Genomic DNA, 144,179 nt, shown 5'->3' with positions numbered 1-144,179 from the left:
TTTGGTTTGAGAGAGAGCCTTGTGAAAAGTCCAATCGCGATATCCACAAAGATTCAAGGCCTTCTGAAGGTGTTCGCGTTCCTTTTCCTTTGCGTTCTCGCTTGACGGAATCGTGTCCGCTCTATGAAATAGTGTCCGTATTACTCCGAGCTTATGAATCAGTGGATGGTGGGAATCAAATAGCAAGTACTGATCTGTGTGTGTGTCCTTTCTGTACACAGAAGTTTCTAAGCGACCATCACTTTCCACTGTAACTAAACAGTCCAAAAGGCAAGTTTGCCTTCCTTGAGTTCTTCCTGGGTGAACTTAATATGTTCGTTGACACTATTAATGTGATCAAAGAAGGGGGTTAATTGATCCTTACGAATCTTCACCCACGTGTCGTCGACATATCGAAACCAGTGCGTAGGGGGGTGCCGGTATACGATGCAAGAGCCAACCGTTCAAACTGTTCCATAAACAGGTTTACAACAATCGGTGAAACCGGCGATCCCATCGCGCATCCATGGCGTTGTCTGTAATATTTTCCATCGTAGACGAAATAGGTGGTATTAAGACAAAGTTCCAGAAGTTCACAAACTTGGTCTGGACTAAGTTTCGTGCGCCTCAGAGGTTGGGCTCATCTTCGACCTGTGACGTAACATCCTCTTCACAGGTCAACGAACTTTTGCCACTTTAACATCAGTTGGCCTGATGATGCATCCGAGATAGGATGTGAAATATTGCCACTCACAAAAAAAAACGTAAGTCCAGTAGATCAGATTATAATAATTTCATAGTTATTTTTACCTGGATGAATGATAATCTTCATAATCTTACTTCTTGTATATAATTATCATGAGGGATATTGTTTTTGTACATGAATTTAAATAAGTTTTGAATATCATTAATGGTACTTATCCCAATTATTTTACTAATCTATGGTATCTTAGTATAGCCTTAAGGAAGAATGTGCATGGACTTTGACATACTACCCAGAAAATACAAATGTTATTATCTACGCCAAGCTTCCGAGTGGTACAATAAAACTGATTTGCATATATACTGCGCCAATAAAGTATCCTTACAGTTGGAAAAATAATCACAATTCCCAAACTGAACAATATTGGGGTAAATTTGTTTTTTTAATAGATGCACTAGCTAATCCTGCACATTAAACCAATATTGTCCAGTTTTGAAATTGTGATTATTTTTCCAAGTGTAAGGATACTTTATTGGCGCAGTATAGTTTGTGCGAAGTATACTTCAGAGTTTAAGGGGTATAGTCCATACAAGATCCCGTCCAACAATTTTTCTTAAACTTCGTACCAATTAACTTTCATCGATATATTTTGAATATCTAAAATAAAAAAGAGGGGTCACCGAGCTCGTTTTTGAGAAATAACCATTTTAAAAAGGCTGTTTTTGGGAAAAATTAGTACAGGCGTCTATGGAAAAATGGAAAATTTAGACATATTTTCGATTATAACAAAAAAACTACCCCAACAATTTTGCTGATATTTTGATATAATATGCGCACTGATAGGATGTTTCATTTAAGCTAATAAAAAATGGGGGTCACCGAGTTACTTTTTTCACAATTTGAGCAGAAATGGCATATTTTTTGGTTCAAAATACCAGTGCGATATCATAGCGCGTCACTCGCAAAAACTTGTCGCAGCTCATACGCGCTAAATTGTCCGCGTATGCAGGTGATATCGCAAACACCTGCAACATGACAGTGGGGTGATTTTCTTCGGTTTTATTTTAAACCCTCTTTATTCCAAAGTATCCATTAAGTTATATAGTTTCACTCAATGAAGTTCTTCAAAAATCGAAAACCAAAAAAGGTAAAAAACACATGTGCCTGCTAACGGTCAAAAAAAATTTATTGCATGAGGTGAAAGGGCTTTGGTAGTAGGTTACAAAAAGTCACATCAAAAATTCCTCCGGAGCTTGTTGCCATAGCAACGGTAGATTTTATGATTTTGGCAATTTTTGCTTTTTACCTTAATAATATATACTAGTTAATAAGACAAATAAAAAAGGCCGTTTGATATCACCCCTTGTATATATTTTTTCGTTGGCCTACTTTGCCTGTTTAAATGGACAGTATGCCTAAGAAACAAAATATAGACCTAGTTTTATTTATATAATATATAAACCTATAGCCTATATTATTTTTACGTATTATTGATTTCCTCTTGCCCAACCTTTACCAACATTGAGTTAAATTGTGTTACATTACATTACGAAGTTACACTTTATAGGTAACCAAATGAGAGATGTGTAACGCTAATACCATTTAATTACATCATAATTTTCTTTTCCATGAAATAATACATTTTTTGGATTTCTGAAATGGGCTTGCCCTAGACTAATTAGGCCTAGGTCTATATATTTTGTTATCTTGGATATTATTGTATCTTTCTTTTCCCTCATTATTTAATTCTGTCTTCCTTCTCATCTTTCTTACCTTTCCTTATTCTGTCTTTGTTTTGTTTTCGTTTCCTTTCTTTTTATTCTTTCTCACTTCTTTCTGTGATCTGTCGTTGTTATTTATTTGATTGATTACATTAATTTGTTCAGTTTCCTTTATTCTTAAATTTCTGTTATTTCACTCTGTCTTTCTTTGTTTATCTTCCTTTTATTCCTTCTCTTTTCTTTCTTTCTTTCTTCCTTTTATTAATTTTCTTTCTTTCCTTCGATCTTTCTTTCTTTCTTTCTTTCTTTCTTTCACTCCTGAACTTTTTTTTAAATTTATTTATTTCTTTAGTTATTTCTTTCCTTCTTTGTTTATCTTTCTTTTACAAAAATCATTGGTAAATGGCGATGAAAACACGTTACTCTCGCGTAGCTGAACTTCTTACCAGCGCCTGGTGCACACTCCACGCAGTTTTTAGTTTGACGCGCATGCGGCGGCAAGAACTGCGCGGACACAGACATTTCAGTTAGAAACGAGTGCGTACTAGACGCGTGGATTATACCCCTTAAGATAGACATGTTGTGATCACGTATCACGAACACAACCGGTTTTGGTATCTTCGACCCAAATATGAACATAAAACGAACACTTAATAGACACTGGTGATGTCGAAAACGTTTTGTGTTTGCTGGGGGGTACTTTGTCGAACCCCAACGGTTTTAGAATAACATAATTTTGCTTGGACACCACATAACAAATTTAGAATTGTTTGTGAAGATTTCATGATTATGTGTTAATCCAATATCGCATCCACCATCATCTGGTAATTTGTGGAAGAAGATACATTTTGAGCTCACATGTTTGCGCACAGGTGTCATCACTGAACGATACACGAGCAAGCAGCATGTTTCCTGCTTATGCAACATAGGCATTTAAAACAAAACTCTTCCGAATTCGGCAGATTGTTAATGGTACATGATCGGGAAAAATTATACTTTAGCACACTTGAGTTTTAGCTAAAAAATCATCCGGAGGAAAATATAAAACAATGAGCACAGTGTGCACAGCGATATGTTTCCATAGAGGTGATCAAAGAAATGTCAATTTTTGAAATATTTACGCCCCTATTATCTTTAAATGTACTTTCTTTTATTGTCAGTAATTGCCAACACAGCGAGAATGAGCAAGTCTAGTCTCCACGCAGTGTAGTGTAACACATGTGTTACACTACACGGTTGAGTGCATAGCACCATAGAGAGCTGTGAGAGATCTAGCTGGAACTGGAAAATATGGTTCTGTGATTGTTTTTTCTCAAAACCTCAAGTGTTCCCTTCACCCAATCAGAATTTCTTTTTATATCGAACGAAAGCTAACATTTCACCCTAAAAACAATATTCGTCACTAGGTTAACAGATGACGCAATTCAATGCTTATAGCAAGGCGAATGTAGTAAATCTGTTGAAAACGACCTATCCAAGCACGATTTTTGACCAATATGTAGGTTTTAAATATCAAAACCTCAAGAGTTCCTAACAATATATTTCAAATACCGTAGAAACCCGTCTACAAGGAATAGTAGCGACTGTGATGATAGCATATTTCACGCTAGCGCCCTCCACAATATTATATCATTATGGAATTTGAGCAAATCATTTGCCGACACAAGCAGGTATACAATGTATTATTTTATCTTTATTTCGCATCTCACGAGCATAGCTCACTTGGCAAGGCATAAGACTTTGGTTCTTTAGATCGGAAGATGGTGAGTTCGAGCCTCATCACGGTCACACAAACTTTTATAAACAAAATATTGTTCAAACTGTTCATTTATATTTTCTTGCATTTTCTAAAGACTCCTTTCGTGATCATTTTTTTTTCATATTTAGTTTAATTTATTCTATTGTTTTTCTTTATTGTTTCTTTTCTTTGTCTTTTTTTCTTGTTTAATTTAATTTTTCTTTATTTTTCTTTGATTCATATAATATTGGCAGGATAAGGAGAGGAGGAACTAAAGACCCATTCAGTGATTTGCTCATCCGGACGATCGTAAAAATCATCAAAATTCACCTTTGTCATTGTCATAGATGTGGTAACATAGCCTGCTAGTGGTTCAGCAGAAAACCGTGTGACACATAATATACATTTGGCTACATTTTATTATACGATAAATACGAATTTATTAAACATGGGTAACAAATATTCTCTAGCAGATCGGTTATACGATGGAACTGGTAGGCATAGGCCTATTATAAATTCGGGATATTAAATATCTTCCTGACGAGACAGATCTGCGCATGTGGTCAAAGACGATTCCTTTAACCACAGACCGTCCGCTGGAATTAGTTGAACATGAACCATTCGCTATGGCTGTTGGTCGGACCTCTCATCTCTCCACATCGATTGTGACCTATAATCCCCGACATTGCCCTTATGAACTCACATCCTCCTGTTTTATTCAATACGCTGGCGAAGTTACGTAATAATCGGATTAACTACCATAGCAATAGGTGAAAACAATTTTGAATATACCGCGTTATACACTGATACGTTCAGGCGGTACCTCTTCATTGAACCATATCATGCTGCACCTGTAAGATTAGTATCTTTGAAAAGACCAGTATTGTATTCAATCTATGATTGCAGACATACACAGTAGGCCTACAGGTGATGAGTGTAACCTGCTTGTAGCGCAGCGCGATATGTTCAAAATTGTTTTCACCTATTGCTATGGTAATTAATCCGATTAATTACGTAACTTCACCAGTGTATAATGGCCGAATAAATTCTGACCATCACTTGGCTTGTTGGATTCGTCTTTACTACAATTCGCTGTCGAAGTGACGTAATAATCGCAGTAACTACCATCAAGCAGATTGCACTAATCACCCGCGTATGTCACCAAATATAGATTGAATACCACTCTTTTCATAAATACTAATCTTACATGGCGAGTGATTAGCATTTCTTTGACAACTATGGTTCAATGCATAGGTGCCACGTGAACGATGAAGTGTAGGGCTATATATTCGAAATTGTATTCATCAATTGCTATGGTAGTTAATCCGATTAATTACGTCACATCGACAGCGAATAGCCTATGAGTATGGGTTCAAGTGGAACAAAAAATAGTGTATGTCCATTGCTAGCTATGGTAATTAATCATGTTAGTGTTTACATCACTACTTCGGTGAAGACAAGAGAAGTGTGCCTTCTCTACCAACGCCTGTGATATAACAGGTGCAAGCGAAACAAAATTGAATGACCAGAATAGTTTCCTTTGTCAGATGAATTGATTGAAGTTTTTGAAGACACTCTATTCTTGATGGGACAATAGATTCAAATATGGAATAATTATTATTCCTCATCTATTTTTTATTGAAAAACTGCAATTGTGGCAACAGAACAATATTTATTTTGATTTCATTTCAAGTAGAAACAAAATCGTGCTTAAGCCAAAAACGCACCCTACCTACCATTCCTCAAGAATTGGGATGGCACAAAGGTGCAACATAGGTTTTTATTGCAAAGACGAGGACAGACAAGTAGTTACAACACATCTGTCTAACCGTGGGTTTCGCTATTATTTAGAATAAATGCTTTTACTAGTTTCTATAAAACCACAAAATTACTAAAAAAAACAATAAAAAAAACCCTAAAAAACAAAACAAAAAAAAGTTCAGTTCAAAGTCTGACGCTCTATCAATTGAGCTATACGATCCTGATATACGAAACAGTCGTTATTATGTCAATACAATTGATTGGTGTTACAACATACTTAGATGGAATGCATAGCCACCCAGTGCCAGTATATATTTGCTCAAACTCCAAATACAAAAAGCAACCAATTTTATTGAGGGCGTTTCTTAGGTATATCCTTGTAGACGGGGTTTTACGGTATTTTATGTCATTAAATGGAAGAGCACACTTATATTGTCCATAATTTATTCTAGTGTCATTAGAATGAGCAATGGCCGATTCTCTTTAAATTGCAAATCTTTTGCAAAAAGTTACTATTTTCATCTGTTTTGTCATACGGTTGTAAATTCAATGAACTATGACTTTGCTAAAGAGCGCTTACCAATTGATATGGAAGCTTAAAATGTCACATTTGGATCTTCTTTTTATATATTACTAATAAATTGTCAGTTTTTAGAGCGAAAATGTATAAAAAGAAATCCAAGATTTAATTAAACTGCATGGCTGGCATTTTATCACGGCGCTAAACGTACGGTGTCCGTGTAACCTACTACGTATCGTCTTTTGTCAAATAAAAGAGAAAAAGTAATGAAAATATAAATATTTTCACCACCGGGTGTGAAACTCTTCATAAGACGTGGTCAATTTTGGGTCCTTTTCATATATATGGAAATGCTAAGAAGGTATGAACAGTACAGAATATAATGAAAATGTATTCCCCACTGGGTGACGGGGGTAACACTCTTCATGTCCGAAACATGTAACAGTGGTATGCTACAATTTACTGCTAAAGCCCCGTGGTTCAGCTATGGTGCAGTAACCGCTCTATAGTTACAACACAATCTGACAATCGGAGAAAAAATCAAACCACTAAATTCGGGTCTAGAAGCTGCTCAGACGCCGAGGTCGGCTTCCCGCCAAAACACACAAAGAAGTTTCTGAGAATAATATTCAAACTTGGCTGCTTATTCCGGAGGGGCGGGAAATATTTAAGAATCTAGAAAGCTCGTGTAGTGACAGCTGCAGAATAAAATGCATAAAAACCTGCATGTTTACGTCAATGCACTTTGCTAAAAGTTATTTCAATTATTAATTTGCACTATTTCCTGGAATCATATTATATCCATACCACCAGAGAAATAAACAAAAACAAATTAAGCAAACTCTCCCCGTCAATGGCATTTTTTACGTTTTCGAGGGTAATTCAAAAAGTTCTGCCTCCACCATCACATCTCAGCTTCTGTACACATCGGATTTCTATTTTGTATGATTGTAATAACCCAGCGTCCTGCTAATGAGAAAAGTTGGTCTAAATACCAATTTCCATTTGCTGTAGACTGAATTGAAGTGACCGTAAAATACAACTTGATCACTTGAGAGGGCTTAAATTGAAGCTGACATGACGATTAACATGGAAATTATGCAAAAAGACATCAAAATCTGGTTCACTCCAATAAAACATCTTGTTTTCAGGAAAGAAATCAAATGAAATTTAATGTTTGTCTTAAAAATACCCAAAAGACATTAGTAACTGGAAACATTAAACCTGCTATGGAAAGGACACTTGATAAATGAAAACCAAGGAAACTATTTGAAAATAGAAAATGACAAAAACCTTGAGACAGAAACTATGATACAATTTTATCAGTTTCGCAATTGAGCAATTATTAAAGGAGGAAATAGGAAAAGTGACCCCGCCCGGGAATTGAACCCTGGGCCTCTGGTTTACGAGACCAGCACCTTAACCACTTGATCACGGGGGCTTCATGATTAGGCAGACTGAGAATTCAACTTATAGACGAATCCAATTTCACGCATTCCTACACCTCTATGGTAGCCATATCTGGGTCCCCGCTGAGTCTATTCCACCAAATATGTGAAATGATGCGTCCTTGGTGGGAATTTTAAGCTGCATTCCACCACCCGTGTTACACGTAGACTAAAGAATGATGAAAGTTTACAACACAATACAATATAACATCGATATTCACCCAATATTATTGGGCAGTCACCACACCAGTTTGGTGCGCCGGAGACCCAGTAATGGCCGAATAAATTCTGACCATCACTTGGCTCGTTGGATTCGTCTATAAGCGGTCACTTAACCTTATACCTCCTACGTGATCGCTTATAGGTTGAATTCCCAGTCATTCCCGATCATGAAGCTCCCGTGGCCAAGTGGTAAAGGCGCTGGGTCTCGTAAACTAGCGATCCCGAGTTCAATACCAGGCGAGGTCATTTTCCTATTTCCTACTTTAATCATTGCTCGACGGCGAAACTGAAAAAATTGCATCATAGTTTGCTTATTCACGAAAAAAAAAGCCATACCACTGTTTTTCATGTTTGAGACAGAACTTGATTGTCATTTATACAAATAGTCCCAAGCAGAGTGTCATCTGGTCATGTTGTGAATGACCATCATATTTTTTAAAAGTTAGAATGCATTTTTTATTACTGGTCATTTTGTTGTTTGGTTACACATTTTTATGTTGTTTTAGTTATAATATTTTAAGCATAATCATAATACCTGCATATTGAGACAATAATAATATCTAAGAAGGAGGGATACACACTTTTTCAAACATTTTGTTTACCGTTTCCGGTGTATCCAATCTTGCTTTGGTCCAGAGGTGACCTAAAACTATGACCTAAAGACCTAATTCGTGGATTTGCGAACTTTTTTTTGCGCTCGTTCCCGGTTTGCGATCTGTCTGCGCTCGTTGGCGTGGCGGTGGATGCCATTTGTCTGATTTGCGATCTTTTCCCCCCTCGTTTGGGACAGATGTCTATTGCATACTTCTTCTTGAAAAATAAGACACTATAATTATAGTTGGGGAAGGAGCGTGGCACACTGATGGTGATGATGATAATGGTGATAATGATGATGATGGTGATGATGATAATCACAATTAATGACTACCATATTGAATTTCCTCTTATCCTGATATTTCGAGCCTTTAATGACCTGGGCGTGATATAGGACCCCTCAACCACCTTAACCATCATGATCATCGATGATGATTAAGGGAACAAACCAAAAGATCGATGACATCCTATACACGTAATTAGTTTCGTTTCTCGGCCCACTCCCTCCCCCGCTCCCTGCCAGAAACGTGATAATGAAATGTTGAAAATTTTGGTTCGTTTTTTAAAGGCATATAGGCCTACGGATAATAAATGGGACGTATGATAGGGTTACTCCTATAGTATAACAAAGTGGATGGATAAATAAAACTTGTGACACAGGTATACCTACTGATTTTTAAACACTTTCTCCAACTTGATAACCTACAGGGTGTCCCAAAAAAAAGGCCCTCATTGCGCTCTCTTTTTCTTCTATTTCAGAAAAGTTGATCAAGTATATGTTGGTATATAAAGAAGCTCTACCCGTTAGCTTTAATAAACCGAAACAATTATTTCAATCGGCTCATAACCTTTGAAGATATGCCCTTTTAAAGAAATGTACCCGTTTTTCATTTTGTCCATGGATGAGGTTTGGCTACATCAAAGATTAAATGAAAAAAAAAGGTTAATGACATGGAAAGATAAGGCCTCGGAACACATTCACTAAACGTAATTTAATTGGTATATTTAACAGAATAATGTAATTGCAAGTATAGCAAAAGAAGTCACATCCCACATCAGTTTCGCCCAAATTAATGACACTTAACAAAATCCATAACTCATAAGTCCAACGGGTAAAGCCCATTCCTAAAACAAAGTTGTTATTTTATAAAGTTATCATCGAGGAATGTTTTATATTCATGCATGGTATATGCACTTTTCAATCTTTGAAGTAGACAAACCTCCTCCGTGAACAGAGTGAAAACGGATACTTTTCTTTAAAGGGCATTTCTTCAAAAGTTATGAGCCGCTTGAAATAATTGTTTCGGTTTATTAAAGCTAACGCGTAAAGGCTTCTTTACATACCAACATTATACTTGATCAACTTTTCTGAAATAGGAGAAACAAGATATTCCTTAAAAAAATTGGTGTCAGTTCAATCGGACACGGTTATTATTATTATTCAATTGCGTGAGATAACAAACAGACTTTTAATGGAAATACATGTATTGCAGAATTTGTATTGAAGCTTGAAGAGCTGGTTTGCATTCATTTCTTTTTATTTAATTTCTTATTTAACCTTAGGGATTTTCAACTGAAATGTGTATACTTTATCTTGTACTTTATCTGGAAATACTAGTAATTTATACAACATTAAATGAGTAACCAAAAAAAAGTAATAATTTTTTTTTATAAAAAAAAAAAAATAATAATAATAATAAAAAATAAATACAATTTCTTAAAAAAAGTTTAAAAAAAGGGGAAAAAATCTCTCTTATTCACAGTGAAGCTATGCAATTTGTTAGATTGAAATTCACAATATGCAATTTGATTAGGGGAAATCTATTCCAGAGGGAGTACATGTATGTTAATTAAACGGAACAGCCATTTCAGAGAGAGTATGTAAATCAAATGGAACAGCCAATGGTCAATGGGTATGTAATTGATATCGATATCAATATTGGCGTAACAGATTGATTTGTCACATGATCGTCAAACCTGAATTTGATAGATTGAAGTTCACAATATGCAATTTGATCATATTTGTGTGTGAAGCGTGTGGAAATTTGCACTTTTGGGGCTAAAATGGGCAAATATGTGGTCAGAAACCTACATTCAGGCGTTGGGGGGATGATTGTATGGAGCATCCCCCTGGCAAAATATTGGGGGGGGGATCTACGCCTATGGTGATGTACTTTGGTTCGGCTCAAACTTGGACACAGAAGGTCCAATTAGATCCATGTAAAATGTGAAATGATTATCTAAAAATGTCAAAATAGATCTCAAATTTGATTCAAAATTTGTTGTCATAAATATCTAACAAATCCACAAAATTATTTAGATTTATCTGTCACTTCCCGGAATCATTACTGTTATCGTTAATGAAATAATTGATAACTATACATATTTTAATTAATATTTTGACTATATAAAAATATCTAAAATTTCTTTCATGGAACTTTCTAATTCATTAAACTCTTGAAAGAGAGAAAACATGCACACAGACATGTACACCCCATGCATAGGGCTAGGGTGGCTGTGGTTTGTGTGTGTTCACTACTCAGTGGCAGTCACTGCACATTTGTCTGGAACATTTGTCCATCACACAACCATAATATAATTTCTGAAAGGGTGAATTTCTATTATGATGATGATGATGATGATGATGATGATGATGATGATGATGATGATGATGACGATGACGATGACGATGACGATGATGATGTTATTTTTCTATAATGTATTTGAATACATTGCCCAAGTTTATTGTCATGGTGGTTTGGGGCGAGTCTTTGTAGTTTAACTAGGGTATGGAATATGACACCTGTGTGGGGTGGGGTTTGATAGTGGATCATGTGGATGTGTATTGGGGAAGCAGTTTGGGGTGGTGTAGTTGTCTCTTTTCATTGTAAAAGAACAAAGAAGAGTCTGACCACAGCATTACTGTGCAGCAGCTTGATTATTCTTAGTTCTCTATTACAAAATGGCAGTGTACATGTATATTTATGAAATATGGTTCAAAATTCTCTTATTTCAGCAAATTTGTATTGTACATTTGGCAAATTAGAAGCAAAATCTAGAATTTTTCTCCATTTTTTGGAATGTTTTACCCAATGACCCATTTAGTGCAAATTTCTGTCAATTCACACCGTGTCGGCCGACATGCAAATAAGCGCAAATCTAATGGTCAGGGGTCCAGGGCAATGTTCCAGATGGGGGTTCAGGGGGCGAAGCCCCCGGAAGCTCCATGATTTTTGAGATGCAAAACCATCTGACCCCCCCCTTTCAATAACTAAAAAACCATCTGACCCCCCCTTTTTGCCTGACAAAAACCATCTGACCCCCCATGTATTCTCCCGGCCCCCCCTCCGATGGAAATAATGAACGGTCCTTATTATCTTTAAATGTACTTTCTTTTATTGTCAGTAATTGCCAACACAGCGAGAATGAGCAAGTCTAGTCTCCACGCAGTGTAGTGTAACACATGTGTTACACTACACGGTTGAGTGCATAGCACCATAGAGAGCTGTGAGAGATCTAGCTGGAACTGGAAAATATGGTTCTGTGATTGTTTTTTCTCAAAACCTCAAGTGTTCCCTTCACCCAATCAGAATTTCTTTTTATATCGAACGAAAGCTAACATTTCACCCTAAAAACAATATTCGTCACTAGGTTAACAGATGACGCAATTCAATGCTTATAGCAAGGCGAATGTAGTAAATCTGTTGAAAACGACCTATCCAAGCACGATTTTTGACCAATATGTAGGTTTTAAATATCAAAACCTCAAGAGTTCCTAACAATATATTTCAAATACCGTAGAAACCCGTCTACAAGGAATAGTAGCGACTGTGATGATAGCATATTTCACGCTAGCGCCCTCCACAATATTATATCATTATGGAATTTGAGCAAATCATTTGCCGACACAAGCAGGTATACAATGTATTATTTTATCTTTATTTCGCATCTCACGAGCATAGCTCACTTGGCAAGGCATAAGACTTTGGTTCTTTAGATCGGAAGATGGTGAGTTCGAGCCTCATCACGGTCACACAAACTTTTATAAACAAAATATTGTTCAAACTGTTCATTTATATTTTCTTGCATTTTCTAAAGACTCCTTTCGTGATCATTTTTTTTCATATTTAGTTTAATTTATTCTATTGTTTTTCTTTTATTGTTTCTTTTCTTTGTCTTTTTTTCTTGTTTAATTTAATTTTTCTTTCTTTTTCTTTGCTTCATATAATATTGGCAGGATAAGGAGAGGAGGAACTAAAGACCCATTCAGTGATTTGCTCATCCGGACGATCGTAAAAATCATCAAAATTCACCTTTGTCATTGTCATAGATGTGGTAACATAGCCTGCTAGTGGTTCAGCAGAAAACCGTGTGACACATAATATACATTTGGCTACATTTTATTATACGATAAATACGAATTTATTAAACATGGTAACAAATATTCTCTAGCAGATCGGTTATACGATGGAACTGGTAGGCATAGGCCTATTATAAATTCGGGATATTAAATATCTTCCTGACGAGACAGATCTGCGCATGTGGTCAAAGACGATTCCTTTAACCACAGACCGTCCGCTGGAATTAGTTGAACATGAACCATTCGCTATGGCTGTTGGTCGGACCTCTCATCTCTCCACATCGATTGTGACCTATAATCCCCCGACATTGCCCTTATGAACTCACATCCTCCTGTTTTATTCAATACGCTGGCGAAGTTACGTAATAATCGGATTAACTACCATAGCAATAGGTGAAAACAATTTTTGAATATACCGCGTTATACACTGATACGTTCAGGCGGTACCTCTTCATTGAACCATATCATGCTGCACCTGTAAGATTAGTATCTTTGAAAAGACCAGTATTGTATTCAATCTATGATTGCAGACATACACAGTAGGCCTACAGGTGATGAGTGTAACCTGCTTGTAGCGCAGCGCGATATGTTCAAAATTGTTTTCACCTATTGCTATGGTAATTAATCCGATTAATTACGTAACTTCACCAGTGTATAATGGCCGAATAAATTCTGACCATCACTTGGCTTGTTGGATTCGTCTTTACTACAATTCGCTGTCGAAGTGACGTAATAATCGCAGTAACTACCATCAAGCAGATTGCACTAATCACCCGCGTATGTCACCAAATATAGATTGAATACCACTCTTTTCATAAATACTAATCTTACATGGCGAGTGATTAGCATTTCTTTGACAACTATGGTTCAATGCATAGGTGCCACGTGAACGATGAAGTGTAGGGCTATATATTCGAAATTGTATTCATCAATTGCTATGGTAGTTAATCCGATTAATTACGTCACATCGACAGCGAATAGCCTATGAGTATGGGTTCAAGTGGAACAAAAATAGTGTATGTCCATTGCTAGCTATGGTAATTAATCATGTTAGTGTTTACATCACTACTTCGGTGAAGACAAGAGAAGTGTGCCTTCTCTACCAACGCCTGTGATATAACAGGTGCAAGCGAAACAAAATTGAATGACCAGAATAGTTTCCTTTGTCAGATGAATTGATTGAAGTTTTTGAAGACACTCTATTCTTGATGGGACAATAGATTCAAATATGGAATAATTATTATTCCTCATCTATTTTTTTTTATTTAAAAAACTGCAATTGTGGCAACAGAACAATATTTATTTTGATTTCATTTCAAGTAGAAACAAAATCGTGCTTAAGCCAAAAACGCACCCTACCTACCATTCCTCAAGAATTGGGATGGCACAAAGGTGCAACATAGGTTTTTATTGCAAAGACGAGGACAGACAAGTAGTTACAACACATCTGTCTAACCGTGGGTTTCGCTATTATTTAGAATAAATGCTTTTACTAGTTTCTATAAAACCACAAAATTACTAAAAAAACAATAAAAAAAAACCTAAAAAACAAAACAAAAAAAAGTTCAGTTCCAAAGTCTGACGCTCTATCAATTGAGCTATACGATCCTGATATACGAAACAGTCGTTATTATGTCAATACAATTGATTGGTGTTACAACATACTTAGATGGAATGCATAGCCACCCAGTGCCAGTATATATTTGCTCAAACTCCAAATACAAAAAGCAACCAATTTTATTGAGGGCGTTTCTTAGGTATATCCTTGTAGACGGGGTTTTACGGTATTTTATGTCATTAAATGGAAGAGCACACTTATATTGTCCATAATTTATTCTAGTGTCATTAGAATGAGCAATGGCCGATTCTCTTTAAATTGCAAATCTTTTGCAAAAAGTTACTATTTTCATCTGTTTTGTCATACGGTTGTAAATTCAATGAACTATGACTTTGCTAAAGAGCGCTTACCAATTGATATGGAAGCTTAAAATGTCACATTTGGATCTTCTTTTTATATATTACTAATAAATTGTCAGTTTTTAGAGCGAAAATGTATAAAAAAGAAATCCAAGATTTAATTAAACTGCATGGCTGGCATTTTATCACGGCGCTAAACGTACGGTGTCCGTGTAACCTACTACGTATCGTCTTTTGTCAAATAAAAGAGAAAAAGTAATGAAAATATAAATATTTTCCCCACCGGGTGTGAAACTCTTCATAAGACGTGGTCAATTTTGGGTCCTTTTCATATATATGGAAATGCTAAGAAGGTATGAACAGTACAGAATATAATGAAAATGTATTCCCCACTGGGTGACGGGGGTAACACTCTTCATGTCCGAAACATGTAACAGTGGTATGCTACAATTTACTGCTAAAGCCCCGTGGTTCAGCTATGGTGCAGTAACCGCTCTATAGTTACAACACAATCTGACAATCGGAGAAAAAATCAAACCACTAAATTCGGGTCTAGAAGCTGCTCAGACGCCGAGGTCGGCTTCCCGCCAAAACACACAAAGAAGTTTCTGAGAATAATATTCAAACTTGGCTGCTTATTCCGGAGGGGCGGGAAATATTTAAGAATCTAGAAAGCTCGTGTAGTGACAGCTGCAGAATAAAATGCATAAAACCTGCATGTTTACGTCAATGCACTTTGCTAAAAGTTATTTCAATTATTAATTTGCACTATTTCCTGGAATCATATTATATCCATACCACCAGAGAAATAAACAAAAACAAATTAAGCAAACTCTCCCCGTCAATGGCATTTTTTACGTTTTCGAGGGTAATTCAAAAAGTTCTGCCTCCACCATCACATCTCAGCTTCTGTACACATCGGATTTCTATTTTGTATGATTGTAATAACCCAGCGTCCTGCTAATGAGAAAAGTTGGTCTAAATACCAATTTCCATTTGCTGTAGACTGAATTGAAGTGACCGTAAAATACAACTTGATCACTTGAGAGGGCTTAAATTGAAGCTGACATGACGATTAACATGGAAATTATGCAAAAAGACATCAAAATCTGGTTCACTCCAATAAAACATCTTGTTTTCAGGAAAGAAATCAAATGAAATTTAATGTTTGTCTTAAAAATACCCAAAAGACATTAGTAACTGGAAACATTAAACCTGCTATGGAAAGGACACTTGATAAATGAAAACCAAGGAAACTATTTGAAAATAGAAAATGACAAAAACCTTGAGACAGAAACTATGATACAATTTTATCAGTTTCGCAATTGAGCAATTATTAAAGGAGGAAATAGGAAAAGTGACCCCGCCCGGGAATTGAACCCTGGGCCTCTGGTTTACGAGACCAGCACCTTAACCACTTGATCACGGGGGCTTCATGATTAGGCAGACTGAGAATTCAACTTATAGACGAATCCAATTTCACGCATTCCTACACCTCTATGGTAGCCATATCTGGGTCCCCGCTGAGTCTATTCCACCAAATATGTGAAATGATGCGTCCTTGGTGGGAATTTTAAGCTGCATTCCACCACCCGTGTTACACGTAGACTAAAGAATGATGAAAGTTTACAACACAATACAATATAACATCGATATTCACCCAATATTATTGGGCAGTCACCACACCAGTTTGGTGCGCCGGAGACCCAGTAATGGCCGAATAAATTCTGACCATCACTTGGCTCGTTGGATTCGTCTATAAGCGGTCACTTAACCTTATACCTCCTACGTGATCGCTTATAGGTTGAATTCCCAGTCATTCCCGATCATGAAGCTCCCGTGGCCAAGTGGTAAAGGCGCTGGGTCTCGTAAACCAGCGATCCCGAGTTCAATACCAGGCGAGGTCATTTTCCTATTTCCTACTTTAATCATTGCTCGACGGCGAAACTGATAAAATTGCATCATAGTTTGCTTATTCCCGTCGAAAAAAGCCATACCACTGTTTTTCATGTTTGAGACAGAACTTGATTGTCATTTATACAAATAGTCCCAAGCAGAGTGTCATCTGGTCATGTTGTGAATGACCATCATATTTTTTTAAAAGTTAGAATGCATTTTTTATTACTGGTCATTTTGTTGTTTGGTTACACATTTTTATGTTGTTTTAGTTATAATATTTTAAGCATAATCATAATACCTGCATATTGAGACAATAATAATATCTAAGAAGGAGGGATACACACTTTTTTAAACATTTTGTTTACCGTTTCCGGTGTATCCAATCTTGCTTTGGTCCAGAGGTGACCTAAAACTATGACCTAAAGACCTAATTCGTGGATTTGCGAACTTTTTTTTGCGCTCGTTCCCGGTTTGCGATCTGTCTGCGCTCGTTGGCGTGGCGATGGTGGATGCCATTTGTCTGATTTGCGATCTTTTTCCCCCTCGTTTGGGACAGATGTCTATTGCATACTTCTTCTTGAAAAATAAGACACTATAATTATAGTTGGGGAAGGAGCGTGGCACACTGATGGTGATGATGATAATGGTGATAATGATGATGATGGTGATGATGATAATCACAATTAATGACTACCATATTTAATGTCCTCTTATCCTGATATTTCGAGCCTTTAATGACCTGGGCGTGATATAGGACCCCTCAACCACCTTAACCATCATGATTATCGATGATGATTAAGGGAACAAACCAAAAGATCGATGACATCCTATACACGTAACTAGTTTCGTTTCTCGGCCGAATCCCTCCCCCGCTCCCTGCCAGAAACGTGATAATGAAATGTTGAAAATTTTGGTTCGTTTTTTAAAGGCATATACGGATAATAAATGGGACGTATGATAGGGTTACTCCTATAGTATGACAAAGTGGATGGATAAATAAAACTTGTGACACAGGTATATCTACTGATTTTTAAACACTTTCTCCAACTTGATAACCTACAGGGTGTCCCAAAAAAAAAGCCCTCATTGCGCTCTCTTTTTCTTCTATTTCAGAAAAGTTGATCAAGTATATGTTGGTATATAAAGAAGCTCTACCCGTTAGCTTTAATAAACCGAAACAATTATTTCAATCGGCTCATAACCTTTGAAGATATGCCCTTTTAAAGAAATGTACCCGTTTTTCATTTTGTCCATGGATGAGGTTTGGCTACATCAAAGATTAAATAAAAAAAAAAGGTTAATGACATGGAAAGATAAGGCCTCGGAACACATTCACTAAACGTAATTTAATTGGTATATTTAACAGAATAATGTAATTGCAAGTATAGCAAAAGAAGTCACATCCCACATCAGTTTCGCCCAAATTAATGACACTTAACAAAATCCATAACTCATAAGTCCACCGGTAAAGCCCATCCCTAAAACAAAGTTGTTATTTTATAAAGTTATCATCGAGGAATGTTTTATATTCATGCATGGTATATGCACTTTTCAATCTTTGAAGTAGACAAACCTCCTCCGTGAACAGAGTGAAAAACGGATACTTTTCTTTAAAAGGGCATTTCTTCAAAAGTTATGAGCCGATTGAAATAATTGTTTCGGTTTATTAAAGCTAACGCGTAAAGGCTTCTTTACATACCAACATTATACTTGATCAACTTTTCTGAAATAGGAGAAACAAGATATTCCTTAAAAAATTGGTGTCAGTTCAATCGGACACGGTTATTATTATTATTCAATTGCGTGAGATAACAAACAGACTTTTAATGGAAATACATGTATTGCAGAATTTGTATTGAAGCTTGAAGAGCTGGATTGCATTCATTTCTTTTTATTTAATTTCTTATTTAACCTTAGGGATTTTCAACTGAAATGTGTACACTTTATCTGGAAATACTAGTAATTTATACAACATTAAATGAGTAACCAAAAAAAGTAATAATTTTTTTGTATAAAAAAATAAAAATAATAATAATAATAAAAAATAAATACAATTTCTTTTAAGTTTAAAAAAAGGGGAAAAAATCTCTCTTATTCACAGTGAAGCTATGCAATTTGTTAGATTGAAATTCACAATATGCAATTTGATTAGGGGAAATCTATTCCAGAGGGAGTACATGTATGTAAATTAAATGGAACAGCCATTTCAGAGGGAGTATGTTAATTAAATGGAACAGCCATTTCAGAGAGAGTATGTAAATCAAATGGAACAGCCAATGGTCAATGGGTATGTAATTGATATCGATATCAATATTGGCGTAACAGATTGATTTGTCACATGATCGTCAAACCTGAATTTGATAGATTGAAGTTCACAATATGCAATTTGATCAGGGGAAATCTATTCCAGAGTATGTAAATTAAATGGAACAGCCATTTCAGAGGGAGTATGTAAATTAAATGGAACAGCTATTTTGGGCCATTATTTCAGAGGAGTATGTAAATTAAATGGAACAGCCAAATGTCAATGGGTATATGTAATTTAACTGGAACAGCCTTAAATTGATATCGATATCAATATTGACGTCACAGATTCGATTTGTCACGTGATCGTCAAACCTGTATTAGAAAAAAGGGCGCAATGAGTGGCCTCTTTTATTTCGGACACCCTGTATATAAAACATCACATAACAGAAATATTATATTAACATATAAAATACCATACCGTAATATGCTAATGATGATGTCTCGCCTATTTACCCTCACATGACACAAAGAGGTACGAGGCAATCTACTTTGTTTCAAACTCTCTGCAGTTGTGAACTGTTCTTTTCAGAGCCATTAGTAGGCAAGGGGCGGCCTATATAATTTATCTCATTCTTAGGTACTTTGTCCTGAAGAGGTCAGAGCAACTCCTGACGAAAGCTTGACAGTTCCAAACTTGTCCGACAGCGAACCCGCTTTCAAACTTACTAATTGAGATGATAAATGTTTCTTACGCAAGAAAGTCGTATCAGATATTTTACGTCATCGATTTGGTTTGTTCCCTAATCTTACTATGATTACTATCATAATAGATACCTATACCGCCAAGTCAATAATTTGTTCTTTTTAGGATTAAGGGATTAAATTCCTTATCGCTACCTCTCCAATTGATTTGAAACAATCGAACTATGTTCGTTTCAAAAGGGAACCTATATAAGAGCTCTAAACCGGGTCTAAGACTCGCCACACCCTTGCATCTACTCGCTGTATGGTGAAAACTGAGTATAGCCCCCGGACTGATACGCCGGGTACTTATCATCAGTTTTAAAACATCCTTAGCATGATTGTTCAGTGCCGGGTTCAGTGTACGCGTTACCTTTTCAGTCTGTAGCAGCGACTGCTCGGCCACCTAAAACAGGTCATTTTATGTAATAATCATCAACATCATATTCATTTATTTATTGTGATTACCGAAGGTGGGTTGTTGTACTCCAGTTTAAATCATATATAATATATATGTGATGATTCGAGCAATCGCTAGTTTAGCCCGCAATTCACTTGTGTTTACATTGAAAACCAATACTCTCCCGCCCAAACATTACTACTACTAACCATTGAAGAACAAACAACATCGCCGTATCTTTATGAAGCAAGTGGCTCTATCTCCTCTGTGGATCGTCATTTATGAAGCAAGGACAACCGTCACCGATATCATCATTTGTTTGATAAACAAATATCATATTTTTGCCGACGATTGTTGCAGATATTTTTTATATAAATAGGAAGAAACTATCTGCTTCAGGTTTACAAGACTGTCAGCTTTCAGTGCATATTTGAACTTGCATTGGTAATTTTATCTTTTGTTATTATTCATCCTGTTTGGATTTGAGGAGTAACTTCATTGAGAAATTGTTTCTTTAAGAAACATAAGTGAACAGAACTGCTTGAAATCAAAATGTCTTCGATTCGACTTACGGTTCTCTCTTGTCTGCTGAGTTTACTTCTTGTATTACTGTTAACACCGACGGCAGACGGTAAGTACACCATTCAATTTGGTTTTGCGCGGGAAAAGTTGTGTTACGTTAGCGTATCATAAACGCTTGTTGACGTTTTAACGCCACCAAACTGTGAAATGAGCAATTGAGCATTTGATTTAGTTCTGCGGTTCGGATGTTATTAAGAATTCCGACAAGTCAATGTTATTTGGGGAATATTAAAAGACAAATGGATTCAGAAAAAGAACTAGACATGGAACTAGATACGTAGCAATGGTAGCATAGCATGAAACTTGGTGTTTAATACTTGTTGCATCTTTAGTTCCCTCAAATTATACAACTGTAATCAGTCGTGTATTTTTCAATTAAGGAAGCATGTACAGTTCATGGTACTTTCAATCCCTAGCTAATCAAGACTGCTCATAATGTTTATACAACTTCTTTGTTTTTTATTGATTACTTAATTGGATTAACCACAATCCATAACACAGTTTCGATAAACTGATTGCGTCGATTTTCAGTAATTCCTCTTGCCTTGAAATGGTTCCAAATCAATATGTAATTGATAACATCAAACTGCATCATTTTTGCATCTAATACGACGACAGAATTCTGGACGTTTTCCGAATTCCAAGAAAGCAGGTTAACTCATTGTTTTTCTTTTAAAGGTCCCGTTGACATACATGTATGCTATAGTTTGTTGACCCATAGATTTGAACTTGGACCTATATAGTGGTAGTAAATAGTAAATAGTTGTGATTCAAAGTATTAATTTCAAGTTTTGTTTAGAATCATAGAAAGAATGTATGTCCGTAGGTGAAAAAGGTTGGCTAACTTGGGCATATCTGAAGCTTACCATTCTATTGATTCTCTGGAATAATAACAGGATCAAGTCTGCAACCCCAAATCTCCCTACAGATCGACAACATCCTTCATCTCCTTGGCAACACGTTTCGATGGGACTTGGTTCCTCAATAAAACGATGCATGCATCGGAGGATTTAAGCATTTTATATCGAAAATCACTCCTCCTGGATTTTCCATGCCCGTTTTTCTTGGAAAGGAGTCCGGTTCGGTTCGACCTTAATACTATAAATAGTGTCGTGTCATCATTTATTTTAAACACCTATTACAACATTAAACACATTTGAAAGGAACCGTTTAAAACTGGTTAGGGTCTTTGCCTTTGGTGGGAGAGGTCTCGGGTTCAATTCCCCGCAGGACCCCCCCCAAAAAAAAAAATCCAATTCCGCTCACCCCGTGGCTCATCTGGTAAAATTGTTTAGAATAACCATTGTTTTGGCATACACTCCAAATATGCAAAACATTTACACATTTTATTTCACGGTGTTGGTAATTACGCATGCGTACATCATCGAGCAAAGATTTGAATATAGTTGTTACATTTTAATCGTTTTTTAAGCAGCTGTTGTTTATACGTAATTATAATGTGAATGATTTAAAAATAATTATTATAGCTAATTTATTATTGTATAGGGCATATTAGAATAATTATTATAAATACAATAATAAATCGTTTAAATAAATGAGTCTACATAATTATAATAATTTTACTAATAAGTGTATTTAGTTTTAGAGGTAGTTCAAATAATGTTTTTGATACCACTTAAAATTGTTTATAAATTGCCTAACGATAATATCAATTTTTAATAATTTGCCATAAAAAATGTCCTGATGATATCAAATAGTTTTTGAAATTCCAGAAATAATACAAAAAGTTTTTTTATGGCAAATTATTAAAAATTAAGTCCTCGAAGTAAATTTTATATATCTAATGTGTGTCTGTAGTTGGGGGGGGGGAGCCGACGATCATCAATTTTTTTTAATCCTTTCACGTATATTTTGTATGCTGTTGGGATGAAAAGCCGGCCATCATTTTGGTTTTTTTTCGTATTGAAGATGTAGATTTTACGTCTTCGAGAAAAAAATGTATGAAAGGCCAAAATGTTCAATTGATCGTCGGCTTTTCCTCCCAGTTACGGGAGATTATCCAACGCTACAATATGATGCTTACTAAACGTTTGTTCTTGTTTTTGACCGTTTCCGACGTACCAAATCTGTATTCGCTTATAAGCTATAGCTTTAAATAACAATTCTAAACAACCAAAATCACATTTTCATCAAATAAATTTAATGTTGTAGCCTACATGTATAAGAGTAATGGGTAATCATGGCACGTATAACAGAGATGTGATGGTGCATGGAGGTAGAAATTTAGAATGACCCTCGTACAAGCTTTCTACTTAAAGCCATATTATAACATTTTCAAACAAAATAGATTAGCATTTCTTTGCCATAAAATGTTAGCTTTTACTGTCAGATACGGTATATCCCCTTTTATTTTTGAGCCGAACAACCACGGCAAAGCAAAGAAAATTGGAATTTACTACCAGCGCACATGTCGCCAAATACGTACCACTCCTTCGGTCATGTCGTGGTACGACCCTTTGTTGTGTATATCACCGTCCCGCACGCTTAATTTCTTTCTGTGTACGTACGGTCATGACGGTGTGTTATGAACATCGTGTATGCGTTCGACTAATAATTCCATCGTAATAATAAAGCGCCGGTTCCGGCGTTTTATTCAAAATCTCGGATTTTGACAAAACTACAGCACCTAGAGTCTTTATTTTTGCAGGGTATATTGCTTTAATAAAGTACAATTTAATCGTGTAAAAAAAGCAATTTTTAAAATTCAGTGAGGGCGTCTTCCTCAGCAAATGTTATAATATGGCTTTAACCACAAGCAGGCTAGGCCAATGTGCAGATCTGAAACAGTAAAAAAGGTGCACAAACCTTAATTTTGCCGATTTTTATGATCCTCTCGATGAGCAAATCACTGAATGTGCTTTTAATCATATGCAATATTTGGAAATAAATCATATTAAACAGAAACATGAGTTGCAAAACATTCTACCCATACTATATCAATCATCATAATAAGTGTTGGCACAATATTTTGCAGAAATGTTTCCAAAAATATTTTGAAAACATTTTTAACATGTATGATGATGTTTACACCTGTAAAGTGTGCTGAGGCTTGTTGATCAACGTCTTTTATTTTATATACAAACCGTTTTAAAAAGGTTTTCATGACCTTTTAGAACCTGAAATTTAAATAAAATAATTAAACGTTTAGACCAAAACTAAAGCACGTTTGTACCATGAAAATGAGGGGATAATACAAACGTTTTTCAACGTTATACGAAATTGATTTGATCAAGTGATTGATTGTTGTGGGATAACGACCGGTATGTTCATTCAATTGTACATTTTGAAAGAATACAATTAAACCTGCATTTTGGTCATCTAGAATTTCTAGATGAAGAAGTACAAGATTTAAATTGGTAATTAGACGGAAGGAAGTGACAAGACAACGTGTAATTTGCTGCAAGTTGTAGACATCCGATTTAGTGTACTTAGAAGCCAATTGACATCTTAACTACCGTCGCGCAGCCACCAACTGTCAAGTTATAAACATGGTATTATCTAATTCAGTGGATCCCATATTCATATCTGCAAGTAGGACAAAAATCAAAGAAAAATAAACGTATGACTGAAAAAATGGATAAAATAAATAAATAAATAAATCGATAAATACAAAATAAATAAATAAATAAATAAATAAATAAATAAATAAATAAATAAATAAATAAATAAATAAATAAAAAATAAATAAATAAATAAATAAAATAAACAAATCATTCGCTTGTACGAAAAGCCATTGTGTCACTAAAAAAGTTCTAAAGAAGGTTGAAGACCCCAAATTCATCGATATTAATCGGTTGCAGCTGCCGTATAGACCCTTCCTGATTATTTCCGATAATCCAGACAAACCTTATCTTGTTTATATTTACTAACAATTTGCTTGCTGTTAATAGAAGTCACGCGATACATTTATAGGCCTTTTTATTATTAATTATTGTAATTGATTTTTTTTTCTTTTTTGTGCAAAGAAAATGTCGTTTCTCCAAAACTGTTTAACCAATGATTAGTAATGATGATTTCTTATAATAACAATCATGTCATTGGTAATATAATTTTTTCACTCTGTATTTCTCTTCTTTACATTCATCCCTCCAGAAGGGATTAATCGAACTTATATTCCACCTTTGAACAAGTTCTTGGCTCCTCTCCACCAAATAGTAGTAGTGACGTAAGAGTATAGACAAACTCTTTATTATTGGTCGAAGCAGCCACAATATCTATATTCATTAACAAAATCAATAAATTATTGAAAAATAACACGTTGATGTTTTGCAAAAGTTCATTCTACAATTGAATATATGAATACAAAACCCACCCAAGTCCATACTTTAGCCAAATTGAGTTAAGCATGGGAAATTGTTGCTATACATAGGCCTGTTATATGTATGAAAGAACAACTCAAATTCATCCTCTGTGTCTGTTGAGCATGTGAAAAATAGCATGTATAAAATAACCACCCAAGTCAAGGATTTGAGTCTTGTAACACATTGATTGAAATCCAGTAGGTATAAAAGTCCACTTGTAACACATTCATTGCTGGAGAGTGACTTTTGAAAAAAATATGGGCTTAATCAAGGAAAGTGTGTAGTTTATATTATGATATTACACGGCAGTATGTTTATCAACATTATACATACCTGTGTGCTTTATTTTGTATTATCTTACTAGTGATAATCTCATTCAACATTGTTGTCTTTGTATACGATTCAAAAAACCACACAAGTCCAGCATTTAAAATGAACCCCCACGAAGTCCCTGAAATAAGAGTTTTATTTCACATGTTTCAGGGCATAAGGACTCTTATAACGTTCTGAAAAATGTTTAACACCTTAGTGTTCATGAGAAACCAGATGAACACTATTAATTGGGCTATTGCACACACATATAGAGGAGTTCGGATATCCAGACTTTTTGTCAAGTCGTGATTGTTGGGAATCCAGACTTTTAAAGTGTCCGAAGGTGAAAAAAATACAGTAAAAATAGTTCAAAATCAGAAATCCTCAATTGTAAAGCTCATTTTGGACATTTCCGTGATTTTTCATTATTTTAATTTTTCAAGTAACATTGGCAAATGGAATTCCAGTCTTTTATCATGTTTATCTTATTGAAAAGTTTCTCCTGGGGTGTGCACATATTTTCTGGAATAACCCATTGCTACACTGTAATCCAAGTGTTTAGGGTTTCTGTAACACTTTTTAAACACTGCAAGGTGTTTAATGTTTCATTTATACAGTAAAGGTATAGGGCACCTAAAGACCTAAACATCAAACGAAACACATAACACAAAGAATAAACACATGAGAGTATTTAGATTCTAAACATTCAACATGTTCACATTCATATTGCTCAAAAAGTAAATGCTTTTTTTTGTTTTGTGTTTAGTGGACCCTGGGTTGTGGGCTTCTTGACTTGTTTGGGGTTTCTCTTTTGCACCAAATGACAGTTTTCGATGTATTTTGTGCAATAAAATAAATAAACTAAACGCATGAAATATCAAATCATCTTGTCATCAATTCATCTGACCTATTAGCGCAAGTAAGCAAATAGAATTACGAGGGAGCTCACTGGTGCCGTTACTGTCAAAGTAAACGCGGTCTTAATTGCATTGGTTCTTGACAGAATACTAAAAATACCAAATGTCATATTATTGGTTTGATTGTGGATATTGCTCCTTTTATCAAAATAAAACGGCGCTGTTTTTTCTTCCAAACAAACTCGCATTTTCCAACCTATTCGCCCCAAAAGCGCGCTTAGGTCGATAGTGTCTTAAAGTAAATGTAACATTGGACCTAAAATATTTTAAATTCATGTAATGACATTTCCAATATAAATATATGCCTACTTCGCATGCACTTGATTAGTGCTGTTTTGCTTGATCTGGATTAAGGTCTCATCGCAATAAAGCCACCGAATCTCACAAACGTCTGAAAATGCTTTGCTCTTTTTAGCTTATTTCCACAAAATAATCAAGTCAAAATTATCAAGAAAGTGAAAAGTTTTGAAATGACCAAGTTATGGACTATGAGATGGATATCATTGATTTTGTCACTTTTCTTGTCTCTGAACGCCCAAGTTTGAAGCCATTAGGCTTACTCGTTTGACATCTATCTATATGCCCACGGGGGTTTACATTCACCGTTGAACGAAATGAAATATTTTAAAATGTTATAAAAAGACGAAACAAACAGAAGGTTTACACCCTTTACACTTTCGTGATTGAAGATTTGCCAGAAACCGAGCTCAAGTCGATACTGGTTTCACGCGATGTCGTACCGTTTTAACCATTAGCAATTCGAACTTTATACGTGTTTTGCACTATCCACGTAAAACAAGCGCCAAATACTTCATTTCACATGTTTAAAGTCAAAGGAATAGCTTTGTTTCTACTTAAAGCCATATTATAACATTTGCTGAGGAGGACATCCTCAATATTTTTCAAAATTCTTTATTTTTTACACGATTATATTGTAATTATCTATTAAAACAACGTACCCAGCAAACACAAAACGTTTTCGACATCATTCGCAAAAGGTTATAAAAGGTTGTCAGAAAACGTTTAAATGTCGGGTTATATAAAGGGTATATTAAGAGTATAAAAAGTTTTCATAACTTTAAAAAACATTTTTTGATAATCTACTGCTCAGAAACAAAAATGTTTTACAGAAAACGTCTAAATGTCGGGTTATATAAAGGGTATAAAAACGTTTTAATAACATTCCAAACACATTCTTGAAAACTTGATACAAAACATTCTAAAGAATGTTATTTTGGGGTTGAAAAAATATTTTGCGAAAAATGTTTGCCCAAAATATTTTCAATAACGTTTTAAAAACGTTTTCATGACCTTTGTATAACCCGACATTTAAATGTTATTAAAAGGTTTTGAAAAAAAAACATTTAAGAACATTTCTGTGTTTGCTGGGTTCAAACATTTAAACATAATGTTATTTAAGTATTGACACAATATTTGGCAAAAATGTTTGTAAAAATAGTTTACAATAACTTTTTTTAAAAACATTTAAAGATATAATTGTTGTAGTGTGTTTTCATACAAAACGTTTTAAAACGTTATCATGACCTTTATATAACCCGACATTTTAATGTTATTAAAACGTTTTACCAAAACCAAAAGCCAAAATATAACTTATTTAAAATGTTTTTAAAACGGTTTTGTGTTTGCTGGGTAGTTTTGTCAAAATCCGAGATTTGAATAAAACGCAGGAACCGTCGTTTTATTATTAAGATGGAATTATTAGTTGAACGCAAACACGATGTTCATAACACAGTAATAAAGGATCGTACCATAACACGACCGAAGGAGTGATACCGTATTGGTGACATCGGCGCTGATAGTAAATTCCAATTTTCTTTGCTTTCCCTTAGTTGTTCGGCTCAAAATTAAAAGGGGATATATCTGACAGTAAAAGCTAACATCTTATGGCAAAGAAATACTAATCTATTTGATATGAAAATGTTATAATATGGCTTTAAGGCGGGTCGGAATGAAGCATGACCTCACGATGTTTGCACTCAAATAATGCAGACAAATAAAGCGGACACACAAGAGGGACGGTATAGATTCTATAAAAGAGATCCAAAGACTTGATATCCGTCCCATGTGCATGTTTATTTTTCGGGAGGAGAAAAACTTTCGTTTTGATGTAGAGCCTATTATTGGCTTTAACTCAAGAATCGCAAGACTCATTTCAAGATCAATGTATTAATATTAAGAAGTTCACTGCCGTTTTTTTGGGGCGCCCGCTACGGCGGCGCCCCTATATTGGCTTGACTTGCAAATTGCTTCAAATGTCGGGTTTTTCTAGATTTACTTTGCATCTGTTTGGTTTAAAAGTATGTGCTTAGAGTAAATAATACGAAATCAATTAAAATGCCTTCAAGAGATGGCATTGCATCCCATGCATCTTACATCCCATGCATTACGATTTTACAACTCTCTCACTGCAATAAATAGGCTTTACATTTCCTAATCTTTCTTTGCTTACTATGCTGGTGTTACATTATTGCTTTAAAGAAGAAAATTGTATCCAAACGGTTACATTTCAGCACATCACACCAAAGCTCCCATTGTGCGCCCATTCCCTTTTAAATGAATTTTTATTAGTTACATGGCACACGATTGACAAATATGGCTCATGCCATCCTCGTTTAAATAGTTTTTGATAACTGAGATATTCAGCAAGCATGTAATTCAATCACATGAGCAAATGAAACGTCAAATGAACAATGTCAACTTGGTACTACATACACAAATCACGGAAACGAATACGATACCTTTAACCAAATAATCATTGACTACTTATTCAGCATTATCTGTGTCAAGTTCATTATCAAGTTCAGCGGGAAGCACACGCGGGAGCGCACTGTGCCATTCATGTTATATGTTTCGGAATTTCTCTGCGAATACATGTATTTTTAATGAAAATAAAAACGTGTTTTTCATATTAATTTTCACAGCTTCATCATGTGAACAGAATTGTACACCACAATGCACAGGTAAGCTGAACATAAGTATAGTGTTTTAAAGCTGCCATGCCATGCACTTCTAGTGCACTATTATCTATTATCTATGATCATTATTCATTGTTGTACTGTGCATCATATTCACGAACTACCCTTCAGTGATGTCACAATCATTATGGACCCTGCACATCTAAATAATCGGATCATGATAACAATGCACTCTAAACAATCGCATATAAATGACAATTCACGCTAAACAATCGGATCTAGATAACCATACACATTAAGGCAGCTGTGTACTCTCAGATACGCATGTAGTAAAAGTGCCATAACTTTGTAATTATTCACGCAAGACATGTAAAAGTATACATTTTTATAAAGGCAAGACATCAATGAATCTCAATATAAGTACAGTTTTGGTGTAAAAACAACAATTATGAAGAAAATCACAAAGACGTGAATTTTTGGCAATTTTTGTTCGGTACATCATAACAAAAATACACTCTTTCCAAATATATTTGTTTTGCTTTTTTCTTAATCTTGAGGCACCATTCCAAAAACGTTTTTTATAGTTTTTGATATTGGCCTTATTTTTGGAGATATTGACCATATAAGGCATCAAAATGAACTTTTAAAATTCACAACCGCCTATTTGCACAAAATGATGCCTAAAATTGGAAATAGACCAAAATATAAAAAATTGAGAAAACCGTTTCTTAAGTCAATCATGCTTTTTATGATAAGCATAATTGCTAACCTATAGATACTGTATTTATGGAGTTATCGTGTACCTAAATCGTCATTTTACCGAGAAAATGAACATTGAAATAAAGGCCGTTGAAGTTTAAAGTGGTCACATTGTGCACTTTGATCGAAGCTTACAGGAGAATACGACAGTTCTCGTTTTTCTACCTTACATTACGTGAACATCGGGTAAATCCACAGCCCCTTGAGAAGTTTGAGCGAAATCTATTCATATCTTGATGTTTAAATCGGGGGAAAGAACTTGAAAAAAATCACATTTTATCAGCTAAAATGGAGCCATTTGACCGCTAGGTTTTTGTGAAATCAGTGCTTCCGTGGTGTTTCCATAAGATGCGCCACGCATGCAGATAAGCGTCGCGTATGCGTAGCGTATCTGTGCGTTACCAAATTGCGCGATACGCAACGCGATGCGTTATTGCGCGCGTGTACCATGCTGGTACAACAAAGATTTTCTTTCCTTTTAAATTTCAAACACGAGTGGAATAGTGAAATAAAATCCTTAAAATATTGCAGTTGGAGTTTATAAATCTGGATTTTCATTCCTTGTATTTATAAAAAACATAACAAAGTACAAACATATAAAAAACTCAATTTCGCGAAAGAAACAATGTCTAGAGTACACAGCCGCGTTAAGCAATCGAATTTAGATAACAATACACGCTAATAGCACTGCACGTTAAACAATTGGATCTAGATAATCTAAATAATCGGATCTTGATAAAAATTCACTCTAAACAATCGGATATAAATAACAATTCATGCTAAACAATCGGATCTAGATAACAATACACGTTAAGCAATCGACTCTAGATAACACTGCACGTTAAACAATCGGATCTAGATAATCTAAATAATCGGATCTATTTGATAACAATGCACTGTAATGCAATCGAATATATATAACAACGTACACTAAACAATCGGATCTGGATAACTTTGCATGTTAAGCAATCGGATCTAGAAAACACTGCATGCGAAACAATCGGATCTAGATAACACTGCACGTTAAACAATAGGATCTAGATAACACTGTACACTAAAAATGGGAACTGATAACAATGCATGCTAAAAATATGCTTGGTACATGAACGATAAATGTACAATACAATATAATCACTCTTTTTAATTACTACTACTTAACCGGCAGTCTTCTTCTTGGTGATCATAGAGTTCTGTTGCATTGTTGTGGACGGCTGATGTATATATCCTCGTTCACTTGTCCTGTGAAAATCACTGTTCAGCGAAGTCCTCTGTACACTTGCATTTATATATATATCCTTTCCGTATAAAATCCTCGCACAAAAATGGTGCTGCTTTGACCAAACACTTTTGAAGCACAACGACGACCAACACACAACACAGCCTACAATCTCTCTTCATATTCTGCCAAGAGCAAACTCAATTGCTTTCACTTTTTATAAAACCCACCATCTATTGCAATTGATAGACCATTCTGTCACATTCAGCTTTTAGAAATGGTAATTTCCAATTAGCATTAGGCAATGCACTTAGATGAGCAATCTGGGAATTCCCAAGATTCATTTATAAACATTAACCTTTCTCATTACATCACTTCCTGGGGATTTCCCAACATCGTGGATTCCCCTAATGGTGCAATACACTGAACACCTATATAGAAAGCAGGGGATTTCCCAACAATCCAAAATTAGATATGATTCAATTTGTTTTGATCATCTTGATGCATGAGAGGGGTTCCCTAAAATGATCTCTTGTAAACAAAGATAAAATAATAATCAAATTAAATTACTCAGGGCAGATCTCACTATAGATTTTAGATAAAACATGCACGCCCAATTTCTAGAAATATTCTTTTCACGTGATAGTAAGACTCACGTCATTGACTTACGATGAATATTAGTTCTATGGTGTTAACTACTTAGACCTGGATCAAAAACTTACTTCAAGGCACATGACCTGAATTGTAAATGATCAGAAATATTTAATTTCGAGTTATTATATGTTTTATGGTAGAGCTAATCTGATTAACTACGGTATTGATCTCTTTTGTCCTACAAAAAGGTTTAGATACATGGAAAAGCTGTATCAAATCTCTTTTCCAATTAGATAAACAATTTGTGTGTCTAGCCTTAACATTAAAATGTATTGTTTTGTATTGTTTGACTTAGGTCGATCAGCAGACATCGCGTGTACAAGATGCCTCATGAGATGCGCAAGACGTAAGTTATATTATTATATTAGGAAAGGAATCGAATTTGACATTGGCAACTTTTACTTGCCCGTGTGTCTAATTAGCTTTTTTGTGATGCGAATGACTTACGGTACATTTACACCTGCTCATCATTTTAGTCCTTCGACGGCTATTGGGGAGGGGGACCCAGCGAAGCTGAGCAGCGAGGCCTCGCTACATAGATTTAAACTTCAGCCTGGAGTCGTCTTGAAGGACTAATTATACCATCTGAATGTGTAAGTGTCATGAGCATACACTTATGGATGAGCACTCTGGCTCGCTCACATATTTTCTCTGGCCGCATGGTCTGACCCAAGAATCTCCCATTTTGGCCTCCATCTGGGTGCGGTCCTTGTATTTTGAAGGCTGCGGTCAGAGTATTCACTTGATTAAATAACGTAGTTCGCATATAATGTACTTGATAAATCCAAACCGTTATTCCTTTTATCATACTGCCTCTGAAATACGTCAAATACACTGATATGATGTTCTATATACACAATAAAGTGGTTTTTTTTTGGCTTAGATCCAATACATATGGGTCCCGGCTACATTACCTAAAGGTGAGTCCACCCCGTGTGTGACACTGTACCTCACACAGATTACAGTGCGGCCAGAGTGAGGTCGGCCCTTGGGGTGTGCCCCGCGTGTGCCCGATTTGTGCTCTCACTCTTTACTGGAAAAGAGGTGACAACAATTGGGACACAAGTGTTAGAATGACTAATTTGTACCGTACTACAGCAAAGCATTTACAAAATTGTAATTTGAGACATTTACGATTGTCTATAAACTATTAAATTTTACAGAGAAACGGTCTGAATTGTACTACATTCTAAAAAGAAGAGTGTTCGATGATGATGTAAGTATTCCACTCCAATGAACAGCGCGGTGTACATGTATACTGTAACCCTCGGAATAGGACACTGACTGTGTTTTATTGATGTACGGCCGCTATTACAAATAGTAATTAGAATATCACCAACGATGACGAGTGTGATGATGATGACGATGATGATGATGATGATGACGACGATGATGACGACGATGATAATGATGACGATGATGATGACGATGATGATGATGATGACGATGATGAAGATGGTGATGATGACGATGATAATGATGATGATGATGATGATGATGATGATGACGACGATGATGACGACGATGATGAAGATGGTGATGATGACGATGATAATGATGGTGATGATGACGATGATAATGATGATGTTGATGATGACGACGATGATGACGACGATGATAATGATGACGATGATGATGACGATGATGATGATGATGACGATGATGAAGATGGTGATGATGACGATGATAATGATGATGATGATGATGATGATGATGACGACGATGATGACGACGATGATGAAGATGGTAATGATGACGATGATAATGATGGTGATGATGACGATGATGATGATGATGATGATGATGATGACGGCGATGACGATGACGATGATGAAGATGGTGATGATGACGATGATGATGATGATGACGACGATGATGATGACGGCGATGACGATGATGTCTATGATGATGATGATGATGTCGATAATGATGATAATGACGATGACGAGTGTGATAATGATGATGATGATGAGGACGATGATGATGACGATGATGAAGATGGTGATGATGACGATGATAATGATGATGATGATGATGATGATGATGATGATGATGATGATGATGATGATGACGGCGATGACGATGATGATGTCTATGATGATAATGATGATGTCGATAATGATGATGACGACGACGACGACGGTGATGATGATGATGATGCATGATTGACAATTATGTTTAAGATAAATCTTTTTTCTTTATCTTTCAGTTTGCCGATTTAGACGATTTCTAATGACAAACACATTAACTTATTCGCTATCTACCAAAGGGAATTTCGACCTTATGTACCTGTCAGACAAAACGATTTAAGGACACGGATAAACGCGATATCTGTACTACATTATGTAGTCTAGCGTATCAACAAAGACTTCTTAGCTTTTGGTTTTAAAAAACACCTATATTTATGAATTTTCTCGAAAAGCCATTAGCTGCCTTACAGTTATTTTTGTAAAGGTATTGTGTAAAAAGAATATATATATATTTTGGAATTTAGATTTTACATAATATATATTTGTTGTGCCAGATGTATTCCGTTTATTATCTACTGTCAATGATAATGAGTATTTCCATATCATGAGATAAAACAAACACTGTTGGTTCAAACATTGCGTTTTTGTACAGTTTGCGTATTTTTTAAACAGAATTGCCATTGCAAAATTTGAAATTCACGGATGGTTGACAGGAATTTCTCTTCTTATATGCCTCCCGTGTATCAAAATGATTTACCGAAAATGTCAATTAATTTGAAAATTTTACTAAAAAGGTCAACAAAAATGTATGTAAAATAGCCAAATCTGTAATAAAACGACACTAAAAAATCTGTAAAAACAGAAAACGTCTGTAAAAAAAGAAACCTTCCGTAAACACAGAAAATTTCTGTAATAGAAAACTTGCTGGTAACTTTGCTTTCAGCAGTCCCATTTTTAACTTGATTTATTTTTCGAAATTTTAACAGTAAAGTTTCATGTACACGTGTATTTGATTGACATTAGATTTCTCTGGGATATTCGTCAAAAGTTGAATTTGTGAAAGCATAATAGCCTAATTCAATTTATCTTTTATAGAAAAATGTCTGTACCAAGCATACACAAAACGACACGCGATAATGACAAAATTCTTTGAATACTATAAATATGTCGTTGCTTCAAATAATATGTGACCGTCCACGGCGAATGAGCCGTAAATTCCTCCCCCGGTCAATTTTGTTTTATTTCGTGTTTAAAAAATAAACATCATAAACTTAAAATGGTATATCATTTGACTTCAAACGATATCCAGAAGCGGGGTTATGGTTTGATAAACTTTGCTCCTTCAACAAAATTATAGCTTTTTACGTTTTTACATGTGTCTCTTTTTCCACATTGCTGGCAATAAATATCAAACAGTCATAATTGGCGGTCATTTCAAATCATCCCCCAGTAAACGAGGTTTAAGAAAGTTCTCTCATTGTTAATTGTTGGTTATGCATACCTGTACAAATGATACAATGCCTGGTAACCCACCACTTGAACAGGATTTAGCAAAAGCAAACAAAGACCAGAGCTATTAAAAGTTCTATAGCCATCTAAGGTAGAAGCTTATTATCCACTGCAACAATAGGATTATTGATTAGTTTTGGACTATCAAAATGAGACGGATGTCGGGCCAGCTTAAGTTACCGATGAATATTTATTTTAGGGAATTTACGGCTCATTTGTGCTGCCGGGTCACATATTATATATCGTATTCAAAGAATTTTAGAAATCGACACATTTCTTCCATCATGGAAGAAGCGCCTTCCGTATAAATATACTTTCAAGCAATGACAATAATAAAAGAGCCAAATGAAGGAGTTATAACCAATATTGATTGAAATCAATGAAATGTGATTTTTATTTAATCTATGAGGTTCAGCAACAAAGCCCTGAGGTGCTGAACACGGTTCATACAACTTATGACGTATACTGGTTATTACCATACAAGGTTTTAGCAAACCATAATTTCTTTAATTTCAAAATGACGTTGATGTCGCCTTGTTATCTCGACACACGTCGCTCCTTTATCATATCATGCACTTGCATAATAAAGTACAACGTTAAAACGCTGTTTAGAAAGCTTACACAACCATATTCAACTGGTGAAATGAACGGCAGTTGTTTTAAGAATAATTAAACAGGTTGTTTATGATTTTTAAACACCCTGTTTAAATATTTTAAGCAACTGGTTGTTGAGTAGTTGACCGGTTAAACAATGTTAAGTTAAGAAATGTTTTGACAGTGTAGTGTTTTACATTACAGACGCAATACCCGAGTGGTTCTTCTTCACTGGACGCAACAATGCATGTCGGAAAGGTTGAAAGAAATAGATGGAAATATATTATTTTAAATATGATTTTACAATTTTCAGACATACCTTTCACTACAAACCAGATTATGTGTATGATAGCGCCAAATATGACTTAATTTATACCTTATCCCCGGGTCATGGTGAAATATTTGCAGGCTATCAATGATGTAAGCTTTGGCGGGAATAATTTTCATGAAAAAAATCGACTGAATCAGTTTGACGCAATTTATTTCAGTAAATCGTTAAACGAAGTAGATAATGAAATAGATCTTATACTCCTAATTTGGAATTCTATTACCCCCGACCCATTATTCAAAATCGCGCACTGTGATTTGTTGAAACGCGTCACGTGACAGACCATTAATTAGCGATAAAGTGTCAAGGGCAACGAACTTTATGTTCTTCTATCATCACAGCGCACAGCAGAGCGCACAGCACACCTGCTTATGTAGGGGAGAATGGAATGTCAGGGGTGTGTTATTGTATGTACATACCTGCTTATAGGGGAGAATGGAATGTTAGGTTGTGTTACTGGAATGTACATACGCTTTGGCTACGCTTATGCGCTCCACCTTGAGGTAAACAACTTGAAATATTTGGGCAAAAAAATTTGATATTTTCTCTTTAAATCACACTATTTTGTGGTAATAGAATAGAAATAAAGGGTGCAGCATTATCCTTTACACGCAAATAATGTGTCCTCGGCAGTAAAAACGTTTAAATAATGGGTTCGGCTGCGCCTCACCCATTATTTAAGAAATAAAGGGTAATGCATGATCCTTTACACGAAAATAATGTGTCGAGGCAGTAAAACGTAAATAATGGGTGAGGCGCAGCCGAACCCATTATTTAAACGTTTTACTGCCGAGGACACATTATTTGCGTGTAAAGGATAATGCTGCACCCTTTATTTCTATTCTATTACCACAAAATAGTGTGATTTAAAGAGAAAATATCAAATTTTTGCCCAAATATTTCAAGTTGTTTACCTCAAGGTGGAGCGCATAAGCGTAGCCAAAGCGTATGTACATTCCAATAACACAACCTAACATTCCATTCTCCCCTATAAGCAGGTATGTACATACAATAACACACCCCTGACATTCCATTCTCCCCTCCATAAGCCGGTGTGCTGTGCGCTCTGCTCTGCGCTGTGATGATAGAAGAACATAAAGTTCGTTGCCCTTGACACTTTATCGCTAATTAATGGTCTGTCACGTGACGCGTTTCAACAAATCACAGTGCGCGATTTTGAATAATGGGTCGTGGGGGTAATAGAATTACGTTTTTACTGCCTCGGACACATTATTTTTGTGTAAAGGATCATGCATTACCCTTTATTTCTTAAATCACGATCCTCTTTGAGCTAACATAATACATTAAAATATCTAAAAAAGATGTCAGATTGGTTTATATGTTATGTATATTGGTTTGGTACATGGGGACACCTTTTAATGCCATTCATGTAATATTGGCAATCGAAATTGATTATCTTTTTATTTCTTTACATTGAAATTTATCATATGAAAATAAATGAGGGGTTCATTCTGTTCATTTATTTTTGAAGATTTTTAGATAATGAGTAATATACGGTATATTACATTGGTAAGTTGGGAGTCAAGATTGAAATAACTTTGGAAGACCAAAAATGTTATATAGATGATACCTATTTAATTTTTAGAAGGTTTTCGGCCGTACGGTCGGTATAATACAGACATCAAAAGAAATAGCATACCATAATTTCATCTCTGAATAACTAGCTAAATGTTTTCATTTCGGTTCTATTGTCAAAATGTCTTAGAAATAACGTGACGCATACCCATGGAATCATTAGAAATAACGTGACGCATACCCATGGAATCATTAGAAGAATTAAAATCCTCAACATACGGTATTGTTGTATATTTGACACTGTACATACATGCATGTATTTATGTATTTTACCATGTTTACCATGAGTTGCAGTTTAGTTTTATGTATCAAATCAAATTGTATACTCTCTTAATGTAAAGAAGTGAAAAATTCACTCTCTAAAGAGTGAAAATAGTGAAAATCCCGCCAGAAAGTGACAATCACTCCTAAAAGAGTGGTTTCATTCCTAAAGGACTGGAAACTACTCTTTCAAGATATTATATAAGGGACACTTTCGAGTAATTACATCATACCTTGAAAGAGTGGTTTCCACTCTACTCATTTGGAGTGATTTACATTATTCTTACTCTTTTGGAGAGTGAGTTTTTCATTTTTTTAAAATTTAATCCACTTTTGCACAATATTTCATCAGTTTAGCTTCAGAATGGCAAAATATTTCGCGCGCATTTGTACCATAAACTTATTCTGTCGCCAAAAGGTGCCGGATTCACTATATTTCAAGAATTTTTTTTCCAACCCCATCCCCATGTCAAAACGAAATGTACGCCACTGGCTCAAGTGTTGTACACCATTCAGACACGGGGTATTAACACAATAAGTACACACCACCTACATTATTGTCATGATAATAGAAGGTTAATTGGCCAAGAAAAGATATTTGAAATTTCAAAAATTCAAAATTCAAAGCTTACTTTCCACAAACACCTGGATTTACAATGTATACATGGAGAAAGCTTAGAAATCAATGTTTGGCAAATCTTGCATTTCTCAAAAAAATAAAAGCACGTTAAGAAATGCAGGGTTTCTGAGAATGACCCATTACGCTGGATATTTCTGTGGCTTTTAATACCAGGATTTCCAGTGGTCATGGCCGGGGACCGGTGATTGGAAAAATGTATGAAATTTTGAGCCAATCTATACGGGATGTGCATCTATTTTCTGTCGGTGAATGATTGGTTGTGTCGAATAATTAATTAAGCCTGGTTACATTAATTATACAACATGTTGATGGAATTCATAATGCTACAAAAAAAAATAGTACCACGCAGCTTTGTTATGAATAATTCACAATTACCTCAATTGAAGAAGTGATAAAAATAAAAGTATTAAAAAATATACAAAAAATTAAATAGAATAACTATTTTATTGTAATTATATGAAATGTATTATATTGATTTTAATTTAATTTAAAGACAATTTTAATAATTTATGTAATGTAACGATATAAAATCTGAAAGAGTGTCACATGTGATTATAATTATCAAATATAAATTATTTAATTAGTTATTGCAAATTAAACATCTGTGAAGTGATTTCTGAGGGCTCTGTCTGTTTATTTTCAGTGTGTTTGCGTCATTATGTTGCTCCCATTAAAAATGGTTTTAGCAAAACAATAACTTTGTATTGAAATATTTTTGTATCTTACACATGATAAAGCAACGTCACAAAGCTCAAAACGGAGGGTAATCGGGTCTTAGATTCCAAATAAAGGGATCATTGAATAGCTACAATTTAAAAAGGCGGTCATCTGGTAGTTTTTGGGTCTTAAGTCGTGTTCACACGGTCGGACTTAAGTCATTTAATACCGGTAATAAGTTACTATTACCGGTCGCTTATTACCGGTATTAACTCACTTATGTCCGACCGTGTGAACACGACTTAAATCTCTGTTTATAATACAGTATTAATATAAAGTATTAATGTAAACCCAGAGAACCAATATGCACACCGACATGTTGTTTTCTTATTCATCATGTTCATTTGGAGTGGAAGTTTATCTCGGTACTATAATGGTTGCGCCCCTGTTCCCCAAGTATTTATAAATACCATTGCTGGTAAACAAAAAGCAAATTAAGGACAAAATCAATTGTTGTCCCGAATTTGCGTTCGTTCGATATAAAAACTTTTCTGATTGGACGAAGGAAACTATCGGGGTTTTGACAAAACCAATCACAGATGCCGTATTTTCCACTATAGTCATCATGTAGAAGCTCTCACAGCTCTTATGATGCTATGCACTCAATAGTGTAAACACAGACTGTGTAGAGACAATGCATTGCTAGCACTGAGTTGGGGGCACACCACTAAATCAATGCGCCATTTGTGTAACCCTAATGAGTTCCGGTAAAATACAGAAATTTTTTGAGGTATTTTGGGCTGATCTTATAGACTAATAATCAGAAAGAGTGGCGAATTATAGCTCAAATAAAAGCGTAAAGCCTATGCATAAATTTGAGTCGCCAAAAAAAAGTCGCATTTTTATAATCATGGAGAAAATAGGTCCGCAATTCTGATATATCTCTTAGCATTGTAGCACATCTACTGATCACTTGGTGGTCTTGGTATGGCGGCGCCCATGGGTCACGTGGGCATTAAATTTAGTGCCTTTTATTTAATACCCTATGGTAACTGTCTAAACACTGACGTAATTTTAATGAGACAGTCGATTCAAAGCTTGCTGTAACACTTTATCGGATCAAAAAACGGCGATACGTCAAAACTGAAACTGAAACTGAAACTCGAAATGATGAGGAATCTAGTCAAGCTAATGAGTTTCGGCGTCAAAAATAAATGAAAAGGTTTTCTAGTAAAAAAATAAATAGGCTTCACGAGAGTGCAGGTGATGCTATGATTTGCTACCATAACAGCGACAGATATACCCCGGGCGAACATTTCAATATTGGTGTTGACGCATATGTTGAGCTGTTAAGGCGCGCAGTCAGGACGCAAGACCCATTTTCTTGATAAACTCAGGCTCTGTCACACAAAGACCCATTTTTTCTCCTTGGATCCGTGTCACCTATGGCTCAAAGTTTTTCAAGTTGAATTTCAACTAACAGAATAATTGGTATAAATTAGCGGGCGTGTGAATCCAACAAAACATAGCAACACATTTTTACTGCATGCATATCTGGTCATTCCGGAATGACGCAAAACACAAATCTATTTTTGAATCGGAATACTTTCCTTTATTACCTTGGCAACAGCATGAGTATCGACATAACGATATTCCCAAATGTATCTGAATTCTGTAGTTACACAAACATAAACTTAAAAAAACCTGAATGTTAAAAGTATTACATGTATAGATGACTAAGAAAGCCTAGTATCACGAGTATAGCCTATAATGTTGCTTTTTGTTATGAAAACGCAACTACTAAATATAAGGCCTACTTATTTAGCTTTATTCCCTTTAACCATGTATTTAGTTTTTCATCACATGCTTAGATATGTACGCATAAACGTAAACTATTTAAAAGGTTTATATTTTCTTGGATTTCTTCATGAAAAGTGAAACTTATCAATCCTAAGATCGACTGTGTATTAAGAGAAGTGTGCGCACGCGCTGTTACAAATACCGATCCTTGTGCGTTTCCTATGGTTTTTCCGGTATCTGTATCACGAGTGAGCATGCAGGGTTGGTATATGCTACTCAATGTCACACTTAGTATAATTCAACGATATCTTACAAAAATGGATTACTAATATGACGGATAAAATGAATTTAGGACACTTTGATGAAGAAAATCATGATTTTATGGAACATATACATCCTTTAATGGTGCAGGTTCTGTGAATACAATTCGTTGTATGTGCAGCACAGATTTTTCTCTATACCCAACGATGTATTTTATGTGTTTAGCACAAAACATCGTAAAGCAAAACTTTTTGTGGCAGATTTTAATTTTAGGACAGTTATTGCTCTTCTACCAGTGTCAGGAGCTTCAGCCTTCATCAATTTCGCCATACTGTCAACAACACCACATTGATAGTGTAAGTGAGACAGAGCAACGTTTAAGGGACATCGTACGACGTCCAGATTTCTGCCCATGGTAAGTGCTTTTACATGTACATGTATGTCATGATCATCTGTGGAATACTTGATATCAAAATAGAAATGAAGTCAAATATGGAAATCTGACCTTTGAGCAGGTCACTTAAAATGACCGATGTGGAGTTAATGTGGCCAAGATTTGAGGGAACAAATGGGGGTTCATCATGGAGGTATATTTCAAGTAACATATAACAACCCATGCATGCGGCAACGGATGTTATGCCGAGATATAATGTTGCCAAGTATGCCCAAGTCAGATAGGACTGCTAGCTGCTTTTGTTAGTACAATCAAAGAACCCTGCAATTATGCCTAACTTTTATTCATTCGGGTTGTGTACTATATTGAAATGTCCCAGTGTCATGCAGACACACAACTGCAAGAACTGATACAATCCAACATTTTCAGAAACTGAATGAAGCTATAACCAAAGACCTATAATATCTGTGGATTGCTTATAGACATCCATGTTAATAGCGTTTTAAGGCGAAATGCTCTCGTCAACAGTGGCACAGTTCTATAACCTACATTCAATAGTTAAGTTGACCTCAAGCTGTGGAGTATGAACTATTGTACCTACCGCATACAAAGGTCATTCTATGAATAATATCCATGGTGTTTTAGAACTGAGCCGTTAGGAGTGTGTTGTTTGGAGAGCCGAGGTTAGAATTTTTATTTTATGGTTGAACACGATTACGGAAATGAGCGAAAACAAAACACCATCAGTATTTAGTCTGAATTAATTCCGTTCTGCACAATTAACAAGAAAACCCATATAAATGTACACAGGCTTTGAATAGCTTATATCAGAACCTTATGCGGGAGAACATGCATTTGGATTTGTTTTAATACTATGAAACAAATGCTTAAGATCCTTACACTGTAAAAACAGTGTTTAGGATTAAACACTTTTCTAAACACATTCTTCACTTCATTTTGTAAACGTGTTTAAAATAAGAGTGTTGATGGATAATGTTATAGCCATTGAACATCGATGTTTAGGAATTTGATTCGCAGTGTTTAGTTTCTAAACATGTTTACAAAGTTTAGGCAAGAATGTGTTCAATGGCTAAACCGTACAGTTTTGTCAATGTACAGAGATTTGAGTGGATGTAGAATATTTAATATTTTTGATAATCTATGATGTTTTCGTTATCTATATTCCCATTCTAATGTTTAGCTTCTAACGAATATTTAATGACGCAAAATAGACAATATATTTCCACCAGACATGCTACATTATTATCGATTTTACCTCAAGAAACATTCGTTAGAACTTATGCATTACTGGAAATATAATGGGAATCGATTAAATACAGTATATATAAATATATAAGAATGCTCAGTTACTGATGGGCTCTACTGACCAAATGGGCTCTACCGACCAACATTTAAAGAATCATAACTTTATTTAGAAATAAAAATCTGAATGTCTTTAAGAATTGCATTGCCTTACTGAAATAGGTGCAAACACGAGCACCGTGCTTTAGGAAGTCTCCATTGCATATCAATTTCAAGTGCAGTATCTCAGTAGGGGACGGTGTACTTGGCTTCCAACACCACAGGAGTCTATTAGACTTGGTGCCCCAAGTTTGACCCAGCTAAATTCAATTCGCTTCTTAAAATATTTTATTTCTCAGAATTCAGTTCATTTTTGGTATGTATCAGTTTTAACTTCTGAAGTTAGCACGATACAAATAGCATGGTCAATAGTAATAGTAGCGCCATTGCATCGTGATGACGTTTAAACGTTTAAATCAAAATAAAAACACGTTTAAAACGTTTTAAAAACATTCATGTGTTTGATAGAATGTTTTTTAAATGGTTTGGTTTCAGATCTTGAAAACAATAAAATACAATCCAATATCATGGATTGAATACTTGTAATCCGAATTTCCACCAGTAAGAAAGAAATGTTTTAGATTTCACCATGCACTTAACCCGAGGGGGGGGGGGTACTCAAATTTTTTTGGGTAGGGTGTGCCTCCGAAGATTTTGAAGTTACAACATGTACTTTTGACCATAAACATGATAAATCAGACAGTGTTCATATATGCTATTGTGTGCTTATGCTAATGTATTACGTAATCAAGTATTTTTAACATCGCTAATGCACATTTATTCTGAAAGTCGAAGGTAAAAATTTGTATTTATCATAAATAAATGTCTTCAAAGTCATGCTTGAGATAAATCATGATTGTAGGAACTTATACCATCACTCGTGTCCGAACCTCTTTTTGTATTTAGCGAACGTCATGTTTATTTGTGTACAGGAAGTCCTGTTTGTGTCCATGTTTGTTGTTTTGAATACGTCTATTGTCTTATTGCTTCCGTGTTTGTGGTTGTGGGATTGTTACAAATGGCTAACTTGATATAAATAGAATTGATTTCTTGCTACTTGATACAGTACATAATATTTACCAATCATAATTTCCTCTTTTGTCTTTATTCATCTTAGTTTCCATCTTCGATAATTGGTATAGATCCTAGGCGCAATCTGATTTACGATTAACGTGCAAATTAGGATTTTACATATTTAAAATTCGTATGTTAATTTAAATTGACATAAAATATTGAATCATGTTAACTATAATACCGTAATAGTCCTAAGAGATTTTTCTAAATCATATAAAAAAGGAGTGAGACAGCTGTATTTGCTAGGTTAGTGTGATTTGTTTGTTTGTTTATTTGCTTTATACGTACAAGTGTACGACCTGTTCATCTACGACTTCAAGCGGTCTCCTGATATACACATCCACACTTATTCTCTTCATCCACGTAAGGCCATAACCAAGTTCCTACATCCAGCTGTCTTTTGTCCTCTTCTCTACCTCTGCTCATGATAACTTTTGTTTCTTTGCGTTCTGCTATCACTGTTCTCCTCAATGTTGTTTTTGGTCTTCCCCTGTTTCGCTTCACTTGTGGAGTCCATTACAGTGCTGTTATAAAGGGTGTATCAAAATAAAGTATACAGTTTGAAGAATGCCACTAGATCAAAAAGTATTAGGTATTTACCGGTAGTCAAAATGTTTTTCTTTATAGCTGAATCAACATCTTGTCCTCCCACAACTGAAAATCACTGGCGTCAGTGGCGTGTGATCATTAATAAGGACTCAGTATTTCTTGTGAGCCGAGTAAAATTGCAGTTGCGTGAAGTTGATAGATAAATTAACAGATTAGTCTTCTACATGGCCACCAGGGCATAACTACCATTCTTTTGTATGCAGATATTAGGTCTCCTCAACATGGCATTCAGACCATGTCTTATGAGCTGAGATGAGAGGTCTGTCCTGCTTGGATGTCAACTTGTGCAATTATGTGTCTCTGGAGTTCATTAAGGTCTGCAGGAGGACTTGTGAAAACCTTTGATTTCAGATAGCCCCACAAGAAGAAATCCAGAGGTGCAAGATCGGGAGATCTTGGGGGCTATTCCACTTGGTGCTTCAAAGCAATCACACGATTGCCAAGCAACTGCATTTTTACACGACTCACCCTGTATAACAGCACTGTAATGGACACCACAAGTGAAGCGAAACAGGGGAAGACCAAAAACCACCTTAAGGACAACAATAGTAGCAGAACTCAAGAATTATAAGTTATCATGAGCAGAGACAGAGAAGAGGACAAAAGACAGCTGGATGGAGGAACTTGGTTGTGGCCTTTACTAGATTACGAGGGGGATTTTTCCAACTGTATACTTTATTATGCTACACCTTGTATAGGGATATTGCCCGTACTCTAAAATAAACGGACGCCTAAAGTTGTGTTTAGGTTGTTAACACCAAAAGTGTTCTATAATTTTTAAAGCTATAATACTGAATTTTTACCCATGCTGTCCATGTTTCCTTGTTTAAGAGTGTTATGTCACACTAAAAACTGTTGAGGCGAACAGGTTTTAACGCTTTCCAGGCCATAATTAAAAAATTTTATATTTCAATGTGTTCAATTTTGAACACCAGTGTTAAAGAAATGAACACTTGAAAGAACACATTTTCACACCTTTTTGTAACAGTTTTGGAACACTATGTCATGTATGTGTTCTAGAACGTTCTAGACAGGTGAGGTTGTGTCCCTCAAAGGGGGGGGGGGCAAAAAGTTTAGTGGTCCATAAGGGGTGGGTGGTCAAGTTGCTACCAAAATATGAGAAAGATCAGCCCCCACCAAATTAAAGTATTAATATCACACTCCCTACGACAAATATACTTAGTAGGTCGTACTAACATGATTGAAAATACGAGGTTTAATTCTTTTAGCCTGTTATTTTTTTGTTGCATTTAACCAGGAGTGAAGAATGCAATGGTACATGTGATGGGAAGTGCACCGGACGGCTGAGATCTATCAAAGGTTATTGCACTACCGATAGTGTCAGTGGTACGTAGATTTTAAGGGAGATAAGGGAGATAAAAGTGAAAATAAACACTTTTTATTGGCAAACGCAAAGAGTTGAACCGAGTTTCACTAAAGCTCACTATTAACACCACTAGACGTGCATATTTTACACGTGATGTGATGACGCAATTCCAATTCAGCCCAAGTCATATAATACCCAGGGAACCAGCCAGCGTAATCCCCGTGGCTACAGGTCGGTGATCTTGTGCCTGCCATTCGAGGGATCTGAGGTTCGAATCCCAGGGGTACCAAGTGACTTCTTTGTTCATTTTCTCTCCTCTTCTTTCCCTTTCAATAGCAGAAAACCCACGGGGTCGGTTAGGACTAAGGTTTGATATAATGATGGCGCCTTTTGAACTACAGCCTCTTCAGGTACTAATTCACAGCCCACTTTGTTCTACGTGAACATCGCATCTCTCTTTTAGTAATGTTGCATCAATCACAGATCCTGCATTACCTTTAAAAAAGCTACGGATATTTTATATTATGAAAAATACATAGAGTATAAAATGAAATCATTTCAAGCTAGAGATAGAAGTATACACATCGCTATCCCTAGCTGGAACTGACTTCGTATGCAATAATAATATTTTACAATATCCCTTTCCAGTGTATAGCCACTGGTGGCTTAAAACCCACCATATTGGAAAGGTTTTTTTTTATTTATCTAACAAAAGTAAATGACAGAATTTGAAGAATTTGTTTCTAAAATTGGTGAGACAATGACTGCTCTATGTAAACATCTGATTAATGAATCCTTGTGAGTTGAAGATCTTACAATAGTAGATCATTGGAATATTATAACAATGATTTGAGTGTTCTTTCATCTCTATGCGTCTAAAGCGTATAATGAGGCCGGCTCAACACAAAGCTACTGTATTGATATAGATTCTTAACCAGTTTTGGGAACAAACTCTTCATGTTAACTAGCATACATATATTAACTGCTTTTATTCTTTTATTCTGTTCTAATCCTAGCACGAGACGCATGTATACAGGGCCAGTGTCTCTGCACAGACCCAAAATTAACATGTTTTCAGCAGAAACATTGTCCTTGTTATACCGACGATATAGATGACGTCATCAGTAAAGAAGAGTGCTGTATTCACGCCATAGATTGCATCATGGGAAGCGGCAAAAACACGGAGTCAAAATCTTGTTTCATCAAGCCTGATGATCCAAGACAAGTTGTACAATGTCATGACCTGGCCGGCATTTGTAAGGTTTTGGAGGAGTACGTATGTGACAATTCTTGTTTAACAAGGTAAACAAACGCTGTTTGATACATTTTACCCATCTATCTATTCTATTGAATGTTCACCCCTGATAATATCCTAAGCAAATACAAATATGTGATGTGATCAAGCAAAATCAATCTGAAGTCGGAAATACTGATTTTGAGATATAGCTAAACAAAGGAAGTATTTCGTTTTGTTTCCTACTGTTTTGGACACTCTTGAACTGTTTATATCTTTTGAACTGGTTGTCCAAATTCAATGGGCTTATCTGCAAAATGCTGTTTACAGCTATGTCATATTAGAACTATCAGCCAATAAATGCACCTTTTAGCTCAGATTTAAGATCTCATTCGTTAAAATCGGTCAAGAAATAAAGAACACCATGAACACGGTGATCATGGTGATCCAAAATCCCAAGGCTATGCAAATTCAAAAGTTGCAAGTTACTCCATATATTGATTTGTACAAAAAGCGTTCTCGAATAAGAGAACTAAAACAATTCGAACACCGGGTCTCTCTAATTCTCGATCGATTTCAACAAGTGAGGTCTAAAATCAGAGCTACATGGTAAAGGTATTGACTGCTGGTTTTGACATAATGTGGTGTGATCAAGCAAAATCAGTCTGAAGTTGTACATAAAATACTCTCTTTGAAAATATTCTCAAAATTATCTGAGAAATTATTGTCCAGAAAAATAAAACATGTTTAAAAGTGATACCTCTTGAAGAATAATTCCTGCATAACTATTCAATTTCTAGACCTTTAGCTTCTATCGGCACGCCGCGTGACTTTGCATGCAATATTTCTGGTGATTGACCAGTGTCTATTATCGTTTAACGAACGTGGTAATTAACTCCATGTCTTCTATCAAAAGCTTTCCGATTTTCATATTTATTATAGGTGTATAATTTCCTTTTCTCTGACATGATCTTCAAAATGTTTATTATATACCTTCTCTCGCTAACTCCTAATCAAATACAGTACCCAGATACCTACAACATCGCCAACCATAAGAAGCAACTTGACCCATTATACCAATATTGGTAAGTAGCCTATTGATATACAACCAGGTTGTAAACACCACAGGTTATTGTAAACCGGCACCAAATAAAAACAACAAGTTTATAGTTAAGTTGACAATCAAATGCAATAATAAAGATTTAAGCGAGGTGATATTTGGAACATTTTCCTTCTAATTCAAATGCAGTATACCATGTATACGATGTCTTTCGAAATAACGGAATGCATACCAACTAGACACGGCATGGTGGTCACCACCTTAAACATAACACTAATTTCTTAATCATAACCCTAATCCCAACCTAACCATAATCCTAACCCATACCCTAAACCTTACCCTGCAAATTTACCCAATCCTAAAATCTCTTGAGGTAGGGTGACGGCTATAAAACTAAAGGCTTGTAAGAATCTGCAGATTTGAATTTCCTTTTTACTAATTTAATGATGAAGTTCGAGATTTGTCTAAAACATTTACTTTTGTAAATAAGAGATGCATTAAAGTCCATGGACTATCTCGCCAATGAAGCTGTAATAGATAGGACTAAATAGTATGGATGAGTTGACTTCTGTACTGACGTCAATTCCTGGCAGTATGCGCACACATCATCACAATTTCCATTGTTTTTGTCTGGCAGTATGCGCGCGCATCATATGTTGTTCAGGGCTCGTGTTTTAAACCTCCCGCCACATCACAATAAGGCTATTGAACAGTGTAGTGAATGCATGGGGTTTACTCAAGCATATCGATATACCAGTCTCTTGTCTTTGTTGATAAACATTTTTCAGATGATGGCACGGTAACTCCACAATCCAGACAAAGCAATTTAGTGTATTACATCGTTGGACCAATTCTCATCCTTGTCGTTGTGTGTGTTGTCATCGTTACCGTTCATTGCGTAAGGAAGAAGAGAACCCACATCGAACCAGAGGAAAAAGTGTACGTAAATTAAGTTATCAATATAGATTAGGTAGAAAAAACAAACAATAAAAACTTCAAGGGAACGGTCCTTTTTACAAAATTTGGACAGAAATTGTAGGGGTCTGCCATGTTTTGAGTTTTTGCAATAGGCACAAAATCTAAGGTACAGAAAAGAGGAAAGTCTACAAATTAATATTTTAGCACGATCATTATTTTGTTAATGTATGTTACATTCTTAAAATCGGATAGTATATTTAACGTTGCATTTTGGTACAGACACTTTTGTTTGTCAGAACAAGTGATTGCATCCCGGGTTGCATGCAGTTCGTGTGCCACCCCGGAAAAACAGTAAAAAGTTATCGTACAAGTTGTTTACATGTGGCCTTTTTAGCCACCCATCGGTGAACAAAGGAACAAACAAAATGTCCCGTGTACGGTTAAATTAAAAAAAAAAAAAAAAAAAAAAAACCAAAAAAAAAAAAACAATTAAAAAGCTATTTGTTGGATTCTGAATTTGGAAATCCATAATCTAAAACACTGAAGGTGTTGGTACACTACACAACGTGGCAAAAACAAAATGACTTCACTGATTACCATCATAATAGCATTCTCCCAAATTGGAAACCTTTCCCAGGGACAGATCAGACAGCATGGCCAGACGGTAACGTGAGTTACGACCCATCTATACACACATCCCCACACACACTGAGCGCCCCCTCCCCCAACTGACGGGAAAGTGGGACACTGCCTCTCTTTGTTCACCCCACTGAAGAAATAGCTAACGTAGGACTATGATCGTGTGTATAAAGCCATTGTTATTTCCTCACAACTGACATGTTTTTTTCCTGTTTTTACAGGGATGACATTGACCGATACACAACAGTTGACCATCCGCAAAGGACCGAATGTCCTCCAGGTAATTTCATTCACGTTTTCTGTAACTAACATGCTAGTTAATCGTCAACTTAAGGGTGGTAAAGAGGGCGGATCGTGGTTTCGATTCCAGAGGGAGGTTACCTGTAAGCGACACAGCCATCAGAAAAGGACTAGCTCAGATCGCGCACCAAATAAACTTAGTATTTTTCCAGTCTTGAAAAAATAATAGGAGATGTGAATCATATAACTACTAAAACTATATCAGCTGTGGGAAGTGCAATATTAACATATGGAAAGGTTTCTATACAAAACGATTCTCTTATAAACCATCTACGCACAGTTTCCACCTCGATACACCTGAGCACACATTTTCGTCCTAGAGCTTCCAAGCAGAGATCAGCAAGCAGTGAATTGTCTCCACCACAGTCTTTGATTACACTACACGGTTGAGTGCATAGCATCGTATGAGCTGTAGAGCATCTAGCTGGAAAATGGGTCTATGTAATTGTTTTTTTGTCGAAACTTCAAGTGTTTCCTTCATCCAATCAGAATTTTCTTTACATCAAACGAAAGCTAACACTTCCCCCTAAAAACACTTTTCGTCACTAGGTCAACAGATAACGCAATTCAATGTTATAGCAAGACGAATGTGGTAAATCTGTTGAAAACTACCTATCCAAGCACATGGTATGACCAAAATGTAGGTTTTAAAAGTCAAAACCTACAAGCGTATCTTGCAATATTTGTCAAATTTTATGTCATTAAATGAATAAGCACACTTATATTGTCCATCCACTAGCGTCACTAGAATGAGCAATGGCCAATTCTCTTTAAATTGCAAATCTTTTGCAAAAAGTTACTATTTTCGCCTGTTTTGTCATACGATTGGTAAATTCAATGAACTATGACTTTGCTAAAGAGCGCTTACAAATTGACTTGATATTGCCTAATGCCATAAATCAATGGTCGGGTTTTCCTCCCAGCTTCACTGCATACTCTTATCACTAGATTTATAAAGTTTACCTCAGGACTGTTAAATGTCAAAAATTTCACTTTTAATAATTTTCCATAAATTTTGTATACCTCGAGAATTGGAGACAATATTTTCCACGTATATTCCGACAAGGATAGTGTTCGCTAGTCCTAAGGTCTGCTATTCCTAATGTCCGCTAATGTCAATTTTTTTATAGTTTTATATTTACCAGTATTAGGCAGCTTAAATCTGCAGTCCATAATGACGAAAGGATATACTGATCTTTATGTTATTAATTTTTTTATTGTAAAACTCAAATCGCAAGGTGTTATAGCCTTTTGCCATGTATTTGACCATTTATTCGTATAACATGACATGCTATTCTCGGGGGAGCTATCAGTAACAGGGCGAAGTTCACAGAGATCCCCGGAAACATATTACAAGAACTTAACTATTAATCATTGGATCGAGGCGATTATTTTCAAGCTAATGAATAATTCAGTTGTAATCAGTCGATAGGTGGACATTTCTTCACTTGGAAACCAGCGGAATTCATCATAGCTTTCCGTTGATAATTTAAAATCGTGAATTCAGTGCCCTCTCAAGAATAATAATGTACTCTATTATGTCTATGTAATATTTTCATTCATTTCAGATGTACGAGATTCCAACCTTGACAACCCACTGTACGATATGCAAGTCGTTGGCGAATCGACGCTCAGCAACAGCCCGACTAGCCTTACCAGACCGACCGATTTCAATGACAACACGAGATCTTACGAGAATATGTCACAGTCAGCCAGTGTTCCATCATCACCGACTTCGGAAAGTGAAAAACTTCTTCCTGATTCAAAAACGAGTACTGCAAACTCAAGCTCAAATAAACTAAATGTACCGGTGTTTAATGCCCTTCAGAATCGACAAAGGGTACAAGATCAAGAATTACATTTTGCCACGTACCCCAAGTCCTCAACCGGAACGTAAAATGTTACCGGGCATGACGGAGGAATATGAACCAATAACAGTACCCTCCGAGTCCCCAAAGGATGGCGAAAGCGCACGTTCATCAACATGTGATGAAGCGATACCAATGTTTGAAATAAAGGCGCAAAGTATTGATTCTGGGTACGAGAATGCAAGTTTGACACCAGATGGTAAACTTAAAACTCACCAGAATAATTCAATACATGAAAATGATAATGTCAGTGGAATATATGACTATGCTAATCCAATGACAAAGAAATTTATTGCTGACGATGTGGAATATGCTACACCGGAAGTCAACAACGTCGGTTATAACCGGCTTAGATCGGGTAACCGGCAACACGATATACCGACTGGTCCTAATCAGTACAATAAGCTGGCCTGTTCTGCTGGGACAGTTCCAAGAGAGGAGATGGGAGGAGAATATTCATCTCTGCAACGGGAAGGCGGTGATCTTGTTAAACCAAAAGAAGCTTTACCAGATGTTGTTAAGGTTGGACAAAAACACCATTAAAGAGAGTTTACTATCCAGTACTAAGGGGCTGTGCATTAATTATGAGTCGGGGGGGGGGGGGGGGTGGTGGGGCACGATTTGTTTGCCCACATTCATGAGGAACCTTTTAAATAACAATGCTCTTAAAAGACTTATAACACAATAATTAACATTTAATTAACATTGAATTTAATATTTAATTTTACATTTAATTAATATTTAACATTTTTTTAATAATTAACATTTTTATAACGCAATGATTATGCAACATAATCATGCAACAGTTTCTGATGGCTAAGCTCGCATTATATATCTAGACTATTGTAGGGTTTGCAAATTGGGTTCCCTAAAAATTGGCATGTTCAAAGAGAGCGGGGAAGCGATTTTGCAAGCTGAGAGGCGGGCAAACAATTTTTTGGCACATTATTTTTCATATTTTACCCCGGTTCATAATTATATATGTTGTATATACAACATCAAAAAACGTTTTTGTCAAGGTTACAATAAAATAAGCAGCACTTAATGATTCTAACAACATAAAAAGGTATATATTTTGTCCTGCATTTTGCTCAGCATCTATATGATGTCTCATCACTTTGAAAGACACGTAACTAGATGACACGGACTACATCCGCTAATCCTACGGGCCACTAGTCTTACGGGCCACTAGTAATACGGTTCGCTACTATAAGGGTCGCTAGTCTGAAAGTTCACCAGTAGGCCTACTATGACCCTAACCCTAACCCTACCCCAAACTATAACTTACGACTTAGCGAACCTTTATTATTTTTCGGCTTATAACGAACCTTATTTTAAATTCTTTTGATGGTGCCGATTTCAAATAACATTGGTATGAAGGGTAGTTCCGATAGTTCGTAAAATATGGAGAGCAAAGAATAATGGTGAATGGTAAACGCACACGTACACGTAGGATTTGGTCAACACGCGTTCAGCGCAACTGCAAAATACATTGACGTCCAAAGAATGGGAGTAGCCTATAATTTGCATTTATCTCTAAGAGAATGCCTGCATGTGAACATAATCCGAGTTTTGTTGGAAACCCGTGGTCATCGTCACTTCACATGTCCCAATACAAAATAGAATATAATCTGAAGATGAATTTCTATGAATTACATGACAATCCTGGAATAATGTTATATCAATATAAGTACTAATAATAGTTTTGCTGGGGTCAAAACATAATATCTTACGGTACGTTACTATAGGCTTAGGAACTGGGGGATGGAAAGCGGGGGTTCTAGCCCTCAAATCTGTGTTTGAGGGTTGGAATGTCCTTCACTCCCATAAGGAGCTGTGCAATAATTTTGAGCCCCCGGGGGAGGGGGTAAAATTTCCGGACGGTCAAAATTGATTGCCCCCCACCTTTCGGCTCGCCAAAGATTTCTTGCCCCCCCATTTTACCCTCCCAGGGCTCATAATTATTGCACAGCCCCTAATATTAAGTAAAAAGGCTTCTGCTTCCTGAGCCTATGGTTATATTGACTTACTTGTAATAATTTAGTGGGAATATTTGTTAACGATATATCGAAATTACTTGTAACATTGGTGAAATGGTTTCGAATCCAGTTCATTAAATATTAAAGCCTGTGATAATTTCACCAGATGGTGTTTCTTCCCTTTAGGTCATAGTCGGGTTTCTTCAGAGCTGTGTCATTTTATGGTTATCATTGTTAATTAAGTTATTACCCCCATTTTGCAGCTATAACCTTGACAAAATAGGATATAACTCCACGGACCTACACGGGAATAGACCCTATTGAATAAAATCCAATAACCTACACGGGAATAAACCCTATCGAATTTAACTCAACCGGAATGGTATAACCAATTATTAATCTATGGGTATAGACGAATCCAATTTCACGCGTTCCAGCTCCTCAATGACAGCCATTAGCCGCGACGGGTACCCAACTATCCCACCTAAAATGTGGGATGATGCGGCCTTGAAGGGTATTATAAACTGCATTCTATCACACGTAGACAAAAGAATGATGACAGTTTACAACACAAAAGAATCTAACATCGAATTTTAAGCGGGTTTAATCCACCCAATTGGGTACTCACAACACCTGTTTGGTGCATGCGGGTAACCAAATATGGCCGATCAAATCCTGACCATGACCTGGCTCGTTGGATTCGGCTATAACAATTTTGTAACATGTTGTAGCTCTAGACTATTTCTTCATCTATGGACGAAAGAGATAACAGACCGCGTACAATCGGTCAAAGTCTCAGCATCACCCGATAATGAGGGCCGATTGTTCCATGAAATGCTACAGGCGATGGCACGCAACGCTGGCGTGATTGTTAGACACTGCATGAACGAACAATCGGCCCTCATGAATATGCGAGAACTCACAGCATACAATGTACGGGGATTTTGATTGGTTGTACGCGGTCTGTTACTCTTTCGTCCATGGTTCTAAGTAAACAGAGGAACATGTCCATAGTTTTCACAACCATTCATAGCTATCACCTGTTTTATTGTGCGAATTGCCCTTACGGAGCGCAGAATTTTGAGGACGAGTAACGTAGTTTTCGATAGAGTGTGTAGCAAGCTTGTGATTCATGAACTGGTTTTAAAAGTACAATTTTACCAACTGATTTTGACATGTATATAGAGTCTACTGTTTTGCCCCTGAAACCGTTTACAATTTGTTTCTATTTCTCTTGGGAAGGAAATTAATCAAATAAAGTACAGTGTTTGTTGCAAGTAAATTCAGTATAAAATGTAGTAATTGATTAAAGATGTTGTAAATATTTCTTTTTAGTCTAGATCATGTAGATAATCAGTGGTGTAGATTTCTTTTTGACATGGGGGGGATGGAGTTGAAATTTTTGCTATTCATTTTCATGCTAAACTGATGAAGTATGGTGTAAAAGTGGAATAAATGCGCGCGAAAATTTGTACTTTTGGGCTCAAATTGGCAAATACAAGGTTAATTTGGTCAGAAACCCATTACCAGGCGTCAACATTGGGGGAGGGGGATGATTGTATGGACCACCCCGGCAAAATATTGGGGGGAATAAATCATTGTGTTGTAGTGAATGTGTTTGATTTTGTTATTTTCAAATAATTTTAGATCATATCCGCTGCTGGTCAAGTGGATTAGATATTAACTCGGTGAGTTATAACTTTTGTGTTTAAAAAGTGTTAAAAATTGAGCATAATGATTAATGCTTGTAATCTGTCAGCTATTATCGTCACTGCCAAGATTAAAAAACGCAAGATTCTTTATTTTGATTAAAATTATTCGTCAACTTATCAAGCATTGTTACGATTTGACTTCTTACATAGGTTGTTGCAAACCCACTTCCCCCAATTTTCTATTATAAACGGCATATTCTAAAAAATCTCTGAACATATGCGATTGTCACCGGATTTCCCCTAAATAAGGCAGGATATTACTATACCATCTTAATCACCAAGTAAAAAGTCGATATCTCTTGCAATAATTTCGTACAAAATGAAAATATTGGAGGGGCCTCAGCACCCAATGATTTTTGATGGTCAGTCCATATACACCAGGGTATGGTGCTGTGGTAAAACTAAAATAAGCGCAAAAGATGGGTCTACTATTACCTTAGTGCTTTTGGCGTACGCGCGTTTTGGTTTTAAAATACCTGGTGAAAAACCTTAGAGGATGGTATAGCCCCCCAGCAAAAGTATTAAAGCAATTGGATCATAAATGATTATCGCTTGTTTGGTAAGACGCAGACAAAAGAAGCCCCCAACGACTTACAAAATACGGTTATGTGCAACATCGGTAGAGGGGGTGATTTAATACCGTTAGAGAAAGATATCCAAAGGTTTTAAATTTGATATAAACTAATTCTTTCGAATTCAACCATTTTGTTGAAACAAAACTCAGGTCTTTTGATAGATGCGGCACACGGACTCTACATACGGGCTTGGAAAATGTTTGAAAATATGTCGTACACTTAAAAGATGAAAAATGTAAGACATGATTTGGACACCGGCACACCTTATTCTTATTATCCCGGTTGAGGTAATGAGGTTTGAAATGAACCGTATTTCCTTTACACTGTCAACGGAAGCAGACTCTGGTATTCGGAAGCATTGAATTATGGGATTGATTCCGGAATTAGCAAGATATTATCTATAACTTCCTTACCAAATTTTGGTCTCTTGTTGAATGGGAAAAATATGAAACGGAATGAATCAAGACAAATTGGTTTCCACCATAGTTGTGGGTCACGTTTTCTGTGTGTATTGTGTGATTTCATGAACAATTGCTTGAACATTTTTATGCGTGTAAATTATTTGTTCCATTGATGACTATGACATGAAATTTGGTTAATGCTTGGAGCCTGTTCAAAGTTAGTAATTATGAACATCGGTATAAAGTGCCAGATATTGTTTATGGTTCATGATCGTGTGTCTGCCTGCAGCTCTAGTAATTTCATTTGGGTATGTTGCAATAGAGGCCTTGCATGTGACGTATCATCCCGTAAATATGGCGGACTACTCAAATGCATTCAACAAAAGCATGATTGCAATCTACCGTGACAGTTCGTCTCATAACTCTGCACTACGATCAAATAGGTTGATGATAACATTTGATTGAATGGACTGTACGCCGCCATAACTACGGTGAAGGACACCGGTTCAAATGCTTTGTTTGGAGCCAATCAATAATTTCATGCAGGGCCTCTATTCAGCATCAAAGTGGTTACGTAATTCTCTTGGTTACCGGATCACGCTATTTTGGTATGCCTTCGAGTGCCATATACTTTGTGTGGTGATCGTTTCGATCGTGGTTCATTACTCAAGAGCGTGATCCCGTTGACATAGCAACATTACGTAACTTCGAGGTTAAACCAGGAAAGTTGAAAAAGAAGGAGGGAGAACGGAATTATATCCTTGAGATAATCCCGTAGGTAATCCTGTCGCGCACCTATTCATAGTCCTTTATTCTCAAGTAGTTACACATCTACTTGAAAGTAGCCTTTGATGTGATGTGTGTTGCCGACTACGGTTGATTAATTTTCACTCCAGAATTGAAACCATATCCAATGTTTCTATAGAGAATCCCTTGAAAGTATGACACGTGTGTGTTGAGTACCTGATGTTGCTCTGAAGGGATGCCACACGTGGATACTATAAGAAAGAAATGTAGTTTTGTAAAGATTCCAAAAAAATCCGCCCATTTTGGAACATATATTAATTATTTAGGAGAGTGTTTTAGGATTTTGTTAGAAAAGGGATGATTTTTGATCATCCATATTTTATTGTTTTATGTATTTTCCTGTCATTTCCTGCAAACCTAATAAAGATATTTTGATAATTGAAAATAGGCTGTATCATAAATCGTAGAGGTTGAAAGCGTAACCAAGCGTGCAAAATTATTATTTGCCATGGAACTTCGGTCATATTTTATTTGAAATAAACTGGATGTTAGGATCTGCATGCATGGTATGCATAGTATTGATGGTATACAGACACTGACCTTTCCCTAAAACTAGTAAGCAGCAACTTGTGTATCACACCCGTCATGGGTTCGAACCCTTTTGTTGTATTTGATTGTTAAACCTAAATAGCGTGATTTCTTTTGAATGAGCGGCAACACACATATTTTGTTTGAGGATAGCTGGATCTATCTCCTTTCTTTACATCTTCTCTGGTTAAACTATGTTGCAGAGTAATTCCTTTTTGTATGATAATCGACTGGCAAGCCCTTGTAATATCCTCACTAGGTTAATTAACTCAACGGGTTAATGATTGGCAGGTTTCGGCTTTTATGCAAATATTGTTTTCACCTATTGCTATGGTAGTTAATCCGGTTATTACATAACTTCGCAAGTGTATTCGCTATCGAAGTGACGTAATAATCGGATTAACTACCATAGCAATATGTACAAACAATTTTTGATTATATCGCGCTGCATTCACGCGATACCTCTGGATTGAACCATATCATGCTGATCACTCGCACCTGTAATATTAGTATCTTTGAAAAGATTTGCATTGTATTCAATCTATGATTGCAGACATACACAGGTGATGATTGCAACCTGCTTGTAGTGCAGAGCGATATGGTCAAAATTGTATTCATCCATTGCTATGGTAGTTTCCCCGATTTATTACGTCAATTCGACAGCGAATATGAACGTACTAAAAGTTGACATAAATCCCCCCATGCGAGCTAAGTTGGAAGCTGTGAGAAAGGTCATCAAATTTAATACAGCGGTCAAATTAAAAAATTGCTCAAATCTTGAATCATACCGTCTTGGATTATTAGGAAAAAGTCTACTTTGACCGATCTGTGATTCACCGTCTTCAAAAACTGATTACTGAATACTCTGAAAACAAGGTTTGTCGTATTTGATCCATACGTTTTAGCAAACACTGTTACCTTTATCAACACTTGATGTCACGTCACAAAAAATTATGTTTGTAGCAACAATATTTTGGTGTATATTGAACTAAAGAAAATCATTCTGCAGCGTTTACTTGTTTTCTCAAAACAACAACAGATTCAAATATCTCGTATCCGCACATAATCTGAGGGAAACCAATGGAGATGGCCTATATAGTTTCTCAGCAAATTAATTACCTATTATTAACAGAAATTGTATCCGGAATTAATTATAGCCTCGTATAATTTAATTGAGATATACATTTGTATGGTAACAGCTTACATTAATGTAATTTCCCGCTGAAAATCTTTCGAACTATAAACGGGAACTTTAAAGGTGAACCTCATTGAAAATAAAGTTATATATCAATGGAAAGCTTATGATGTCAGGAAGCAGAAAAGAATATTTTTTATTTGCATAGCGTACCAGGCTAGACATAATCTCCATGCAAAGATTGGATATTGGCACCCCCTAAATTACAAAACGAAATCGTTCAAATTGGGCGCTTTCGTTGATGACGTCAGCCCAGGGACACACAGTTACTTCCGGGTTTGATTGTAAACACAATGTCCGTGTATTACTGTGGCATGCATCGGGCCAATTCAGTCATTGTCAACTTTACATGAAAAATATCTTCAATAAAATAAGAATTACATGAAGGAAATATCATGATCAAATCAAGAATGAAGTTCCTGAATAAAGTGTGCGGTTGTAAAAATGGGAAAAGTGCTGGCCGGGGTGATTTGGGATAGGCCAAGCCATCCACGATATGCATAGGGAATATTACAGTAAAGCACGAAGAGCGAAGATTCGCCGAATGAAAACAGATTGCAAAAAATAACTGCTAGTGCTACCAGTTCAGATCGTCACACCAAGTTGAGATGAACTTATCAAAGGAAAATGAAGGAATAGAATAAGGTATATGTACAGGATTTTTTAATTATTTCTTAGCTTTACAACCGGTCATGGCCGGTCATGTATGATAGACGAACTTGTATATAGATACATACGGGATGAGCTCAGTGACTGACTGAGTCTCACTACGCCGAGTGTTCAGTATCCGCGACTGTACTGTACTTACTTGCAGACAAAATGACCGATTTGATATTCACATTCTGATATTTCCAACTTATTGCTACTTCATCAGCAAAATTTATTCCTGTAAATGTTCCAAATATAAGGGAACGATTGATCAAATCTGCTGAAACACCCCATGAAACCACAGATATATGGAACACACAACGCATGAGTGCTGCCGGCGGACGAAGCCCCGAAGCGAGTCGCTGTGTTTGTGCATATCCGTCCCTGCCATTTCTTCAGCAATTTACGCATCGTGTTCGGTAATCCATAAAACATGAATGTTTCACTTTTTCAGTACCGTACACTGATTGTACTATCATTAAAGAATCGTGACACAAGTGACAATGTTTTAATTTTATTCAGATTTCCATTTAATAACGGTCTACTAAGCCTAAATTGTATTTATTTTATCATAAAGTATCTGCCTGAGTATCTGTTTCTTTCAATCGTGATTGTGTGGAAAGAATGTATTACCGCAATGCGCTAAATATGAAAACTTTTATATGGGCTGGATTTGACGAAATCGACGGTTCTTTATTAATTTTTTGATTACTGCAAGGCGATATTTTTTAAATCAGATATTTTAAAATGAATCAAGAATAGGGAATGTCACAAACAAGTATTTAATTTGTTATTCGATCATGTTTATTCAGTCCCTGATTCAGTCCATGACATGAACGGTACTCGGTAGCAGCAAGCATTTGCGCATGGGATTGATCCCAGCGCGAAATTCAAACTCAATTACCCAGTTTTACCCAGCCAGTTATGACTGATTTTGTCAAAAATTTACGGAAAATTTATGTGTTGACAATAATTCTATTATTTCTAATATATATAGAAGGAACCAGCAACGTGAAGATTCCTCTAATTTCAAGCTTTATCATGTTTATTGTGAAAATCAGACTTGCCGGGCAGCTTGCAAAGTACAGGAAGCAAGTCTTGTTTACGTGTTTCCGAGTCAGATCACGTGACTGCGAACCCTGAGCTTACGTCACGAGCATTCCCAAGGTCATAGACGATTGATTTGGGTGCTTTTTGGGCGCCTTAAAAAAGACCAAAAATTCATTAATTTTTTTAATTTTTCAGCTTTATTGGCCATCAAAAAAATCGGAAAAAATTATTTTTAGTATCCTGACATCATAAGCTTTTCATTGATATATAACTTTATTTTCAATGAGGTTCACCTTTAAAGAAAAGTCGCATAAAACTTTTCATCAGAGTCTTATTTTACAAATCTTCTGGAGTTTCTGCATGAAATAGCTCTCTTCTGCAATATGAACCAGTCCTATAAAATATCTGCATTCACATAAGATGAAACCTTTTGAAAGACACACGAGGCAGCAATTGCGTTTTTGTCCATGTATTAATTTATTTTACTTGTCATGCAAGACTGCCAACTTGCATTTTCATAAACTTAATTTGATGACAAAGTTCGCTTCCCGGGGTTCGCTTGTATTTTAAATGAAATGAAAATTTATGATTGTGAATATCAATCGTACCTTTGTCATGTTTATGTCAAAAAGCTTTTCACAAATCTGGAGCCACTGACGACAAAACCATTACCAGTCAGTATCAAAAACCATTAAAGGAGAAGTCACGCCACAGCAGTTCATCTGGGTGTACCAAACCTGCTTGGTTATCGTATGGACTCTGCCTTGTAATCGGTGGAGTGCGAGTTCGAACACCGGTGGTGCCATCATGTTGTGCTCTAGGGCAAGGCGCTTTACCTTACTTGCCTCTCTCTACCCAGGGGTGAAATGGGGAGCTGTTACCGGTATGAATATTGTCCATTGAGCGCCCAAAGGTATGAGCATGCATTTGGCATTGTATGGCATGGCAGCTGACATATTCTAACGACAGCCGAATAAATGTAAAGCGCTTTTGTACTTGTGCACATGTGAAAGGCGCTGTATAAATATCAACATTTATTTATTTATTTTTATTTTTATCAAATTAATCAGTGACAAGGTTATCTCTGAATTTGGCAGGTGTAATAACATTAAAACATCAATTAGCACCTGTCAAATTCAGAGATAACCTTGTCACTGATTAATTTGATAACCAAGCAGATTTGGTTCACCCCAGAAGATCTGCTCTGGTGGGGCTTCCTCTTTAACACTAACAGTCTGAGAGTAATGGTCGAAATATCAAGTATAACCACAAGATGAATGATGGCTTGTTCTATTCCACGACCTGCAACAACGAGTGGAATGGAACAACTATTATAACATCTTTAAAATTTCGATCATTACATGAATTTCAGACAGTTAATATTATTTTTGTTTGTAGGTCGCTCTTTTATAAATTCAAGAAAATTTTGTGTTTACAACACACCACTAACTTTAAATTGCTTACATTTAAAGCCATTTCATGAAAGATGGGAGTCCCTCTCATGTATATAATCACAATAACAATGTCAGTCAGTTCTATTTATAGATTTCCCAGATGACTCAATGTTATCATTGCATTGCATCAGATGTTGCTAAATGCTACTGTGAGGGAATAAGCTATTTGCTATTACTGAAATCTTAGTATAAAACAAAATGTAAACATGATTTTGTGGAAGATTTATAAGAGTGTTCCAATAGTGCCAGCTGTATGGGATTGCAGCCTCAAATATGAGCACTTGTAAACCAGTAAATTTATGCGTAGTTAAAGAGCTACTACTCCGGCTAGAACGAAGGATCTTTACTTGCTGAAATCTGGTTTTATCTTTTTTGTACTGTAAAATTGGGTAAAAAGCTATATATTCTTGATTGTTAATGATGTGAAATTTTGGGCGCTCCCATACAAAACCACCCCTTTTTTGACATTGCCAACACCGAATGACCCCTTTTTCTGAAAATTTCTACACTGATAGACCCCTTTCATATTCGGGAACACACCCTCGAAATGATAAAATAGATTCATGACAAAAAGTCCTGGTTCAGTTGAATTCATCCTTAGTTTCATTGAAATAGAACATTATTTGGAGATCATTATGTCTAGACAATGAACCCACCACCAAAGGAAAGACCTGAAAAAGACTAGAAATAATTTATAACTATGAATTATTGATATTTGAAATCAATCTAAATTCAGTTTAAATTAATTTCGGAAATGATGAATCACTTTTATCATTACAATAGATGCTTTGAATTCAAGAGAATTGAAGTTACTGCATTCACCGAATAGAAACTCTTTGCTTTGACCATTTAAAGCCATATTATAACATTTGCTGAGGAGAACGCCTTCAAAAAATGTTTAAATGCAGGTTTTTACACGATTGTAATGTTCTTTAGTAAACAAAGATTCTCTGCAAAAGTCAAGACTTTATAGGTGCTGTAGTTTTGTCAAAATCCGAAATATTGAATAAAACACCGGAACCGTCGTTTTACTAAATACGATAGAAATATTAGTCGAACGCGTATGCGATGTTCATAACACATACTACGTACACGACACACACACCCCCACACACGCCAGAGGATCGTAGCGTATTACAACCGCCGGAGTAACATATAATAGCGTTAGTAGTAAATTCCATTTTTCTTTGCTTTACCTCACTTATTCGGCTCTAAATTAAAAGGGGATATATCTGACAATAAAAGCTAACATTTTATGGAAAAAAAATACAAATCTATTTTTAAAGAAATGTTATAATATGGCTTTAATATAGTCATGTTCGAAATAATGTGTCACTTATTGTTTGTAATAAATTTCATATGCTATTTATATCAAATGTGAATGTGAATCATTATCTTTTCAATTCAATGAAAACACCGTGCGCATGCAGCAAGAACGGACTGGTGATTGCTTAGAAATAATGGTTTCTTTTTTCTTAAGGGATGGGGTATGAACAGTATTTATTGTGGGACATTAGAACACATCAGACATATCGAATTGCATTCTGAATACGAAGAATGTCCTTCTGATATTTTATATAAATTCGCAATGTAATACACATTTTATGGGAAATGATTAAAAATGGATATTTTTGATATTTAACAGTACTCGAAGTAAACATTATAAATCTGATGATTTATACTTAAAGTGTATGTAGGTGGGATGAAAAGCCGACGATCAATTGAAAATATTGACCTTTCGTATTGAAGATATGGATCCCCCAAACACCAACAAAAAATCCATATCTTCAATATGAAAAGTTAAAATTTTCAATTGATCCTCCCAGCTACATACACTTTAAGAATATATCATTAGATTTATAAAATTTACTTCGAGGACTGTTATATATCAAAAATGTGAAAAATATCAAATCTTAATAATTTGTCATAAAATTTATATTATATCGTGAATTTCAATTTCGATATGTCTGATGTGCTCTCACGTCCCACAAAAAATACTGTCGAAACGCTCAAACGCTCATTCCAGATCCCTTAAGGGTTCTAATTTATGTTATTCACTTGAGGATTACCTTTCAGGTATATCCGGCTTTCTTAATTTTCTATGAACTCATGAAACTGCTATTTGGACAAATTAATATGTTGGAGATAAAAGAAAGTTCCCTGGAAAATCAAGGACGGACCACCTAAATTCTAGTGTGTTTCTGCACGTGGGGAAGCACCACGTAAACAAAATAACATCAAAATCACAAAAAAGCAGCCTTAAGGGTAGACTAGGTATTGTTGGTCGGAGCAGCCACAAAATCGATTATTATTACATAAATCAATATATTATTGAAAAATATCACTTTGATGTTCATTCTACAAATCATATCTTGCTTGATTTATTGTTGATAGTGAGTTATGTACGTTTTACAAAAGTGTTGTTGTTTCAGCCATCTTTACAACATAACTCAAGAACCACAGGACCTACAAAGATTAGCAGCTTCTTGGGACTAAAAACACCATGTTTTGGGTCATAATAGGTAAATTTGCACAATTTTGCGTGCATCGCGGGTAATGACCCATCAAATCTCACATTCATCTTTGGCTACAATAGTCTGAAATTAAAAATGTTCGCTCGTTTCGCACGCAGATATCAAGTAACAAAATATTCTCACCCCTAACATTTTAATGCGTATACTGCGATTATCTATATCATTGGACATTGAACTTAATCTGAGAATTTGTTTTGACAAAAAAAAAAAAACCTTTAAAAGACTGAATTAGATGCTACATTATACCACATGTCAGGTTAATGCAGAGAATATAATTTACCCTTCCCAGAATCCTTTGCAACATGATTACATCACCTCATTTCAACAAATGACATGACACACCCGTTACTTTGTACAGTTTCCCTTTGTTTTCATTTTGAGAATAGACTGGTTATACATGGATCAATACTACACTCTAAATTCCAAGGATTTAAAATAAATCCTAAAAGATTGTGATTAGGGACCAATCAAGTATTAGATTTAAAATTAACAGATTTAAATTTGAATCTTTAAAATTAAAAATTAAATCTTTAAAATTTAAAACTCAAATCTATAAGGTTAATTTTAAATCTAAAATTGATTGGTCCCTAATTGCAATCCTTAAGGATTTATTTTAAATCCTTGTAATTTAGAGTCAAGAAATAGACAGTCAAGAAAGTATTTTGTACGATCTGGATAATGCTCTCCTCATTAAGGTACATTTTGTCACTATCGACCCACGTTACACCAGATAGCAAGTCAGCACAGAAAATTGAAATGGGAGAAATGCATTATGGGAAGTGTAAGATATCTTCTCTGTGTGAAATGTTGGGCTAATAAAATGGCAACACTGTTTGCGTTACGTGTATTGGAGTGGGAGTGAGTTTAAATGGGTGGCGCGTACAGTCACAACTTGAATAAGTTTTTATCACACGAATAAGGGTGTCCGGTTTGAGAACTACATCATTGCCGTTGCGTGGTAAATTAGAATTACATCCTATCTTTATATATTCGGTGAAAATTAGACTGACCAGCATCATTGACTGAAGTGAGCTGGTGAAAAAGGGACACAGGCTGCTGCTTTGGCTTCAGATTGGTAAATGTGGTGTGAAAAGCTGTAAAGGCAGAGTGCATAGCAGACAAAGACCTTGGGACTTTTCTGGCAATTTAACTATCTATTTCATCCGGTTCTCCTGATTTGACCGACTTATCTTGTTTTGGAACCTTCTGGATTGTCAAAACTAGGCCAATCGAGTTCAACATCCAAGCTGATAAATCATTTTGAAAGCTACTGACTACATGCTAGCTTTTGACGGCCATTATTCGTTTGTAATAAATTGAAGGAAGTTCAAAACATTGTGTAGATTTGTGAAATTGACTGCATTTGTACTATTGATGCAGAAACATTAGGGTTGGTAAAAGTGGCAGACTTTTGGAATTGAAAATTATATTTAGTCGATTGACTTCTGAATTGACCGTTTTTACTATTGCATCGGAAATCAGATTATTGTATAAACCTGTAACATATTACATACATCTGAAATTACGTACTGTATTGTTGAATTGGAATGAATGGCCTGACGCACTTTTAAATTGTATTATTGTGGACAGGACGATTACTGAAATAGACATCATTTTATAATTGGATACAGAACACATTGGAGTATTTGGCAACATCCAACCTTTCTTTTTCATTATTGTGGGTACGGGAAATCAAAAATGAAGTCCTTATACCACGCCTTGATGGTGACTTCATTCATGTTTGTACCTTTTACACATCATGTGGAATCTAAAGGTTCCAAAGTTACAGAAGATATTGGAAATATGCCTAGCGAATACTATTATGATTATTTGGACATAGATATAGAGGAGCCCGGTGAATTACAAGAATTGCTACAGGATAGACGGGAGCTGGGTATTCTATATGATCTATGCCCATGGTGAGTATATATGCTATTATAAATATAATCCTCGATAGGCTTTATATTAGTTGTTTGAGCGGCTTCTTTTCAGAGCCGTCGAATCTTCAGTAAAGAGCCTGGCACCTAAATAATAAACGACTCTTTTCAGAGCCACGACCAATCCCCAAGGGGTAGTCTGCTTGAACAGCTCTTTTTAGAGACTCCGTATCTTTAGTAAAGGGGCCTTATACATAATAAAAAAAGCCACCAACCTTTTAATGGACATGGGACAGCCAACTTGAAGGTTTCTTTTCAGAGCGCATACAATAAACGACTCTTTTCAGAGCCACCGACCTTTCAGTGGACAAGGGGCAATCCACTTGAAGAACTCTTTTCAGAGCCGCCAAACCTCTAGTAAAGGGGCAGCATATTTTAATCTCAGAGTCATCGGCTCTTAATTAAATAATAGTGTTGTAGATAAATAACAAGCAATCAAACTCATCTTTGGACAATAAACTTTCTTATCACTATTAGTGGGATGCACTCTTAAACAAAAAAAAAGTTACTCAATGTCGAGTAAAAAGGAAGTAGAACAATAAAATGAGTCAAATAGAACTCAATATTGATTACATTCAACTGTTGGTCAATTTGAGTACAATTCAATCAAAACCGAGTTCTTTTCACTCATTTTGCTGCTACTTTATTCTTAAGATTCCCACCACGAACAATATGATGAGTCAAATTTTTCAGGCCCCACAAAATATACTGTGCAAGTGTTGCTATCCGATTCCTTAACAAGAATATATTCCGTTGGTAAATATATTATCTCCACCGTGTGTTGCTTATCTTCGAGTTTCGAGTCTCGAGTCAAATTTTCGAGTCTCGAGTTTCGAGTCTCGAGTCAAATTTTCGAGTCTCGAGTTTCGAGTCTCATATATCGAGTTTATGCACCTTTAGACACTCGCGCAATTGTCCCCCTCGGGGTATTTTTTGTCCGATGATATTAAGCGTATATCCTTGATAGTTTTCAGATCATGGATATGATCTTTTTCCTTCATCTTCTTCCGTCAAGTAAACAGGTATCTCATGATCAGGACTAGGTAGTTTATTAGATTCATTGCTTTGGGATCAGTGTTGTATTCAATTTCATATTTAGTGACAGTTAATATATAACGAAGTACGGATTATAATAGTTATCTTGCACAGGTTTCAGATATTAAGCACCAGGTTAAGCTTCTGTATTAAGTTAAGGAGAGTGCAGAAGTGTTTGTTAACTTAATGAACTGATGAACTTCGAGCTCACCTTCTTCATTCGTAAAATCAGTGTGGTTGTTCCAAGGGGACAATAACCGACATTTGAATTATTTGCAGTTCAACGGGAAACAGGTTCCAGAAAGGGTTGAACAGTGACTGCCACGCTTTCCGTCCTGATCTTACCATATAATGTTTTGATGAATCCAGTTGTGTGAAAATATTGGATCCAACTCATAATAATGATAAAATTGGATGCTTTACGCCCAATATTTATTGGTCTTGCTCATCATCATCAGTCGGCTGCGGAGCAGGCGACTACAAGCTTTCTCCAACTATTGCCATCTTGGGCAAGCGAAACAATTTTGTTTGGCTGCAGCATTCCTTCAGTATCTCCCAGCAGGTGCTTTACATACTGTAAGTACAGTATGCGTGGCCGTCCTGGTTTCCTCTTCCCATGTGGTGGAATATAAAGGGCATATTCTTTCACAGGCTCGCCGTCTTCAAGACGCAAAATATGACCGAGAAATTTGAGTTGATGAATCTTGACTCTGGCAACTAGTGGAGTGGTGTTGGTCAGATTGTAGATGGTTTCATTTGGAATCCGATCCACACGCTTGATGTTTAACATGACTCTGTAGCAAGATGTTGCAAAGGCATTGATCTGGGTTTCCATGTCCTTGGTGATTACCCATGACTCGCACCCGTACAGAAGAACAGTAACACAAGTGGTCTCAAACAGCTTGATTTTTGTTTCGATTGGCAGGGATGAGCTTCTCCAAAGGCGTTCCAGTTTTCAGAGAGCGGCCCAGGCTAGTGCTTTTCTTCTTTTTAGGTCTCCAACACGAGAGCCCATCTTGGAACCCAAGTACTTGAAGTCTGTGACATGGTTGATGGTGCTACCATAGTGCTGGCTGGGCGTTACAGGTTGCAGTCATATATTCTGTCTTAGGTGCGCTGATGCTGCTGCTGTTGCAGTCCTAGTAAGTTGTGACTGGGCCCGGGCTATAGAAGATTCCAACAGGGCAATATCATCAGCAAAATCCAGGTCATTCAAGCATCCTAGCAGGATGGGTAGGTAACAATTCCAGAAGTTGATTTCTTCAGGAGGTAGTCTACCAGGATAATGAACAGGAATGGTGCCAACACATCACCCTGAAGCACTCCAGTTGTTACTTGGAAAGGTTCTGAGATACTTCCATCTACCATAACGGCACTATTGGAGTCCTTGTAGAGTACCTGGATGGCATGGACCACAACCTTTGGTATTCCATAATGCCGCAGCACTGAGAACACGACGGACCTGTTGATGGAGTCGAAGGCTTTTTTGAAGTCCACAAAAGTGACTGCCAAGGGAAGTTGGTACTCTTTGAAGCCTTCCATGATCCTCCTCAAAATGTGTATTTGCTGAGCAGCTTCGACCTGATCTAAAGCCCGCCTGGTTGCTTCTCAATAAAGGATCAATGTGAGGTCGAATCCTGTTCAGAAGGATCTTGTTGTACACTTTTGCGGCACTGGAAATAAGTGAACCACTTTGTATCAGGATCTTGCAACTTGAATTGAATTTTGGTATCTTGCTAGGTTTTCCTTTGCTTGTTCGCAGACTGGCAGCTAGACGGGCGCTCACAATACGATGATCGGAGTCCACTTCTACTGAATTGTATGCTCGACAGTTGCGGAGAGAATTTACCCACTTGTTGTTTATTAGAATGTGATCTAACTGTACATGGGTTGATCCAGCTGGATGGGTCCAAGTCCAGAGACGGTTCCTGGGTTGGTGGAATCTCATTTGGGCCGATCAGAGGTTGTACTCCTGGCAAATGTTGACCAGACGCTCACCACTGTCATTGGTTTAATCATGGTAGCAGTATGGACCAATCACCCAAGGATGGGACTATCAGTTCCTATTCTGGCATTAACATCGCCGAGGATGAGATGGACGTTGTGCCTTTTCAAACCATCCAAGTGATCAGATAGAGATGAATAGAATTCCTCCTTGTCAGAGCACTCAGTCCGGCACTCAGTGGGTGCATATACAACAGTGATGCTAAGCTGAGGGTTACCATGACATGTTACAAATAGTATCCTCTCAGAAACAGCTTCAACACTCTTAAGACATCTGTGAACGTGCTTGGACAATGCCAGACCCACTCAGCAGAACTGAATACTAAAACCCAGTTCCTATCGTCTGACCAAAGTTCATCAGTTGGGCTTGGTGTAATGAGAAGATGTTCTTGAATTCCGGCAATGTCAATACCTGCATCAGCACAGCCCATAAATAGCTGATGGATTTTCCCTTTTTGATTTATAGTACGGACATTATAAGTAGATATTACAAGAGATTTGAAGGTAGACAGGCGACAATAATCAGGACCAACAGTTCGTGATGGTGTACCGAGTTCCCGCTGGTCCGTCATGAAGTCAATAGTAGACTGCCGATCATCTACCCTCCTTATGTTTTGGAGATTTGCTTGTAGTTTTCGTAATCATTGAGTTGCAGGGAATTATTTTAGTCCAGACCCAGCAGCTTTACGGGTGATCAGCCCTGTTTCAGTTTATTTCTGACACACAGCAGCCAAGATATACCAATATGCAGTAGTTCGCCCCTGATCTGGAACATGTTGGCCAGTGTTGGAAGGTTGACCAATGATGACATGTTCAACACCAGCCTAATGACCGTTGAGAAGTAAATCTGCTTCTTCCGCTCTTTGGCCTATGATGAAAATTCGGAGCCATTGAAATAGGCTACTCCAATATGAAGAGAAAAACTACCGTCCATGACCTCTTCGAATACTAAAGAAAACGAAGATGGAGCTTGATGTTCATAGTAAGAGACCTTGGAACTAAACTAGCCCTACCAGAAAAACAGCACCTGATCTTACCGCACTGTTCTCTAGCAGTTTAAGGACAAAGTCCGACGGAACATAACTCACAAGTGCTCTTTAAAAGCTGTTATTACAAATGCCATGAACACCAAGATATGAGTAACTAGAAGGGGAAAAAACGGAGCAGTATCTCATCATGATTGTGTCGCTGGCTGTCGTTACAGTAGCAAAAACAAATGGCCAAGACATTTGGACATACTGGCTGTTGAACCTGATGGTTTCCTCTGCCCTAAAGCTGGCATGTTCAACAACTGAGCTAGGGAGGCAGAGGGAGCTCATTCTCTCACTCTGGTAAAATATCAGCCCGCACCTGAGAGCACCCAATGGGAAATCCAACACCAGAAACAGCACGTTAAACACTGATTCTTTGCAACCGGGGTTGCAGGTGTTGGCAAAGATAATTTTCAGCTCCCCGACACTGCAGCAATGTCTCCCTTTCGCTATGAGTTTTAAAATATTGGACTCGACTGTGTCTCGTCCAATATTTTATCTCATAGCTCGGCCAATAAATACGGGCTCAATTAATTTGATATCAAAACACTTTCGCTTCATACTGCAATACAATATTAGAGCTAGGTATACGTAACAAGCGAAACTAGGATTAAGAAAGATATCCACACACCCATTACCAAACTTTAAAAACTATACTGGGAACTTAACAACGGTGGAGCACACAACCAATTTGTGGCATAAAATTATCGCAAAATAATATTGCAAGAAAATTCCGTACATGTAAACTTCTAAATATGTCACCTGGTTAGCAGGTTAATAATATGTGTAAACTCACGGTGGTTCACATTTGTGGTTTGTACGGGTAACCTTAATGATCATATCATGTTTGTTATCATCAAATTGAATTGAGCTCAAGGTGAAAAGGGTATTTCTTTTGTTTGTGATGTAGCAAAATGCTTTATTTTGAGCATCTCAATGAAATAATAACTGACTTCCCAATCATTTGTCAGTGTATAAATGAACATCGTTTGTTACTCGAATTTGTCACAGCGGAACTAGACATTATTCGAATAAAGAATCCTGAAACCGCGTTTCAGTTGATCTTGGTTAAAATCCTTGTCTTAACAATTTTTTGTCGTTGACACAGTGTTCTAAATTAGAAAGCTGTTTTCGTGACACCCTGAGAGCACATCAGACACACCAAATTGCATTCTGAATACAAGGAATGTCCTTCTGATATCAAATAATTTTGATTTTTTTTTCAATTCGTGATATAATACACATTGTATGGCAAATTATTCATTTTTCAAACTTCCAAAAGAAAAAACAAAACAAAAAATCCCTATTTACTAGGGTCCGAGCAAGAGTTCTTTTCTGTTGCTGACAATTGGTTACAATATACAGGATATGATCACCGGCAGTAATACTAGAAGTAGGTGAAAGTTTCATAGGCAAAATTTCCTTCAGCATGACTTCGTGAACCAAATAAATGACAGTTATTGGTCATTTACCCATTTATTGATCAAATATATGAGGCACCCAATCAACAATTACACAGCCTTGTCAACAATATTAAAGCCAATCGGCATTGTAACTTCCGGTTTTTGAGAGCTGTTTTAAGGCATTTTGACCTGACTCTGATATAGCGGGAAAATAGCTGTAATTAATATGAATTGATTTATTATTTTCATGATGTTATCATTAAAAATATTTTAATAATTAATTTATGAAATAAAAATGTTTTTTGAGTTTGCTTTTATTTTTGTAAAACATTTTACATTATATTTTGTATGCACAAAAAAACAATTTTTCTGAAATTTCCCAATACCGTAAACGTTCGCCTAATGGCGCTTTTGGATTCTTAGAAATGTGAGAGCGCCATCCTTGTAAAATCTCAACAGCATTAAGGATACGTGTATGTTAAATTGAGCAACCTGGACATAATGGCTCAGAAAAAATATCGTGACATGACCCAATACTTTAGGTCACTAGGTTAGTTGCTAGAGCAGCAAATGTTTTGGGGTTTCTTCAGGTATTCTTTCTCAAAGTGCCATTGGACTTAATTTGTAAATCGATTCAAACGTTATACCTAACTCATTTTGGTAAATCTTTTTATAACATTGTAATTTCTTCATATTTTTTTAATATTCTTCAGTTCAAAATTACACCCTTCTATTGTCTGACGACCTGTTAGCTCAGTCGGTAGAGGGTGCGCCTTGAATGGTGAATGCTACGTGTTCGAATCTTGATTTCTGCCCCCACTTTTATGTGAAGAAGGGTCAAGAAATGTTTTTGGATTTTGTCCCCATTTTACGAACGAATATTGTGAATTTTTTTAAATTTAATTTAAATTTTCTTATTTTTTTTATAGATAAATAGGCACTGCGAACAAACGGCAACAAAATCCGCTGACAAAATTTGCTCCACCTGCTACCTATCAATGCGTGATATATTCCACTACATTTAACAGTTAAATGACCTTTGAAAAATAGAACGGCCTCAATGTTTCAAATTGTGTAACTACATTACTTTATTCATTTATGCATTATAAATGATCAGCTATTTTTTCTTTTCTATCGAACCCAAGTAGATCAGACCATTGATCATATAACTATCAGACCACGAAGTAGTTACATAACTCCGTGATGGTATCGGAACCAAGCACTGTTTGTATGGCGATTATTACGATCACGCTATTTTGGTATGCCTTTTTTGTGTACTGATTGTTTCGATCGTGGTTCATTACTTAAGCGCGTGATCCCGTTGACATAGTAACATTACGTAACTTCGATACCGGGCTTCGATACTGAATAGTTGTTGAGTGCACATAATAGAGGCCTTGCATGTGACGTATCATCCCGTAAATATGGCGGACTACTCAAATGCATTCAACAAAAGCATGATTGCAATCTACCGTGACAGTTCGTCTCGCTCATATAACCCTGCACTACGATCGAATAGGTTGATGACAACATTTGATTGAATGGACTGCACTCCGCCATAACTACGGTGAAGGACACCGGTTCAAATCCTTTGTTTGGAGCCAATCGATAAAAGAATGCAAGGCCTCTATATGGAAAGCCATTGGGGTATTGTGTGCCTTCCAAAGCGCCTTATAACATGTTATCATTGTGTTGTGGAATCCTAGCCAGTATTTAATGATAGCTATAGAGGCCTTGCGTTTATCGATTGGCTCCAAACAAAGGATTTGAACCGGTTTCTTCCCGTAATCATGGCGCAGTGCAGTCCATTCAATCAAATGTTGTCATCAACCTATTTGATCGTAGTGCATTTTGTTATGCGTGTGAGACGAACTGTCGCGGTAGATGCAATCAAGCTTTTGTTGAATGCATTTGAGTAGTCCGCCATATTTACGGGATGATACGTCATATGCACAGCCTCTATTCAGTTGGTCGTTGTATGATTTTGTTCGTTCACTCATTCAAATTTTATTTATATCATTTGAAGACTGAGCCTATTGCTATTATGATACATCCTCCGCGGAACAGTTTCAAACAAATATAGCTAGGGATTATTGGGGCAGAGGTTATCTTTTGAATCCTCTTAGAGGGCTATCATTTTTTTTTTCAGAAGGGGTCCCAAATTTACAAAAAGTCTGCGTCAATAAAATTGCGCACCCCCTATTTCGGCAACAAAAATTTTATGATCCCAAACCCCAAAATTGTATTGAAATCAGTCTTTTTGAATAAAATAACACACTTTCTGTGGTCATCGTGTGACTCCTTACATTTTGGTCATAAAACATTTTATGACCCCCTCCTATTATTCTTTCCAAGACTTTATGACCCCTGTATATTTGGGACCCCCCCCCCCTTTCGAATAAAATGATATACCTCTTATGACCACTGATGCATAGGCAAGGACACTCGCGCGAATTGAAAGACTTGTCGCACGCGACAGTTCGTCTCACACACATAACAAATGCCTATACAATCAAATAGGTTCATTACAACATTTGATTGAATGAATTGAGTTACTCTAAAATGAAACGATAAAAACAAAGAATCATGAAAAAAGACACATACAAGATAAAATAATAAAATTACAATGTTAAAGATAAAATCAAGAAAATAGAGAATAAAATTTCCTCAAATCAGAAAAAAAATCATTGACATACATCATAATCTGTCAGAAATTACTGCATGAGATTCGAACCATCAATCTTCTCCACAAGTTCTCTTTATCCTCGCACTATAGTCTAATGCTCTGCTCACTGGGCCACAACGTATCAGGTGAATGATTACCGCATTATCATGAACAAGTTTGTTCGATCTTGTTCATAATTGTATGTGTCGATAGGTTTCACCCTTTAACTACACGTACCCTTAATGATCAGTGATAATAGTCGGCTTTTACAGGGATGGCGCTCTCTCATTTCCATGAACTCCATAGCGCCATTAGGCGAACGTTTACGGTAGGTCAGTGGGCAAAGTGTCCCAAAAATGCAAAAAACTTCCAATGCCGATTATATGAATTACGGATTCCAAACATTGATTCCAAAATTTTGATGGTATTTGTCTTCCTGTGGGTTCACTTGGTGGTTAAAATGTCCCGTTTGTGACCACTTCCTAGCTAAGTTGTTTCAATGAAACAGGTAGATAGAATCACAGATCCTTGATAGAATGGAACATAAACGTATAGAACACAAATTAATAATAAGGTTTGCCATTTTCCAGTGTCATGTTTGTCACGCACTTAGCCGTATCGCCATTTTTTTCTCTAAGGACTAATGACCCGTCTTCCCTTATTGGCCTCATAGTCAGAATCACTTTCTAAATCTGGAAAATTGTACCGAAAATGTCACCTTAGGACATTAAACTTGTTGAAAGCTGTAAAGAATGACAAATCAAATAGATTACCCGAGTTTGATATAACATTGGATCAATTGAGCCCATATTTATTGGTCGAGCTATGAGTTTTTTCATTATTATGTTTTGGATCCAATATTGTCACACACTTGGATCCATCAAAACATAATAATGACTAAATGATAGATAGTACATACAATTTATTGTATTTAGGGCTATATACTATTTACAAAGTAATAGAAAGTCTTGAGTCCTATTTCAAGTCATACATGACAAGTCAATGTCAAATTACAAGTCAAGAGGGGACAAACCCTAATTCGTGGTATTTCAAGTCTCGTGATGTAGTCTCGTGATCTGCTATTAACTTAACTGCTAACTCTAATTACCATTACGGTCGCCGCTTCGCAATGTTCTTTCATTTCCCTCTATTTTCAGTCATTCAAATCATAAATGTCAAAAAGTGTATCTTTGTTTTCTTACAGATGAAAACAAACGAAATGAAGTGCATCTGAAATGACTTGCGAGCTTCATTGAACCATAATAGAAAGTTATTTTTGGTGAGCTGTTGTTTTTCACCTGGGATCTGTTGCTATTAATACAAGTTCAGTGTGTTGAGAGCTGGACAAAATCACCAGAGATTCCTCATTTCCACATATGAATAGGTAAAGCAGGGTCTCAGGGTCTATGGTCTGGTATGACAGTGAAATGATACTTAAGGGGGTATGATTCATCATGTTTCCTTGATATATGGCCATGCGTCTGATGTGGGGTACCCCAATAGGTTGGAGTTGTGAGATTTTACTTGAGAAAAGAAGATGATAGGTTTACGACTTATTTGGGTCTCGATGGAAAGCCTCAGAGGAAAGCCTATTTAAAAGTGCTAATTACTTTAATGATTAAAAGCTGACAAAGTCCTTGGTTGGAGGAGGTGTGGACACGGAGTTGTGGACACGAAGCCATATAAACTCTATGGAGAGGGTCCAGCACAGTTTTATGACATCCTTGTTTTCCCTTTATGTTGACAAACAAACTAAAATCCGTGATATTATTTAGTACCAATGTTGATAGCAATCATATAGCAACATATGGAAAGGTTTGGCTACAAAACGATTCTGCTATAGTTATAAGCGCATCTGTGCACAATTTCTACCTCAATACACCTGAGCACACATCAAAGTTAGCCTAGCAATACCTTGTCTCTAAACATTCTTTGTTTGCACTACACGGTTGAGTTCATAGTATCACAAGAGCTGTGTGAGCTTCTAGGTGACTAGTGGAAAATACAGCATCTGTGATTGGTTTTTGTTAAAACAATGTTTCCTTCATCCAATCAGAAAAGATTGATATCGAATGAAAGCTAACATTTTCCACTAAAAACGCTTTCTCTTCATTAGGTCAACAGATGACGCAATTCAATGTTTATAGCAAGGCGAAAGTGGTAAATCTGTTGAAAATGACCTATTCACGTTTTTAAGGTAAACATATGGAATAAGACTAACCAGAGAGGCCACTGCACACAATAATAGTTTACATTTTGGTCAATTGTTAAGGTAAAAGAGGGATTATTTCCACGCTTTCAGAATTTTCATATAAGACATGAACATGCTGAACGTGCAATTCGATATGTCTGATGTGCTCTCAGGTCCCACAAAAAATACATAAAAACGTCGCTATCCGAGCGAACCCGATGATTATTTTCTGTGAGATAAAACATCCAAGTTATTTGACACGGAAACGTCAGCTATGGATGACACATAAATGTGATATTAAACTGAACTTTCTTTAAAGCTAGAATGTTTTTGTAACTTATTCTCAGTTTTACCAAATGTCTTTGATATATGAGCCATCTTACTTGAATATGACTCATGGAAAATGTTTCTGAAATTATCACTACGGTTAGCATTAATATGTGTAGTAAGGACATTTATATAACAACCAGCTACCTTCGACTATGTGACCCATGGGCACGACATACCAAGACCAGCAAGCGTGACCAAATCTTCATGTCATTGACATGGATAGGAACTCTTTAGACAAATATTATCAAATTTAAATATTAATTGAATAGTAAAATCATTACACGTATACAATATAATCACAAAGTTGAACAAAATAGATCATTTTGCTGCACAGTAGCTTCGTGTTGTGTACAGAAAGACCACCAGCTATGTAGAAAGTCACTTCGAGAAATCTGTCTACAATAAGCTGTTATGGCAGCGCAGAGATGGTCACGTGCGTATTTATAAATACGTATTTATAAATATAGTCGAAGCATACGGGGTTGACAGTGGTTCGCCGATTCTCCAAATTTGACCAAATTTGCACGCTACGGTATGCTGTACAGAAGCTGCCGCGAACCACAAAATTTGACACACGTATGGGGGCCGCCATGGGGTGCTAGCAAGCGCGCCGGGTTGCTAACGAGCGCGTCCGTTAGCACCCCGCTACCATGGCTACGCGTACAGTTACGCGTTTCCAACTGTCAATCATCGGGGGTCAATCACCTCGAGCTTGACAACGATGATCTAAATAGACTATTGTCAAGTCTTACGTGTGTAGGCGTGTAACTCATGGTTAATTTTCGTGTTTTAAACAGTTTTTTATTGTATATCTTGGCCGGGATCTTGGCCAGTATAGCGGGATTGTTGGTCGGTTGGATGTAATCAATAAAAAAATGCCATTAAAATATTAAAAATAGCTGTTCAACATTTAACAAAAATGCACTGCAGCAGGCTTGAAAAGGTCTAACCGTGGATGCAGCAAGCCGCGATTTTACGGGTAATTTTCATTACTGGAACGCGGAGTACGGGCGCGATGCAGTCGGTAGAAATCGCGGTAGTGTTCCAGGCCTACGCGATGGCAGGGAAATGGTCTCCTTGACTGACCCTTCCCAATCTTTATTCGCTGAGCTAAAATTGGATCGGTTGAGCCCATATTTATTGGTCGAGCTATGAGTTTTAAAATATTGGACGAGACGTAGTCGAGTCCAATATTTTACAACTCATAGCGAGACCAATAAATATTGGTCGTAAAGCATCCAATTTTATCATTATTATGTTTTGGATCCAATATTATCACAACTTGGATCCATCAAAACATAATAATAATGTCCAACATGTTTAAACTGAACGTGATTTTGTGCCAAGTGGTCACTCAAAACGAAACAATATCACAAATAGGGGGGGGGGGGTGAGTGAGGGGGTATTTTGCCTATATTACCACCAAAATGTGCCTGAAAACAAAAACAAAACATGGCTCATTTTGTCAAACAGTAGGGTTGAAGCATATCCCCTGTCCCGTGAGTGTAGCTATCTACTGCTGATATGTGTGTAAATTAAGGCGTGCAGTATATGAAATGGAGTAACCATCTATTATCTACAGCGTGGTCCAAAAACAACTTTACCCAATTTCAGAGGGTGGTTGCTCGAATTGTAGAAAAGCTATTCATAATATTGTTACATTATTCTAAATGTATATCTTTCTAAAAGTATGTGATGAAGAAATGAAAGCAAAAGGAGCTAAATTAACAAAATGGTGCTAGTTTTACGTCCGAGGGTTAAAAATCACTTTGTCCACACGTAATTCAATGGAATTTGTCCGATTGCTAAGAGTAAGGCACACATATGCGTTAGGCATACATGTAATTAGTAAACACGTTTGGCTTGTCTTTGAAAAGTGATGATTGTTTACACGCATGAAAGAAACCTACCATAACTCTACTTACGAACAACTTTCACAACCTCGGAAGTGTGATGAATAGATGCAAAGCACGGAGCGGACGTCCAAGAACTGGCCGTTCAGCTGCAAATATTGCAGCGGTACAAAGGGAACTTGTAGCTAACCCCACTACCCCAGAGTCAGTTGTCTACGCAACAATTTGCCGAGCATACCACAAACGCAATAAGTGCAATAACTTTCTTGTAGATAACATTTGACAAAAAATGACAAAAATGAGGTCTGTACAATTGCTTTGCGCATATTTGAAGAGAATTGTTTTTATATCTTTGCAGCAAGAAAGCTGCATATCATGACGAAATATCGTAGCTTGACATTTAAATTGCTTATGTTTGATTTATTTCATTGTGTTATATAAAACTGCTGAACAAATTTGTGCGTATACTGAGTGGTTCTCATTCTCTATCGAACTCGCTATTGCAAATGATGCGACGCGACAGCTAGTATAGGTCTTCGCGTGGACAAAGTTAATTTTGACCCTTTCATTTAAAACTAGCGTCACGTTTGTAATTTAATACATTTTTGGATAGTTTTTTCACCAAATACTCTTAAGAAAATGTTCTTTACGAACAGGTGAAAACAATTTGAAGCAGACTTTTCAATTTTGAGATATGAACCTTTTAAATTGGGTAAATTTGTTTTTGGCCCACACTGTACTGCTAGCTGATATCAGTGGAGCTAGAAGTTGTGTATCTATACTGTTGATGTTGTGAATTACACAAGCTTTTAAAATCAATAAAGGTGTTTAAAAGTTTAAAAAAAAACCCAACAATATCATAAATAATAGCATTAATCGTCGCAAAGTCATGCATCGTTAACTTTTCTAGCGTGCGGTTAATCATCCAAATAAATTTGATTACTTTCAAGAGTTTTTGTTTGTTTGATTTGTAAGCGTTGACAACACTAGGGAGACTTGATATTTCTGTATTTTGTTACTTAGCATATGACTCAATATGAGCCTACCCTTGAACCTTGCATGCCTGGGCTGCAACGGAAACTGACTGGATTAGCAGTACTGACACAACTACTAATAAGACTCAAAGTCTGCAAAGGGGACAGTTTCATCGTGCTCATCGAAACAATGATCTGGGGGATTTGGTCTACATTTTTAAATGTTAATACAAGATTAATGTATAGTTTAAAAACTATACATTATACATTAATCTTGTATTAACGTTTTCAATGGGTTGTAAAAGCTCAGGAACTAGGACATAATATAATAGTAATAATAATAACCACCATTGTTCAAAGAAACATACCGAAATTGCAAATGTATAAATTCTACAAAAAAAAATGCCTGAGTAAAAAATAAAATCCCCTTCCAACTCTGTGAGGTAGCCTATACAATGTACATTAAAATTGAAAAAACAAGTGACAAAAAGTTCCGCCTGATCCAAACTCCCATGCATACCCCTGAAAATCAAAAGGTGCGCCCTAGGCTATAACACTACGCAGATAAGAAAGAGCCAATGATCTGAAAGAATCATACAAACGCAATTCTTCAGATCAGCAAAATTACTGACTGTTATATTAATCTATATTTAGCAATGACCATGTCAAATCGTGTTTTCTTTTCCAAGAATACAAGTCATGTGAATATAACAAATATATCGGCGTATCCCAAACCGGCTGTATAAAAGATTTAATGGCTTCAGATATCTAAATTTAACTCTTATCATTCAATATGCATTGCTATAGTTGACCAGTGTGATCAAGATACTTCATATTCAAATCGCCGATGCCAAAGTTCTTTCAACATAATAATGTCCCCTATATTTTATTTGCCTAACTTTGAGCTAAGAGTGATATTCGTCCCCAGAAAATATCAAATCATTCAATTTAATAGAGATAATTGGACTTCGACATAATGCCATGAGACTACGATGGGCCTTATCATTCGAACTTTGTATGACACGTGATTACAGGGGATGATAATAATGTCGCGGCTATTTTAAACAGTATGAATAAAAATGAAAATAATAATTAGAGATAATCTGGCATGGCCAGTGGAACAAGTAGTTTGGCTGTCTGCTTATCAGCTTCATCATTTACCAATGGGCCGAAGTACCGTACCTTACTATAATGGGGACATGACCAATACACGTACCCAAGAATGGTCTGCTGCTTGAAAATAGCATGATTAGGCGAAGTGTTTCAATTCGACTTAAATCGATTTAACGTAGGCCCATAGCGGTACTGACACAATTACAATTGATGCTATAATTCAGGTCAGCAAGAACAATCCTTTGTACAAATCATCGGAAGCGTGAATTAATTGGGATAGCATGGAGCCAGTATGTAAAATAGCACCCGGACCCGTCCGCACGTCCGAGACGGGCGCCGGGCTACTTTGTCATCTGACGTGCTATTTTCTCAACCAGCCCGTCCGACAGATGCCCTTAAATGTTGCAACTATTATAACTATACTAGTACTGGTGCACCGACCCCCGAATACCGAGACATATTCACCCATTTGTGATGTTCGCCTTCCGTTTGGCCTATTTTAAGCCGTAATTCTCCTTATTTTGGCTCATTTTAGCATTCAAATTGCTCATTTTCGCGCGCTTCTCACACATTTCATCCCAGTGAAGTTGTTTTGTTTGTAATAGCACGGGTCCGCTGCACGATTTTGCACATTTGCCCGATGCACCACTGATAACTAGACACTCAGACAGAACCCAAGCACCGATGTACAAAAAAGAGGCCCCCCGTTGCGCCCTCTTTTTCTCTTATTTCAGAAAAGTTGATCAAGTATAAATTATGTTGGTATGTAAAGAAGCCTGTAGCCGTTAGCTTTAATAAACCGAAACAATTATTTCAATCGACTCATAACTTTTGAAGATATGCCTTTTAAAGAAATGTATCCTTTTTCACTCTGTCCACGGATCCGAGGAGGTTTGGCTACTTCAAAGATTGAAAAGTGCATATACCATGCATGAATATAAAACATTCCTCGATGATAACTTTATAAAATAACCACTTTATTTTAGGGAATGGGCTTTACCGGTGGGGTTATGGGTTATGAATTTTGTTAAGTTAATTTGGGCGAAATTGATGTGGGATGGGACTTCTTTTGCTATACTTGCAATTACTTATGTTTTTCTCGGTTATTTTATGCCTTTTTGTTTTATTATGTTTTTTACTTTCTTACTTTATTGTTTCTTGCTTTCTTTTTATTGACCACATCAGTCATTTCTCTTTTTGGAATAAAAGGTAGCCCTGAAAAGGGCTGTTTAGTTTGTCTTTGGTTCTTTTGAAGTGAGTTTACTGTGCTGCTCTGCCCTCTACTGGTTGCCTCCTTGACGAATACAGGTTTCAGCCCTGGTCCTCATTGCATCAATTGCGTTGCGTACCAACCTTGTGCGCCGGATACTTGCGAATATAGCAGTAATACGTTTGCAAATATCTTGGATTTTGCCACAAATGAAGAAATCAAGTGGTGTGAGGTCTGGTGATCTTGCAGGCCACTCCACAGCATGACCCATCCCAACCACTCTGTTTGCTATCCGTGGACAGAGTGAAAAACGGGTACTTGTCTTTAAAAGGGCATATCTTCAACAGTTGTGACCCGATTGAAATAATTATTTTGGTTTATTAAAGCTTACAATAAAAGGTTTCTTTGCATACCAAAATATATTTGATCAATTTTTGGGACACCCTGTATAAGACATAAATGGACAGGCTATTTTCAGACAGGATAGATTATGTTTAGGATCAGCTTGTTCTGCGGACTCCTTTCACGACCGAATCGAGATAACATTTATAATACATAAAGGATCATACTATATTAACCAATCCACAATAAAAGACATATCATTGTTTCGTTTTCAAATTGGGGGTAAATTATTGTTTTTGATGCACGCGACCAAATTATCAAATTCTACTTAAAGCCATATTATAACATTTCTGTAAAAATAGATTAGTATTTATTTTCCATAAAATGTTAGCTTTAACTGTCAGATATGTCCCCGTTTAATTTTGAGCCGAACAAGTGAGGTAAAGCAAAGAAAATTGGAATTTACTACTAGCGTCAATACAAGTTACTCCAGCGGTTGTAATACGGTACGACCCTCTGATGTGTGGGTGTGTGTATGTCATCCCGTACGCCGTGTCACGTACTCTGTTATCGCATACGCATTCGACTAATATTTCCATCGTAATAATAAAACGACACGACGGTTCCGACGTCTTATTCAAAATCTCGGATTTTGACAAAACTACAGCACCTAAAGTCTTCATTTTTGCAGACTATATTTGTTTACTTAGCTCTGCATATAATTTGAAATATATATATGAACCAACTCTTAACGTATGTGGAACAATTATCAAACCATCTGATTCTGTACGCAACCTTGGAGTTCTTTTTGATTCAACCATGTCTATGTCATCTCAAATATCTGCTGTCTCTCGCTCTTTTAAATTATCATCTTCGTAATATACATGATATAGGACGCATTCGCTGTTATATTGATAAAGATACTTGCAACCATGCTGTCCGCTCACTTGTTATTTCTCGAATTGATTATTGTAACTCTTTATTATATGGAACAACTGTAAAAAACACACAAAAACTACAAAAGATACAAAACAGAGCTGCCAGACTTGTTTTCAAGGCAAACCGTACGGAACACACCACTCCTCTGCTGAAAGAGCTTCACTGGCTTTTAGTAAATGAGCGTATTACCTACAAACTACTCACATTCGCTTATGAAACAACACCACTGTACATACAACATCTCCTAAAATCTCACACATTTTCTAATGGTATGTTCCTACGATCACATGCTGATGGCAGTCTGCTTGAATGTACACAGCAAAAACACTGTTTAAAATGTCGCTGTTTAAAACGATGTTGTTCAAATTTTGAACAACATTGATTAAAAGACAGTCCTTGAGTTTTAAACAGTGTGTGTTTAATTCATGAATAATATCAAAACGTTGTTTAAAAAAGATCGAAAGAGGGGTTTCCTTTCTTGAAATCAGGGTCAGATTCATCATCATGGCGGATGGCTATGTGATTGACTTGCTCCAAAAGTGGGAAATGTCAGACCTAATTAACACATTCAGAGGTAAGTGTTTGATTTAAATATTGTTTGATGTGATAGAGTATTATATGAACACACAGTTGTGTGTTGTACATGCTAAATGATGCAAGCTGTGCAGTAGTATGCAGCCGTGACAAGTACAGTGTGAGTGTAAGCTTAACCACATCAAATAATATTTAAACCAAACACTTACCTCTGAATGTATCAAATTCACACTGTTCATGCACAGATGCATGGGGCTGATGTGCATGTTACAGTCAGTTCTTCTTGCCCATTCTCCCAAGTAAATTTATTTCAACAAATAAAAATGTTTAAAACTTTTAAACAACAAGTTTAAACAACTATGTATGTTTTAAACAATTGTTTTAAACAACAGCCATGAACAGCTTTAAACAACTGTTTGTTTTAAACATTTGTTGTTTAAAATACTTTAAACAACTGTGTACATTTAAACAACTAAAGTTAAACAACCCAGATGTTTAAAAACTGTTGTTTAAAAATTGTTTAAAATTTTAAACAATTGATGTTTAAAGTTTAAACAACCCAATGTTGTTTAAACTTTGAACAGAAGTTGTTAGAGTGACCGGCGTAAACAGTGTTGTTTAAAAATTTTAAACAGTTGTTTAAAATATTTTTTACTGTGTAAAAGAACTCACACAACATATGGGAATAATGCCTTCTGCAATTCTGTGCCAGCTCTCAGGAACAAATTACCTGTAAAACTTCGTACTTCACATAGTATGGCCGCTAAATCTAATCTGAAAACCTATTTGTTTCCAAACTAAGTTTTTAATTTTTAATTAAGTTGTACAGTTTACTGTAGCCTAAGATGTAGTGTAAGTTATACTTTTAAGATCAGTGTTAAAAGTGACCATGCATATACCCAAAGGTCCCTTACATTTATTTTAGAGAGCATAATTAAATGTACATTTGTTGCCGAAATAAGTAACATGTAATTGAGAACAGAAATGGACATGTGGTTCTGGTCAGTCCGCTTCCCCGTCCCCATGTTAAGTGTCCTCTGCCCCCATCCCACCCGCTGGCTACGCTACTGGTTTTGGGTTTAATCCCTCGATATTAGAGTAAACATGGTAAACTCATTCATATTGGCATTTTTTATATTCTTGTGTTATTAATGAGAGCCAGTAGTGAGACTCAATTGTGGTGTGATCCCATTTGGGTGGCGAATTGAACAACTGATGACTGATTATTATTGGGCTATTCCAGAAATTAACGGCACCTACCCTAAAGAAGACATGGGATTCCCAATAAGTTTGAGTTTTCCCATGTCTTCTTTAGGGTAAAAAGCCGTCCTCAGCAATTGCGAGCACCAACATGCGAGGGGGGTATACACCCCCCCCCACACACACATTTGAACATGAGAGTCTGTGATCATTATTTTTAGAATCCAATTAAATATTCATAGCTGATTGATCATTGATTATCGGTTATCGACTATCGATTAACACCATCTCAAACGCTGCTTACCAGCGTGCTAAGGTAAGACTGTGATGAAATCCGTAGGCATGATACTCTATGTACTACTACTGGCTATGATCTGACCTCATTGTTTACGAGGTCAGATCTTAAAAAAGATTAAGATTTTCCCATGTCTTCTTTAGGGGGAGAGCCAAAAATATCTGGATGCGCCCATTATTCGAACCAATGCTAGATATACACGTGGTCTATACAAAACATGTTCACAACGCTTTTTGGTCAACGTCGTTTATATGTCAATGTACATGTAAATGTCCCGTGTACTGATAAACCTCAACATAAATCATCTTGTTTCGCCCATGATATCGTCTCTATCTTTCACGTTGCACTATCATGCACATTATGTGACCGTTCACGACGAATGGGTCAATTTTGTTTTATTTCGTGTTTAGAAAATATATATCATAAGCTTTAAAATAGTATATCATTTGACTTCAAACGATATCCAGAAGCGGGGTTATGGTTTGTTGAACTTTGCTCCTTCAACAAAATGGTACTTTGTTTTCGTTTCTACACATGTCTCTTTTTCCACATTACTGGTAATAAATATCAAACAGTCATAATTGGTGGTCATTTCAAATCATCCCCAAGTTTACCTAGACAAAATACAATGCTTTGTAACCCACCACTTGAACATGATTTAGCCAAAGCAAACAAAGACCAGAGCTATTAAGAATTCTATAGACATCTAAGGTACAAGCTTATTATCCTCTTCAACAATAGGATTATTGATTGGATTAGAAGGTGTTTGAGGTACCTATGAATACGACCTTCATGCACATTTTACACTCTAACTCAGAATACAATTAGGACATTTCTGGCTTAATCGTGGTGTACGGTCACATATTACAAGGAAACACGGCAGACACGAGACAAAAGCTATTTAATATCAATATAACATGATATCATATCATTTAGATTCAGCTGACAACTCTTATTCAGCCAAAATGCTTAGAACTAAAGTACAGTTTATAGGATATGCTCAGCTTTAACTCTATTTATAGTATACAACTGTCAAAAAAATTACAATAATAATAAATAGTTTCGGAAGTTTCTTCAAGTATCTTGTCAAACAGGCAGGAAAGGGCGCTGCTTTAACTGTAACTTATTTTAAAGTTCTATCTTATTCAAACTTTTGTTCTGTGGATTCCTTAGCTACTAAATATATAAAGTCCGTAAAGTCTCAATGATTACAGTTAATGCCAACAAGCTGTCTTTTTCATGATCTCTATTTAACCAGAATGTTTTGCCGTGTCTCAAAACCAAAGAAACCAGTTTTTTGAATTTCTTAATACACGATGAACGCACGTACATTTCATTATAGAAGTATTATTTTCAGAACAATCGGTAAAGATCCACCACTGACCTACATTGAATTGAATGGCATCCTCAATGAGAGAAATCCCCCTTGCCTTGCCTGGCAATAATTGAATATATTGCTCAATCAAACGTTGATCCTAAATATTACCCAGCATCCGTTACACCCATGTGATACCCAAAAGTTGAATTGATATCTTCCCAGCATGCATCATTGATGTGATGAATTTAACAAAAACATTTCAAAGACGTTTTTAAGCAAAATATATTAATTTTGTTTCTTATCTTTGTTTTTGGCTTCATAAAATGAAAATATATGCGCATTTCTGAGCGAAGAAAAGAAGAAATAAACTTCAATAATAGTATTCTTATTCTATTATTACCTCCACGACCCATTATTCAAAATCGCGCACTGTAATTGGTTATAACGCGTCTCGTGAACGACCTCAAATTACACACAATAAAGAATGAAAAATGATAACGAGGTGCAACTTGATGCATTGTTTTATGCAGTTCAAAATGATGACGTATGTATAATGAGATCTAACATTGATTTTTGAAGACCAGAGCAAGGAGCCATCATAACATGTTTGGGATGATTTTAAAGGGTATAAAATAAGGATTTTAAAATCTGTAATATCTTGGAAAGTTATTTGATCAAATTTGTGCTCATTTTGTGAGAGCAGGTCACATTTGTTTTAATAATGTATAGAATTCACAATAGCATGATTAAGTTGCAGTGAATTGGATATTTGCAATTTTGCAAATATCTTATATCTGAATCATAGTTACATGTATTAACTTTTAAGTTTGACATTAAAAAATAATGACACGTTGCAAAAGCTGAAAAGCTGCAGGGTTTACTGAATGAACAGCGACTACAACATGTGCGAATCCCTTGTCAGCAGACTCACATTCTATATACTGATACTTACTAGAACATTTCTTTTACTTCAAATAGCTGTTCTTAGAATGTGCCAATAAACAAATAAACAAATCAAACACTGGAACTAAGTTCGTTAATAAGACGTTTCGTCCGATACCATCAAACATTACCAGGTGACCGATTCAGGCCCATTGGTCACTTGAGAAACTGCGATCAATTCCTTTCAGTGACCGGTCCTACACATGCGAGATTTTAAAGCGTAACCCTCTTGTTATGCGCCCAGGTTTTGCGACGGGCCCGGGCGACGGGCTTTCGACTCCTTCCCAAACGGCTTTGCACACACACCCCCACCCTTTTCAAACCAGCGTTCCTCCTTGTCAAGAATTAGAAAGGAGGATTACGCTTTCAATTCTCACACGTGTAGGACAAGGAATTTATCGCCGTCTCTCACAACTTCTCAAGTGACCAATTGACATGAATTGGTCACTTGATGATGTCCAATGGTATCGGACGAAACGTCTTATTAACGAAACTGGTATAATACTTTTGTTTTACCAACTGGACGAATCATTGACACTATTAAGATGTTGAATACTGCCAGGGGCAGATGACTGCGGCATATCACATTATTCATGTTATTTCAAACTGGAAATCGTTTTGCAAGATAGAGCGGCGTTATACTCGGAACTAAGGAATGAATTGTGGGACAGCTTTAATGCATCTTGTATGTGATATTCCCTAATATATCTTGATTCGATAATTTCTTTTCGGAAATTTTTTATAAGCGTCGCCGGGGTATATAATAGTTACAGTAGTTTTAACATTAAACGATACTGAGACGACTGGGGGATTCAAGGGTTTTCTATTTTGTATTTTAAGGACTTAAGGTTTACAATGTGTTTTCATTTTCGATTTGCTATCAATCTTAAATATGTTATCGAGTTAGTTTGATTGTACAGCTTAAAGAAATGAAACGATTGTTTCTTTGTTTTTAAATTGACATGATAATCCAACGTTAGTGATTCGAAGAAGCGTCTTATACACACCAATAATCAAAATCAGTGTCAGCGTCAGGGGATAGGTATGGGGACATTTGGACCAAAGATACCAAAAGTATAAGGTATGAAATTCAGAAAATAAAAATATAGCCTGTATGTCATATTTTGTAGTGAAAAATACTGTTCTATTGGCTCCAATTAATTTGATCATATCACGTTTTCCATGAACCATATTGACGATGATGATGATTTTCAACATAAAAATCTTAGGAGGCAGTCAAGAAAAAAAATGATACACGCGATTTCAAACTTCAATTCAGAAATCAATAAATCAGTAACAACGATTTGAAATAATTACTTCCTTTCCCATGCACGAACACTCTTTCAATTCGCAACTAAGTATTTAATGTGACAAATCTTGTAATCATCGGTAAATTATTTAAAGAAATGTATTGCAATGCAAAGGAAAGAGAGTATGTCTATATCCTGATTCTATATTAGGCATAAAACTTTCCTTAAATAAGTTTTATTCATTTGTCATTTTAAGTCAAATGTGAAAAGAGAAACAAGTCGAAACTATTTAAAATCGAAACACTAGTCATGTCTTATTTATAAAGCTTAAAGTTCGCGATTCTTTCGCCAATATTAAAACTTCATGATTAAATATCAAAATATGAGTGTATCAGCGAATTAATTAAAGCGTATGCTTTCTTCTCGAAATGTAAAGTTGATGATTCTTTCCCAAATGCTTCGGACAATGGGTACTATACTAGTATTTTCTTGGGAATGGAGCAAATAAATTGGGTTTGTGTATTTTAATATTTGCATAAATACAAACCTTTTATTAAATGTTTACAAATGAAATGTTTGAATATTCATTCAACTCCGTTATTTTTTTCTTACCGATCTCCAGGGCTGAATGCAGGTATTGTGATTGCAACGGACAGACACCGACATGTTCTGTCACACCTCCATCATCTCGTGTTCGAGGTAAGTACCACTCCGATATACTGGTAATTTCATAATGGTCATCGAGGCACCGCACAACTGTTATCTATATAGTGTCCCTAACTACCTCACATGGCTCCTAACGAGGGTCCCATTATAGAAGGTTGAGTTCAGTGTCCCAGCAAACACAAAACATTTTACAGAAAACGTTTAAATGTCGGTATAAAAATGTTTTCATAACATTCAAAAAACATTTGTGAAAACTTGCTGCGAAACATTCTAAATAAAATATTTATTTAAGTGTTGATAATTTCATATTTCATATTTCATATTTATTTTTTTTTCCATAAAAATCAAAGACATTACATAAAAAATAATATTATATAAACACGGTACATATGGAGGAAAAGGCTGGAAGACCAAAAAGGTCTGAAAGTTAGCCTGTCAGAAATTGTTGCCCTTAATGTTTTACAATAACGTTTTAAAAACGTTTTCATGACCTTTATAATAACCCGACATTTAAATGCCATTTTTGTGCTTGCTGGGGTAATACCTGTAAACTTGTTTCAATTATTTCTTCAAGTTACGGTACCAGTATTCGCGTCTCTTTATGTGTAAATGTTTCTATTTTAATATTACGGCGAACTTGTCTTTTCAGGACCAATAGATTGCAAAGATAGATCCACTGGTGAACAGCCAAGCCAATGCTTCTTTTATGGAGGCCAAGCAAAGATGGACTGCAAGAAACAAAATCGCAAATATGGCGTATGTTTTCCTAAGACTGCTGTCGCAATAGAACAACAGATTTGTTACATGTATACGGCTGACTGCGAGAAATTAATGGATGTCTGTAATTGTACCAGAGCTTGTGCAGCACTGAACAGGTACAGTATGGTGTAAACCCGAGCAAAAACATGAAATTAAATGGTAGCAAGCCGGCAAACAATATCAAGCAAACGAATACATAAAGAGACAAAAATACAGTGCACACAAAAACACCTCTTGAAAGTCCTGTGTCGTTGCGGCTTCTTTTTCTTAATTTTGAAAACATTTCTCTTTATGGATCACTTATTAGGTCAACTACATATAGCTCGCATCAGATTTGTATAAACATTTTTATTGGCGTTTGTTTGAATTGTAGTATTCTTCTCCTTTAAACAGACTAGCAACAGTTCCAATTCAAGCTCCAACAACATCACCAGTGACAACACAGCAAAAACGAATTACTGTGAAATTGACAGCCAGACAAACAGCGCCACCTAGAACAACGAGTACACAAAAACCAAGCAAAACGAGTCCAAGCGATGAGACCATCGTGATGACTACATGGCATGGAAGTGTGGGTGGTAATGGGTCTGATGGCGCTGTGACAAACACAACCCAATTAAAGGAAGGAACTACAGTAGCATCTTTATCTCCGGAGTTAAAAGGTGAAAATGCGGTCAATTAAAGGCATGATCGAATATGTGGCTATGTTTGAACTGTTTTGTAACAAGGAATGACTCCCGGGTAAATTCAAACAGGTTAAGGCCCCCCAAAAAAAATATTTCCAAACGGCTCGCCAAAAATCGCTTGCCCCCCCTCTCGGCCCGCCAAAAATTGCTTGCCCCCCCCCATCGGCCCGCTTAAAAATCTTTGCCCCTCCCCCTTTGAACGCACCACATTTTTGGGATCCCAATTTGCAAACCTTAAATGGTCTAGATGTATGTTGCGAGCGCAGCGAGCAGGAAAATTTGCATATTTAAGCGTTTCCGTACTGTTTTCCTAAGCCAATTTAGAGCGTTTTATTAAAAAGGCGCCGCATGAATGTATGCCAAAAATCGCTTGCCCCCCCTCTCGGCTCGCTAAAACTTGCTTGCCCCCCTTTCGGCTCGTCAAACATTTCTTGCCCCCCAATCTTACCCTCCCCAGGGCTCATAATTATTGCACAGCCCCTAACAAGAACAGAATGGGGGACCTATTATTATTTATGCTAATTCAAGTATTAAGTATGGAAACCTCAGGCTCATCTACAACTTTTCCCCGGGACATTTCCCTTTTAAAGGAAGTTTAGTCCGATTAACAATGGATTTTCCGATACATGTCGGACAGTCGCGGTCAATTCGACCAAGACTGAAACAGGATGTCATGTTTGTAGAGAACTCGGAACATATCATTCCGATATCAGATACTTATATTCGATCGCCTGTAGTCATGGTAGTAGTCAATTTTGTCAATAGCCCGTAACCCGACATCCTCAGCAGCGTGTTTTTTTTTTTTGGGGGGGTTGTAGAGTTTATATTTGAGGTGGTTGATGACCCAATTAATTTGGGTTGCTAACTCAACATCCTGAAAAGTACATGTAACACCCCTAAAACCATCCCAAAAGAAAATTTCAACTTACAAAGACCAAAACTCTAAATAAGGTAAAATGATTGGTACCCATCAGTTTCCAGTGATTATGAGCTATTATGGACATGACTGTCCCATCTGCCCATCAAAATGCGGGTACACCCCGTCAGTCCGAATCACCGTCAGTCCGCATTTTTAGGGTTCGGGTTAAGGTTCCTAACCCTATAACACTACCCCTAACACGGTTACCCAACCATAACCTTAAACCTAACCCTAACACTAACACTAACCCTAACCCTAACACTAACCCTAACACGGTTACCTAACCCTAAACCTAACCCTAACCGGGCTGAATGCACTGTAGACTGAAGCGGAGACCCCCAAAAGGCAACATACGATCGGCATTGATTAATATCATACAGTCATAACCCAGCAAACACAAAAACGTTTTAAAAACGTTTTATGTAAGTTATATTTTGGCTGTTGGCTTAGGTAAAAACGTTTTAATAACATTAAAATGTCGGGTTATATAAAGGCCATGATAACGTTTTAAAACGTTTTGTATGAAAACACACTGACAACAATATTTTTAAATGTTTTCAAAAAATGTTATTGTAAACTGTTTTTGCAAACATTTTTGCCAAATATTTTGTCAATATTTAAATAACATTATGTTAAAATATTTAAACCTAGCAAACACAGAAATGTTCTTAAAATGTTTTTTTCCAAAACATTTTAATAACATTTAAATGTCGGGTTATTGCAAATATTTTGGGCAAACATTTTTCGCATAATATTTTTTCAACCGCAAAATAACATTCTGTTTAGAATGTTTTGTGTCAGGTGTTCAAGAATGTTTTTGGAATGTTATTAAAACGTTTTTATAGCCTTTATATAACCCGACATTTAAACATTTTCTGTAAAACATTTTTGTTTGCTGAGCAGTAAATTATCAAAAAAATGTTTTTTAAGGTCATGAAAACGTTTTATACTCTCAATATACCCTTTATATAACCCGACATTTAAACGTTTTCTGACAACCTTTTATAACCTTTTGCGAATGATGTCGAAAACGTTTTGTGTTTGCTGGGAAGCTCATATGAGAATATCATTAGGAAATGAATTTGGAGAAAACCTTCTGACAATGAAATACTATGCTGAGCCACCAGCCTGGGTGGCTCATGCACCAGTAATTTCAGATGATTAAGCTCAGTAATACATCAAAGAATGTCTTCCAATTCATGAAAACAAATAGATAATCAACTTATCGGATTAAAAGCTTACAGGGAAGGTCTTGCTGCTCAGCGAGTGTTAGTAATTATCAGAAGGTTTTTTCCAAATTAATTCTCTAATGATGACGAGGATCCAATGTTGCAATAAAGCAGGCTTTACAATAATCATCAAACTGTTTGGTACCGATCAATTTGATACAACATGTATGCTCCACTTCGATAGGAGGGACGTTCAAGTATCAACTCACATAACGTTTACTATGAGCTGATATCTGAACACCCTGTAACTCTAGTGGATAGGTGGTCATGTAACAAATGAACATTGCATGAGAAAGAGCAGTGCGATTTGATTGCAGCACAGAGACGAATATCATGAATTAATTGGTATTCATTCCTAATGAGTTCCGTTGGACATGAATTCTATCAGAAATCAGATAACGTGCATAAAAGACTTGCTCGAATTTTACAAGTGCCAATTAATGAAGTTATTTTGTCTCTGTAATATTTGGAGCAATTTTAAACAACAGATAAGTCGTACAAAAATAGTCGTACATTTAATCACTAACGAAATACAATTTGTTGTTAATTACCTTCCTGCTACAGATTTCGACACTGGCTTTAGGAGCATGTTATCATCTGTGGGCATTTTAGCTCTCGTCTTTGGCGGGCTTCTACTTCTCTGTTTTGTGTTTATAATAACAGTTGTATGTACTTGTTCGTGTAAAAGATCCGCAAGGGGGCACCACACCTTTAAGTAAGTGAGCTAAGCGGATACCAGTACGTAGCAGATTCCTTTCAATTTCAACCAATTGTTCGTGACGTTCACATTAGACAATTAGTTGTCAAATGTTGACAGTTGCACTAGACATGCTAGAAGTATGACAATTATTACCCGCCCCATGTGTAGCTAAAACGTTTGTCACTTACGGATCAAATATGTAACAAATTGTGAAGGAATCTGCAACGTAAGTATGATAAACAAAAATATAACAGACAAAAAAAAATACCATCGCAAGTAATCAGTAGTATGCAGTTAATTTAAATTTAAGTATCTGTTCTCAATTTTTTCACGTGTCACTTGCCTCAGAATTTTCAGGGCGCCAATTTTGTTTCTTGCCCCGGGCGCTACCAACCATAGTTACGCCATGCACTGGCTGCAAAACGTCAAAAGTCTTCATGAATTTTAACTGTTTAAGATTGAACATGCTCATCCTTAAGTTTGAAAATATCGCCAAATGTGCACTTTCCCATATTTCTCATTATGCACGATTCCATGAATATAGGTTATTTCATACACTCCTAATTAGTGAGAACCAATCAGAGTAAACGTTAGTAAATTACTAGCCGTGCATAAATATTGCATAATTCCACGGGCGCGCACTCCGCGTTTGGACGCATTCATTTTTCTTGCGGGTGGATGCATTAATTTTATATTTGCTTGCATTTTCCAACATGTTTAGTAACAAGTTTGTTATAAAAATAGCAAATATCACGTAAATTGTTTTCTCGTGTATGAAATAGGTTAATAAATGCGTATCGCTTGTTGCTCGAGAAATTGTACAAAATAATGCACTTGTACTGAGATGTTAATGCGTCTAATGCACTCCCCCTTCGGAACTCAACATCTCAGTACGCGTGCGTAATTTTGTACAATTTCACTCCCAACAAGCGATGTTGGGAGTGAATTGTACAAAAAATGCATTACTTGGTACAATTTCTCGACCAGCAAGTGATACGCATTTATTAACTTTATTTAATTTCATACACGAGAAAAAAAATCCCATAAGTTTTGCAATGTTTATAACAAAATTGTCATTAAAGGAGTTGGAAATTCGGAGGGCGAGTTAACGCAGCGGTAATTCCCTCGCTTTGCACCACTGAGGTCCCGGGTTCAAGCCCCGGCGCGGCCCAAGGACTCATGTGCACTTGATTTATCCCGATTCCATGCTCGCTCTCGCAGGTTTTCTCCGGGATCTCCGGTTTCCTCCTGTATCGCAAAAATCGGTGATTAGTTGTTTGGTTATCAAAACTTCCTTCACCCAATGGAATTTGGGGAGCTGCACAGATAATTGGTGGATGTTACAATCTAAATGCGGATAGGTGTGCGCCGTTCGGCAGCAACCTAGTTGATGCGATCTGATTGTGATGAGTCACCATTGCAGCGAAATTACAGCGCTTTGAGTCCTCTAAGATCTGGAGAAAGGCGCTTTATAAATCCAAAAATTTATTTTTATTTTTTTATTTTAAACATATATGCGTCAACCCGCTAGTAAAATGAATGCGTCCGAAATCAAATTTGACATTGTTATTGTCATGATAATGTGTAATAAATACGAATGGATATAGAGGAATCCTATTCCACGCATTCCTACACCTAAGTGGCAGCTAAAGCCGGGTTCCGTGAGTTCCGGTCGGGTCCATCCAAATGATGCTGCCTTGGCGGGGATTTTAAACTGCATTCCATCACCCGTGTTACACGTACAGCGTGTTTATAGTGGGAGCAGATGTGCGGTACATTGCGGTATTATTTCTATCCGGTCAGAAATTATCCGGATACTTGCCCGTTAACACTAGCAGTGTATGTATGTATGTACGGTACATCGATATCCTTCTCAACCGAATCCTGTTGCAAGATATTTGCACTATAAACACATCAATGCTTCTATCGCCACTGACAACAATTTAAAGTTTCCGTGTAATTAGTATAAAACCTCATTATTATTCAAAATCCCGCCAAAAACATGCAGAAATATATTTCTTTTGGTGTTTTCCTTTGCAGGCATGATATGCATAACAAGGAGCGACATGCATATTACTACGTAGACGTTGACGCTAATGTGGCGATCACTGCAGAAAGCCACAAAGGTAATATACCCTGTTGCTTCTATTCCATGTAGAGTTCAAGGCTTGTTTTGATGTCAAGCAGTCAAGTTAGTCAATCGGTTAGGCGTTAGACACCGGTGAATTGGTGTTTGACGATGCTAGTCTGAGTCACCGTCGCAGTCTATGCTTTTCTGTTGAATTTTTGAGCTAGCTTAAAAAATCCCTATTACTTTAATAGTAACTGCTTGTTTGTCTCGGTTGGCCGATGCGAGAACAGGATTCGACGGTTTATTGTGGTATGTATAGGGTGTGCGCTTCTATGAAATCCCTGATTGCTGCTTAATGATTTATATGGCTTATATTGGGCCATAGTAGATTGTGGCAGTTCAATTTTTGTCCAAGGACGAACAGGTCTAGTACTAACACTCTCAACCTGATAACCATGCGTCCGAGTTAATACCTACACATGTAGCTCTCCATGGAGCTCCATGGCCGGGGAATGCATCCTCTCAATTGATCAATATTATGTCGTTAATACAACATTTCGGACTTTTTTCTTACCATGCTTACAGGAAAGAAGAACCCAGATCTAGCAAATCCCATATACAATGTAAGCAAGGAAAACTCCCTCAATAACCGATTCACCAATAATGCCGCATGTGATGTCTACTCCGAAGCTGATACACGTGGTCTCGTCGTTATCGCCAAAGACCCCGATGAACAATTTGAAAATCTGTATGCTGAAGTCCGTCCTAAGAGTCAGGCTGTCAGCATCACCCCACCTAGCGAAGCTGTGGCGTATTTCGAATTAGAAGACAACAACCAAGGCACATCTAATTCGATGCCCTATACGGAATTACGCAGCAGTGCCGTTTATACAGATCTTCAATATGGACACGCATTGAGTAGCGGCAGCGGAACATCAAGTCATGAGAGCGATTCAGAAATAGGGTCTTCGACTGGGCACGATGACACTGATTCTGGCAGCAGATCAGGTGTGTCTTTGTCTTCTGCTGATTCAGGAGTCGATGAACACAAAGAAAACTCCGCGGCTTCATCAGATTTTGAAGGTGACAACGCGCATTATTTTGAGGCTACTACTTTGCCGCTTCCGCATCGTAAAAAGTCCAACGGATCTCTAACTTCTGCAGAAGGTTGTCAAACTAACTCTTTGACAAGAATCCCTGAGATTGTATGTGATGACTCAGAAACACAGGCTCCTAAGATCATTGAAGACAACCCGATGAAGACAAATAGTCTCACTTGCTACGAAAAATTGCATTGTGATCCAAAAGGGCGTAGCTTTAGTATCGACAGCGCATGCTCGGATAATACATACAATGCGCTGCATTCAACCAGTAGCTTAACACTGGCGGAAGAAGATGGTAAATACTCTACTCTTGTGAGGGAGGGGAAGAAGAGAGATACTGCTGAAAGCTCTGATAGTGATAATATGTACAGCGAACTGTGTAGAGACAGCACTGAGAACTAAACTATGATCACATGATTTGTTGCTGTGTCTATGATAACAAGGAATCAACACAAAGATAAGGTGCCCGCTTGTAAAGGTTGTCATCACAGATCAACCATCTTGTATTATACTTTGATCAGCTCGTAATCGGCGGGAAATGTTAGGCTTTTACCACTACGCCAAAAAATAGGTCCACATAATTTAAGAGTGATATAGTTCACCTGTCTGGTCTAGGCAAAGTATAGGACTTTAATTAATAATTCCTGATACTTCTGACAAATTGTCACAAGCCAATTCTCGAAAGAAAATATATTGATATTAATCCGGATGTTATAAGGCCCGCCGATTACGAGCTGATCAAACTGTAGGTATAATAATTATATCATTAGTTTAACCTGTTGCACCTGGATATCATTCCTAAAGTAGCACCTACGATGTACACATTTACGTACAGGTATTGTAATAATGGTATTCCGAATAATATGACTCTAAAATGGAACGAGGCTTACCATACACCTGTAGGCCTACTAGTAACTGATGCGATCAAAAATCCAGAGCGAATATCACGGCGAAGTTCACTTCAGAATACACGACAAAACACACTGTTTAATTAAGTTAACAATATCTAAGTCTTTTAACAAGAGTAATGCTTGATAAAGCATGATTGAACAATAATCTTGTGAGTGTACATGAATACATATACAATCAGCATTAATCAAGCATTGTGTTTATTAATTTTACATTGATTGTACAGTTCTATTTCTCAATGTTCTTGATGTATATCACAATTCACTTGTCCTGTGAAGCTCACTGTTCAGCGAAGTCAACTGAAGACTTTTATATCTTTTGCATAAAATCCTCGCACAGTTGCATCTGCATTTTTACCTATCACACAATTTCAAATGGAAACAGGCTTGCATTGCATTGCAGTGGTCCCCCTGTTTCCACTTACATTGACAGATGTGTTGTTTCATAAACCAGACTTCAGCAAGTCAACAGAAGAATATATTCCTTTCTTGGAAGAGGTACGCACTTTGACGTATCCTAGGTCTTCTCCGATATCACTGGCTAAACAGTAGTGCATTGACTACATAAAATGTCTCTGGTTCGCAATTTCCACAACAACATTATAATACTTTGCAGAATTGCATGACCATTTTCTTCATTGTAAAATCACATTTTATTAATAGTCAATTACTTCAGTCACATCTTCACACCATATGTAATTAGGGTTTTCCAAGAATAATTATATATATCAACCTTTCACATTACATCACTTCCTGTGGGTATTCCCACTATGATGTCATATCCACTTTCTAATCTTTTCAATTGTGCAACACAATGAACATTCCAGAAACATGAGAAAGGGGAATTCTCAACTATCCAAAATTAGAAATGATTCAATTTGTTTTTGCTTAATTTGTTGCATGAGAGGGGATTCCCTAAAATGTCTCATGAAATAAATTTTAATTGTAAACAAATCAAATTACTCAGGGCACATCACAATGTATAATGAACAAATACGTCAATCGGATAAAACAACACGCGTGTTTATCTGACGATGTATAGGTGTGGCATCCACAATCCCGCGCGAAAAGCTTGGGACAGATTGTTGATTTCACTCATCCCCACTCCCCTTATTCAATGTTGAAGTACAACATTAATATCATAAATATGACCATCTCTCCTAAACGCGTTGTTCGATTTTGACCATTCTTTCAGCTATGACTAGATTAATAAATTTGCCATCTTTTTATATACACGGTTTTATAAACTTGTCAATCCTTTTATTTTTTATATAAAGATACATGCAAATTCACATTATCAATATTAGGACAGTTTGTTTATTTCACGCATCCCCGCTCCCCTTATTCAATGCATCCCCGCTCCCCTTATTCAATGTTGAATGGTGAAAAATAGTGGTTGAGCTCAATCTGTGCTCCAACATTGTTTGGGGGGAGGAGTAAACAAATACATAATATGACCTATGAAACCTATGAAACCTATCATGTATTTCAGCGTCATGTTCAATTCACAGGAATTTGATCTTTAAAACATCATCTGTCCACAGATATTGGAACAATATCTGTGATCTGTCCCAACCATTTTCGCACAAGATTGCAGCTTTACCTTGATATCCGGAAGTAGTAATCAAAATGGACATTCCGAAATACTGTCTCTTTATAAAAGACGCGAAAAATATTGGAAATGTAATATTTCTCAAATATCAAGGTGCGTATGATATATTATAAAGATATAGTAAACAATATGGTCAATATGAATATAATTATAGATTTGTAAAAATATGTAGACAATAATGTCTTGTAGATATCTCTGTATTTTCTTACTTTTGTACGACATGGATGAATGAAACTAAATTATGTAGAGGTAGTGGATTATTTTGATCATTGTATAATGCTGTAGTTACCATGATTGTAGGCCTAATACACTGTAGTTTTATGACATTACTTGTATCATTGTTTTTAAACATGTTTAGTTTTACTACTTTTTATTTTGCTTATAACTGATTTTATATATTATGTTCAAATGTATAATATATTTTGCATTAGCTACACAATACACTCTAAAAAGTACAAATTACTCAATGTTCAAAGGGAACAGTGCAACAAAATGAGTGCATTGAAACTCAATATTGATTAAATTTTTACCCAGTTTGAGTTCAATTCAATTATGCAGTCAATTTGTTGCTCTGTTCCCTTTTACTCAAAATATCTAGTAAGATTGTGTTTGCAGTGTACATGACGCTCTGTGTCAAATGAGCCTGAGCGTCTTCTTCTAGACGGATACCGGCGCATTACAAATGTTATTATTATTATTAGTACTATTATTATTATTATTATTATTATTATTATTATTATTATTATTATTATTATTATTATTATTATTATTATTTTTATTATTAGTTTATTATTAGTGTTATTATTATTATTATTATTATTATTATTATCATTATTATTATTATTATTATTAACATGATTAATAAGTTTTCTATATAGCAGAATTAATTGTATATTGATTTATTTTGTGTTAACCTTGTGCACTTTAGCAAAAACTTCGGGATGGAAGATTAAAGCATTAGTATATCGACAAACATGGAAAAGATTGAGACACTCAATGGTTTTTTTAATATTTTTATTGGAACTCGACGGCAGAAGGTTTTTTACTCCTAAGAGGTCATGTAAACATGGAGAAGCAAAAGATTGTATAACTTGATGGAAAAAAAAATATTTCTGAACTTGAACTTGAGATCACGCAACGCCTATGCTGCTGATTTGATTTGCCGACAGGCTATTCATAAAAGCGGTACCATTGTTTAGGACCCATTTCCGCCTTTAAATTGGTAACTGATAACAGTAAAAACTAAAGCATCCTATATGTATAAAAGAATACCGTAAAACCCTGTCTACAAGCATATATAGTGTTTTTTTATAAAAGCTTAATTAATTCGAAGCAAGCGTTAATGATCGGTCTTAAAATAATACTTGTTTGTATATGCTTGGATCCGTAATTTATTTGTTCAAACTCCATAATGGCGACTGGATTAATGTAGCTTTCATCAGAAGCACACTATTGCTTGTAGACGGGGTTTTATGGTATTAGCTGTACATCATATAACGATTCGTGATACTCAATCGCGGTACATTTGATATGGTTTAGAAGACATATTTTAATATGAGTGAAAATGAAGAATGAAAAGATGGTGAAAATCTATGTAAAAATTACACATAGCCCCGTTTAAGATTACTGTTTTTTATGGTAATCTAAAGTTATTTAGGGGTTCTATGTGGAGTTTTTGTATAAATTGTAAGAATCCAGAGTGTCTTCACAAGAAAAATGGTACCTGGCAAGCCGGTGACCACGTGCGCCGAAGTCAGCATGAAGTCAAAATCGATATATGTATTGTGTATATTTTCTGTATGCAGAAACACACAATTATCAACAGCTACCGCTATAATACACATAATAGTAGGTAAAATCCCCAAATTGATAAAATAAAACTGAACTGATCTGTACTGTACTGAACTAAACTGCGAGAGCAATACTCATCGTAATCAGGTATTGTGTCATTATAGTGGTGACAGTTGGTGAACAAAGTAAACAAATCAACAACAAGCATGACAAGATGACAGAATCGAGCGGAAACCAATCAATTACAATGTACAATTACTATAATTCACTTAATTATTGAACGTCCTATTATAGTTATTTTGTTGTATGGACTTTGAATTTTTGATGTGATATACTGAAATTGTTAATTTGTTGGAATAGATCACCATACTCTCTGGGCTCGAATATTGCGCAGAAAATATGGTCAGCATAAACTTCGTTTTATGGCAAACATAATAGTAAACTATAATTTTGACACCTTTGGAATAACTAAGCTAAATTAACAATTAACATACTCTTGGACAAGGAACTATAACTGCTTAATTGTCTCGGTTACATGCACGAGAACTCGGGGAGCTGATCCTGGCTACGATGATTTATTGTAGTTTGAATAGGGTGTGCAGGTATGCGTTTCTTAGCTGTAAATCACTGTTAGTCCCTGACTATTGGTAAATGGTTTATATGGTGTGCCTTGCCCGTAGTGGTCAGGGAATTCTTGTCAAGTCAGTGTGTCATAGCGCACTGTTAAATCACTGTTAGTCCCTGACTATTGGTAAATGGTTTATATGGTGTGCCTTGCCCGTAGTGGTCAGGGAATTCCTGTAAAGTCAATGTGTCATAGCGCACTGTTAAATCACTGTTAGTCCCTGACTATTGGTAAATGGTTTATATGGTGTGCCTTGCCCGTAGTGGTCAGGGAATTCCTGTAAAGTCAATGTGTCATAGCGCACTGTTAAATCACTATTAGTCCCTGACTATTGGTAAATGGTTTATATGGTGTGCCTTGCCCGTAGTGGTCAGGGAATTCCTGTAAAGTCAGTGTGTCATAGCGCACTGTTAAATCACTGTTAGTCCCTGACTATTGGTAAATGGTTTATATGGTGTGCCTTGCCCGTAGTGGTCAGGGAATTCCTGTAAAGTCAGTGTGTCATAGCGCACTATTAAATCACTGTTAGTCCCTGACTATTGGTAAATGGTTTATATGGTGTGTCTTGCCCGTAGTGGTCAGGGAATTCCTGTAAAGTCAGTGTGTCATAGCGCACTGTTAAATCACTGTTAGTCCCTGACTATTGGTAAATGGTTTATATGGTGTGCCTTGCCCGTAGTGGTCAGGGAATTCCTGTAAAGTCAGTGTGTCATAGCGCACTATTAAATCACTGTTAGTCCCTGACTATTGGTAAATGGTTTATATGGTGTGCCTTGCCCGTAGTGGTCAGGGAATTCTTGTAAAGTCAGTGTGTCATAGCGCACTATTAAATCACTGCGTTTTCAAAGTATGCCTATACATAATTGCACATTCAACAGACATGTTTTTCAGCCACGTTTGAACAGGAGTGTGGCGATCTCAGCTCAGTAGCCTCTCAAAAATCACTTTATTATGTAAAAAAAGGAAGGTTTTTAAAATTTCAAACTCTAATGGTGACGTGCAGGTCAAATTGCTAGATTTTTACATTAAACACACACACACATGAGCTGAACAGACACAATGTAATTTGCAGGCAGCAGCTTAATCAGCGCCAATATTGCAACATTGAAACAAACAACTATAAATAAAATTTATACAATTGCATTTTAACTTCTCAGGAAAAAACGAAAAGAGTTATGGCACAAATGTTATATGCAATACAATCAGTAATATCTTGGCTAAAGGAAGACATTTAGTTGGTTTCTTTACTAGCTTGGATTCAAAAGTTATGTCCGATTAAATAAATTGTCCAGAAAACGTGTTGGGCCACTTTTGCCATGTTTGCGCATATTAAGTTTGAACCGCGTAGATATGCTTATCGTGCATTAAACATCAAAGAACTGACACAAAAGAATTATGGAGTCAAGCAGAAACCAAAAGATTGTTATAGCTCATTTTCCAAACTCTCAAATGCTGGCAATAGTGGTCGCCCCAGAACAGATAGAAGCCAAAGCTGAACTTAATTTCAAAATTTTATTGTTTTGTACTTACGGATGCACCAATGATATCTCAGGGATATGAGAAATTTACTTTATTTATAAGATATTTTGAAAGAAATTTCATGACTTCATTTATAGATTTTAAAGAAATATCATATTAGTATTAAGTTCATGTTAATTATATGAAGAAAACCAATTGTTGGTTCACTAGTCTCAGCAAGTAGTAAACCAATTGTTGGTTTACTAGTCTCAGGAACTAGATGTTCATTTTGACAAAACAGCATATTTTGAAAAAATGATCAAACGTGATAATTTTTTCGTACATGCAACTTGCACTTGAAGGTTTTTGGGTATGTGTCGGCTATTTTATGTTAGTTTTTAACACTGTGTTGTGGCAAAAGTCTTTCTGATGCTTGTTAGAAAAAAGAGCCTAAATTGTTTCATTACAACCTCGAAATGTATAATTACAATTGTGATCCCAGCAGGGGGTACTAAGGCACTAAATGACAATAATTCTATTGTATGACCCATGTCACATACCAAAATGATTTCTCCACGCTCTCATTTTATGATGAACATGTACATGATGTATAGTATAGGGTCTCCATAAAATCAAAATTTGAGGAAAACTTGTTAAACTCAAAAGTCAGTCATCTTTAATCTTTTATTCTTGATTTCTTCTACTCACTGGATTCCTAAGTTCTGTGCATTTTCAATTGAATTCCGGCTTGATGATTAATTTTACGTAACAGATTGAGCATCTTACACCGACACTTAAAAACCCCTGAAAATCCATATATCGCTATACCATTGGCTACTGCTCGATATTTTTATCAATAAAATCGATGAGTATGAAAGGCGCATATTATATAGCTTTTAGCATAGAAGATATTCGATGATTGTAATGATCGTATACAATGGAAAAAAACAAATATACATTTATTAATAACCCAGACTTGCTCGTAAACCAAGCCCTAAACAATTATCTGTCCAGTTGAAATACATACACCCCTATGTAAGACATGACCTTAATGCCGCCCCACGTAGGGGGTGTAGATTTCAAATGGAGTCACCCATTCAGTTACAAGTAACCATTTGAAATTCATACCTGTGTAGAAGACCAATGTATTCTATACGGGGTGTATGGATTTCAACTGGAATAACCCAATGACCAATCCCTTTCTAGACAAAACACTAAAACAGCAAGAAGTTTTTCAGCTGGTTTTGGGGGATGACTTCATCATTTATAAACATAAAAAAACACAAAAAAAAACCTGATTTCAAGAAAATAATATACAGCAGTCATAATACTACACTGTAAGTGTTTAGGGTTTCTGTAACACTTTTTAAACACTGCAAGGTGTTTAATTTTCCATCTACACAGTACTAGGTATAGGATACCTAAATACATAAACACCAAAGTAAACACAAAGTAAACCCATAAACACAAAGAGTAAACACATGAGAATATTTAGATTCTAAACATTCAACATGTTTGCATTCAACGAAAGTAAACGAAGTAAACACATGTACATTTATTTTCCGAACAATATGGTTTACTTTGGTGTTTAGGTGTTTAGTTGTCCTATACCTTTACTGTGTAAATGAAAAATTAAACACCTTGCAGTGTTTAAAAAGTGTTACAAAACCCCTAAACAATTGGATTGTAGTATACTAGTGCAGCTCAGCACATTTTATTACTATTTAGTAGCCTGCTATAAAAGATACCCAGTAGCATGAGTAGTGCTACTTGATTGGGGCAGCATTCCATTGATAACAAACTCATTCTGCCGACTTTGTTAATTAGTGTGTCAGTGGCTTTTATTTAGTTATGGAAAAAGTACAATTTTAGGTTATGTTTATTATAATGAATAGCGGCCTTTTGATATCAGTTGCCTGCGGTGCTATTCAATGAAATCTCAAAATTATACGAGCATGCAAATATTTTTGAGAAATATTTTTTCAGCATACAAAATAGCATTATAATAACGTTACAGCTAGTTTACAAAAATGTTTTTGAATGTTAATATACCTTTTACCCTTTTATACCCAAGTAAAAAAAGGGAGATTGCAAATTATTTTGCAAAATATGTGTTTGCGGGGCTACTGAGTTCAAGAAAATCAGTAGTATTTATATACTATTCTTTAACTACTTAATATGCGTACATTTCATGTACAAAGTACAAATCAGACAAGTGTACAGTATGACGTCACGACAAATATTACGTGTTTACAATGCATAATAAAGATTATAGTCGAGGTAATGGGACCTGCATGCATTCTTATCAAACCAACTCAACCATTGCATTTAATAACATAACAATGCTACTTGAACGGTCCGAGTTTTCCTGACACTATGAACTGCCATCATTAGGAAGTTAGCCTATAACTCCCGCTCTCTGGTTTGGACTATTACCTTGATATGTCATATTTGAAATACAGAATATTGGATATATCGATAGAATCGATTGGTGCCAAATATTAATGGGTGTGATACTGGCTAAACACGCACCTATTTCTTCTCGGAGTCATACTTCCTGGTTTGTAGTACCGTATTGCATTGCTGCTAAACACGTACCTATTTCTTCTCGGAGTCATACTTCCTGGTTTGTAGTACCGTATTGCATTGCTACTAGTTTCAAGGTTGGTGATGTTCGTGATATGAATAACAAAAGAGACATGTCATTCATGTTATTATGAATTTGAGAATTAAGCAGAATCATTGTGGTATGCAATTATGCATTTTCGTATCGTCTGTTGTTGTTGTTTTCGGTATACCACCAGGGCAGCGACCAGGACCTAAACCCCAGCCGTCTCAGATATCTCCGTCTCTGTCTACGTCGACAAGGTATGGAATTATTCGATTCAAGAAGTATAACCTAAAATAACGAGTAAAAAACATGTTTAGCGTCCCTCCCGCTTCCGTTTTTTGAAGATTCTTTAAATTTTCTTTTAATTTAAGTTATAACTAATGAAGATGCTTGAGAAATTCTATAGCCTTACAAAATGTATTAGAAACATTTCAAGGAAGTTTTGTGATCAGTAGAGGGGCCTAACCTACCAGAAAAACAAAATAAAAAGTATTATAGTGTATGCAAAAGCGGACCAAATAGGGCTTTCCACAATTTTTCAGAAAGAAAATAAAAGAGAAAAAAAGCACCTCTTCCTTCCAAATCCTGGACGCTAAATATGTATCTTTTTTATTCGGCCGAATGCACTTTGTATAGGCCCATACCGGGGAACAAAAGACATAAACATGTAACAGGCACATGATTTGGGTGTCATTATAATAAGATCAGACATACTAGTTTTTCCTATGTAAAATAGCATGCCAGTGGAAAAAGATGCAAAATGTATCAAATATGCACACATCGGTTCATTTATATGATAATAAAAATGTGAAAACCTGTATACAGTGTCCAAAGTGTCTCCAAGTACATGGATGAATTCTTACAATCAAAATTGATTTACCTGAATTTCAATATAAAAAAGCGGTTCTTCATTATTTTGTATTATGTTACATTATACACTATTGAACAATTTTAATAAAACAAGTTACTTTTGTGAGGACATCCCCGTTGTTTTAAATGAACGAAACCATCACGAACATCTAAGCCGCCGAATCGTGTTCTTAGTTCTCGCACGTGTATTACGCGAACGCATTATCGCGCAATCATTGAGGAGACAAGCGTGCCGCCGTTGCGTGGCGGCGCGCGCCCTGACTAATATCACTATCAACTATTGTGAGATATTATACACCAGAAAACCAATCAAATTACGTGAATTCTTTACAAGACGCACCCATTGAATAAGAATTCATAATATTTTCTACCTTTTACACGGAGGTCAATCACGAAACTGAAGTTACTGAACAATACCATTCCATATTTATATGAATTTGGAGATAAATGGATGCAAACATTAATCGAGGGTTGAGAGCCAGAAAGCTTCAACTCACAATCACCTGTTCCCGCAAAATGAGCACAAAGTCGACAGCGAACAATAGAAAATACAGTCAATTAATCACGACAAAATTCAATAGGAAACATATTGATTTTTGAAGACCAGAGCAAGGAACCAACTTGAGTTACGGCTTTCTGGTTCTGAGCCCTCGAATCATAATTTTCAGATGACAAAATCTCAATGTTGATTTGTAAAGTGCAGGTCACTGTTACCATAGACATACCACCTAGACCTATTACTGCCCATCCTTTACCACAGCGGGAGGTGAAGCCCCGTATCCAAGGTGATATAGACGGATTGACGGGGTTACTAGGCGCGGAGAAATATCGCATACATGTTTGACGCGCTCGTGTTTGCGTGATTACTGCGCCGTTTTCGCCGCGTCAAATGCAACATGTTCCATAGACGCGAACATGTCTGCTTGTTTGCGTCCGGGTATGCGTCCTTGTCAAATTCGTTGCTAAGCAGTGTCGGCTTCACTACGCGAGTCAAAGTTATTGGTCTAGGTTCTCGTTTGTCTGGGACTGTTACCACCTTAAAACAACATTGTTAAGGTTATTAATTATTTTAAACTGTTGTGATTTGGTAGTTCACAGCATCTTACGAATGGTAGGGAACTTTGGCAAAAGCTGCATTGCTCAATTCATAGCGAGTGTGTAGAAGAATTCAAATATCACAGATATACTTTTATAGGTGCTGCGGTTCTTGAGTTACGTTGTAAAGAGGGCTGAAACAACAACACTTTTTTGTAAAACGTACATAACTCATTAACAACAATAAATTAAGCAAGTTTGCAAAGTATACGATTTGTAGAATGAACTTTTGCAAAACATCAAGGTATTAATTTTCAATAATATATTGATCTAGATATTGAAAATCGATTTTTAGGTTGCTTCGACCAACAATACCTCGTCTACCCTTAACAATCTTAATCTTGTTGTTTTTATTTTGAAGGTTTGCCATTTTGAAGTCATCAACTATGGATACAACAGATAACATCAACAGGACTGTTACATCAGCAACTGGTATTTATGTTACAGGTATAACTGCAATTGTGTCGTTACTTATACATACAATCATTGTGACATTGAAACATTGTAACAATGTTGTAAAACCGTTACCAATTGTATTAGCATTATGTTGTCCTGAAATTTTTTTTTAGATAAATACGCGACGATATCTTGAAAGTCAAAAAATATGTTTTTTTCTAAATACAGTTTTGTGGGGGTGGTTGTGTAAATATTGTACCGGTATGTCAAGTTCAAAGTAAAGAAACTATGGTATTGTAGATGCCATGACAGATATGATAAACCCTATTTACATTGTATCTTTCAGCGTCATTTTACATTCGTGCAACATAACTATAACAATTCTTATACTTATTCAAATATGAACTTTGATCTGCTGTACATACATGTAGCAGTTGAAAAGCTATAGGGAATTTTATTGTTATCATTACAAGTTGAATGCATTGTTTCTAAATAAAACATTATTTAATAATAATTCTTATTCAATGGGTGCGTCTTGTAAAGAATTCACGTAATTTGATTGGTTTTCTGGTGTATAATATCTCACAATAGTTGATAGTGATATTAGTCAGGGCGCGCGCCGCCACGCAACGGCGGCACGCTTGTGATCACGCGATAATGCGTTCGCGTAATACACGTGCGAGAACTAAGAACGCGATTCGGCGGCTTAGATGTTCGTGATGGTTTCGTTCATTTAAAACAACGGGGATGTCCTCAAAAGTAACTTTATTTTTGTCTGAAAAAGGGCAGTTTTTCTAGCAAAAATTACATTAAAACTGAATAAGATTGAGAATAAAAGATAGGATTTTGTCTTTTGCCTATCAATATCGTGTCATAATGGATGGGCTGGCCAATATTTTTATCGTAGTGGATACCGGCTGCGCCGGCATCCACTACTCAAAATATTGGCCAGCCCATCCATTATGACACGATATTGTATAGGCAAAAGACAAAATCTATCATTTATTCTCTAAATCATAATAATCATAATAATAATAATAACACTTATAATAATCATGTATTATTAATAAAAACAGAGGAAGAGGCTTACGCATCATATACTGGAACATGGAAACATTACAAACTAGCGCACGAGATCAAATTAATGATGCTTTATTCTTAATATATCAATATACGGGGGAAAGAAGAATTACGCATCTCACACTAGCACATTTAAACATGAATTTACAAATGGAAATATAACATGCATAGGCAGATATACCAGAGTAAAAACTCCGGATATACCTGCCTGTGCGGGAACTTGAATCCCCGACCTCTCGCTTGTTGGGCGAGCGAGATTAAAATTGCATTGCTTTGCGTTTTTAATAGTTAAAAGGAAAATATTTGAATTTAGTAAGATTTGTTGAAGATTAATTTTGCAATTAATTTACAATTAAACTTGACGAACCTGACAAGTTTAATCTCAAATTTTAAATCTACATTTAAAACTTTTCAATTCAGTAATCATGGTAATGGCTTTGAAGAAGTGAAATGAAATTATATTTTACATTGTTTCTATCTTTCTAGATAAAACACGCAGTCTAGATGATAAATGAAATAATGACTATACTGTTTAAATTACTTGTTTCTTTGCAGACATCACAGAGGCTTTTCCTGAGGGTGGTGGACCATCATCGAATGTTAACTTAGCATTAGCAGCTGGGCTTGGTCTCACTGCATTACTCGTGGTACTGCTCCTCATTGCATTGGCACTGGTCCTGTACCAGAAACGCATGGAAAGGATAGATGCAGAGAGGTACGTTAGAGGCAAATCATTGTCCAAGCAAAATAATATGTCATTTTAGCAACATGCAACCTTGGCCTTCCAATGAGGGAGAAGAGTAGAATTAACAACGAAATAGCTGCGAATAATTGGCATGTCTGCAAAAACAAAAAATAGAAAAAAAAAACCCCAAAAGTTTGATGAGGGGAGGCAGGGCAAATACATGGCAGCATTGGCTTTTATTTTTCATGTTTATATTCATCTGATATCAGGAGATAGGGAGAATACATTCGTATTCATCTGACTGCTTAGTATTGTGTCTGATATAGCAGCAATGAGTGATTTAAAGTCATGAAAGTGTGATTTTTTCCCATTACCAACGAAAAGATGTTGCAAGTTTTATTGTTAATGCAGATATTTTGCTTTACATTCTTATATTAATTTCAGGGACGAAAGAGAAAGTCCCCCACCTGTGCCTATAAGGCCTGATGGTAAGTGTCAATATTTTAATATAAACAGTCGAGTAGCATTTAAAAATGCTACTCGACTGTTTCCGGGTTAATTTTGGTATAAAGTATCCAACATTTGGGCCGATAGCTTTTGTACTGCGGTCGGTATTCCTCTTTTAATTATTACAGACCCAATTGGGCGTGGCAGCCAATAACACTGAGCAACAAAACTACAGTTTTCTATATTAAATACATGTAAAACGGTAATAGTAGTCTGTATATTTGCTCACTGAAATGTACATGATGAATCTGGTGTTTGTTTAATAATACCGCTTATCTCGATCTGACACCGCAACCCGGGATTGCAATTCTGATAAAATCAAGTATTTCAAATATAGTTGTGATAATACCGTATAGGATAGGGCCTACTTCAGATAGACCAGAGAAGGTTTCAAAGTCTCACCGCAACACCTTCGCACGATACGGTCACATATTTCAAATGCTTCTAGCAGCTCGGATCAAATCAAATTGGGTATCGATTTAATATTGTGCTTTACGTCGCTGGTTTCCATTTTTATTTGTACAAAGTGACAAATTAAACAAATGTTGGCACATTTAAGCATTAACATTGCAAATTTTTGCACATTTGTCCATAAGTCATTCTGTTTGTGCCCCCTGCGAAAACCTGGCTGCACTACTGCGTGGTGTTACCTCTTCCTTGACAACAAAATGGTCATCGGGCTTTAAATTAAACGGGGAACACCGTCACGCACTAACAACATATTGTGCTGCTATAAGCTTACAAAAATATATGTGAATATCTTTTATCGAATCAAGTAGGCATATACTATACGAATGGTTTAAGGGAAGAGGTATGAACGTTTGGAGAGTATTTATTGTGGGACATTAGAGCACATCAGACATATCGAATTGCATTCTGAATACGAAGAATGTCATTCTGATATCAAATAATTTTGATTTTTGAAATTCGCAATGTAATACACATTTTATGGCAAATCATTAAAATTGATATTTTTGATATTTAACAGTACTCGAAGTAAACTTTATAAATCTGATGATTTATACTTAACGTGTAAAGTAGGTGGGATGAAAAGCCGACGATCAATTGAAAATTTTGACCTTTCGTATTGAAGATATGGATTTTTTCCCCAAAACACCAAAAAAATTAGGTCTTTTTGGGAAAAAATCCATATCTTCAATATGAAAGGTCAAAATTTTCAATTGATCGTCGGCTTTTCCTCCCAGCTACATACACTTTAAGAATATATCATTAGATTTATAAAATTTACTTCGAGGACTGTTATATATCAAAATTTGAAAAATATCAAATTTTTATAATTTGTCATAAAATTTGTATTATATCGTGATTTTCAAAAATGAAAATTATTTGATATCAGAAAGACATGCTTCGTATTCAGAATGCAATTCGATACGTCTGAGGTGCTCTCATGTTCCATAAAAATACTGTCGAAACGCTCAAAACGCTCATTTCAGATCCCTTAAGACAAAGCAAATCATTTAATGTAATATTTTATTTAAAGCGATTTATTTAATTCAATACTTTATTAAAATGAACTTTGTTCTATGTTTTATTTAATGCCCAGATGACATTGATAGCAACTCAAATAGTCCGGGACTCAATCCAAGGCGTGATCCAAGTGGTCTCAGCTACAACTATGTCCGTCCCGAAGCAGTGCGAATTTCTGCTGTGCAACATGGAGTAGGCATGTCTCCGAAAACGAAATCTCGACGAAAAGATGGCGGCGAAGAGTATTACTCAGTTGTTCAAGAGTCTAGTCCAAGACTAAGCTACCTGAACGAACAGCGCCGAAAATCTGATACAGAAAATAATTATTACATACAAGTAGTAGAAAATGACGGAGTTGGTGCTCAGCGGACACCTAAAGAAAACCCTTATTATATGCAAGTTGAAGAAGGAGCCGATGAGTCGGATTATGTTATTGATGCAATTGACAGGAAAAGCGACTCAAATATTAAATCACCGAAACGCCAAGACTCGGAAAATGAGTATTACTCAAAAGTATACACAATGAATAAAACAGCCGACGCATCGAACATTAGTGATGGCAGACATGATGATATATCTGATGCAGATGAAGATCAGTATTCATTTCCACCTGATACAAAAATAGAAAATCCATCGACGATAAAAGCTCAAGAATCGCACAAGTATTCAAACATTCAAGTCATGAAGAATAATAATAAGGCATCAGATAGTAAGGAGGTATCTAAACACAATGGGGAAAAACAATCAGATACTAGCAAAGAGAAGAAAAACAAATCAGTTATTTATATGAATATACGGAAGTTAAAAAAATAAAGAACGTGCAACGTGATATATATACAGGGTGTGTCAAAAAGATTGGTCAAGAATGCCACATCAAAAATATACTCATAACATCGTGTATTAATATAGAATGACGTAGATGCTTATGAAAAGCAGGTGTTTCATCAGACGAAAAGCTGATGGGTACCAATCATTTTGATACAGCTTTCGTCTTCTATCTTAAAGGGAGACATAAGTTGTCAATTTATTTATATGTATTATATTCAAGTTAAAATAATGACGATTTTAAAAATTTCTATATGATTGAGATGAAATAATGGTCGAGAGGAAACTAATATAAAGCATTATTAGTTTGCACAAATTTAAACGTGCTGCTTTTAGAGTACACACATTAAAGTACTTCAGTCACTTTTCGCTGTCGAAGTTATGTAATAATCTAAACTACCACAGCAATAGATGAATACAATTTTTGAATAGATCGCCTTGCACTACAAGCAGGATACACTCATCACCTGTGTATGTCTGCAATTCTAGATTGAATAGAATACCGCTCTTTTCAATGATACTAATCTTACAGCTGCGAGTGATTAGCATTTCTTTGACATATGGTTCAATGCAAAGAGCTTTTAAATAGAAATAGAGTCGCAATAGATTATATAATCTTTTGTTCGTTTGATGCCGATTAGAAGTTGCGACAGGCTATTCATAAAAATGGTACCATTGTTTCGAATAAAGGGGTTCCGCCATTAAATTGGTCACTGATCCGGCATCATATTAACGCTCTACACAACAGGCGAGTATCAATAAGTGACCACACTACAGTCATGTGTAAGGGCAGTCATGTGTAAAGTGGTACCATTGTACTCACCTATCCCAAATTTGTGCTCGTGTGGGTCTGAAGTCTATAAGGAGGCTTTAGCTGTCGATGCAATCATCTTTACCACCCACCTGACGTTAGGCGTTTCATTTAAATAAATTGAATGCTCTTGCTGATCGATTACACATTAGAATGTATGAAGGCTGCCATGTCCAGTCCATATATATATATTACACTATAATGGTAATCGCTATACGTATACATGCACACCACTCTACGCCATACATAAATTCTGCCAGTCACATTTCCCCAATATGAAATTTTTCAAAAGTAAAATTTTAATTTTAATTCATTAAAGTTTGGCGGAGGCGGGGTTCGAACTCACGGCACACTACTTTGGAAACACTATGAACCAAGCGCCTTAGACCACTCGGCCACTTGTCTTGTTGGAATCCATTTGAAACTTACTTAAAGATATGATCGCAATTTGAACATAGGCCTACCACGTGACAAGCAAAGGCAGAAAACGTACCATATTTTGGAATTTTATTTGCCTAAAAACATTTATGTGTATTATTAGCCCTCAATTATTGTTAACTGCGTGTTTTATACAAAAAAAAAATCCAACAATAAACATGATAAATGGGCGTCTATATGGACAATACATTATATCGATTTTGACACGTGCTCGTGTCTCAGTACATTTCCATGGTCAGTAAAATACTATAGAGTAACCTACCATTTTCTGGTATACACGTTCGATGTTTTGATCAAGTATGTGCATATTCGACATTAGACCCCAAATGTTTTTTCAGGAAATAAAAGATTAGATTACCATAAAAACGAAACCGTAATCTTTGGTTGTGTCTAATGTAATATTCACATAGAATTTTCAACGTGTTTTCTATCCTTATTCTTGCTCAATTAAAAAATATTTTGGCGTATATAAAATTGAAATAAAATTCTCTACCTCTAAAACAACATCAAATGTGACACAATTGGGTATCACGAATCGTTATATATGATGTGCAGTTAATATTCATATTTTCTTTTATACAGAGGATGCTTCAGTTTTGACAGGAAAAATATTTACTTGAAAACCCTCTGATTCGGTTATTTTAAAAAGGTAACCACGCTTCCCTAGAATGTGCAATAAATTAGCATTAAAATTTTTCTTATTCTAACAGCAAGCGTTTCTAAAATGTTGTATGGCGAAATGTGGTGTAGTATACATGTAAGTATAAGCATAGGCCTATAAAGGTTGTTTTTAAGAAATTTCCATTTAATTTTATTTTAAGAAGGAGATTGGTATAGAAATAGTGGCGTACCCAGGGAGAGGGGGTTGGGGAGGGGCAGATTCACCTCTGTTAGAAGTCTTGGGAGGGGAGGAGGGAGGAAGAGGGGAGGAGGGGATATGGAGAATGAGAGAGGGCTGGAGGAAGGGAGAAATAAAAAGATATAATAAAGACAAGTAGATAAATAGAGATATATAGAAAATGATGGGAATGAGAGAGGGAGGGTGAGAGGGGACAATGAGAGCGACGGTGTGATAAAGTGTAGGCCTAGGAAACAATAAGTACAGAGAAGGGAAAAGAAACGAATAATGAATACATTTAATAATAATTATTAGGCCTATATAATAATAAAACACATAACAGCACTGGGCAGCCATTCGATGATGTCAATGCCTTTATTCGTTACGTAATTAAAACGCCCAGTCAGATGTATTTCACACCTACCAAACACAACTCACCCAATTTCGCAAACTGGACGTTGAATGTACACTCTCATGAATATTGATTGGCAACATTTTCCAATATGTCAGCGCTCTAATCGGAAACAATAGAACAATAGACCCTGCAGAGCGTTGGTTCAATGCATAGGTACCGCGTGAATGTTGTACAAGGAAGGTGAAAGTGCATAGGAACAATGCCGGAAACTACGTCACGCTATTGTTCGACTTAGGCTACATAATTTTTAACGCATGCGTGTTCGTCAATACAGCTTTAGTCTCCTCCACCTTCGCAACACGGTACGTGGAGTGTCTGGAATCACACTGACGGCGAAGGAGAATACTAGCTGGTCAGACAGTTTAATTTTATCAAGCATATATAATACCTGAACAAACACCTTCGTTTAATCGATTTACTACAGAATATATTGTATATTCAAACCTGTTAACTTATATATTTGTGTACTAAAGGCCCGGTCACACTATGACGAATAGGGGTGAACGGCAAGCGACGTTAAGGCCCGGTCACACTGTGACGAATAGGGGTGAACGGCAAGCGACGTTAAGCTGCGAATTGCAATTTTGAATTTACCGCCACTCACCGTGTGCTGCCGTTAGTTGTCGCTGACGAATCCGTCCGTCATAGTGTGACCGGGCCTTAAAGGCCCGGTCACACTATGACGGACGATAAGCAACGAAAGGTGACGAACGTGAAAATCACAAAATGTTGACGGCAAAGCGACAACAAAAAGAGGAAAAACAAGATTCGCTGACGAGTGGGAACGACCTTCAGCGACAACACGACGGCAAGGGACGAAAGGCTGCGGCAGGAAACGGAGACTTGCGACCAAAACCGGACGTTGTCTGGGCGGCGAGTGACGATGTCTCGATGGAGCCCGACAACAAGCAACGAGGTCGGACGGCTGGCAGCGGATTTGCTTGTGGCAAGGAACGGCAGCTGACGGTGGATTGCGGCGATGATGACGTGACTCAGCGGCCGACATCAAAGCCTGTGTGTGTGTGTGCGGGTCGTATAGTCCACTTTGGCGTTCCCACTCTTCACAACGTTCTGTCATACACTCAAAAATATCAATATCAATGATAATCAAAAATATTAACATCAATATGAACAATAATCAAAAATATTAAAATCAATATAAATAATAATCCAAACTATTAATATCTATATCAATAATAATAAAAAAAATATTAACATCAATATCAATAATAATCAAAAATATTACACATATCAATAATAATAAAAAATAGTAAAATCAATATCAATTACAATTAGTGTAGCTCTGACTTCCTCAGGACAAAGTACCTAAGAATGAGACATGTAGACCGCCCTTGCCTACTGATGACTCTGAAAAGAGCCGTTCACTGAAGACTGCCCCTTGTCAACAGAGAACAAGCAGATCTCGCCTATCTGCTAATATACATGTTTTATGGCTCTGAAAAGAGCCGTTCACCGAAGACTGCCCCTTGTCTACAGAAACAAGCAGACCTCGCCTATCTGCTGATTTTAAAGGTTTTATGGCTCTGAAAAGAGCCGTTCACTGAAGACTGTCCCTTGTCTACAGAAACAAGCAGACCTCGCCTATCTGGTAAATTTAATGGTTTGGTGGCTCTGGAAAGAGCCGTTCAATGAAGACTGCCCCTTGTCAAGGGGCCACCAAAACCTGTATATTAGCAGATAGGCGAGATCTCCTTGTTCTCTGTTGACAAGGGCAGTCTTCAGTGAACGGCTCTTTCAGAGTCATCAATAGGCAAGGGTGGTCTACATGTCTCATTCTTAGGTACTTTGTCCTGAAGAAGTCAGAGCTACTCCTGATGAAAGCTTGACAGTTCTAAACTTGTCCGACGGCAACCCGATAAAAACCCACTAATTGTTATGAATTCCCGTCGTAAAAGCCTATCCCACAATCAATATCAATAATAATAAAAAATATTACACATATCAATAATAATATAAAAAAAATAATATAAATATCAATAATAATCAAAAATAGTAAAATCAATGTCAATAATAATCTAAACTGTTAATATCTATATCAATAATAATAAAAAAAAAATTAACATCAATATCAATAATAATCAAAAATATTACACATATCAATAATAATAAAAAATAGTAAAATCAATATCAATTACAATTAGTGTAGCTCTGACTTCTTCAGGACAAAGTACCTAAGAATGAGACATGTAGACCGCCCCTTGCCTACTGATGACTCTGAAAAGAGCCGTTCACTGAAGACTGCCCCTTGTCAACAGAGAACAAGCAGATCTCGCCTATCTGCTAATATAATGTTTTTATGGCTCTGAAAAGAGCCGTTCACCGACGACTGCCCCTTGTCTACAGAAACAAGCAGACCTCGCCTATCTGCTGATTTTAAAGGTTTTATGGCTCTGAAAAGAGCCGTTCACTGAAGACTGTCCCTTGTCTACAGAAACAAGCAGACCTCGCCTATCTGGTAAATTTAATGGTTTGGTGGCTCTGGAAAGAGCCGTTCAATGAAGACTGCCCCTTGTCAAGGGGCCACCAAAACCTGTATATTAGCAGATAGGCGAGATCTCCTTGTTCTCTGTTGACAAGGGCAGTCTTCAGTGAACGGCTCTTTCAGAAGTCATCAGTAGGCAAGGGTGGTCTACATGTCTCATTCTTAGGTACTTTGTCCTGAAGAAGTCAGAGCTACTCCTGATGAAAGCTTGACAGTTCTAAACTTGTCCGACGGCAACCCGATAAAAACCCACTAATTGTTATGAATTCCCGTCGTAAAAGCCTATCCCACAATCAATATCAATAATAATAAAAAATATTACACATATCAATAATAATATTAAAAAAATAATATAAATATCAATAATAATCAAAAATAGTAAAATCAATGTCAATAATAATCTAAACTGTTAATATCTATATCAATAATAATCAAAAATATTAACATCAATATCAATTATTATAATCAAAGATATTAATATCAATATCAATAATAATAAAAATATTACACATATCAATAATAATAATAAAAAATATCAATAATAATCAAAATATTAAAATCAATATCAATAATAATCCAAACTATTATATCAATATCAATAATAATCAAAAATATTAATATTAATATAGCAATAATGATCAATAATATTATCATCAATATCAATAATAATCAAAATGTTAATATCAGTATCAATAATAATCAAAATATTAACATCAATATCAATATCAAAAATAATCAGAAATATTAATATTTTTGATTATTATTGATATTTCTTTTATATGAACTTCAAAATTGCATCGTGCCGGACAGTCTATTGAAATCGAACTGACGTCAAAAAATGTCAAAATCGCACAAAAGGTTAAAATCGTGGACCATCGTTTAAAAATCGTAACCCATCGCAGACCACCGTTTCAATACCGCAGGTACTCGCAAACGACCCGCCATCAACAGTCAATATCCGTCACTCTCCGAACAAAATTCGCATGTCACTGTCGCACCAATATCGTTACAATTTCGTTACTTGCCGCAACGTGTCGTCAGGGTTCGAGATGTGACGTCACTTGCCGTTGTTATTTCGTCAATGGTCGTTTACAACGACTACCAACGAAATTGTGACGACCTCAAAACGACTAGAGACGGCATCGCACGGTATGGAAACGTCAAAGAAATGAGGGTTGCGGTCTCCAACAAAATATTTTTGTCGTCACAAAATTTTCAACATGTTGAAAATTTGCCTACGTACGCGACGAATAATTTCGACCGTCTGCGGTCACTAACGGATTCGTCAGCGACAACTAATAACGGCAACCCACGATGAGTGACGGTAAATTCAAAATTGCAATTCGCAGCTTAACGTCGCTTGCCGTTCACCCCTATTCGTCATAGTGTGACCGGGCCTTAAAGTATAAGGACACGTGAATAAAATCATGTCGAAGACAAAATAGCCGCTAATCTGCCTATTGTCTAGACCTAGGATACATATTCCGAATGAGGGCAGCACTCTAGGATGCTTATCCCTTCGTGTAGATCCCTGTGTTGTAGTGCAGGGCGATCTTTTCAAAATTTGTATTCATCTATTGCTATGGTAATTAATCCTTTAACATCATCACTTCGACAGCGAATAGGTATGACCATTGCAGTGTCTCTCAGGTAAACCGTGAAGTCAACTCCTTCACAACATCTTTGAAGTGTTGAATGACTCACGGTTCTACCAATAAATACGGACATTCACTCGAAATTTAAAGCCTCAATGTACGAATTCCTTCAAATTTTAAATTTTTTATTATGAACTCAAAATGCTGAAATAATGCTATTAATAATGATCGGGAAATAATGTTTCCATCTGTAATTTCACGTTTAATTGTGCTTGTGTGCGATGCGTAATTCTGCTTTCCCTGTAGATCAGGAAAGGTTTATGTCCATTTTGAGCTGAAATAACAAGGTAAAGTGAAAAAACAACCCGCTGGTTATTTTGGCCGTTTAACACACATTTCTATGGGAGGACATTGACCTGTTGACCTACAAACACAAAAAAATTGGCTGATTCCATTTAGGTACAAGTTGGGACATGAGTAAACATTACAAATATAACAAAAAATCAGGTTTGAAAAAAAAACCCACAATTTCATATTGTAAGATCGTACGGCTTTAATACAAGTTTTGTTAATTTTGATCATTTTTCTGTTTATGGCCCTGGGGAAGCCTAAAATTTATCGCATCTCACATCTTCTTTGCACAGAAAACGTAACCTCGTTATTTCTATGTTGTCGATTGTGCAAGTGATTTGTGATGTGATCATGCAAAATCAGTCGGAAGTAGGAAATATTAATTTTAAGATACATCCAAACAAAGGAAATATTATTTCCTTTTGTTTCCTATTGTTTTGGAAACTCTTTAACTGTTCATATCGTTTGGATTTGTTGTCCAATTTCAATTTCTGTAAAATGTAGCTTTGCAAATGCTTGTTACAATCCAAGAAGAAACTGAAAATTGAATATGACCGACAGACTGATTTGCTTGATCACACCACATTTAGTGACTGATTTGCTTGATCACACCACATTTAGTGACTGATTTGAAAATCCACTTAGTATGTTTGTGATCCAAGCAGTCCATGTGGAGTTTTCCACTTTACGTGAAGGCCTAACCCTAAAAAATATGATCCCATATTCCAAACGCTCCAATGATTTGCATATTAGAAACAAAAACATTTTGTACACCACCACTTTTTAATTATATAACCATCCAAAATTATGCTTAGATGTTTACTGGGTTATGAGAAAAATAAGGAGATCTCTTCACATGACAACATCTCGATTTTGATCAGGTACATTTGGTTTGGTGGACAAGGCTGTCAATCGGATCATTAAAAATGAAAAAGAAAACCAAAAAACAAATTCTGATACGTAACCACGTTTCGTACAAAATAATTTAATAATGCTCTTCTAAATATAAAGATTGGCAAACCACCACTCTTGGAGGAGCTATGTCAGGGACTGGTCTTATTGGAGTGAGACTTTGACTCTCATAAGAGTTTTCAAAAACTTAATTGCTGATACCAAATAAGATTTTAATAAAACACACACACACACACACCCCTGTCTGTGTTTGCCTCCAAACGTGGACATTGTGTTTTGCTATCTAACCGAGGACGTGTGTATGATGTTTTCATCGCCTAACCGTGGACTAAAATGGCGGATTTTTTTTGTGTATAATACGAAACAGAATTTTAGCCATCACCCTGCGGACGGTAGTTTTTACACGTGTGGTCCTCGGTTTCAGGCAAATAGCGTTTAAAGCATCTAGCATGCATTTGAGGTCTTTTGCAGCAGTTTGAGACCGAGGACAGTCCTCGGTTGGAAGTAGGTCCACAGTTTAGGGTGAAAAATCTTGTGTGTGTCCTCGTTTGTCGGCAAACACGTACGCACAAATCCCAAAGGTGTATAGTCATTGTAATCATGTTGTATGTTCCTATTATCATTCACTCACACTGAAGGCTATATATACAACATTGCGTCTGTTGCTCCCATATATTTTCAATAATTTTGGAAACCTAAAGCTGCGCCCTAAAATTAAAAAATACATGGACGTGCGGGTGCATTTTTATGGTGGGCAGAGCCGATTCATGTTAGCGATCTTTACACATTGTTTTGTTATGTCCTGAAGTGTATAATTGAAAAAAGGAAGGAAAAAAAGATGCTTTTGCCGCGCGCCTTCATTACGTTTTGTTACCTGGAGAGATTTGATCATGTCTCACCTCCTTTTTCAACCAAGTCGACGGTAATATCTCTTGTAGTGAGGGATCAACATTTAACCACAACTAAATACCACACAAGGTCATTTTATGTAACTCATTGACCCATGTATGAAAAATATACTGCCTATAATGTCGGACAGCCCGGTGATGTGGTCACCTCATTGACAGATAACAACCTCACGAGGGAATTCAATTTGTGGATTTTTTGATCAATTCACTTCAGGTAGTGAAACGTAATGTTTCGTTTTGGCTTTACGTACTATGAGAAATCCAGAAAAAAATGACATTTCAAGCAAATTCTCACATTTACTGTTGTCTCGCTAGGACACGGCAGATATGCCGCCCTATCTCTTTATAACAAAACATATTTTAACAGATTTTTTCCTCATACATTTTATTTTGCAAGCAATATGAAATCAATATCATTATGAAAAATAAGTTTCCTAAACACGTTCATAACCTACTCTACACTGATTTGACAAAAGAAATAATTTCACATTTCGGTTTCATGCCACCTAGGTAACACACTTTTGTAAGCCACATTCCAGCATTTTAATTTACAGTAAAAGTTTTCTTATAGATAGTTAATTCAAGAGCATAAAACCGTTTGAACAGCAAATTTCTGCAAATAGTTGGGCTCTATTTCATATTTTGAAGATAGGCATATTCAGCATGTGTCACTAGTCATCGATTGCGACTGCGTTGTACTGTCAGGAAAACAATCACAAGCAATGTGAGAAAGTTGAAATAGAGTACGGGGCTCTTCCGGGGGGTCACTCAACTTGACGGGTATGTGCCTACCGACGTCGCGAAGTAGGGGCCTGTCGGGTACAAAACGTTATTTAAAAAAGGGGGTCATTTGGTATAAGCAAAATGAAAAAGGGGGTCATTGGGTATAACATTTCAAAATGGGGTCATCGGGAAGAAAATTTTGAAAAAAATGGAGCAAAATTCTTGTTCTTGTTCCAAATTTCCTCAAATTTGGCATTTTGATGATGCTATTCTAGAAAAAAAGGGGTCATTGGGTAGCCGCAACCCCCAAAAGGGGGTCATTGAGTAGCCGCAAATAAAAAAAAGGGGGGTCGTCGGGTATGACTTTTAAAAAAAGGGGGTCATCGGGTATAGTCGACTTCAAAAGAGGGGGCTCTTCAGGCTACTGCGGCAAGTTGATACTCTCAATATTAATAAAACTGGAATAAATATCAAAATGAGGCTAAAACAAACTGAATAAATATCCAAATGAGACTAAAATAAAGCTAAGTTAATAAAACTCTTATGTCAGCTAAAGAAAAGGCTACAAATCGCACCAGCTGGAATGAATTTATTGAGGCCCGGTATTGAGGGCGCCATGTCGACAGACGAACAGCGTACTTGATGATGATGATGATGATTTTAAAGTAGAGGTATAACCCGCGAATGTCACCTTAAAACATTTGCCTGATTAATATAGTACTTTTAATATCCTTAAAAGGATATTTCATTATGCCTTTAGTGTCACCTGTGTCACTTGTGTTCGGTCCACCTACTTTATCACATTCAATTTATGTATATCCTCAACCGAATCGCCACCGGGCGTTAACCAAGTAATAAAGCATACATCAACTTTGCAAATTCGCTACTGATAATTTAATAAAGACAATAAATATTTAAAGAACAGTTTTTCCTTTAGAGGTTAAATCAATCAAGTTTTATTTCGATTGGAAATACAGTTCAATCAACAATGATCAATGTTATCAAGCTTGCAGCAAAATGGTAGTACTTGAAGTACAGTTTTGTAGGGCGTAGGTTTTTGGTCATAAATTCTTAATGCTGTTTTATCTTCAGTAGTAAAATGGTGTTGAAGTCTTGGTCATTTTGTTTCAAATACAGCTGTAGATCGCGGATTTCTATGCAGCTAAATTGCTATACGATCACTGGGCTTGACAAAAATCTGATTTAAACAAATATTTAAATCTCCATTTTTATTTCGGCCACGGAATGGTCTGTTTTGATGTGATGGGTCATAAATTTTCTGTTATGGATAGGCTCGAGGAATGAATTGGTATAATTTGCAACTGATATTCAATTTGATCAATTTATAGTGAAAAAATGATAAACCTACTTCCAGCGCTAAAAGTTTCAGTGAATTTAGAATAAGCGAGAATATCTCTAGAGAGAACATGTTTTAGTTTAAAACAAATCATACGAAAAAATTTCTACAGATAGTTGTGCGAATAAATCAACACAATGAAAAAAAAAAAGAATTCTTGCATGTTTCTTTATGTTTAAATTTTAAAGTAATATCTGCGCGCGCCAGCGTCAGAATGCATTGATGTCAGGATGGTTAGGGATTTGTCCTGGGGTATTATCAACTTTTCATGCCCTGTCTGTAAACAAACTGAAGGAACTGTTCAATCAATTTTCTTTGTCTTAAGGCTTCAAAATTTCTTCATGATATTCGTTGTCAGACATCAAGATATGGTGTACATGATGTATGAATGGAAATTGTACTTTAACAATGTGCGCTGCAGAAGAATATCCCGGAAAGAATATGCGTGAAAATGAGATAGGAATCTAAACAGTCCAAAATGATGTTTCTAGAGTATTGCTACTTACGTATTTGAAGTAGGCTAATCCTTTTTAGATGGAGAAGTATATCGAGTAAATTCATGTTTATTTAAAATTGCACCTAAAAGCAGATGGGTGGCGTGTAGTTATGCATTGGATATAAACATCATTCAAGGAGGTTGAATAAACATGGAGATATAGATTACGTAACACATTGTTTCTTTGATGCCGATTTGATATGCCGACAATTAAGCTATTCAAAAAGTGATACCTTATTTTTTAGACAAAAGAGGCTTTACAAGGCAGGCTACTGTCAATAAGTGATCAAAAGAAAGTCACACGATGAAAGCGACCACTTGAGAAAGTGGTACCTTTTGAGCACACTTTAGCCGTCGACGTACAGTAATTGTTTACCGCCCACCTTATTTAGGCGTATCATTTAAATAAATGGACTGGCAGATTACTCGTAACAATGTGCTAAGGCGTCCAGGTATTCGCTGTAAAAGTACTGATGTAACATAATTAATTACCATAGCAATGGGTCAAATAACGACCATTTTCCCCTGTCCTACTAATACAGTTTTTACACCAGTAAATAAGTGTCCAAAAATATGAATAATAATAAAAATTGCGGAGGCAGATGTTGCTTATGGAATGATGTGGGGCCGTATTGGTCAGCGACAACCTGTATAATGTGCTGAGGCTTGTGGATCAACGTCTAGGCGTTGTGCTTGTGCCTAACGCACTATAAATCACTGTGCTCTTTTTTAGATAACTTTCCTGAATGAAAATTATATCGATCAATTAATACACCGTAGAAGTGACGTCATAATCGGATTAACTACCATAGCAATAGATGATTACAATTTTCGAATAGATCGCCGTGCACTACAAGCAGATTGCACTAATTACCTGTGTATGTCAGCAAACATAGATTGAATACATTACAGTTCTTTTTCAAGATACTAATCTTACAGGTGCGAGTGATCAGGCTTTCTTTGACATCTATGGTTCAATGCATCGGTACCGCGTGAACGTTGTAGTGAACGGCGATATATTGTATCCATCTATTGCTATGGTAGTTAATTCGATTAACTACGTCACATCTACGGCGAATACAAAGGAACAATGTGTCACAATACAAGTATATGTCCCTGTTGTCAATAGGATTTTGACCAAAAATGTTGCCAATTAATATTCATGAGAGTGTACATTCAACGCGCAGTTTTCAAAATTGGGTGACTTGTGTTTGGCAAGCGTGAAAAACATCTGACTGGGCGTATCAATTACGTAACGCATAAAGGCATTGACATCATCGAATGGCTGCCTAGTGCTGTTATGTGTTTAGTCTCTACACTCACCGCAAAAATAGTTTTAGAAATTGAAGGCAAGAATGTGTTTAGAAACGTTATGTTTAGAATATGGATGTCATATATTTAGAAATTGAACACCATCACGGACCAATGTTCAGAATTTTGACACATGTAGTTTAGCTTCTAAACGTGTTTACAAAGTGAAGGCAAATTGTGTTTAGAAAAGTGTTTAATTTCTAATCACTGTTTTAGTGAAGTATAAGTCATTCAAATTGTCATTTGGTATTTTTGAAATGAAAAATTTGGCAAAAAACAAAGAAAACTAAAGTATTGACAATGTTGAAGTCCCATTCAAATACATATAGTTAATTTATATATTGTCAGTATATAAATTACAAATTGACCGTCCACGGCGAATGAGCCGTAAATTCCTCCCCCGGTCAATTTTGTTTTATTTTGTGTTTAAAAAATAAACATCATAAGCTTAAAAATGGTATATCATTTGACTTCAAACGATATCCAGAAGCGGAGTTATGGTTAGTTAAACTTTGCTCCTTCAACAAAATTATAGCTTTTTTGGTTTCTATGTGTGTCTCTTTTTCCACATTGCTGGCAATAAATATCAAACAGTCATAATTGGCGGTCATTTCAAATCATCCCCAAGTCAACGAGGTTTAAGAAGGTTCTCTCATTGTTAATTGTTGGTTATGCATACCTATACAAATAACCCACCACTTGAAAAGGATTTAGTAAAAGCAAACAAAGACCAGAGCTATTAAAAGTTCTATAGCCATCTAAGGTAGAAGCTTATTATCCACTTCAATAATAGGATTATTGATTGGTGTTGTGACTATCCAAATAAGACAGATGTCGCGCCAGCTTAAGTGACCGATGAATACGACCTTCATACACATTTTACACCATAACTCAGAATACAATTTAGGGAATTTACGGCTCGTTTGTGCTGCCAGGTCACAATTACAGATTCGTGTAAATTTGCCTTATTTTGTCTTAAATACACGGCTTTCGTCTGAACCACTAACAGGCTATGTTCGTACATCTATGACAATGACAAAGGTATCAATATCTGAGTTTTGCTGATTTTTTTTAAAAGACTGTTGGATATTTTTTATAAAGTTTTTGTATTTTATATTCTTATGGAATTGTGTAATCATATTCTTGAAGCATGAAGTACAAATACTCAACGCAGACTGTTAACTCTAGAACTACGAAGGGGTCCCCCCTAAGATTTTTATCCGTCATAAATTAAAACGCACCCATTTACGCCCAAATGACCTAAGCTAATCATAGATCCATCCTTTGCACTCATTTTAGGGATAAATTGACCGGCCATCAAAGATGACCATAGAGGGGGTTGGTGAGGCCAATCATTGGTTTCTACAGGGAAATCAATGATTTTCATTTCGCTCTTGTAAAATTATTCCAAGAGCTACTAACTTTTTACTTATTAGTAAGGTGTAAATAGTCATTTGCTTTTATACTCAGGAGAAAATTCGGTGAAAATCGTATTTTTGTGGAGTTCTTAGCCGAAAATCAACTTTACCTATACTTTTGCACATAGGCAGAATTTACCAAATATGCATTCACTCGGTCGGACATCCGGGAACATTGTCCCCTTCGTCCCCTTTGCACAAGCTCGCGCATAGCAACCAACTCGAGAAAGGGGAACTGCACATGCGTACACTGGTTTTACAAGGCTATTTCCCTTTTGACGTCAGCCCGATCAAGAGAATAGGCGCCCTCACATTATGACGCCATAGTGACATTTTGTGTGGAATGTGTACTTATTGTGGTATCACTGGATAGAAGAGACCCATAGCTATACATTGGTATCCAATAAAACGGTATATGAAATTTATACTTGAAAATTAGGGCGCTACAACAACCCGCGTAATGCAGTAGCTTTTGTATTTTTGAAAATAGTTGATTTAATGTTTTAAGCATACATGTGATTTTCTTCATTTCTATAATAAAGGCTTATGCCTGACAATTCACTTGTCAGACCCCACCCCCCCAAAAAAAAACACACACCAAAAAACACCAGAAACAAATAAAAATAATAATAAGGCATCAAATAGTAAGCAGGTTATACCATCTAAACATAATGATGCAAAGCAACGGATACTAGCCAAAAGAAGAAAAATAAATCAGCTATTTAACCCCGTATACAGAAGCTAAAAAGTAAAGAACGTATAACGTGATATGTATGTTTTTTCTCATTTTCTTTCGTCTTCCATCCTACGATAAGGAGAGACATAAGTTTCAATTTATTTATATTCATATGTTTAATTTCAAATAATGACAATCTTTTACTATTTCAATATGATTCGGATAAAATGATGTTGGGAAGGAAACTATATTAGTCTGACGTCAGCATGGTTAGTGGGAATGCTCAATCGGGAAAATTTAAAGATGGGTAGTACGATTTGTTCATATTGACTGCTTATTAAAGGTGGGTAGTACGATTTGTTTAAAGGTGGGTAGTACGTTTTGTTCACATTGACTGCTTAGAGCACAATAATAAAAGTCAATCACTATAATGTATGGCCATTGTACTGTGCAAAGCCGGGGGCATCAAGCATGTCTGAAATGTATTTCTGTTAATTTGATATTAATAACGTCTGTTCGGACATTTCAGAAATGTTTGATTCCCTCGAGTTAAACATAGCAATGTTCATATAGCGTCGAGTTTAAGTTTTTTTTTTATTGCGTAATGAAAGCGAATATGGTTAAAGTTTTTCTTTCTCTATTATTCCAGTAATGAAGCGTTCTAAACAAGGCAAATATGTAAATATAATTATTAGGTTGAAGGGCTGGACTGGCTTTACGAGAGCTTACAGGTGTGAGAGTGCGTGAGTAGATCAGTTCATGCTCAGTTTCCATCTCAGCAACACGTTCTTCTCTGTTTCGCATTTGTAATTTTTTACGTTTTTACTAGTGTTTGTCAAGTTTGCTTGTGCTTGTGCGGGTACCAGTCTCGGGTGGTGTATATAGTCAGTAGGAACTTAAACATGACTGTGACATAGGGTACAAATACGATATTTTTGTTTGCAGAAAGTGGTTGTCGAGGGTGTCTAGTTTCAGAATCAGATGGGTGCCAAATTGGCGCCCTTGGGCATCTCCATCCCCAACACCCCTAACCCTATCCCGGGACCTCTAACACCAACTGTGGGACCTTAACTCCATTATTGGAACCTCTAACACCATCCCCAAGACCCATGACCCGTCTCTGGGACCCTAATCCCACATCCGGTAAACCCCTACCCAATGCCCGGTACCTCTTACCCCTTTCCTGGTACCTACTATACCCAACCCTGGGACCCCTAACTCCAACACCCAGTACCCTATTGTATTTGTATTGGTGCTCATAAGGCTTGGATGAGAATGAAGATGATGAAACTTAATGACAGCAAAACTAAGTTTGTTTGACCACCACCCAACACCTGAAGCGGTCAATGATACCGGTTGCTTTGAGGGTTGGGGACAAGTCCATCAGTCCTTCAGATTCTGTACGTAACCTAAGGGTTATATTTGACTGTCAAATGTCTCTGTGCGTTTATGTCAAGACTCTTTGTTCTAACCTTACGTACCAGATTCGCAACATTTCCTGGATACTTCGGTTCTTGGATTATGACACTTGTCATCTGGTCATAAGAGCCCTGGTCCTTTCCAAGATCGAAAATATGACATTCAAAGACTACAACGCACTTTCATTCAAGACAGATAAGTTATTTTTAGCATGAATATTTTCACGTAAAGTAGAACTAAATTTATTAGATTTATTATTACCAGAATTAAGTACGCTTACTTTTACAGTATCTTTTACCTATTATTATAGTTACTTGTTGGCACTTTATAAACACTATTAATTTCTTCATTCATCTAACTTAGTATCATGGTTTGCACCGTTGGCATGAACATCTTGAGAATTTTCATTTTCCATAACATTTGTTCTGATTGAAACATCATTAGCAAAAAGTTATATGTACAGAGTTCTAACAATAGCATCAGTGACATCACTGTCATTATTTACAATATTTACATTATCATGCATAATATAATATCTTCATCATTGTCATCATAAATATCATTAACACTGTTTGCGTATGAAGCATCAATTTCATGATGAAAAACATGATCAATATCTTCATTGTCAAATTTATCATAAGCCAATTTTAACCTCTTTAATAAAAGGTAGCTCCTTGATACTTGTTTTGAAGAAGCAGGTGTTCCACCAATAAGAGGAATCAATACAGTAAATATGAAAAGGAAGGGTACAATAAGAGCACAAAATTACTTGATGAGGAGAACTTAGCACATATATGCATGCTGTACCCTTTGAGTGATTGTTTGAAACACGCTGGCACTAATTTCAATGAGTTTCCTATCATCTGATTTATCACTATGATCATTATATACATGTAAAGCAATAGAATTACTAACTAAGTTGACTTTGGTTTCATTGTTAGTAATTTTATCATCAGCATCATTTCAGCACTGTTTTTCATTTAAAGAGCCAACATGAAGATCAGTGCTTCCACCCTTGGAGCAGCAATTTATTTGACTCCTTGTTGCAGTTCTTGGCTGAAATGGAATACATTCTCTGTGATAGCTCTACCAAGGTTATGTACTAGCTTACCAAGTCCGTGGTTATTGAAATGAACATAGTCCCAGTACAAATCGTAAAGTCTAGCCCGTTCATGTAGCGGTTCTGTTGCCCTACTGGCATACACGTGGATTGCGTGGCCGATCAGAGTGTTATCGTCAGAGCACCTCGGACTATCTAAAAAAGTCTATTACCATTCAGGAATGTTGGCGAATTGGCAACAAAAGTCACACGTGTACTAGCTAGAGCATTAACTATGAAAGGTTCGATTTAGCTGTTGTGAGACACGTTTACCTTGTCATGGATGGTATATCTTTATAATCTCTCATAAGTTTCTACAGATTCTCTGATAGTGCTGTTTGTTCATGCTTAATGTAATATAACACATTGAACTTTTGCAGTGTTGCCTTTAAAGGATGTAACTTCTCTTTGTACGTCTGAGATGGTGGCTCCACTTTTATCTATAACTTTTGTAGTTTTACCTCTGTAGAAGCTGCGTTCTCGAATCCGTGAGCACATTGAGTTACTAAAGAGGATGTCTGGATCTGATACTGGTGGTACTGGTTCAACTTCAGATGGTTTGGGTCTTGGTGGTTGTTTTGGTGTCCGGGTTTTTCTACTGCTGTGTTGGGACTGTCTAGGGGATGGCATTTGGGAAATATCTGGGCCATTTGATGCAGTTGGTAATAGAGGCGTTGGTTCAACATTGAGCACATTGTAGTAGTTGCGAAGTGGGATTGAAGAGTTAGTTTCCACTGGTTTAGACTGTAGGGATTGGGAGTACGTTGGAGTAGTTGATTGCGTGGCTGACACACGGTGCTCTGAAAAAAGGGGGGTGGGCTGTTGTGTGTGCAGACTTGCATTCTGCGCTTGTAAAAGAGCATTCCTTTCACATAGTTCATTGAAGGATCGGGCTAGTTATGTATGCAGGTCTCTGAGTTCCTTATGGTCATATTCAAATGGAATACCGTATGTCTGGTTCCTGTTTATCTGTATCTATCATCATGATCATGTCTATCCTCTCTTCAATCTCGGGAAGAGCAGATTTAACCCAATCAGCATGTTGACTTCCTTGAATAGATAAAGTGCATGTAGTAGTGTAAACTGTAACTGTTGCTGTGGGGCCTGAAGATCTGAAAATGAGTCCTTTTGTACCTTTGTCCTGTGGGGATCCATGCATAGCTCCTACAATGGTTTACAACTTCATGAATGTAGTCTTTATCAACAGAAATTGTAGTTGAAAAAGTTTTTGCCTTTTTTTTTACCACAATATGTGTCTCCATTGGAAAATCTAGCAAAAGATAAGTTTATGTGTACACTAGCTGTCGATCGGGTCATCTGCTTTTAAAGAACTATAAAAATGAAAAAGAAAACCAAAAAAACAAAACAAATTGTGATACGTAACCACGTTTTGTACAAAATACATTAATAATGCGTATCTAAATATAAAGATTGGCAAACCATCACTCTTTGATTTGAGGAGCTATGTAAGGGACAGCTCTTATTGGAGCGAGACTTTCATTCTCAAAAGAATCTTCAAAAACTTAATCGCTGATACCAAATAAGATTGTAATAAAACACAAACAAATCAAAGGTTTATAATAATTGTAATCATTTCGTATGCTCATTATGTTCATTAATTTACACTTTAGGCTACGCATACAGCGTTGATAATTTAATAAAGACAATAAATATTTAAAGAACAGTTTTTCCTTTAGAGGTTAAATCAATCAAGTTTTATTTCGATTGGAAATACAGTTCAATCAACAATGATCAATGTTATAAAGCTTGCAGCAAAATGGTAGTACTTGAAGTACAGTTTTGTAGGGCGTAGGTTTTTGGTCATAAATTCTTAATGCTGTTTTATCTTCAGTAGTAAAATGGTGTTGAAGTCTTGGTCATTTTGTTTCAAATACAGCTGTAGATCGCGGATTTCTATGCAGCTAAATTGATATACGATCACTGGGCTTGACAAAAATCTGATTTAAACAAATATTAAGGTGTCATCTTAAAGCTAAAAAACAGCAGTTTATCCTAGTGTTTAAATCTCCATTTTTATTTCGGCCACGGAATGGTCTGTTTTGATGTGATGTGATGTGATGTGATGTGATGTGATGTGATGTGATGGGTCATAAATTTTCTGTTATGGATAGGCTCGAGGAATGAATTGGTATAATTTGCAACTGATATTCAATTTGATCAATTTATAGTGAAAAAATGATAAACCTACTTCCAGCGCTAAATGTTTCAGTGAATTTAGAATAAGCGAGGTATCTCTCGAGAACATTTTTTAGTTTAAAATAAATCATACGTATGAACTAAAAATTTTCTACAAGTTTCAGTGAATTTAGAATAAGCGAGAATATCTCTAGAGAGAACATTTTTTAGTTTAAAACAAATCATACGTATGAACTGATACGAAAAATTTTCTACAGGTAGTTGCGCGAATAAATCAACACAATGAAAAAAAAAAAAGAATTCTTGCATGTTTCTTTATGTTTAAATTTTAAAGTAATATCTGCGCGCGCCAGCGTCAGAATGCATTGATGTCTAGATGGTTTGGGATTTGTCCTGGGGTATTATCAACTTTTCATGCCCTGTCTGTAAACAAACTGAAGGAACTGTTCAATCAATTTTCTTTGTCTTAAGGCTTCAAAATTTCTTCATGATATTCGTTGTCAGACATCAAGATATGGTGTACATGATGTATGAATGGAAATTGTACTTTAACAATGTGCGCTGCAGAAGAATATCCCGGAAAGAATATGCGTGAAAATGAGATAGGAATCTAAACAGTCCAAAATGATGTTTCTAGAGTATTGCTACTTACGTATTTGAAGTAGGCTAATCCTTTGTAGATGGAGAAGTATAGCGAGTAGATTCATGTTTATTGAAAATAGCACCTAAAAAGCAGATGGGTGGCGTGTAGTCATACATAGGATATAAACATCATTCAAGGAGGTTGAATAAACATGGAGATATAGATTACGTAACACATTGTTCCTTTGATGCCGATTTGATATGCCGACAATTAAGCTATTCAAAAAGTGATACCTTATTTTTTAGACAAAAGAGGCTTTACAAGGCAGGCTACTGTCAATAAGTGATCAAAAGAAAGTCACACGATGAAAGCGACCACTTGAGAAAGTGGTACCTTTTGAGCACACTTTAGCCGTCGACGTACAGTTGTTTACCGCCCACCTTATTTAGGCGTATCATTTAAATAAATTGACTGGCAGATTACTCGTAACAATGTGCTAAGGCGTCCAGGTATTCGCTGTAAAAGTACTGATGTAACATAATTAATTACCATAGCAATGGGTCAAATAACGACCATTTTCCCCTGTCCTACTAATACAGTTTTTACACCAGTAAATAAGTGTCCAAAAATATGAATAATAATAAAAATTGCGGAGGCAGATGTTGCGAGTGATATTTCGTCGTGTTTAACATCATATTTACATTTTCATTTGAGGGTGTTAAAACGTAGTCGAAGAGTGACATTTCTTACGACAGGGGTGAGCTTAACCAGTCAATACGCCCCAATGAGATGACATTCAACATTTCAGGTTATGTTTTAAGGATATTCAGGTGTCATAAAGTTCAAAATTCAGCAGGATAGAGTTTTCTTTATCAGTTAATGGTATCGCCGAAATTTCCTATAATAGTTAATGATACACAGCGTCATCACCCCGATATCTTCGTGTCCGAAATTGCCATGGTAGTGGGTTGAATCCACTATTTCTTCAACAGCCACGCATGGAGATTTGTTCCGCCGTGTTTAATAGTTTCGAGACAGGAACCGAGTGACTCAGGCTAAGAAAAAAAAACCCGATAGATAGATACGTTTCTTTCCCACTACGCATGCGCCGATGCCACTCACCAGCTGAAAGGACTGATTTTTTTACGATCTGCGCAGGCTAATTACGTTACGCATCTTTATCGCTACCAACTCAAGAAAATTTTTAATTCCAAGGCCTCAACTGAAGCTTGCCATATTATTTAAACATATATATTCAAATCCAAGCCTGACAATAGGTTTTTATAGAGATAAAAAATAACGTGATAATTCATGGTTTTTTACCCAGGTCGAAATATACTAAGGCATTCTGTGAATATCAATAGTATATAAGACCACCATACACTAGATAGTACAACAACAACTCTCGGCATGTATGCCTATGGGCATATCTCAATGCGAGTCTCAATGGACTAAGCAGTCAAGTTAGCTCAATCGATAAGGCGTTCGACTATGGTGCGAGAGGTTGCGGGTTCGAACCTGGCGGTGCCTAGTACGCTCTCGTGGAAAAATTGAGTTAGCTTGAAATTCCCCTGGACAAGGAATTTACTGCTATTTGTCTCGTTGTAACCCGTATGAAACTCGGGGAGCTGATCCTGGTTGCGAAGGTTATTTGTGGAATGTCTAAGGTATGCGCTCTTGTAGCAGCAAATCCTTAAATTGTTGTTAAATGGCTTATGGAATGATGTGGGGCCGTATTGGTCAGCGACAACCTGTATAATGTGCTGAGGCTTGTGGATCAACGTCTAGGCGTTGTGCTTGTGCCTAACGCACTATAAATCACTGTGCTCTTTTTTAGATAACTTTCCTGAATGAAAATTATATCGATCAATTAATATACCGTAGAAGTGACGTCATAATCGGATTAACTACCATAGCAATAGATGATTACAATTTTCGAATAGATCGCCGTGCACTACAAGCAGATTGCACTAATTACCTGTGTATGTCAGCAAACATAGATTGAATACAATACAGTTCTTTTTCAAGATACTAATCTTACAGGTGCGAGTGATCAGGCTTTCTTTGACATCTATGGTTCAATGCATCGGTACCGCGTGAACGTTGTAGTGAAGGGCGATATATTGTATCCATCTATTGCTATGGTAGTTAATTCGATTAACTACGTCACATCTACGGCGAATACAAAGGAACAATGTGTCACAATACAAGTATATGTCCCTGTTGTCAATAGGATTTTGACCAAAAATGTTGCCAATTAATATTCATGAGAGTGTATATTCAACGCGCAGTTTTCAAAATTGGGTGACTTGTGTTTGGCAAGCGTGAAAAACATCTGACTGGGCGTATCAATTACGTAACGCATAAAGGCATTGACATCATCGAATGGCTGCCTAGTGCTGTTATGTGTTTAGTTTCTACACTCACCGCAAAACTAGTTTTTAGAAATTGAAGGCAAGAATGTGTTTAGAAACGTTATGTTTAGAATATGGATGTCATATATTTAGAAATTGAACACCATCACGGACCAATGTTCAGAATTTTGACACATGTAGTTTAGCTTCTAAACGTGTTTACAAAGTGAAGGCAAATTATTGTGTTTAGAAAAGTGTTTAATTTCTAATCACTGTTTTAGTGAAGTATAAGTCATTCAAATTGTCATTTGGTATTTTTGAAATGAAAAATTTGGCAAAAAACAAAGAAAACTAAAGTATTGACAATGTTGAAGTCCCATTCAAATACATATAGTTAATTTATATATTGTCAGTATATAAATTACAAATTACAGATTCGTGTAAATTTGCCTTATTTTGTCTTAAATACACGGCTTTCGTCTGAACCACTAACAGGCTATGTTCGTACATCTATGACAATGACAAAGGTATCAATATCTGAGTTTTGCTGATTTTTTTTAAAGACTGTTGGATATTTTTTATAAAGTTTTTGTATTTTATATTCTTATGGCATTGTGTAATCATATTCTTGAAGCATGAAGTACAAATACTCAACGCAGACTGTTAACTCTAGAACTACGAAGGGGTCCCCCTAAGATTTTTATCCGTCATCAATTAAAACGCACCCATTTACGCCCAAATGACCTAAGCTAATCATAGATCCATCCTTTGCACTCATTTTAGGGATAAATTGACTGGCCATCAAAGATGACCATAGAGGGGGTTGGTGAGGCCAATCATTGGTTTCTACAGGGAAATCAATGATTTTCATTTCGCTCTTGTAAAATTAGTCCAAGAGCTACTGACTTTTACTTATTAGTAAGGTGTAAATAGTCATTTCCTTTTATACTCAGGAGAAAATTCGGTGAAAATCGTATTTTTGTGGAGTTCTTAGCCGAAAATCAACTTTACCTATACTTTTGCACATAGGCAGAATTTACCAAATTTGCATTCACTCGGTCGGACATCCGGGAACATTGTCGCCTTCGTCCCCTTTGCACAAGCTCGCGCATAGCAACCAACTCGAGAAAGGGGAACTGCACATGCGTACACTGGTTTTACAAGGCTATTTCCCCTTTGTGACGTCAGCCCGATCAAGAGAATAGGCGCCCTCACATTATGACGCCATAGTGACATTTTGTGTGGAATGTGTACTTATTGTGGTATCACTGGATAGAAGAGACCCATACCTATACATTGGTATCCAATATAACGGTACATGAAATTTATACTTGAAAATTAGGGCGCTGCAACAACCCGCGTAATGCAGTAGCTTCTGTATTTTTGAAAATAGTTGATTTAATGTTTTAAGCATGTGTAACATGTGATTTTCTTCATTTCTATAATAAAGGCTCAGACCCCCCAAAAAAAAAACACACCAAAAACACCAGAAACTAATAATAATAAGGCATCAAATAGTAAGCAGGTTATACCATCTAAACATAATGATGCAAAGCAACGGATACTAGCCAAAAGAAGAAAAATAAATCAGCTATTTAACCCCGTATACAGAAGCTAAAGAAGTAAAGAACGTATAACGTGATATGTATGTTTTTTCTCATTTTCTTTCGTCTTCCATCCTACGCATATATTCATATGTTTAATTTCAAATAATGACAATCTTTTACTATTTCAATATGATTCGGATAAAATGATGGTGGGAAGGAAACTATATTAGTCTGACGTCAGCATGGTTAGTGGGAATGCTCAATCGGGAAAATTTAAAGATGGGTAGTACGATTTGTTCATATTGACTGCTTATTAAAGGTGGGTAGTACGATTTGTTTAGGGTAGTACGATTTGTTCATATTGACTGCTTAGAGCACAATAATAAAAGTCAATCACCATAATGTATGGCCATTGTACTGTGCAAAGCCGGGGGCATCAAGCATGTCTGAAATGTATTTCTGTTAATTTGATATTAATAACGTCTGTTCGGACATTTCAGAAATGTTTGATTCCCTCGAGTTAAACATAGCAATGTTCATATAGCGTCGAGTTTAAGTTTTTTTATTGCGTAATGAAAGCGAATATGGTTAAAGTTTTTCTTTCTCTATTATTCCAGTAATGAAGCGTTCTAAACAAGGCAAATATGTAAATATAATTATTAGGTTGAAGGGCTGGACTGGCTTTACGAGAGCTTACAGGTGTGAGAGTGCGTGAGTAGATCAGTTCATGCTCAGTTTCCATCTCAGCAACACGTTCTTCTCTGTTTCGCATTTGTAATTTTTTACGTTTTTACTAGTGTTTGTCAAGTTTGCTTGTGCTTGTGCGGGTACCAGTCTCGGGTGGTGTATATAGTCAGTAGGAACTTAAACATGACTGTGACATAGGGTACAAATACGATATTTTTTGTTTGCAGAAAGTGGTTGTCGAGGGTGTCTAGTTTCAGAATCAGATGGGTGCCAAATTGGCGCCCTTGGGCATCTCCATCCCCAACACCCCTAACCCTATCCCGGGACCTCTAACACCAACTGTGGGACCTTAACTCCATTATTGGAACCTCTAACACCATCCCCAAGACCCATGACCCGTCTCTGGGACCCTAATCCCACATCCGGTAAACCCCTACCCAATGCCCGGTACCTCTTGCCCCTTTCCTGGTACCTACTATACCCAACCCTGGGACCCCTAACTCCAACACCCAGTACCCTATTGTATTTGTATTGGTGCTCATAAGGCTTGGATGAGAATGAAGATGATGAAACTTAATGACAGCAAAACTAAGTTTGTTTGACCACCACCCAACACCTGAAGCGGTCAATGATACCGGTTGCTTTGAGGGTTGGGGACAAGTCCATCAGTCCTTCAGATTCTGTACGTAACCTAAGGGTTATATTTGACTGTCAAATGTCTCTGTGCGTTTATGTCAAGACTCTTTGTTCTAACCTTACGTACCAGATTCGCAACATTTCCTGGATACTTCGGTTCTTGGATTATGACACTTGTCATCTGGTCATAAGAGCCCTGGTCCTTTCCAAGATCGAAAATATGACATTCAAAGACTACAACGCACTTTCATTCAAGACAGATAAGTTATTTTTAGCATGAATATTTTCACGTAAAGTAGAACTAAATTTATTAGATTTATTATTACCAGAATTAAGTACGCTTACTTTTACAGTATCTTTTACCTAACAACACTTGTTTGTACACTCATTATAGTTACTTGTTGGCACTTTATAAACACTATTCATTTCTTCATTCATCTAACTTAGTATCATGGTTTGCACCGTTGGCATGAACATCTTGAGAATTTTCATTTTCCATAACATTTGTTCTGATTGAAACATCATTAGCAAAGGTTATATGTACAGAGTTCCTAACAATAGCATCAGTGACATCACTGTCATTATTTACAATATTTACATTATCATGCATAATATAATATCTTCATCATTGTCATCATAAATATCATTAACACTGTTTGCGTATGAAGCATCAATTTCATGATGAAAAACATGATCAATATCTTCATTGTCAAATTTATCATAAGCCAATTTTAACCTCTTTAATAAAAGGTAGCTCCTTGATACTTGTTTTGAAGAAGCAGGTGTTCCACCAATAAGAGGAATCAATACAGTAAATATGAAAAGGAAGGGTACAATAAGAGCACACAATTACTTGATGAGGAGAACTTAGCACATATATGGTCGAATCCAACGAAAAGTGTACACGGCATGTTCAGGGCCATAACTTAAAAGCATTAATCAATTGGCATTCATTTTTGTATTGTGTTTATTCGCCTTGATCATACGCTTCGCGCCATATATAATAAGACCCCCTTCTGTGAAAAACTTAGACACAGAGACCCCAAAACATGCTATTTTTACCCATTTTTTCCAAATATTTCTTAAAGTATTTTTAAAAACGTCTAAATCAGTTATGAAAAGAAGTCATTGGATTGAATCTAAATTGATTTCCTGAAAGGCGTGTATTCAAAGATTGCCTGTTCAATTTTTCACATATTTGTACATAATTATGAATTTTTGTGATCATTTTTTGAGTGGTATTTTTTACATTACCTACGAATACAATTTTTCATAGCACTAGATATATCTTTAAAAATGGAAATCACTAATAAATGCGCAATTGATACAAGCTTTGATATGTCCAATACTGAAATGCATTGCATTCGGGCATCTTTATTATTGTGTTTAGCTGCCAGAAATTCTAAATGGCACAAAGGTAGGTTTGGTAAAAAATATGCATTACCTCCGAATACATGTTAAAAGCTGTGTCATTTCCACAAAGTGAGAGAATAGTAAACAATAGTTAAGCAATAGGTGCAGGGTAATACACTCTTTATTTCTACCAAGTTTCAATAGCCTGCGTTTAAATATTTCTGAGATGTCAACAATAAAAGCAAGTATTCGTAGGTAAATTTCGGTAACCGAATGTTACCTACGAATACAATTATTTATCATGACAGTATTGTGAAACACCACCATTCATGCCAATGCCCATATTGGTACATAACGAAGGCCTGTATGTTTGCTATCAAATCATATGTCAATGAAAGTTGCGAATTCACATACATGCCCACCATGCAAAACTGAATACGGCTTAATTGTTGAAAATATGTACTGAAATAGACGACGGTCTGCTCATTTGAAAGAAAAATCAGATTCAAAGAAGATTAGAAGGGATAAATACTTGGATTTGTCAACTGTCATGTGTGCTTCATTTTAAATGTTTACCGACCTTCTGGTGTCTGAGTAATTTGTGTCCAAATTGATTTATTCGAAGGTAACTTTTGACGTTTTCGCTAAGGTTACCTACGAATACCATGGAAAAAACGACTGTTCTCATTGTCTCATGATCTAGACAGACAACATAATGATGGACCCTGGTATAAAGCTAATTGTAGTTGCCCTCAAACGAAAGGCCACAAGACGTAACTGACTCCAAGATGGACTTCACAAGTCTGCAATAACGGTTTTAAGCGAGTTGTGTGCAATTAAGCAAATTAAAGTCACTTTAGTGCCTTTGTTTCTTACTTCAATACTCTTTCAACCGCTGTGAACCGACATTATTAATACATGATAGGGTCTAAAGTATCAATAAACGCACATAAAGAAAATGATACATTCAAAGTGCTTTATAAAATGAAGTTTCGATTGGGATATCCACCAAAAGTCTAATTCTTACCTACAAATACTGAAATGTTACTTACGAATACAGCATAATACATGACATGTGTAATGAAGTGTCGCTACCAATGGAAATTAATTGTCAAAAACTTTAAGCGGTACCCCAGGACACTATTATTACCCATATACGGATTCATTCAACAATTATTTATTATGTAAAATTGCTGATTAACTACTTGTATATCAAAATGAAGTGGTCAAAATCTTGCTAAAAGCATCAAAAAAATTTTGATATAAGGTAATAGCATTTATTCATTTGGACGTACCATCTGAAAGAGATCTAAAACTACCATTTTATTAATTCATTACCATAATAGCAAACTTTAAACCTCTAAACTCAATATAGATATTGTTAAATCGCTCATGTTACCTACGAATACCCGGGTTTGTTCACCTTTTTATTGTATAAAGCGTTAGGTGTATGCTTATAATTCCTAACATTCTTGAAAACATATATCCTACTCGTTCTTATACAATGTGTAAATTGATTCATACTCATTTGATAAATAAAATACAGAAACTGACCTAAACTTCATTTTCAAAAATAAACTAGCATAAATTGACTAAGATCATATTGATCGCGTTATAAAAATAAAAACAAATATTTTCTGGTTGAGCTAGCATTTTCCTGACACCCTGTGGTCTACATTACACGAAAAAAAGCGTTAATGGGAATATTCCATTTGTTTTAGGTTGATTAGTATTGCGATAGTGAAAGCATCCTAGTGGTATTCGTAGGTAACATTGGGTTTTGATATCACATTTACTATCACACGTCCTGGATTTATTTTTCAAGATTAGTAATGGCACTTTTGGTTCCTATAAGGCCAATATGTCATCAATCAATGGGCAAAAGGAAAAAATTGTGGAGACATTTTTATTTCGGACTTTTATTTTGGCCCGTGGACACTTTTGGTTGGATTCGACCATATGCATGCTGTACCCTTTGAGTGATTGTTTGAAACACGCTGGCACTAATTTCAATGAGCTTCCTATCATCTGATTTATCACTATGATCATTATATACATGTAAAGCAATAGAATTACTAACTAAGTTGACTTTGGTTTCATTGTTAGTAATTTTATCATCAGCACTGTTTTTCATTTAAAGAGCCAACAGCACTGTTTTTTCATTTAAAGAGCCAACATGAAGATCAGTGCTTCCACCCTTGGAGCAGCAATTTATTTGACTCCTTGTTGCAGTTCTTGGCTGAAAGGGAATACATTCTCTGTGATAGCTCTACCAAGGTTATGTACTAGCTTACCAAGTCCGTGGTTATTGAAATGAACATAGTCCCAGTACAAATCGTAAAGTCTAGCCCGTTCATGTAGCGGTTCTGTTGCCCTACTGGCATACACGTGGATTGCGTGGCCGATCAGAGTGTTATCGTCAGAGCACCTCGGACTATCTAAAAAAGTCTATTAGTATTACCATTCAGGAATGTTGGCGAATTGGCAACAAAAGTCACACGTGTACTAGCTAGAGCATTAACTATGAAAGGTTCGATTTAGCTGTTGTGAGACACGTTTACCTTGTCATGGAGGGTATATCTTTATAGTCTCTCATAAGTTTCTACAGATTCTCTGGCAGTGCTGTTTGTTCATGCTTAATGTAATATAACACATTGAACTTTTGCAGTGTTGCCTTTAAAAAATGTAACTTCTCTTTGTACGTCTGAGATGGTGGCTCCACTTTTATCTATAACTTTTGTAGTTTTACCTCTGTAGAAGCTGCGTTCTCGAATCCGTGAGCACATTGAGTTACTAAAGAGGATGTTTGGATCTGATACTGGTGGTACTGGTTCAACTTCAGATGGTTTGGGTCTTGGTGGTTGTTTTGGTGTCCGGGTTTTTCTACTGCTGTGTTGGGACTGTCTAGGGGATGACATTTGGGAAATATCTGGGCCACTTGATGCAGTTGGTAATAGAGGCGTTGGTTCAACATTGAGCACATTGTAGTAGTTGCGAAGTGGGATTGAAGAGTTAGTTTCCACTGGTTTAGACTGTAGGGATTGGGAGTACGTTGGAGTAGTTGATTGCGTGGCTGACACACGGTGCTCTGAAAAAAAGGGGTGGGCTGTTGTGTGTGCAGACTTGTAAAAGAGCATTCCTTTCACATAGTTCATTGAAGGATCGGGCTAGTTATGTATGCAGGTCTCTGAGTTCCTTATGGTCATATTCAAATGGAATACCGTATGTCTGGTTCCTGTTTATCTGTATCTATCATCATGATCATATCTATCCTCTCTTCAATCTCGGGAAGAGCAGATTTAACCCAATCAGCATGTTGACTTCCTTGAATAGATAAAGTGCATGTAGTAGTGTAAACTGTAACTGTTGCTGTGGGGTCTGAAGATCTGAAAATGAGTCCTTTTGTACCTTTGTCCTGTGGGGATCCATGCATAGCTCCTACAATGGTTTACAACTTCATGAATGTAGTCTTTATCAACAGAAATTGTAGTTGAAAAGGTTTTTGCCTTTTTTTTACCACAATATGTGTCTCCATTGGAAAATCTAGCAAAAGATAAGTTTATGTGTACACTAGCTGTCGATCGGGTCATCTGCTTTTAAAGAACTATAAAAATGAAAAAGAAAACCAAAAAAACAAAACAAATTGTGATACGTAACCACGTTTTGTACAAAATACATTAATAATGCGTATCTAAATATAAAGATTGGCA

At 36.3% G+C, this 144,179-nt stretch overlaps 4 protein-coding genes across 7 annotated transcripts in view; all 4 read left to right on the top strand.

Annotated features, from left to right (window-relative positions):
• LOC140142578 (uncharacterized) overlaps positions 1 to 1,040 on the top strand; it is an 18,647-nt gene extending 17,607 nt beyond the window's left edge. For both annotated transcript variants that reach the window (XM_072164572.1, XM_072164571.1), the window contains exon 9: positions 1 to 1,040. This exon is cut by the window's left edge and continues 557 nt beyond it. The gene's annotated coding sequence lies outside the window, so the exon portion shown is untranslated.
• Positions 1,041 to 41,537: 40,497 nt separating this feature from the next.
• LOC140142580 (uncharacterized) lies at positions 41,538 to 54,518 on the top strand. Its single transcript, XM_072164573.1, has 7 exons — positions 41,538 to 41,979; positions 46,262 to 46,350; positions 47,347 to 47,632; positions 48,588 to 48,649; positions 49,413 to 49,563; positions 50,403 to 50,461; positions 52,050 to 54,518. The coding sequence occupies exons 1-7, from the start codon at positions 41,738 to 41,740 to the stop codon at positions 52,376 to 52,378; spliced, it is 1,218 nt and encodes a 405-aa protein (XP_072020674.1). The 5' UTR covers positions 41,538 to 41,737; the 3' UTR covers positions 52,379 to 54,518.
• An 11,644-nt stretch (positions 54,519 to 66,162) lies between these two features.
• LOC140142882 (uncharacterized) lies at positions 66,163 to 98,880 on the top strand. Of its 2 annotated transcripts, none has more exons than XM_072164900.1 (7): positions 66,163 to 67,151; positions 90,421 to 90,497; positions 91,114 to 91,339; positions 91,617 to 91,885; positions 94,622 to 94,772; positions 96,798 to 96,883; positions 97,414 to 98,880. In XM_072164900.1, exons 1-7 carry the CDS (start codon positions 66,931 to 66,933, stop codon positions 98,331 to 98,333), a joined length of 1,950 nt encoding a protein of 649 aa, XP_072021001.1. In that variant the 5' UTR covers positions 66,163 to 66,930; the 3' UTR covers positions 98,334 to 98,880. The 2 variants fall into 2 exon arrangements, with proteins under 2 accessions (XP_072021001.1, XP_072021002.1); XM_072164901.1 differs by lacking the exon at positions 66,163 to 67,151 and adding an exon at positions 88,896 to 89,233.
• A 7,764-nt stretch (positions 98,881 to 106,644) lies between these two features.
• On the top strand, positions 106,645 to 114,202 carry LOC140141892 (uncharacterized). Of its 2 annotated transcripts, none has more exons than XM_072163764.1 (5): positions 106,645 to 106,988; positions 109,263 to 109,348; positions 110,933 to 111,092; positions 111,507 to 111,550; positions 113,134 to 114,202. In XM_072163764.1, exons 2-5 carry the CDS (start codon positions 109,288 to 109,290, stop codon positions 113,868 to 113,870), a joined length of 1,002 nt encoding a protein of 333 aa, XP_072019865.1. In that variant the 5' UTR covers positions 106,645 to 106,988; positions 109,263 to 109,287; the 3' UTR covers positions 113,871 to 114,202. The 2 variants fall into 2 exon arrangements, with proteins under 2 accessions (XP_072019865.1, XP_072019863.1); XM_072163762.1 differs by having other exon boundaries at positions 106,645 to 107,193.
• The last annotated feature ends 29,977 nt before the right edge of the window (positions 114,203 to 144,179 follow it).

This window comes from Amphiura filiformis, chromosome 20 (genome assembly GCF_039555335.1).
Source record: "Amphiura filiformis chromosome 20, Afil_fr2py, whole genome shotgun sequence".
Lineage (NCBI taxonomy): Eukaryota > Metazoa > Echinodermata > Ophiuroidea > Amphilepidida > Amphiuridae > Amphiura > Amphiura filiformis.
The sequence above is the reverse complement of the archived record's forward strand: the minus strand, read 5'-3'. Positions and strand labels throughout refer to the sequence as shown.

Excerpts from the sequence above, each read along its gene's own strand:
- LOC140142882 (XM_072164900.1), top strand. The coding sequence starts at position 66,931 with ATGAAGTCCTTATACCACGCCTTGATGGTGACTTCATTCATGTTTGTA. Across the intron at positions 91,886-94,621 it reads TTTATCTCCGGAGTTAAAAG|ATTTCGACACTGGCTTTAGG; the intron begins GTGAAAATGCGG and ends TTCCTGCTACAG. Across the intron at positions 94,773-96,797 it reads AGGGGGCACCACACCTTTAA|GCATGATATGCATAACAAGG; the intron begins GTAAGTGAGCTA and ends TTTCCTTTGCAG.
- LOC140142580 (XM_072164573.1), top strand. The coding sequence starts at position 41,738 with ATGTGCAGCACAGATTTTTCTCTATACCCAACGATGTATTTTATGTGT. Across the intron at positions 46,351-47,346 it reads CACTACCGATAGTGTCAGTG|CACGAGACGCATGTATACAG; the intron begins GTACGTAGATTT and ends TTCTAATCCTAG. Across the intron at positions 47,633-48,587 it reads GACAATTCTTGTTTAACAAG|TACCCAGATACCTACAACAT; the intron begins GTAAACAAACGC and ends AATCAAATACAG.
- LOC140141892 (XM_072163762.1), top strand. The coding sequence starts at position 107,042 with ATGAATTTGAGAATTAAGCAGAATCATTGTGGTATGCAATTATGCATT. Across the intron at positions 107,194-109,262 it reads TCTCTGTCTACGTCGACAAG|GTTTGCCATTTTGAAGTCAT; the intron begins GTATGGAATTAT and ends TTTATTTTGAAG. Across the intron at positions 111,551-113,133 it reads TGTGCCTATAAGGCCTGATG|ATGACATTGATAGCAACTCA; the intron begins GTAAGTGTCAAT and ends TTTAATGCCCAG.